Source organism: Tasmannia lanceolata, unplaced genomic scaffold (genome assembly GCF_043159265.1).
Source record: "Tasmannia lanceolata isolate RefF3 unplaced genomic scaffold, GAP_Taslan_0.1 ptg000015l, whole genome shotgun sequence".
Taxonomy (NCBI): domain Eukaryota; kingdom Viridiplantae; phylum Streptophyta; class Magnoliopsida; order Canellales; family Winteraceae; genus Tasmannia; species Tasmannia lanceolata.
In genome coordinates, this window is record NW_027518692.1 from 10,667,598 (window position 1) to 10,811,355 (window position 143,758).

The window sequence follows — 143,758 nt, forward strand, 5'->3', positions numbered from 1 at the left end:
GGTGACAGTGTGCTCAGGTCGAGTCTTGCCTTTTACAATCATGTCATCGACATATACCCCTACCTCTTTATGGATCATATCGTGAAGAAGAGTTGTAGCAGCCCTCTGATATGTAGCACCAGCATTTTTCAGACCAAATGGCATCACTTTGTAGCAGTAAGTACCCCACTGAGTAATGAACGCTATTTTCATCATGTCCTCGGGCGCCATCTTAATCTGATTGTAGCCTGAGAACCCATCCATAAAGGATAAAAGGGCATGTCCAGCTATATTATCAACCAAGAGATCAATGTTTGGAAGAGAAAAGTCATCCTTAGGACTTGCCTTGTTCAGGTCTCGAAAATCGACGCACATTCGAACTTTTCCGTCCTTTTTGGGCACCGGTACAATGTCGCAAGCCATTCTGGATATTCAACAACTTGAATAAATTTTACTTCTAACAGCTTCTTAACTTCTTCGTAAACCTTCAACTCCCATTCAGTTTTGAGTTTTCGAAGTTTTTGCTTCTTTAGCTTAATACCAATTAAGGGTAAGCGATGCTGAACAATTTATTCTCTTAATCCTGGCATGTCATCATATGACCAAGCAAAAACCTCCTTGAACTCTTTAAGTAGGGTGATTAATTCCTCGCATTCTTCAGGAGATAAAATTTTGCTAATTCGAATCTCCCGAATCAAGGTTTCATCACCTATATTCACAGTTTCAATTTCCTCTTCCAGTGGTTTTGCTCGGCGACTCTCCTCCTGTTGAATCATGTGTTTGATTTCAAGGGGAGTGTCTTCGGCATCCTCATCAGAGGGGGAGTCTTTATTGTTATTATTAAAATTATCAGATTCCGAAGCAGAAACACTAGAAACAAAAGTGGAGATAGGAATGTACACAGAAAAAGAATCATTTATTTCATTGAATGTTGAATCAAGTACATCAAATGATGAATTACCCACATCGGGCTTTACAGTATACTCTTGAGACACATTTACAGACTCAACAGATATGTCGACATTAACGTCAACTGACTCTGGACTATGCACTGAAATAATATCTGAATCAACGATAGAAACAGCATCTGACTCGATCTCGCTGGAAGAAGGGGAATCACCATCGACCTTAGGAGACTCGACCTTTATAGTACCTGCATCAAAAGAATTGTTAGAATAAACAGACTCCGAATCAGACTCAGAGACTGGCGCATACTTACGGACAACCAACTCTTTTGAAGGGACACGACTGTATTGGAAAGTAACCTGAGGTATGACCTGAGAGGTCTAATTAGTCAATGGTTCCTCTGCTGGGGTGATTAAATGAGTAGGGTTCAGAATCAAGGCCCTCCGATCAATCACGGCAATAGTCTGTGAATCTTCAAGAAATAGTGAACTCAGAAGGCTTGGCTCTAGATGTTCTGCCCAATCGACTTCTGACTCAGCTTCTGTGATCCGTACACCTGTCTGCTTATCTTCTAACTCCAGATCAAAGAAAATTTCAAAGCCCAGCAACCTCTACCCTGTACTCTCATCCAGCCAAGTCTCGGCAAAGCCACAGAAAGGGAAATCTGTGCCCTCTTTTCGGAACCGGCCGTTCATTGTCAAATTAATCGGCGCCATCGGTAATTCTAACCCCCTGCGGCGACATTCTGCCCATTTCATCATCAGCTGTTTCATTTCTTTAACTTATTTCTTTGTAGGTTTGTACCCCAGCCCAAATAGACCATTGAATGCTTTAAACTCTGAGAATTCAGTTAGACCTTGATGATATTTGCCCAAACCGGCACCTGGTATGTACCCCTGTCGGTGAATCATCTTTATAACATTTGAGTTTGTACTAGTCAGGAAACAAATTTCCTCATTCATAGCTTCCTCAAAGGTGATGGCAGTCACCTCTATTGAAAATCCAGTCAAACTAATATCCTCAGCCTTCTCCACAGTCAGGTCCTGAGTAATCAGTCCTATTTCCAGGTCCGGGTCTTCCTTTACAGTTATCACTCTGTTTTTGTGAAGAAACTTCAGCTTTTGATGAAGAGAGGATGGAACAACCCCGAACTTGTGCAACCAAGGGCGGCCAAGTAACAACAGAAATGAGGCTTTAATATCTAAAACCTGGAACTCTATTTCGAAGTCTTCTCCTCCGATCTGTATTTCAGTGACCAGAGTTTCAATACATCCCTGCGAGTACCATCATACACTATAATACCCTGCTCAGATGCAATAAAGTCCTCATGACCAAATCCAAGGGTTATCGTAATACTCAGTGGGCAGACATTTAAAGCGGAGCCATTGTCAACCAACACCTCTGGTACCCTCTTCTTGTTACAAACTACTGTGATTTTGAGAGATTTGGTGTGGTCTCGGCCTTCAGGAGGCAGGTCATCATCAATGAAAGACAAGGTCTTAGACACTTTTGTCATGGCGACCAAACTCACCAATTCATCAGGAGTAGTGTGAACATAAACTTGTGCGAAGTTAAGCTCTCGAAGGACTAACTTCCTGTGCTTGGATGAAGCCATGAGTAAGCCCCACACAGATATGTTAGCCAGAGTCTTTTTCAACTGCTTCAACAAATTCTCCTCTTCTTCATCTGCGCTGACCTTATTCTGCCTCGAATTTTTTGCATTTCTTGCAACCTCTGCCGGACAAGACTGAGATGAAGACGATTCAACCAATTCATCGTCGTCAAATGAGATTACATAAGGCTCCTTCTTTTTTACTGCTTCAAGCTCTTCTTCATCAAACTTCATTACATAGGTTTTTCTGTGGTTATGGCACAAATGAGGGTTGATGGATCAAGCAGAGGTTCCTCAGTAAAGATGGCATTGGTGGTAGGAGGAGGCATAGCATGATGGTTAGGAAGAGGGTTCTGAGTGACGTTTGGTCTCTCAACTGCCAGTTCGTCCTTGTCAATCATATTCTGGATTGCATGTTTCAAGGCCAAACAGTTTTCGGTTAAATGCCCTGGACCTCTGTGATATTCACAGTATTGATCCATCTTCCAGAATGGTGGTAAGGGATTGGGTGGAGGTTTGATATCCAGGAGCCGGATCTTCCTATCTTTCATCAGCCTCTTGAGTATCATCGTTATAGGATACGGAAGGGGATCAAACTTTCTGTTGAAAGTACCTCTCCTTGGTGCCCTTGCAGCTTCTGCAATAATCCTTGCCGCAGGCCTAGTGTAACTGACAGCATGAACCTCCTTAGGCTGGATTACCGGCCTTTTACCTTCTCTAATCTCAGAAGAAACCTTGGCTCTCAAGCCTTTTGCTATGGCATCCTCAGTCTGAGTACCAGTCTTGATCAGAAGATCAAAACTCGGGTAATGCTGCGGCGCCAAGAAATGAAAGTACCGAGGAGACAAACTCTTCAGAACTAACTTTATCTGATCTGATTTGGACATTCTTTGGCTTAGTTGGGAAGATTTACGTCTCCAACGCCTGATGAAGTAAGTGAAGGTTTCTTGAGGACCTTGCTTCAGCTGTTTTAGGTCTCTCTTTGTGACCTCAATACCTTCTTCCATCGAGAACTGCTCTATCAGTTTCTCAGAAATGTCCTCCAAGGTCCTCATCTCTTCTGGCTTCAGCCTTAAGAACCACTTCTTCGCAATTCTTGTCAGAGAGATCGGGAACAACTGGGCCATCTGCTCACGGCTCAAACCGTACTGCTGGGATAGAATGATAAACCATCTCATATGATTACGCGGACATCTGGTTCCGTCATATTTATCATAATCCGGAGCTTTAAAGTTTGGCGGCAAAGATACTGTCGAAGACAGTATCAATTCAGAGACATCAAATTTCTTTGGCCCCTGCACCTTCATCTGCTCCATTTCATGAGCCATCTTGCTAAACTTCTCAGACATTTCTTTTTCGAATTTTTCAAACTTCTCCTTTTCTCTATCAACCCCCCTTGGAACACAATACTCTGCAGCGTACTGCTCATCATCTAGATCGACTTCAAAAGGCGGGATAACAGGCCTATGCAATTCCAGAGATGTAGCACGAGGAGGTGGAAGTATGGGACTTCTAGATGCAGAAGCCTTATCACTTATTTGGGACTTCATGTTTGCCATCTTCTCTTTCATTCCGGCCATGTCCCGAGTGAGATTCTTCATCATTTCTTGCATACTCAACAGAAGGTCAGTCGAGTCAGCCATTTGGTTTACCTCAAAGGGACTTGAAGACTCTGGTGAAGAAGGTAAAGGTATTGTAGATGACACAGGGGAACCAAAGTGACGAAAGAGTCTAGACATTGAGGTAGGTCTAGACCAGGTAGGCTTAGCTTGGGAGTCCTTTTTCGGAGTGATTATTGCTATCTTTCAGAATCCTGATTGGAAGTTAACAAACTAGATTAAATGATTGACAAATGAAATAAGATAGTTTGCACCAATAGAGAGAAAAGAAAAACAAACATCCTTTGTATTGACTATATTGACAGGTTACAACGCCAGCGATTGGTTACATGTAAAATGATGAAACTATGAATCACTGACTGACTATAACATTTATCAAGTAAAATTTCTTTCTTTAAATTTTCATCTATAATGAAATCAGATTTACAATCTTTGACTCTGATTATATTCAAGTAGAACAAATGAAGACAATAAAAGAAATGACAATCTCGAGCCGAAGATCTTCATGGTTCACCAATTCGAGCTCTTCGGTTTGCAGGCTCTCCAAATATTCCTCCCTTTCGAAGCTTAGACATGAAAGCAGATCTCCTCTCTGTGATTTTATCTCTCCAAGCAGCTACTATGGATGCAATGAGTTCAGGAGTAAGGTCTTTACAACTAGGTGGCGTGATAACCTTAGGAGGACACAAGATTCCAGTAATCTGACATGGGAAACACAAAGGTGCATAGAAAGATGATTTTTCTAAACCCATAAGATACACAAATGAGTATGGGCAAGTACTGGTGATAATTTGTGGATAGGATTGACTCACCCAACGAAATTGGTTTTTTCCTATATTTTGCAACCAATGGTGCCATTCATTAAGCTGAGGCTGCTTAATCTTTGTCTTCCAGGAATGAAAATTTTTAAGAGTGTACTCAATGCGGTTTTGTGGCTGAAGGATAGTGAGTTTCTCACATAGCCACACATATAACAACTTAGCACATCCGAAAAAGTTATCCTGCACCTTTTTACTAGCAATAAAGTCTAAGCCATAAAAGGTTTCGGCTAGCATTGTAGAGACAGGATTTCTCCCCTCATTTATCTGATGTACTATTGTCAACAAGGTGAAAGGAGCAGCACTAGAGTCTCTACGAAGAACATGACGTGCAAAGACAACGAATACTAAGGCATTACGTCGACATTCCTGAAAACGGGAGTCAGTAGGATCGACGTTTTTAGAAAACAGTTCAATGAGGGCTTGAAATTGCACATTTTTCTCAGTTAAGCATGGCAGAGTTTTCACGATCTTATTTTCAAAAAGTTTGCAAAAAAGATCATGAGGGGAGTCTACGCTTGAAGGTCGGATCTAAAGTCCCTCAGGAGGAAGCTCTAATAGGGCACACCAATTTTCAAATATAGGACAGAGTTGGAAAGACCCAAATTGAAAGACATGGAAAACAAGATCCCAACATCCAGCATCTGCTTGAAGAAATTTCCAATTTACACCTCGACTATTCAGATGAGTAAATGAACCGATGAAACGCTCAGCCACACTCCTTTCTTCACACCTTAGCGGACAAGATTTAATAGTCTCAGCTATCCACTTGTCTAACAAATTGTTCGTCATGATCAGACCTGACACTCAGATAGAACAAGATGATAAGGGAAGGAAGATAACCTTTAAATAAATAATAAGAATAAGAATAAACTTGACAATCAAATATACGGGAAGGATACAATCTGGGACATTTGAATTTTTCATCAAAGATGAGAGATAACTAAGAGATCAGACAATAGGCCACGGCCATAAAATGACAAAAGTAGGTTGCAAACCGGATCTAAATCTGGCGATGAATATCATCAACTGTGCGATTAATATGATCAGAAATGATAGATCATGGTCATAAGGACAGCGAATGAGCTATCGGCCAGATCTCCAGACAAAAGAGGTAGACACGTAAGGATCTAATCCTACTGAGCAATGTATACATAAGATGAATTTATGATACAATAAAAGGGTATATACATAATGACAGGGTAACAAATAAATTGTGACCACGAGAACGATATGTACAGGCCACTAACCTAGTGAAACTGAAAGGATACTAATACAACTGATCAAATCAGAACTTCTTACTAAAAGTGGGTCCTAAACTAATCAAAGCTATACATGGGAATCAAGACAAGGTAAACTGACTCCAAAGGATAGCAATCATGCTCAACATGTTTTGGATAAAATCCAGCAGCATAACGGCTATACGAGGAGGTCAAGGTCCAGACTACGTAAACTGACTCTAAAGAGTAGCAGTCATGCTCAAAATGTGTTGCGAAAAATTCGGCAACATAACGGCTAAACAAGAAAGTCAAGATAAGGTAAACTCATGGTTTAACTAACTCTAAGGAATAACGGTCATGCTCAAAAATATTCTGGATAAAATCCGGCAGCATAACGTCGCTAGACTCATGGTTCTCCTAACTCTAAGAAATAGGGTCATGCTCAAAAAAATGTTCTGGATAAAATCCGGCAGCATAACGGCTATACAAGGGATCCCCATAGCTCAATCAAAGGTATATGAATAATAGTGGTAAGATAAGCTCGAAATATGGTTACCAGAGAAGGGTAAATGAAGGACTAACCATAGGTGAGAACATACAACAACGGGTCAAATCCTATAATCAACAGATCAAGGATTAAGATTGGCCAAGGTAATGGCGATCAAAAGCCACTGACTAGATCTAGATCTGAATAACGAATGGATACAACTGATTGAAAAGAATAAGGAACTCTAACTAAGAGGAAAATCCTAATATATATAATCAGTATATATAGGTATATACGCATACACACAAATCCTAACCAGGGGCACCAGCCCTAATTCTAATCTAGCTGAGTCAAGGAAGTCTCGACTCAAGACTGACTAATGAGTTTACTAGGACTATGCTGTAGCCATGTAAAATGAGCTACTCTAGTCTACAAGTAGGACAAGGCTCCTAACTCTAGGCTCCACATGTGTAAGTAACACACGTTCGACCCTTATATGAATGCAATATGCTTATATAAACACGGGTACTTCCTAGGTGGGTTTCACTAAGTCAGTAAGTATATACATAATATATAAAACAAAGTAGGGCTCTGGACTCAACCTATCGGGTACTATGCGTATGAACCATACTTAACATGTATAACACAAGTACGCCCCATGTTATACATAGTATGCCTCATTACTCATCGGCTGTTGTAGACAAAAGTACGCCCAATGTCTACGACTGCAGCACCAGCGCATAGCTTGAAAATAGATCCAGCAGTCCCCTCAGGGTAATGACATCCCAGTTTGGCACGCACTGTATCTATTTTCGTAGAGCCAAGAATAATGAAAAACAATAAAAAAAAAGAATAAACAATATGATAACATATGATGTGCAGTGTGTGAATCCCTTATTTTAATTATGCACTTATCTTGTGCCCCTGGATTTTAACGATAGAATTCCCATTTAAAATTATTTTAGCTCAAATTTCTTCAAAGTTAGTAAAAATGGCATTTTTATAGAGTTAGGTAATGTTTCAAGAACTCCCCAGTAGAGTCGCCAGCCTGTGGACCCCGATCCTGAGAGAGAGGTGAGCGACGAGCCCCCAACACCCTCTGGATCATCCACGTATGAAGGAGAGCTCTACCAAGGAACTCTCGAAACGGATGCCACCCTCATAGCATAGCACGAGTGGCGATACAAACTAGATACCTCTTGATCCAAGGATAAATCCTCAAACCAAGATGTACCTAAAATGAGTGGCGATACAAACTAGATACCTCTTGATCCAAGGATAAATCCTCAAACCAAGATGTACCTAAAATAACTCAGAGTCGCCATCCATGGATAGGCCATGGAACCCCAAAATCAAATCCTCTGTGCAATGGATAACCAGAAATATATATGGGCTCGTGCCTGGTTACGAATGGAGAAGGTCCGACGAGCACCCCCAATTTGTCCGAGTGCAAGCACTTGGTCTCTTATGCCATTTTCATTAACTCCAAAGAATTTTGGGTAAAATCATGTGAAATGGAAACAAAATATCCCCGGGAAGATGTCTACCTAATCATGCATGACCAGGGGATGAAATAATAAGCACATACAAAATAAAATAAAAAAAGTGTCGCCTAATCACAACTAGGTTATGAGTGACATACCTAACTGGTGTCTAAGTTCTGGTGGACAAACACATGCATGCTACAGCTACAGGTATAGGGTCTGCACAAGAAAGTAAGAAAACACAACAAAACATACAATAACAACACAACAAATCCTAAGACTCTAAACGATTTGACCCGAGTCTTCGGATGGTCTGATGTTCATCCAAAGAAGCCTACGTATCCCCGCCTCCACAAGAATCAGAGTCACGTAGTTCTTCGCGTCTATTCTAAGCTATGATGCCTAAGACACCTACACCTCTATCCTAGACTCGATCTAAAAGACCGGACCAGTTATTAAAACTTCTTGAGCGATTATTTATATTCCAGTGGATTGTGAATTTTAAATTTTAGGACACCCTATATGCCCTAACTAAATGCAAATTAGCCCCAAGCTAATGCACTTGGTTCCTACAACCTATGTGTAACTAGGTTGTGTTTCCTAAGAAAAATAAAGGGTGGACTAACATATCTTACTCTAGTCATCACTCGGTGATGTGCATCACCGACTGACCGGACGGAGGCGTTCCTATAACTCTAGGACAAACCCCTAACTCTAAAACAAACACACAACAAACAAACAAACAAAACTATCAAGGAGAAACCCCTAACTCTAGAACTCTCTATCTAGGTGAAAAACCTAACTCTAGAGGAAGATCTTTTTTAAAATAAGGTTTTAAAGATTTTTGTAAGATTTTCGAAGTTTATTTACAAGGTTTGGCTGGACTTGGGATATGAATCCCAAGCTGCACTACGTACCTCGTGAAAGAGGATCAAGCCAACGTAGTTTGAAACGAACCCTCCTACTTACTACTTCTAAAACACTCAACACTTTAGGATTTTTTTAGATTTTTGATGCTTTCAAATATTTTTGATGTTTTAAATTTCTAATGTTTTTGAGTTTTAAAATGCTTCAATGATTTTTTAGATTTTTAAAGCTTTTCTAATATTATTTGGATTTTTACAGGTTTTCACCCTTTTGGTCAAAGACCTAAGGGAAAACACAAATCAACACCTTAGGGCCAAACCCTAGGGTCAACAGGGGAAATCCCTAAACCGGGTAAGCTAATGTCAAAGACAAGGAAACGATAAATAGATCCCAAAAGGCAAAGCTCTAATGAGACTATGCTAATCTCTAATAAAGAAGAGCGACAACAACTTCAAGGAGAAACTCCTAACTAATGATATTAAAGGAGGAAAATGAGTCAAAGACTCTCTAATCATACTACCAAAAGAACAAATGAGTCAAAGACTCTCTAATAAAGACCAATGAGCAAGACAAATGAGTCAAAGACTCTCTAATAAGGACAAATGAGTCAAAGACTCCCTAATAATATCATCTAAAGGACAAGTGAGTCAAAGACTCTCTGATAATACCACTAAGAAAGACAAACGAGTCAAAGACTCTCTAAAAGGAGCTCTGATACAAGGCTGGGTAAACCTCCTAAAAGGGAAACCCTCTAAATGAGACAAGGCTTGTTTCCAAATAGGGCTCTACAAATGATGCAAGGCATGCCTCCTACAAGTACTCCCTACTAAGGCAACCTTCTCACAGGGTACACTCTAAACAGGGCTTGTCTCCCAAAGAGACTTGCCTTAATGAGACATAATGTGTCTCCTAGATGATACTCACTAATGAGACTACAATGGTCTCCTAAATGAAGACTCTAAATGACTCTCCTAATAATGATAAAGGGATCTAATAACTAAAGGGTGTTAAAGAAACTAGGTAAATCTACTAAATGAAAGAGGGGAAACTCTACTAGGATTGAGCAAGCTCTCTATAGATGGGCTTGAGTATTTATCTTGTTAATCACACGACGTACATATGAAATAATTACTACGATTGACAAGTATAGAACAAGATGGTAGAGGGATCATCTAAATAAGGTAATGCAGACATCCATTCATCTTTAATTCCTCAAGGAAATGATATCAACATCCAAAATCTGCACTAGCCCATAGTTCATACTAACATGAAAGAAACATCTCTCTCTCTCTCTCTCTCTCTATATATATATATATATATATATATATATATATATATATATATATATATATAACTTCATATAAGCCATCATTTTAGACTTTTAACAGGGCAAACATACAGTAACAACAAATATCCAATACACTTCAGGTGAAACAATTAGACCATTAATCAAGAAACACTCTTTTTCAAATAATAATAATATAAAAAAAATGAAATGATGAGTACATGCCTAACTGATGGGATTACTAAGTATTATTTCAGCACTTTCTAAGCTATGGATATTGATACCACCACACTTTCTTAATTTTCACAACTCAAAAAAAAATCACTCCAAGCTTTAACATGCTTTCACAAACTATCTATAGGATCAAACAAAATGTTAGAATCATCCAATTATCCACACATGATCAGCTCTATTATGGTATGACAAATACATGATCTCTGTTTGTCTTTCCTTTTTAATTATCCTCTTAAAACCTCTTGCTAATTAGTCCACACAAAAAGTAAGGCCTTTATCACAAAGGGAGCTGATGACGTTGTCTTGAACAAAATTTGGAAAATTCTCTTGTACAAACTGAGGTTGAGCTGTAATTTATGCATTCTTTTTTGAGCTTTCTCTAAAATCCTCAACAACAATGAATAGGCTTTGAATCCCAAATTCTTTAAACATCACCCCCTTTTACTCATTTTCAAAGCTTGTCCAAAAATACAGTAGGCATTTAATGGCTAATGAAGTTATGAAAGACAGGTGAATGAAATTCAAAACATATAGAAATAATAACACAGCCACACTGGTTAAATGGATCCAAATCAATTTTACCAGGTAATTTTTGCAAATCAAAATAAAATATGCTGTCCATACACCAATACTTGACCAGCAATCATATAAAATCAAGATCTTTTGATGAAGAGATTGAAGACTAGGCGAATTATATCAAGGTTGCAATGGGCAGCTACTATCCTAAACAGTGTAAAATTCTACAGGAATTGTTCACTTACCTGTTCATTATCAATTTATTGACTTGCTAACAAGGGCCAAAAAATTTAGATGTTATAGAATATGATACAGATAATTAAAAAAATGCTGTGAGATAATGTGAACACTAAAATGTTAAATGAACTATACATGTGAGTGAGCTAAAAATTATGAACTCTAAAGGAACAAGTGGGCTGTACATAATAAAGTTAAAATTGAAGTGAGAACTACACATGATAAAGTGACATAAAAGCTATACTTTACAAAGCAAGATGAAGGCTACAAAATCATGGGTGTGAGAAGGGTTGCAGATATCGATGTGGAGTGATCAAAGCATGGGGATGTGTACATTATCAAAAGACGAGAAAACCTCCATTAACTACAATTGATGAAACTCCCAAAGTGCATAACTATCTAATAGGCATGTCAACACACTCATATCCTTGTACATACGCTAGCACATACACAGGGATATACACACCTTTCTATTAATTTTTCAAGACACACGAACCTGTAAAATGTCCTGACCCAAAGGCATTAAAGCAACTCATGTCTCAATACATCCCTATTTTTATAATGTAGATAAATAATAATTAAAACTATTCCCTCTTTTAACTCACTTCAATTAAAGAAGAAACAGATGTAATCCCAAATAACTCAACCCATATCATACTTTCTTTTCTCAATCATATACCCAATAAAGTGATAACACAAAATATATGACCAATAATAATATTCAAGAATTTACCAATAGATGCAGGGTGTGAAATGTAATATGATTAAAACCGATAATCATTTCCTATGGAATCAAGATTGCATTTCTTTGTAATGGTTCATATGCAGAATAACTAAGAAAATATTATAACTATCTCAAAAATGGATAATAAGTTAAAAGAACAAGGCAAAAAAAAAAGAAAATAAAAAAACTAACACATCTGCATTTCTATGAGATCAATGCCGTACATCCAAAGATAGGAAAGTTTTTGCAATTCCGAGACAAATATTTCTTCTCGACATAAACATCTTTTCTCCTTTTCTCTAACATATCATAACCATGTCGACTAAAATATATATAAATGCTTACCATGCAAAGACTAAAGACCACTCATCTTAAACATTAAATCCAACCAGTAACCATCCACGGAAGCATAACAGGCTACAGATCTACGAAGTTATCCATTGACTTATCTAATTATTCTTCCAAAAGATCAAATCAAACAATGGATCATCCATACAACATTATAATTTTCAGATCTACCAGAAATGCGATGAAAACAATAGAACTTAGAAAGGTCAGATGAATTGAAATCACGATTTAGAAAGTAATTAAGCCTAAACATTTTCATAGCCAGTAAACCACAACACCACTAAGATTAAAAATCAAGAGGACATCTGATAAACATTTCTTAGCATACCTTTATTACAAACAAAAATAAAAATAAGATTACCTCCTTTCTTCTTTGAAGCTCAAAATTCGATCTCGCCTCTTCTTCCTTGAAGCTGCGACTTTGCTTTCTCACTCTTCAAATCAATTTATCCGAGGCATGAATAGAGAGATCCAGAGTTTAAAAGGTTGAATCTATTGTTCTACGAGTAGGAAATTCAAGGTATGGTTTCGAGAAGTGTAGTAGAGGAAGAAGAATAAGAAAAAGATAGAGATGGCATTATGTAGAAGATGTAGTATAACAAGATTTTGAGCTTGCCGGAGAGAGAATTCGGCCGGTGATAGATCGGTGAAGAAGGGTTTGAGTTAAAGATTTTAAATGATGGAGATGAAGTTGAGAAGATGAGAAATGACTCAAATCTATAACTAGAGCTAACAGATCTAAGGTTAGGGTTTCAAAGTTAGAGATTATGATTGAAATTTACAAGGAAAATCTAAATCTAAGGTTTTATGGTGATAAAAGGAAAACAAATGGTTAGAGAGGTTCAGATCAGAGAGGTTCAGATCAGATGGACGGAGCTCCGGTGACCGGAAGTTGCAGGGGAAAATGATCGGATTTTACCGGGGAAGAAGAAAAGGGTTTCTAGGGTTTGATGGAGATGAGAAACTCTGGAATATGGCTGGAGAAGAAAAGATCTGATCGGAGAAAAGAGAAAATGGGTTAGGATTTGGGAAATCTGAGTTTTCTCTCTCAGCTCTCTCTCACTCTGCAATCTCCATTTCTCAGCAAAAATGACAATCCCCCACTTCTTTTTTTATTAATTTCTATATATACTCATACGAAGGCTGCTAATATTAGCACACCACAAATTGATGGGCGCACAAAATTTGATAGGCGCAGGAATCGGCTCCGTCCCAGAAGAGCTAATTCTCCCTTTGCTTCGGTTAACTCTCTATTGCAGATAATTCACCCACCTTTTGAACTTGCACTGTGATGCTTGCCCCGGTTCGTTCACTGGGCAAACGCGCTCGGATCTCGACAAAATTTTGCAGGGACTCCTGTGAGATCCTAATCTAGCTTAGGATGAAAAAAATTTGGGATCCTAGAACGATAATTTAATAGGATTTTTAACAAAATAACGCTATTAGGGGTACGGTCAAAATGGGGTGTCTACAGTGATACAAAGCAGAACAGAGTTCAGAAGGTGACAGGCTCCCATGCCCATCTGGAAGGCTCATCCGGCAGGCTCTCAAACCCATGAGAAATGGCAGTGATTAGCAGAAATGAAAGAAAGTTATCAGTAGTCAGATTCAGTCTGTTGTACGTGAGAAAAATCTTGTAATTTCAAACATTCATGAAATGAAAGCCATTTTACATCTCCATATGTTTTGCTCTCTTATGAATTTGTCATGGAAGTAAAATCATACTAGGGGCATCTTTTATGACCTGAGCAATCAGGTCATAAAAGATGTCAAGCGAACAATGATAATTGAGATGGCTATTCTCAACAAATGAAGATAAGAGGAGCTTGAACACATTCTTTGAATTCAACTCCTCAATCAAATTCCTCTGAAAGCTTGTCTCACCATTCCTATGAGAGTTTGTCTCACCATCCACAGAGAGTCTGTCTCACTATTCTTCTGAGAATCTCTCTCATCATTTCATTGAGAGTCTGTCTCATAATCTCAGCAGAGTTTTTACCCACAAACAGAGTTTGTAACCAAACCAAGCATCCAAACCAAATCGAAGTCTCCCTGAGAGCATCCACCTCGAGCGAAAAACCAATTTCTCCTTGGGAATTTGCCTCCGTGCATAAACCATTTGCCTCCGTGCATAAATCATTTGCCTCCGTGCATAAATCATCTGCCTCCGCGCATAAACCATTTGCCTCCGTGCATAAACAATTTGCCTCTGTGCAAAAACTACCTGCCTCTGAGCATAAATCATCTGCTTTCATGCAAAAACCTCTGCCTCTGAGCATAAACCTATAAATCATCTGCCTCTGTGCATAAACCATTCGCCTCTATGCATAAACCATCTACCTCTGTGCAAAAACCTCTGCCTCCGAGCAAAAACCTACGCCTTTGAGCAAAAACCCCTGCCTTTGAGCAAAAAACTCATGCCTCTGAGCAGAAACCATCTACCTCCGAGCAAAAACCCATGCCTCCGAGCAAAAATCCATGCCTCTTCCAAGCAAAAATCTATGCCTCTGAGCAAAAACTCATGCCTCCGAGCAAAAACCTATGCCTCTAAGCAAAAACCCATGCCTTTGAGCAAAAACCATCTGCCTCCGTGCAAAAACCCATGCCTCCGAGCAAAAAACCAATGCCTCTGAGCAGAAACTCATGCCTCCGAGCAACAACCTATGCCTCCGAGCAAAAACCCATGCCTCCGAGCAAAAACATATCCTTTGAGCAAAAACCCATGCCTCTGAGCAAAAACCTATGCCTCCGAGTAAAAACCTATGCCTCCAAGCAAAAAAAAAAAAAAACATTGCTCCGAGCAAAAACCTAAGCCTTTGAGCAAAAACCCATGGCTCTGAGCAAAAACGAATGCCTCCAAGCAGAAACTCATGCCTTTGAGCAAAATCCCATGCCTCCAAGCAAAAAAATAAATAAAAATGCCTCCGAGCAAAAACCTAAGCCTTTGAGCAAAAACCCATGCCTCTGAGCAAAAACCAATGCCTCCAAGCAGAAACTCATGCCTTTGAGCAAAAACCCATGCCTCCAAGCAGAAACTCATGCCTTTGAGCAAAACCCCATGCCTCCGAGCAAAAACCCATGCCTCTGAGCAAAAACCTATGCCTCCGAGCGTAAACCCCTGCCTCTGAGCCTCTGACCAAAAACCACCCGCCTCTGAGCACAAACCAATCCTTCCAACAATCCAACCTTCACAAATTCACTTTCTTCATTCTTCATTCTTTTCACTCAATTTTGGGCCAGTCAAAATGTGCTGTCTATTCAGCTTTGGCATTCGCACAACAAGCACACTCTGCCGAAGAGGGGCATCTGTAGACACCCAATTTTTATCGTTCCCTAAACCTCCATGTTTGTGTAAAACCCCATCAAATCAGTGAGGTAGGACCCCAAATTGCACCATAAGCTAGGTTAGGGTCCCATCAAAGTCCCTGCAAAATTTCATCAAAATCCGAGCATGTTTGCATAGCGAACAAGCCGGGAGAGAACCGTAGCGTAAATTGGAAGGGGTGAATTATCCTGAAGAGGGCGAAGAGAGGTCTGAATAGGACACGATCCACGGCACGCCTTATCAACTTTTGTGCCAATGGCGCGCCCATCAAAAGTGTAGTGTGGATATCATATTCCAAAAAAAATTCTATAAATATCACTTTAAGCATCATTTGTGAAAAAAAATTGGGGGGATCTCATTTTGAGAGAGAGAGAGAGAGAGAGAAAGAGAGAGAGAGAAAGAGAGAGAGAGAGCTAAGAAAGAGAGATTTTCTTTTCTTCTTTCCCCAATTCTTCCCAGCCGAAACCTTAATCCTTTGATCTTCCTTCTCCGGTGGATCTCCATTTTCTCCGGCGAGCTGGAACTCGGGTGAGTTATCATCGTTTGGTTCTTTCAACAGCTAACCTCTTCATCATCTTCCTCGTTACAATCACACCTTTTTCTCAGTAAACCCTAGCCTTCTTCTTTATTTTTCCGGCCAAAAATTCCGGCTAACCTCCAGCAACCTTGTGAAGATTTCTTTGTATAAAATTGTTTTTCTCTTATCCTAGCCTCCGTCAAGCGTAAGAATAACCTTTGATCTGCTCATGAGACTCTAAATTCAAACCCTAAAATTCTAGATCTAAACCATTACTCGAGATCCAAGCCTTAGATATTTAAATTCGAGTTCTTAAGCACAAGATCTGAGCTTAGAATCTTCAATCGTTATTATAAAAGCTTAGATCCGGTCCTTCTTAGTCAGAATCAATCAAAATCTACACCAGATTCTGATCTTAGGCAAGGCGAATTTCAAATTCATCATTTTCAGAAGGAAAAAGGAGAAGGATTTGCTAATTTCAGCAGGTATGTGTTTTAAACTTTAAATTTCATGATGTTTTTTTATTGATTTTGATTTCTTCTGCAATTTCTGTTTTGGTAATCAAAAGTTTTAAAAAATGATTATTTATGAACATGCTTATGAACTGATTGTGTTTTTCCCTCTTAAAGACTTAATGGAACTGTTTAGCAAGTAGTTGAGCTTGTAAATTTCCACTAACTCTTGTTACTTTATTTTTGGATTCAAGGATAATGCTTTTCACTATTTGCTTGTAGGCTCTAGGATTGTAATAATTTTACTGTAATGGCATATGTTTGGAATCTTGTGACCAATGAGGTATTGTAGTATGGTTTTTGAAATTACATGATTTGTGTATGTTGAAGTGCGTATGAAAGATCTGTGACCTTTGAATTTTTTGGAATGCTTGTAGCATAGTGGCTGAAAGATTCATGACTTTGTAGGTTAATCAATGAGCTGTTAGATGGTTATTGTTGTTGTTTGAACTGTTGTATTGTACAAAGGGTTAGATAACAAGTGTTTAATCAATTGTTAACTCTTCTTCTATCTAGTCTGAAGAATAAGAATGAGTAGTTCCAATATTATTGGCTCAGAATGGAGCCCCCTTTATTATTTTTATTTATAATTAAAAGTAGCGTCATCATGTTTTGGCTCTTGCACGTTTGCACAATTGCAGTCTGTCTGGCTCAGAATGGAGCCCCCTTTATTATTTCTATATATAATTAAAAGTAGCGTCATCATGTTTTGGCTCTTGCACGTTTGCACAATTGCAGTCTGTCTCATTTTATTCATTAGGATTGCAAAAATTTTCATAGAAATGAACCTTTGACAGCTTTTTAGGGATTAAAAATAAGTCAATACCGTCAGTAACTTCATCGTTATTCTCCCTAGCTACCACCTCACTCTCATGATAATAGCAGCCCTCATCAATTTGATATTTGAAGTCATTCATCTCTTTGATAATGGAAGTCACACACCATTTGATAATGGCAGCCCCCCACACATCTTTTTTATAATGGCAACCACACTCCCTTGATAATTACAGCCTACACATCTCTTGATAATGGCAGCCATACTCCCTTGATAATAACAGCCCTTATGGCTTTGCTTTGACAGCATCCCCTTGATAATAACAACCCTTATGGCTTTGTTTTGGCAGCCATCCCCTTGATAATAATAGCCCTTATAGCCTTGTTTTTTTTCCAGCCATCTCTGTGATAATGATAGCCCCTTATAACCTTGTTTTGGCAGCCACATTGAAACATCCTTCATCTCTCAATTATTTCATAGTTCAAGGCTTTCAATATCATGTCCTTTTGTTTACGCCCCTTTCTCTTCTTAATTCTCAGATTGTATAAGATTGATATTATGTGGGGTTGAGATGCTTGATGTTATGCTTATGACCATAGTTCAAATCATGTGATTGCATTTGTTTTTTGAAACTTTTTTGGAAAAATGGCATTAGCATGATCATGTTTTAGTTTAAATTTCTAAGCCTTGTATTAGCAACATGTTATGCTACTTATACAGTTCAGAGTAGTTTTCATGTGGAAAATATTTTAATTCAAACATATTTCTTTGTAAACCTCATCACTGATTATTTATACTTATTCATTTAGTCAGGGTGTTATACTAGTTCAGTTTTACTCTAATAATGGTATAAACTCATCTGTTTTTTTTTTTTTTTTTTGTAGTTGCTATGAAGGTTTTCTTTTTTTAGGAATTGTAATCATGTTTCTAGGGTAAAGTTCTAGATTCAATTATGAAATTGAAGTTAAGTTGTGGAAGTATCATTATTTTAAATCTTCAAGAGGAAGCTGACATTAATATCACTATTTGCTGGTGATAGCTATGCTTGTTTTTCTTCTATACTGTATAAATCATTTAGTTCTAGTATTACAAATATAATTAGTATTACATGATAAGATATAATGTTAATAATATGGTATGGTTTGAACTAGTAAAGACTGAGCTGATTTTTTTTACAATTACTATCTTTTGAAAATCATATGTATTTCATCTTATTTCAGTCAAAGATGAACTCATGACAAGGTAGGAATAGCTTCAGTATAAGGAAATAGAATTTATATTCTTGTTTGGTTTGGAAAATAACATATACATGTTCTGTTGTTAATTTTTAAATGCATTATCTCACCTGTGTGACAATGGTCATAATTAGAATGTATTGTATCTCTAGGTTTTGGGTACTAGTGTTATTTGGGATTACATAATATAGCATACATGTGAATCAATTTTTTTTAACATGCAGTAGAGTTAGGGATTATGTGTTTACATGGGTTCATGTTCCATAGTTTAAGGTGGTGTAAATAGCTTGTTTTGTTAATCCAATGTCTGGAGAAGTTAATTTCCATAAGTTACAGTTACACTATGCATTGTTCAATATAGACATATTATGTTCCCAATTATTTTTCTAATGTCATGATTTTAGTTGCACAATGACCTGTGTATAAGGCATGAACTATGAAAAAAATTTCAGCATGGTAAATTGATTGTTCTGTGTTAGACCTAGACAGGTGCGATGAAGGCATTAGCCCAAGCCCATCCTTTGGGGACTTGCTCAGTCCAAATAGCAGCCCCCTCTTTAATTTAGAAGACTTGCCCAGTCTTTTAGATACCTTTAAATAATTAGATTCTCCTTCTCATTGCTAGGGCAATGAAAGAATTAGTTAGAGCCCACCATTTAGAGAGATAAGCTATGTCTCAACAGAAAAATCAACCCCCTTTTAGGAGACAAGCTATGTCTCCTAGAAAGTCATACCCTTTAGAGAGACATGCTTTGTCTCATAGAAAGCTTACCCTTTGGAGACATACCTTGTCTCAAATAGAACATCTTCTACTAGTTGAAGACCAACTTGGTCTATTAATTGCCAATTCCATTTATCGTTGCAAGGGCGATGATAAGGTTATTTGGAGCCCTCCATAGGAGACATTCAGTGTCTCATTAGAGTTAGTTGTTCTACCTGTAGAAGACATGCTTTGTCTCATTGGTCATAGATATCCATTTTTTTAGGAGACTTGCCCAGTCTCACAGACATCCTTCTTTGTCTCTTCTTCTTCTAGAAGACATGCTTTGTCTAGATAACACCCCTCTCTTAGAATTACCGATAGTTCATTAGCATAGGAGTCTGTCCTTAGCCAGAGAGTCAATCCATTAGCATAGAAGTCTGTTCTTAGTTAGAGAGTCAGTCTTATCGTCATAGGGAGCTAGGATTCTGCCCAACCTTTTATAAGTCATGTGATTCTGTCCAATCCTTGCAAGGCATAAGATTTTGTCCAACCCTTGCAGAGTCGTGATTCTATCAAACCCTTACAAAGTATAAGATTCTGTCAAACCTTTGCAAATCTTAGTAGTTTGTCCTACCCTTATGATGATAGGAATCTGTCCTCTTGATTTAAAAATCCAAAAACACTTGAAACATCTGAAAATCCAAAAAAATTTCTGAAAATTCTTGAGTCATTAGGAGAGTAGTTAGGAAATTCTGTTTCGAACTATGTTGGCTTAATCCTCTTCCACGAGGTACGTAGGCAGCTTGGGATCCTTATCCCAGGTCCAGTCAAACCTTTCAAAATAAACATTTTCAAGCCTTCAAAAATAAACATTTCAAACCTTCTAAAAATATAAAAAATTCTTCAAAGAAAGTCATACCCTTTAGAGAGACATGCTTTGTCTCATAGAAAGTCATACCCTTTAGAGAGACATGCTTTGTCTCATAGAAAGCTTACCCTTTGGAGACATACCTTGTCTCATTAGTGAGTGCCCATAGGAGACTGTCCAAGTCTCAAATATAACATCTTCTATTGGTCTATTAATTGCCAATTCCATTTATCGTTGCAAGGGCAATGATAAGGTTATTTGGAGCCTTCTAGATGAGACATTCAGTGTCTCATTAGAGTTAGTTGTTCTGCCTGTAGAAGACATGCTTTGTCTCATTGGTCATAGATATCCCTTCTTTTAGGAGACTTGCCCAGTTCAGAAATGTTTTTGGATTTTCAGATGTTTCAAGTGTTTTTGGATTTTTAAATCAAGAGGACAGATTCCTATCATCATAAGGGTAGGACAAACTACTAAGATTTGCAAAGGTTGGACAGAATCCTATACTTTGTAAGGGTTGGACAGAATCCTATGCCTTGCAAGGATTGGATAGAATCACATGATTATAAAAGGTTGGACAGAATCCTAGCTCCCTATGACGATAAGACAGACTCCTAAAAGACAGACTCTCTAACTAAGGACAGACTCATATGCTAATGGATTGACTCTCTGGCTAAGGACAGACTCTTATGCTAATGAACTATCGGTAATTCTAAGAGAGGGGTGCTATCTAGACAAAGCATGTCTTCTAGAAGAGGATCCTTATCCCAGGTCCAGTCAAACCTTTCAAAATAAATATTTTCAAACCTTCAAAAATAAACATTTCAAACCATCTAAAAATACAAAAAATTCTTCAAAATCTTTTTAAAAATAGATCTTCCCCTAAAGTTAGGAGTTTGTCCTAGCTGTTTGGGAGTGTCTTAGAGTTAGGAGTCTGTCCTGATTGTGTTTGTTCTAGAGTTAGGAATTTGTCCTAGCTAGGAGTATATTACGCCTCTGTCCGGTCAGTTGACGATCCACATCGCCGACTGATTACTAGACTAGGATGCGCTAGTGATTCCATTGTTTCCTTTAGGAACACAACCTAATTATACATAGGATGTAGGGCCCACCTGCATTAGACTAGGTTAACTTGCATCTAGTTAGGGCATATAGGGTGTCCTAAAAATTTAGAATTTACTTGAATTTAAATAATCGCAAAAGAAGTTATTAACAACAAGTCAAGTCTTCTAGGTCGAGTCTAGGATAGCAGTCCTAGATGGGTTAGGCATCATAGTTTAGAATAGCGTGAAGAACTACGTCGCCTTGATTTTTGTAAGAGGCGGGGATACATAGGCTTCTTTGGATGAACATCAGATCATCTAAAGACTCGGGCTTAAACATTAGAGTCTTAGGGTTTGTTGTTAGCACTTTAGGACTTGTGTTTGTATATTGATGATGATTTTTGCATAGGATCATGATAGTGTCTGTTCATGTCTTTGCTTACTTACATGCTTAGCTATAGCATTTACCTGCTTAATTGTTTTGATTACATGCTTAGCTGTAGCACTTACATGCTTTGATTATCAGTTAGCTATAACGCTTTATTGCTTCACTGCTTATCATATCTGTCATTTACTGCTTTCTAGATGGGATGTGTTATGATTTTATATTATATTAGGTGCTATGTGTTCGCCCTAATGTAGATAGGCGCTATGTGTTCACCTTAGGTTTTTATTTCATTATTGCTATCCTATCTGTCATTTACTGCTTTCTAGATGGAATGTATTAGGATCTTATATTATATTAGGCGCTATGTGTTCGCCCTAATGTAGATAGGTTCTATGTGTTCGCCCTAATGTAGATAGGCTCTATGTGTTTGCCCTAGGTTTTATTTCATTATTGCTTATCTATCTGTCATTTACTGCTTTCTAGATGGGATGTGTTAGGATCTTATATTATATTAAACGCTATGTGTTCGCCCTAATGTAGATAGACATTATGTGTTCGTCCTAGGTTTTATTTCATTATTCTTTTATCTGCCTGTCATTTTGTTTATTATTTATTTCGTTTACTGTATTCTTAATTTATTTCATGATCAACTGCTGGTTTTAGATTTCTCATCCTATGCAAACCTTATACCTTTAGCTGTAGCATGCATGTGTTTGTCCCTCAGAACTTAGACATCAATCAGGCATGACACTCATAACCTAGCTATTCTTAGGTGGCATTTCTTTCATTTCATTTGTGTGTGCTTATTATTCATCTCTGAGACACGCATAATTAGATAGATGTCTTCTCGGAGATATATGTTCCCATTTTACATGATTTTTGCCCCAAAACTCTTCAAAATTAATAAATAAATGGCATAAGAGACCAGGTGCTTGCACTTGGGCGGAGGAGGTGCTCTTCGGACCTTTCAAATTCGTAACCAGGCACGAACCTTTTGTATCTCTGCTTATCCATAGCAACAGAGCATAGTATGGGTTCGAGGGCTGACTTCCCTGGATAGCGACTCTTCTTTGTTTAAGGTACGTCTCGAATCCGGGTTAGTCCCCGAATCGAGAGGTATCTTTGAAATACTCAAGAGGGGGGGTGAATTGAATTTAACTCAATATTAGGCCTTTTGAAAATTACCTATGAACCCTAATTGGAATTTTTCTTCACTTAATTAAATATTTGGTTAGAGCAAATATAATTGAAAGAACAAAGTGAAATACCAAGCCAAACAATAATGGAAACGCAAGAGTGAGAAATGACACACCGATATATAGTGGTTCGGCCAACGGCCTACTCCACTCTACTCAAGGTCGCACTTGAGGGATTCCACTATTGGAGACCTCCACGATGCCCGGCTCCGAGGCGGTTACAATTCCAAGGGATATTAAACAAGGATGCCCTTACACCTTTACAAAGACTCTCCTTCTCCGCCGAGTTCTAAGCGGTTGCTCTCTAGGGAATTAAAAACGGAATGCCCTAGCCACCTATACAAGATATGAAGATTGAATAGCTTGGCTTCTTCTTGAAAGCTTGATGCTCTTTGTAGATCCTTGATTGCTTTTCAATAAAGATTTGCAAGTGATAGCTCTAAAATATCCAAACTCAATAGGTTCACAAGTGAAAGGCAAGTTTGGGAAAAACCAAAAATCTTAAGCTTGAAGGGGTTGCAAGTTAGCTTGAGTGCTTAAGAGGGTTTTTCAAAAATCAAGAGAGAGGAAATAATCCTCTAGATGTTGTATAAATAGTCTCTCCTCAAAATATGACCGTTTGGGGGTGTAGATAACAAAAATCAAATTTTAAATCAAAACCCAACGGCTCTTTTTTGAGCTGTCGCAAGGTTCTCGGAGTTCCGAGAAATATTCTCGGAGTTCCGAGACAACGGCCAGAAGAAATAAAATTTCTACTGGACCATTTCTCGGAGTTCCGAGAAATTTTTTCGGAGTTCCGAGAAAATGTCCAGACGCTACTGGACCTTTTCTCGGAGTTCCGAGAAGCCTAAAAATCTGCAGTTTTTTATTTTTATTGCTTGTTTGATTTTTAGCTTTTGGAACTCAACTCCTATGATTATTTTGGAATGTTTATGAGGGTCCCAACATGTTGGTCCACCACATAACCATTCACTAATCCATTTTAAGTTCTTAAGTGTTCTTTGAAAAATATTTTGAAAACACTTTGCCTTGACTTGGAGATCTAAAGAGAAAGGATGTACAATGATACCTATGTAGCTTTCAACTTCTCTTTAGTCTTGTTCTTTAATTGATCTTCCATCTTGTGTATGCTTGCTTGAGAGATGAGGTGAGCTTCACTTAGCTCCTTTGACTCTTGTATGGGATATCTCCAAGCATGACCATGTTGTGTGTTGGTTTCTTCAATGATCAATCCTATCTCAAACACAACACTTCAAAGCAAATTGATTAGTATTCAAAAACACAATCAATTATGTTTAGAATCATCAAAACAAGATAGGAGAGTAGACCCTTGGGCTTACAATCTCCCCCTTTTTGATGATGACAAACAAAATTGATTATGAGGTGTGTGTGGAGTGACATAGTAGTAGGCAAGTGAATACTGGAACTCCCCCTCAATATATGCACACATATAAATGATACAAGTTATAAGCATGTGGTGCATATAGTCAATTGAATAGATAATCAATTTCAAACTTCTCCCCCTTTTGTCATCGACAGAAAGGGTGTAAAAAAAATTAGGAGTGGATAACTCCCCCTACATCAATGCTTATGGTATAGAAATATATAACCAAGTAATGTACATATACCTGTACATGATCGAGATGTTGACATATGTCAAAATGTTAGGTGTTTTAATTAAAGTGAAGATACCTCTCCAACTTAGAAAACTAAGAATGCTAAGAATATCAATTGAGTGATTTTTAAGATTAGTATTTTACATCTCATTCATGCAGATACTACCAAACAAAGATGATATATATATAAACACTATATAGATAAGCTGGTGAAAGGCACAAAGTATTTATTTGGCAATTTCTTTGATTTGATCCGCACTCCATATGTTTAAGGCACTTCGGATATAACAAATTCTATCATCACTAAGGGGTTTTGTAAAGATATCCGCTAATTGATCTTCAGTGTTGATATATTTTAAGCAAATATCCCTTTTTTGTGAGTGATCTCTGATGAAGTGGTGCCTAATCTCAATGTGTTTTGTTCTTGAGTGTTGTATGGGGTTCTTTGTTAAGCTTATAGCACTAGTATTGTCACATTGGATGAGAATATTTTTCATTTTGATTGCATAGTCCATCAATGTGCTTTTCATCCATAGGACTTGAGCACAGCAAGCTCCAGCTGCCACATATTCTGCTTCTGTTGTGGACAGAGCTACTGAATTTTGCTTCTTGCTAAACCATGAAACAAGTGATTTACCCAAGAATTGGCAAGTCCCACTAGTGCTTTTCCTATCTACTCTACATCCAGCAAAGTCTGCATCTGAATATCCGATGAGAGTGAAGGAAGATGATCTTTCATACCACAGTCCTAGACTTTGGGTTCCTCTTAAGTACTTGAAGATCTTCTTAACAGCTGATAGGTGAGATTCTTTAGGATCCGATTGAAATCGAGCACAGAGACAGACAGTAAACATAATGTCTGGTCTGCTGGCTGTCAAATAGAGCAAACTACCTATCATACCCCTATACAATTTCTGATCCACAGATTTGCCAAATTCATCTTTTTCTAGCTTAGCAGTAGTACTCATGGGAATTCTTGATGTCTTACTGCTATCCATGCCATACTTCTTTAATAACTCCTTTGTATATTTTTCTTGATTTAAAAATATTCCATTTTTGTATTGTTTAATTTGGAGTCCTAAGAAGTAGGTTAACTCTCCCATCATGCTCATTTCAAATTCATTTTTCATTAAGGTTGCAAATTCATCACATAATTTTTGATTAGTTGAGCCACAGATGGTATCATCCACATAGATTTGGACAAGGAGGATATCATGATTTTCTCTTTTGATAAATAAGGTTTTATCCACCTTTCCCATCTCGAATCCCTTTTCAACTAAGAAAGTGCAAAGCCTCTCATACCAAGCTCTAGGAGCTTGCTTTAATCCATATAAAGCTTTATCAAGTCTGAAGACATGATTTGGATGTTTGAAGTCTTCAAAACCTGGAGGTTGCTCAACATACACTTCCTCTTGGATATAGCCATTTAGGAAGGCACTTTTGACATCCATTTGATATAGTTTAAATCCTTTATGAGATGCATATGCCAAAAGTATCCTAATAGCCTCCATACGGGCAACAGGAGCAAATGTCTCATCATAATCTATCCCTTCCTCCTGATTGTACCCTTGGGCTACAAGCCTAGCTTTATTCCTAGTGATAATTCCATTTTCATCCAATTTATTTCTATACACCCATCTCGTGCTAATGACTGGATGATCACTAGGTCTAGGTACTAGCCTCCACACTTTGTTCCTTTCGAATTGACTTAGCTCTTCTTGCATGGCCATCAACCAATATTCATCCTTTTCAGCCTCCTTGATGGATTTTGGTTCTAATTCGGATAGGAACGCCAAATTGTTACTCACACTACGATAGTATGATCTAGTTCTTACTGGCAATGTGGCATCACCTAAAATTTGGGATTCAGGATGATCTACCAATGTTCTCCTATCCCTAGGCAATGAGTCATCATTTTCATTTTCTACTTCCTCACTAGGTAATGTATGACTTGTTGATGCATGAGGAGGAGCACTCAATTTTGGAAAAAGATGTTCAATGGGTTCATCCTCATCATGTGGCATTTCTTGAGGTGTTGGCTCTCTTTCATCAAATGTCACATGCATGAATTCTTCTACAACTAGGGTTCTTCGATTAAATACTCTATATGCCTTGCTATGTGACGAATACCCTAAGAATACTCCATCATCCGACTTCTTATCAAATTTGTGTAAATTTTCTTTAATGTTTAAAATGAAGCATTTACATCCAAACACTCTAAAATAGCTTATATTTGGTTTCAAGTTTTTCCAAAGCTCATAAGGTGTTTTCTTAGAAATTGGTCTTAAATATACCCTGTTTATAATATAGCAAGCGGTGCTAACCGCTTCCGCCCAAAAATATCTAGGGAGATCATTTTCATGCAACATAGTTCTAGCCATTTCTTGGAGAGTTCGATTCTTTCTTTCTACTACTCCATTTTGTTGAGGTGTTCTAGGTGCGGAAAAATTATGTTTTATGCCATGTTCATTACAATAAGTGTCAAAATGTATATTTTCAAATTCCGTTCCATGATCACTTCTAATGTGGGAGATGGCAATACCTTTTTCATTTTGAATTTGATTGCACAATGTAAGAAAGTTTTCATAAGTTTCATCTTTATGTCCTAGAAATATGACCCATGTGAATCGTGAGTAGTCATCCACAACTACAAACACGTACCTCTTTCCACCTAGGCTACTAGTCTTCATTGGTCCAAAAAGATCCATATGAAGTAGCTCCAAGGGGTAGGAGGTTGATGTGGTACCCGGATCCTACGAGAGGGGTGGGGCGCGAGCCGCCGCGCTCTCTCTCTTGGTCTCCCGTACCCACGCGATTGGCGTGTGCATTTAATTATTGATTTGAATTCGTCTTTCATGTGAACTTGGGATCACTAAGGCAATCCGAATTCCACACGAAAGAGACTGACAGAGTCGCCACCTAGATGTGGGATCTAGGACCCGAAATTAACCAGAAATCTAGACTCGCTACCTGGTTACGAGAATGGAAGGTATGGGGAGTTATCCGCCACATGCACCATTCTTGCCCGATAATCGGTCTTCGATTCCAAAAGCTAACTCTTTTAAATTTATTTTAAATGGCTCATTCAACTCTATGTTAATGTGCGAACTAAGTGACATGCATCCTATGATCTAATTTCAATGAGAATCCTAAATGTGTATCTTGATTTATTAATTTGTCTGGATTCAATCTAAGTGAAAGTTCTCCTAGAATTCTAATTTCATGGAAAGTCCTAAGTGATTTGATTAAGTATTTACAAGAAAATTAATATACAAAACACCACAATTTGTTGTGGTGCCGACTCGCGGGTGGTATGCCATCAGACATCCAAGCTGCCTACGTACCCAAGCCTCACTGGGATCAGAGTCGACGTAGTTCGGTGCACCTAAGCTAAGTTACATATGCCTAACTCAACTAAGACACCGACCTAGACGGGATTGACTGTTTCAACAGTTTTAGGAGAAGTTATTTAATTCAAGTTGAGGATTTTATTATCTTAGGATTTCATCGAAGATGCTATATGATTCTTATCTAAATGCAAGTTGTCCCTTAGACTAATGCAGGTTAGCCTACATCCTAGTTTACTAGGCTTGTCCTAGGGAAAGATCGGGTGACTAGTGTAACTAGACCTATGGCACGGTTGCTATACATAGCAAACGTCCGTGATGAGGCTGGACTCCTAACTCTAGGACTCCCTAAAACTTAGGACACGACACGACACCAGTGTTCCTAAAGTGGGCTCTAATGGTTCTTAAGACGGAAACCGTGATCCAACGATTCCGAAAGACACAAGACAAATCGATTTAAATTCTCGAGGTTAGTGAAAAAAAGGATGGAAGAGATGATGAAATAGTGTGAGGGAATGAGAAAGATAGAGAAAGGTGCGACTGAACTTGGGAGTGCCAAATTGCCTACGTACCCCGCGATGGGGATCAAGCCACACGTAGTTCCGCTGGGGAGGTTGCTTGGATTTTGGAAAACAGGATTGGTATTTGGATCAGGAATCGGGTTTGTATTTGAGCATTGGACTTGAGATTCAGAAACATTGATTTAGCAATGGGATTTTGGAATTGGGAATTTGCATCAAAGAATTGAGCATATAGGAATCATCAAGGGTTTGAATTTTGGGAATTCAAAATGGGCGGGCTTATGAGATTCGGTCAAATGGATTCAGACATGCGACTCAGATTGTGTTGGGATATGACTTGGTTAGGCAAAAGGGAGGAAGTTCTATTAGGTGTAAAAGGGCATTAGTAGAATAGGGGAATGACTCGGTTGTGACATGGAAGGCCGCAACTTGGTCGAATGCGACTCGGTTGCATTGGGATGGGTTGATTAAGGAATTGGATTGAGTCAACTAAGGGGAGAGTCCAATCGGTTAAAGAGGTTGAGCATACTCGACTAGAGAGTTGGGTCAACTCGACTAGGGAGGTTGGCTAGAGTTGACTCAGTTGAGCTGGGTTGGGATCCCACTTGGATGGATTGTATTGGGGCGATTTGACTTAAGCTGCAGGTGGCCTGGCTGGGTTAGATTTAATGTAACCAGATTTATGGATAAATGGTGTGCCTCAGTGAGTGGACAAAGGTATGGCTTGGGTTGATGTGACTCGGTTGAGTTGTGCTAGGGTCAGGTTAGGTGGGGTTAATGGTTGAGTTGGATTGGATTGGGTTAATGGTCAAGGTCAAGTGCGGGTTGACTTGGCTTAGACTGGATTGGAACTGGTTGAGCGTGGATTGGGGTGCGGCTTGAGGTTTGGGTGGTTGGAGTATCTTAGGAACCAATAGGGCAAAGTGGCTCTTAAGGGGAATGAATTAATTGGGCCGAATGGGCCCGATGGCCGGGTTAACTGGGTTGGCCGGGTCTATTGTAGGGGTGTATGAGGGTACTGTTGGGTGGATGAATGAAAGGCATGTGGTGTATGATGTGTGGCTATGGTTATAGGGTTTAAGGCTTATGGGTATGGGTTTAGGTGTGGTTAATGGTTAGGTTGGATTGGGTTAATGGTTAGGGTCAAGTGAGTCGGGTCTAAGTTAGGAGCAAACCCGAGACTAGCCATGGTCTAACTAGGAGGAAGCAGGGTACAAACCAGGGTGCGGACCAGGGTGCACCAGGGTGCGAACCAGCAGGGAACCAGGGTGCGAACCAGCAGGGGAACCAGGGTGCAACCAGCAGGGAACCAGGGTGCAACCAGCAGGGAACCTGGGTGCAACCAGCAGCGAACCTGGGTGCAACCAGGGTCTAACCAGAGTGCGAACCAGCAGGGAACCAGGGTGTGAACCAGTATCGAACCTGGGTGCAACCAGCAACGAACCTGGGTGCAACCAGGGTCTAACCAGAGTGCGAACCAGCAGGGAACCAGGGTGCGAACCAGTATCGAACCTGGGTGCAACCAGCAACGAACCTGGGTGCAACCAGGGTCTAACCAGAGGCTAACCAGGGGGAACCAGGGTGTGAACCATTAGGGAAAAATAAAAATGAAGATAAGATGGGTTAAGAGAAGAGGGAAACATGTATAACTTCAAAGTCTACCATCAAGAAGAATGAGTAAAGATTGATCCTAGATGCTTCCTAACATGGTTTTTCTTTTAAAGTAAAAGATATGCATGAAAACAGACCCTACATAGAATTGAAATAAATGCCTACCTCTTTGAAAACCCACTTTGTGTTTGATTTTTCTTTGATGTTAATTCCTTGAAGATGATTCCTTGCTTGATAATGACTGCTTTTGATATATATCACCCAACGTATCACCCGATCCGGCAAGGATGGCCGAACCCTTGAAGAGATGAGGGAGAGGGATGAATTTTCTAAGAGAGGGATTCTTTTTCTTCTTCTCCATTGGATGGTGGGATGAGAGGGTATTTATAGGAGAATGGGATAGGAGGTTAGGTGAGGTTAGGTGAGGTTAGGTAAGGTTAGGTGAGGTTAGGTAAGGTTAGGTGAGGTTAGGTGAGGTTAGGTGAGGTTTGGGTGGTTAGGATGAGAGGAGAGGTTAGGTGAGGTTAGGTGAGGTTTGGATGGTTAGGATGAGAGGAGAGGTTAGGTGGTTTTGGATGGTGAGACCCAGGTCAAGATCTGTCATTGATCTAACGATTTACGGAAATCGGGTCTCGGAATGGAATCAGGGTCCGGGCTATGAAGTGACCCTAGCTTATTTTGTCCCGATTGATGATCCGTAAAGTCAGATCAAGATATTAATGACCTAAAACATATAAATCAATGATAGAGGGGGTTCTCACATGGATTTAACACACTAAATTCACTAATCAGGGTATTTTTCAATTTTTCGGATCTAATCATCTCACCAGGTACATCTCTTTATCATTTTATTTTTTTCAAAAAATTTGAGGATGGATCAATATATTAGGTTATTGTTGGTTAAAGTAAAGCAAAATGTGGGTGTCTACAGATGCCCCTCTTTGGTAGAGACGACGTAGTCATCGAATACCAAAGTCAAAATGACAGAACCATTTTGCGTAGCTTTAATCGACAAAGGACCCCCTAAACACAATGCAACCTAATATAATGCAAGACCTTAGATGAAATCCTAGAATTGGAATGCAATAAAACAAACCCGCTGCGGTGCCGCTGGCAACGAGAGAAATGGGATACCATTTTCAAATGGATTTTCGGAGGGAAATGAATATCGCTTTTGAACAGCTTCAGAGGAAATGAGACGTCATTTTCAAATGGTCTCAGAGAATAATGGATGACTTTTGAAAGATTCTTAATGAAAATGCAGCATCATTTTTGAATGGGCTTGGGCAAGATGAAATACCGTATTTATACGGATTCCAAGGAAATGAGACATCATAGTTGTATGATGTTCAAAGGGTATAAGAGACCATAGTTGTATGGATTCGAAGAGAATGAAATACCGTATTTGTACGGATTCCAAGGAAATGAGACATCATAGTTGTATGATGTTCAAAGGGGATAAGAGACCATAGTTGTATGAACTCGAAGAGAATGAAATACCGTATTTGTACGGATTCCAAGGAAATGAGACATCATAGTTGTATGATGTTCAAAGGGGATAAGAGACCATAGTCGTATGGACTCGGAGAGTGAAATACCGTATTTGTACGGACTCCAAGGAAGCGAGATATCATATTTGTGTGATGTTCAGAGAGAAAATATCTTTTTCCAAATGGATTCAGAGAGATATGATGATTTGAGCTTTGAGAGAAATCGAAATTTCCAATTAACAACTTTAGAAGCAAAGGATTTAATAACACTATGCAGCAAAAGAACTTCAGGGCTTAAATATGGGATGCCACTTCATTAGCAATCTGCCTCAGTTTGAGGCATTCTAACCTTCTTCTATTCGTTGACCAAAGATTATTCTTTCAAAGATCTTCGTCATTCGTGACAGCGTCACCTTTTTCCAAGTTCCTCAGAACCTGTTAATGAACCTGCCTTCAGAGTGATTGCACCCTACAACAATTCTAAAAATAAATTTTTTTTTTTAAATAGAACTACAGACACTTGTAATAAAAACACAAAATAAGAAAGATTACTCCAGTAATCTCGTGATGCTTCTGACTTATCAGTATTTTCTTTTGGGTTAGACTAGCCTCTTTTAAAGAACGTTTCTCCATTGATAAACATCTTCACTTATTTTTAATACAGTGATACCTCATATATCTTTCTATCAACTTTCAGATTGCTTCAAAATTAATGCCCCTAGTTTCGAGAATCATTGTGTATTAGCTTCGCCTGACCTACCGCGAGTTCAGAGACCGATGTAATTCTTTTGGCGTGAATCCAATCTTACCACGACCAAGTCTTCCTTTTTTGGATTTTCAACTTGGTGGACCGCTCGGCCTTAACTTTTGCCTGAATCGCCTTTTCAGGTTTTCGACTCAGCGGGCCACCCCCTTACCTTTTGCCTAAGCCGCCCTTTCAGGTTTTCAACTTAGCAGGGGAATGATCCTAAATTTTGCCTAGATCGCCTTTTCAGGTTTTTCAATCTAGCGGATCTTCAAGCTCCATTTCTTTTCTTTTTTATTATTTTTTTTTTATCTTCTTTTCTTTTTACTTGAACACCAAAAGGACTTTATAGGTGAGGTAGGGCTTTTCAAAGAATGGCTTAAGGTTTTGCAAGGGTCTCGACCGAACCTATGAACAGGTTGCCTACGTATCCCAGTGTAGGAATCAGATCATGCGTAGTTCAGGGCGAATGCCCCTAGTATATTGGGATTTGAAGGAAAATTTTATTTAGGCTCAAAAGGGTTTGCAAAAGGTTATAAATTTTTTGATTTTTGGTTATGAATTTGGGATTTATTCGGCCAAAGGACGGCCTTCTGATGTTCAAGCATAGAACCTCTTGAGTTGATCAAGATTTGTTGGTTCTGGCAATATTTCTCCATTTAAATTACGGATCTTGACGGCTTTTCCGGGTAAGATTTGGTCCACAATGTATGGTCCTGACCAATTTGGTTTGAACTTGCCCCTTGGGTCAAACATTGGTGCTCGATTCTCTTTTAGAACAAGATTGCCTTCTTCTAAATCTCTGACCTTAACCTTTTTATTAAAAGCACGGGCTATTCTGCGCTGATAACCTTGCACATGGTAAAGCGCCTTTAATCTCTTCTCGTCTAGCATGTTCAACTCTTTATACCTGGCATCTGCCCATTCATTTTCTGGTAACTTGACTTCAGTCAATACTCGGAGCGAAGGTACACGGATCTCAACAGGTAGCACTGCTTCCATCCCGTAAACAAGAGAGTAAGGGGTTGCCCCAGTTGAAGCCCTAATTGATGTTCTGTAAGCCCACAAGACGTATGGTAACTTATTCGACCAATCTTTATAAGTTTCTGACATTTTGCTAATGATAGTCTTGACATTTTTGTTTGCAGCTTCTACCGCTCCATTTGTCTGCGGACGATAAGGCGAGGATTTATGATGCTTAATCTTGAACTCTTCGCAAAGAGAGATTACTTCCTTCTTGAAATGAGATCCATTATCTGAGATAAGTTCATGGGGAATTCCATATCTGCAAATTATGTTGGTGCGTATGAATTTAGCAACTGATGAGGATGTAAGCTTTGCATAAGAAGCGGCCTCAACCCACTTGGTGAAGTAATCAATAGCAACGAGTATGTACTCGTGACCATTAGACGACTTGGGAGAAATCTTGCCAATGATGTCAATTCCCCATACCGAAAACGGCCAAGGAGAGGTAAGAGAATGCAATTCGGTGGGTGGTACATGGATGAGATTCGCATGTATCTGACATTTATAGCATCTCTTCACAAATGTGTGACAATCTGCTTCTAATGTCGGCCAATAATACCCCAGACGTAGGATCTTCCTTGCCAACATCTTCCCATTCATATGAGGCCCACACACCCCTTCATGAATATCTGCGAGAATTTCTTCTGCCTGATCTTCAGTGACACATAAGAGTTGAATTCCATCGAAAGACCGTCGATACAACTCTCCTCCACAAATGACGAAATTAGCTGCCAATCTCTGCAAAGTCCTTATTTCTTTACTCGGCGCCTCATTGGGATGCCCCTGGCCTGAGATGTAGTTCTTTATGTCTGTATACCATGGCTTTCCATCGGGACATCTTGCAGCTATTTCTATAGCATCAACATATGCAGGAGCCCATTGCTCTTGAACCGTGATGGGCCTCATCTTCATATTGTGAGGTATGTCAATCATGGAAGCTAACGTTGCTAAGGCATCGGCGAATCTATTCTTCAACCTTGGCAAATAACTGAAAGTGACGCGTTGAAATTGCTTAGCGAGAATATCCAAGTATTCATGATATGGCAATAGCTTTTCTTCTTTGGTTCTCCACTCTCCTTGAGTTTGGCAAATGATTAGCTTCGAATCTCCATATACGTCAAGATTCTCTATGCCTAAGGCCAATGCAGCCTCAAGCCCAACAATGCATGCTTCATATTCTGCCATATTGTTGGTGCAATTGAATTGTAACTTAACGGCAACGGGGACATGCTCATTTCGAGGCGACACAAGCAATGCCCCTACTCCTTGTCCTGTTTGGTTTGCTGCTCCATCAAAATAGAGGGTCCAACCAGTTTCTGGATACTCATCTTCAACCATCATGATCTCTTCATCTGGGAACATCGGCTTGAAATGCTGACTTTCTTCTCGGGGTGCTTCCGCCAATTGTTCAGCAATGGCTCGGCCCTTTACTGATTTTTGGGTTACATGAGTGATGTCAAATTCAGACAACAATAATAACCATCTGGCAGTCCTGCCTGTCAGGGCTGGTTTTTCAAAGAGATACTTCAGAGGATCCATCCTCGACAAAAGCAGGACCTTATGTGATAAAAGGTAATGCCTGAGTCGCTGAGTGGCCCAAACCAAGGCTAAGCAGGTTTTTTCTAGGACAGTATACTTTTGTTCATACTCCAACATCTTCTTGCTAAGATAATACACAGCCTTTTCATGCTTGGTTTCTGGATCTTGCTGTGCTAACATACAACCCATTGTGGTTTCTGTTACTGACAAGTAAAGCAGCAATGGATGCCCCGGTATCACTGGTGCTACTATCGGTGGCTCAGACAAACTTTGCTTTATCTTTTCAAAGGCCTGCTGACATTCCTCTGTCCATTCTTTGGAAGAGTTCTTCTTTAAGAGCTTAAAGATAGGTTCACAAGTTGATGTCAGATGAGCGATGAATCGCCTTAGGAACTGTATCCTTCCTAGGAATCCCCGAATTTCCTTCTCGGTTCTAGGCGGTGGCATCTCCTGGATAGCCTTAATCTTCTGAGGATCTACCTCTATACCCCTTTGACTCACCATAAATCCAAGCAACTTACCGGAGGTAACCCCGAACACACACTTGCTAGGATTCAGGCGAAGCTGGTATTTGAGAATTCTTTCAAAGAACTTCTTAAGGTTCGGGATATGATCTTTCCTTTCCTTGGCTTTTACAATCATATCATCGACATAAACTTCGACTTCTCTATGTATCATGTCATGGAGCAAGGCTGTAGCTGCTCTTTGGTATGTCGCACCGGCATTCTTAAGACCAAATGGCATTACCCGATAGCAATATGTCCCCCATTGTGTAATGAACGAGGTCTTAGCCATGTCCTCGGGTGCCATCTTAATTTGATTTTAGCCCGAGAAACCATCCATAAAAGATAGTAATTCATGCCCGGCCGTATTGTCCACCAAGATATCGATATGTGGTAGAGGGAAATCATCTTTTGGACTTGCCTTGTTCAAATCCCTGAAATCTACACACATTCTCACCTTTCCATCTTTCTTCGGTACAGGTACTATATTTGCGAGCCATTCTGGATATTCCACCACTTGCAGAAATCCAGCATTCAACTGCTTAGTAACCTCTTCTTCTACTTTCAGGACCCACTCAGGCTTCATTCTCCTTAGCTTCTGCTTTTTAGGTTTAATCCCAGGCAATAAAGGTAGCTTGTGCTGAACAATGTCTTCGCTCAACCCGGGCATATCTTTGTAGGACCAGGCAAAAACTTCTTTATATTCCTTAAGTAGGTTTATTAATTCATCGCGCTCTTCAGAGGATAGAGTATTTCCAATTCGTATTTCCTGTATTAAATCTTCTGTTCCGATGTTTATAATTTCGATTTCATCTTTAAGAGGCTGGGCTCGGCGCTCCTCCTCTTGTTTGAGCATATGCTGCAATTCAAGGGGAGTTTCGTCGATCCCCCCTTCCTCATCTGAGGAGGGAGTGTTATCATTATTATTAAAGTCAGAAGCAAACACAGAGACATACTGAGAATCAGATTTCATTGAATTGAAAGAAGTTACATCATTATCATTGGACTCATCCTGAACAGGTTCAGGATTCACATAGTAAATAAACTCAGAAAATGACTCGCCTGGACTAGGCACTGACACTGATTCACTCGACTTGACTAGACTTGACTTAGCAATAAAATAAGATGGAAAAACATCAGAACTCCAGTTTGAAAGATTTTCTGTTGCAGGTGCAATCTGACTCTGAGGTTCAGTAAAGGTATCATTACTCTGAATAACTGCCACTAGCATATCTTCACAATCTGTCTCTTCTTGTTCTTCAGAATAGTAATCAACATCAGGCACATTTTCTTCAAACAAAGATTCCAGCACATCTGGCTCAAGGTAGACTAACCAGTCCTCAACAGTTTTCTCAACATAATATATCGGCGGTTCTGTTTCTGGGAGAGCAAGGCCACTGAATATTTCAAAACCGGGTATCATGATCCCTGTCACTGAGTCATACCATGGTTCAGAAAACCCATAGTATGGAAACGTCTCACCTTCTTTGATAAAATGACCATTCATTGATAAGGGATATGGAGCCATTAGGAGTACCCTTCCGGTGCGGCGGATTTCTTCCTTCAATTTCAACAATTTTTCCATGGCTTCCTCCTCCTCTTCAGTAGGTACATATCCAAGACCGAAAATTCCATGGTTTGCTTTGATTGGGCGCCAGTGAGATGCCTTGCTTGGATCACGGCCCAAATTCATACCAGGGAAGTAGTTCATTTTTCTCATCATCTTGGCCACCACAGAACTGATGGCGAACGGCAAACACAACTCCTCCCGAGAGGCATCCTTGTAAGAGATAACAGCAACCTCGAATGCGAAACCATTCAAGTTGTAGTCATCTGCTTTTGCAACTGGAAGGATCAAAGTTTCTCCTGTTATTTGCCCTATTTCTGGCTCTTCATCACCTCTGACAGTGAACAACTTCCCATCTTTAATGAACTTCAATTTTTGGTGAAGGGTTGAAGCGACAGCACCTTCCTTATGCAACCAGGGATGTCCTAGAAGCATATTGAACGAGGCTTTGATATCAATAACTTGAAACTCAACCTCAAATTCTTGACCGCCCATAACGATCTTGGTGGTGAGGACTCCGACCACATTTCTTCGGGTATTGTCATATGCGAGGATACCAAGGGTTGATTCGGCAAAATCAGTGGGACCGAAACCCAAGGTAATGGCAGTTCTTAATGGACACACATTCAACGCGGATCCGTTATCTACCAACACAGATGGTACTTTCTTGCCTCCACAAACAATAGTGACATGAAGAGCTCTAGCATGATTCCGACCTTGAGGAGGCAGCTCTTGATCTGAGAAACTAATGGCCCTGGTGGCCTGGGTTAGAGCAACAACTTCAGCCAGTTGCTCCGGAGATATCTCTGAGGATACCTGTGTTGTATTCAATTCTTTTAACACAGCCTCTCTGTGTTTCTTTGATGCTATCAATAATCCCCATACAGATATAACAGCCTGAGTTTTCTTTAACTGCTGCACAACTTCATCATCTGGATCTTTCACATATTGCGGCTCCTCTCCTCGAGCCAATGCCCCTGGATTTTCGACTCTCAATTCAACAGGTTTGAAAATTCTTCCGCCCCTTGTCACATGTCTGACTTCATCCAATTCAGGCTCATCATAAGTGATAATTTGAGGGACTTGTGGCTCATAGGTGATTACCAAGGGAGGTACAGACTCTCTTAGGTGTGATTCATCACAGAATATGATTTGGGGTTCAGAGATGGGTTCTAAGGCACATATGAGGGTAAGAGGGTCAAACTCAGGATCTCCTATGGTTATGGCATTAACGGCAGCAGGAGGATTTGCATGACCAGGTAATGGGTTTTGGGTGACATTGGGTCTTGGCTGGAATGCAATGACTTTCTCATCAATGAGTTTCTGGATTCTAAATTTCAAGGCAATGCAGTTGTCAGTAAGATGACCAGGACCTCTGTGGTACTCACAGTGTAGGTCAGCTCGCCAACTTGCAGGTAGAGGATTGGGGGGAGGCCGGATGGCAGGTAAGGTTATGCGACCTGAAGCAAGACACTGCTTAAGCACCTCTGAAGATGGAATGGGAAGAGGGGTAAATTCTACCCGGGTTTGTTGCCGAGGTGCGGTTGCGGTTTGAGCATAGTCCATTACTAAAGGTTCTTGGGACCTAGAGGATTGAGCATTGGAACGGGAAATACTATTGACTTGGGCTGGAGGGGACTTTTTGAAATCTCTGGGGTTTGGGTTGCTACGGTTGAATACACCTTGAGCCATAGCCTCCTCTATCTGGGTCCCAGCCACGATGAAGTGTTTGAAGTCTGGATAGTATTGCAAAGACATGTGATACTGGAGCTGGGGGGAAATATTTTTCATGATTATCTGGACTTGTTCTTCCTCAGACGGGCGCTCCATCATCTGAGCTGCTATTCTCCTCCATCTTTTCACAAAAATCAAAAAGGATTCCCTCAAGTCTTGCTTTGTTCTCTCTAAATCCTTTCTGGTGATTTCTGTCCCATCATCATATTTGAATTGCCTGATGAACTGCTCGCCGATATCCTTCCATGTCCTGTAACGAGTCTTGTCCAAGACCATGAACCATCTCCTCGCAACCTTGGTTAGGGAAACTGGGAACAATTGAGCCATTTGCTCAGAAGATAACCCTTGAGGCTGACACATGATGGTGAACATTTGCAAATGTGTGATTGGACAACCCACACCATCATATTTGTCGAAATCGGGCATTTGAAAATTGGCAGGAAGGCGAATTTCGGGAAATAAAGTAAGATCACTGGGATTGAAACCACCCTGGTCTTGAAACTGAATGTCTTGAACTTTCCTGGTAAGAGTCTCTAATTTCTCCATAACAGACTTATCAACCATGGACTGAGAAGGCCTACTGTGATTCTCGCTGTACTGCTCTTTTTCTAAGTCTTCTTCGACTTTATCAGGGATATTGATGAACACTGTTTGGGCAGGTGCTACTGGAGTAGCTGCTTGGCGCATAGGCCCTTTATCATTGGACAACGACGGTCCCAACTTTTCAGAAAGCTGAGCCTTGATAACTCGGTTTTCTTCTTTGAGTTCTTGAAGCTGTTGGAGAATCAAGGTAAGAGTATCGGTAATAGCAGCGGGTGGAAGACCATCTTGGTTGTCTGCCATTGGTGAGGATGAGGACGGGAAAGAAGGAGATGCTGGGGTTCTTAGAGAAGGTGGCGGAGAAACAGATTTCCTCTCTAACCGCGAAGAGACCCGAACCCAATGAGTATTAGGGTTAGCTATGATGTTTATTGCCCTGTAATATCCGAAAGACATATTTTAAAATCAGAGAGAAGAATAGACGATGATGCACACATAGACAAAGATAATGAAAGAGAAGGATGGACTTTATTGATCAATCATTAAAATTTGAGTACATGGTTCAATCTTTCAAAGATAAATATGGAACTAAGCATTCTTTTTAGACTTCTTCTTCGGACGACAATCTTCCTCAACTGACTCCTTTAAAGGTTTGATGATTCTTGCATCCCAAGCAGATGAAACAGCTTTGACAATCTTGGGCTTGAGACCCTCAGGCGGATAGAAATGATGAAGGGGAGGCACAATGGATTGCTCCCTTCCATACTGACGCTGAATCCTGGCAGGAACATAAAAGGAAGTCTTTTTGAGACCAAGAAGGCGAACGTAGTTAGCTTCTCCGGTGTTGAAGACAGCTTCTTGGATTCCGGGAATTTGCCAATAAATCTGATCTTCTTGGCGAGAATTTAACCATTCAACCCAATCGCTTTTATGATCGAAAGAAACATCATGACGCCATTCACTGAAGGTGTATAACGTATGATCAAAATGGACAGGAGCTGCAATTTTTAGCTTGTGGCATAACCACACTTGAAGTAATGCAGGACATCCTGAGAAAGACCCAACGAAAGAGCGAATATAAGAGCTTGGACCTGAACTGGCACGAAGGTGAGCCATATCATCCAATCCATTGAAAGTTTCTGCAAGCATAGTAGGAATTGGATTGGCGCCACGATCCATTTGATCAACGAGGTCCAGAAGAACAGCTGACGCAAAGCGAGAAGGCTGGACAGTGAGGAACCTAGCAAAGGAGCAGAATCTCAAAGCGCGCCGTCGAGCTTTTTGAATATCAACAGCACCAATGTATCCAACAGGAGGGTAAATGTCAATCAGTCGCTGCATGGACACTTCTTGGCCTTTCATGAAAGAGTTCATGGATTCATCTGGATTATCCATCAAGCAAAGGAACAAAGGACGATAATCTGGAACACAGGATGGCTTCACTAGAGGGCCATCCACAGGATATTCCAATAAGGCACACCATTCTTCAAAGGTGGGACACATTTCTTGGTTGCCAAAATGGAAGACATGATGATCGGGATCCCAACACTCTGATGCGGCATAGAGTAATCCCCAATCGAGCTTGATGGTTGCCACGTAGCCGAAGAGATTTTTCTCTTGTTCACTTATGGCGTAGATATGGGATTCTCTTAATGTACCACGGATCCAATCAAGAATTGTACGAGTAGACATAGTGCCCGTAAGCCAAGAGAAGGGATATAAGAATGATCAGGATTACATGAACACGAGATTGGGATAAGTTCCTGCCAGTACAAGGAAAGTATGAATACATGATCGAATCATACGATAGAAGAATGAAAGGCATACGATCGAAAGATTAGATGAGATAGCATAAGATTGCTTTCAACGGATAGATCAAGAATGACTAATCCTATGAGATCTTTGGAAATGATAGGATTTATATCCTAACCCCTAAAGGAAATTTTTTTTTTTTTTAATCTCGCACATTTTAACAGTGTGACCTGAAGGCATCAACCCTAATCCTAATCAAGCGGAGTGGAGAGTGGATCTCGACTCATGACTTTGTTCGTGTACCTAGGACCGATCGTAGCCATTGGAAGATGGTCTACGGCCTAATCTAGACACAAATAGGTAGGATATCCTAAACTAGGCTCACACACGTGATACACATGTGTTCGTATACTACATGCATGTGTGGGTTAATCTAGGGGTAAGGCCAAGAGTTCCCTTAGCGCGAATCCCTGTTCGATATACTGTACCAGTGTCCGGCGTATCAGTACGTGAACAAGAGATCCGTTTACGTACCATAAAGGTACTAGGCTAAAGGTGGAATGCTTCTCTAGCACAGAGGCACCAGGTGATGAAATCCCAGTCAACAATGCTAGATAACACTCCGGGTTCCTAAAATAGGACGTGTGTGCACGTGAAATGCAAGGGTTTAGATGCAAGTGATGTAAGTGTGTGCAATAAGTTTGCGCAATCTATGATGCCTTCAGGTTTTGTTAGATTAAGTTCAAGTAAAATGTGATGAGAAAATAAAACAAGGCAAACTAATCTAACAAGTATAGAGTTTTTATGAGCCAGTTAAATTAAATTCAAATGAATTATCTTTTGAAATTTTAATGAAGTTAGGTGGTCCCCAGCAGAGTCGCCAAACTGTGGTACCCGGATCCTACGAGAGGGGTGGGGCGCGAGCCGCCGCGCTCTCTCTCTTGGTCTCCCGTACCCACGCGATTGGCGTGTGCATTTAATTATTGATTTGAATTCGTCTTTCATGTGAACTTGGGATCACTAAGGCAATCCGAATTCCACACGAAAGAGACTGACAGAGTCGCCACCTAGATGTGGGATCTAGGACCCGAAATTAACCAGAAATCTAGACTCGCTACCTGGTTACGAGAATGGAAGGTATGGGGAGTTATCCGCCACATGCACCATTCTTGCCCGATAATCGGTCTTCGATTCCAAAAGCTAACTCTTTTAAATTTATTTTAAATGGCTCATTCAACTCTATGTTAATGTGCGAACTAAGTGACATGCATCCTATGATCTAATTTCAATGAGAATCCTAAATGTGTATCTTGATTTATTAATTTGTCTGGATTCAATCTAAGTGAAAGTTCTCCTAGAATTCTAATTTCATGGAAAGTCCTAAGTGATTTGATTAAGTATTTACAAGAAAATTAATATACAAAACACCACAATTTGTTGTGGTGCCGACTCGCGGGTGGTATGCCATCAGACATCCAAGCTGCCTACGTACCCAAGCCTCACTGGGATCAGAGTCGACGTAGTTCGGTGCACCTAAGCTAAGTTACATATGCCTAACTCAACTAAGACACCGACCTAGACGGGATTGACTGTTTCAACAGTTTTAGGAGAAGTTATTTAATTCAAGTTGAGGATTTTATTATCTTAGGATTTCATCGAAGATGCTATATGATTCTTATCTAAATGCAAGTTGTCCCTTAGACTAATGCAGGTTAGCCTACATCCTAGTTTACTAGGCTTGTCCTAGGGAAAGATCGGGTGACTAGTGTAACTAGACCTATGGCACGGTTGCTATACATAGCAAACGTCCGTGATGAGGCTGGACTCCTAACTCTAGGACTCCCTAAAACTTAGGACACGACACGACACCAGTGTTCCTAAAGTGGGCTCTAATGGTTCTTAAGACGGAAACCGTGATCCAACGATTCCGAAAGACACAAGACAAATCGATTTAAATTCTCGAGGTTAGTGAAAAAAAGGATGGAAGAGATGATGAAATAGTGTGAGGGAATGAGAAAGATAGAGAAAGGTGCGACTGAACTTGGGAGTGCCAAATTGCCTACGTACCCCGCGATGGGGATCAAGCCACACGTAGTTCCGCTGGGGAGGTTGCTTGGATTTTGGAAAACAGGATTGGTATTTGGATCAGGAATCGGGTTTGTATTTGAGCATTGGACTTGAGATTCAGAAACATTGATTTAGCAATGGGATTTTGGAATTGGGAATTTGCATCAAAGAATTGAGCATATAGGAATCATCAAGGGTTTGAATTTTGGGAATTCAAAATGGGCGGGCTTATGAGATTCGGTCAAATGGATTCAGACATGCGACTCAGATTGTGTTGGGATATGACTTGGTTAGGCAAAAGGGAGGAAGTTCTATTAGGTGTAAAAGGGCATTAGTAGAATAGGGGAATGACTCGGTTGTGACATGGAAGGCCGCAACTTGGTCGAATGCGACTCGGTTGCATTGGGATGGGTTGATTAAGGAATTGGATTGAGTCAACTAAGGGGAGAGTCCAATCGGTTAAAGAGGTTGAGCATACTCGACTAGAGAGTTGGGTCAACTCGACTAGGGAGGTTGGCTAGAGTTGACTCAGTTGAGCTGGGTTGGGATCCCACTTGGATGGATTGTATTGGGGCGATTTGACTTAAGCTGCAGGTGGCCTGGCTGGGTTAGATTTAATGTAACCAGATTTATGGATAAATGGTGTGCCTCAGTGAGTGGACAAAGGTATGGCTTGGGTTGATGTGACTCGGTTGAGTTGTGCTAGGGTCAGGTTAGGTGGGGTTAATGGTTGAGTTGGATTGGATTGGGTTAATGGTCAAGGTCAAGTGCGGGTTGACTTGGCTTAGACTGGATTGGAACTGGTTGAGCGTGGATTGGGGTGCGGCTTGAGGTTTGGGTGGTTGGAGTATCTTAGGAACCAATAGGGCAAAGTGGCTCTTAAGGGGAATGAATTAATTGGGCCGAATGGGCCCGATGGCCGGGTTAACTGGGTTGGCCGGGTCTATTGTAGGGGTGTATGAGGGTACTGTTGGGTGGATGAATGAAAGGCATGTGGTGTATGATGTGTGGCTATGGTTATAGGGTTTAAGGCTTATGGGTATGGGTTTAGGTGTGGTTAATGGTTAGGTTGGATTGGGTTAATGGTTAGGGTCAAGTGAGTCGGGTCTAAGTTAGGAGCAAACCCGAGACTAGCCATGGTCTAACTAGGAGGAAGCAGGGTACAAACCAGGGTGCGGACCAGGGTGCACCAGGGTGCGAACCAGCAGGGAACCAGGGTGCGAACCAGCAGGGGAACCAGGGTGCAACCAGCAGGGAACCAGGGTGCAACCAGCAGGGAACCTGGGTGCAACCAGCAGCGAACCTGGGTGCAACCAGGGTCTAACCAGAGTGCGAACCAGCAGGGAACCAGGGTGTGAACCAGTATCGAACCTGGGTGCAACCAGCAACGAACCTGGGTGCAACCAGGGTCTAACCAGAGTGCGAACCAGCAGGGAACCAGGGTGCGAACCAGTATCGAACCTGGGTGCAACCAGCAACGAACCTGGGTGCAACCAGGGTCTAACCAGAGGCTAACCAGGGGGAACCAGGGTGTGAACCATTAGGGAAAAATAAAAATGAAGATAAGATGGGTTAAGAGAAGAGGGAAACATGTATAACTTCAAAGTCTACCATCAAGAAGAATGAGTAAAGATTGATCCTAGATGCTTCCTAACATGGTTTTTCTTTTAAAGTAAAAGATATGCATGAAAACAGACCCTACATAGAATTGAAATAAATGCCTACCTCTTTGAAAACCCACTTTGTGTTTGATTTTTCTTTGATGTTAATTCCTTGAAGATGATTCCTTGCTTGATAATGACTGCTTTTGATATATATCACCCAACGTATCACCCGATCCGGCAAGGATGGCCGAACCCTTGAAGAGATGAGGGAGAGGGATGAATTTTCTAAGAGAGGGATTCTTTTTCTTCTTCTCCATTGGATGGTGGGATGAGAGGGTATTTATAGGAGAATGGGATAGGAGGTTAGGTGAGGTTAGGTGAGGTTAGGTAAGGTTAGGTGAGGTTAGGTAAGGTTAGGTGAGGTTAGGTGAGGTTAGGTGAGGTTTGGGTGGTTAGGATGAGAGGAGAGGTTAGGTGAGGTTAGGTGAGGTTTGGATGGTTAGGATGAGAGGAGAGGTTAGGTGGTTTTGGATGGTGAGACCCAGGTCAAGATCTGTCATTGATCTAACGATTTACGGAAATCGGGTCTCGGAATGGAATCAGGGTCCGGGCTATGAAGTGACCCTAGCTTATTTTGTCCCGATTGATGATCCGTAAAGTCAGATCAAGATATTAATGACCTAAAACATATAAATCAATGATAGAGGGGGTTCTCACATGGATTTAACACACTAAATTCACTAATCAGGGTATTTTTCAATTTTTCGGATCTAATCATCTCACCAGGTACATCTCTTTATCATTTTGTTTTTTTCAAAAAATTTGAGGATGGATCAATATATTAGGTTATTGTTGGTTAAAGTAAAGCAAAATGTGGGTGTCTACAGTTGAAATCATATTTTTAGGTGCAAATGAGCTTTTCAATTGTTTTCCTAATTGACAAGTTCTACAAATGTGATCTTTGATGTATTTGAACTTAGGCAATCCTCTAACACTTTCTTTTGAGGAGAGGGTCGAAATGAGATCCATTCCAGCGTGACCCAACCTCCTATGCCATAGCCAAGAATCCTCACTAATGGCATTTAGACAAGTCACATTTTGGAGTCTAAGATCATCTAGTCCAATTGTATAAATGTTATTGTCTCTAGACCCTATGAATTTTACTTCTCCATTTATCTTATTTTTAACAATGCATTTATCGGGATTGAAGACAACTTCAAAACCATTATCACATAATTGACTAATGCTAATAAGATTATGGGACAAGCCATCAACAAATAGTACATCATTTATGGGAGAGGTAGAGTTACCTATGGTGCCTTCACCTTTGACTTTTCCTTTCTTATCATCTCCAAAGGTAACGTCTCCACCATCCTTGAGCGATAGGGATGCGAATTGAGTAAGGTCTCCGGTCATATGTCTAGAGCATCCACTATCAAGGTACCATGTGTTCTTCTTGTTATGGCTTTTAAGGCATACCTACATATGAATAGGCAAGTGAGATCCCTTAGGTACCCAAATCTTCCTAATCTTGCTATGTTCATTTGTTTTCACATTAGAGTTCAACTTAATCTTATCTTGTTTAGCATGTAAGCAAGCAACCTTGTAATGACCTTCTAGACCACAATAAAAGCAAATTTTGGTACCGCTAGAAGAAACCTTTTCAAGTTTAGTTTTACAGTTGGATATTGTGGTGTTCCATTTATGTCCAAGTCCACTTTTGTCACTTGACATTCTTTGAAGATTTACAAGCCTATCCAATTTTAATGAACTATTTTCAAATTTTTCAAAAAGTTTCTTTAGTTCATCATACTCAAAAGATAATCTACCATTTTCATGCTTTAGATTATTGTTTTCATTTGAGAGTTCTTGTCGGTTTTTATTTAAGATTTTGATAGAAGCATTTAACTCATGAATTTCTACTTTGTATTTTTCATTCTTATCATCTAAAAATTCATGATCCTTTTTTAACCAACCAAATTCTTTTGTCATGTTAGCAAGAGAATTTTCAAGTGATGCAATTTTATCAAATTGAATTTCAAGTTCATCATTTGCATTTTGTAGGGAATCAAGAACTTCTTTTAAAACAATAACATCATTTAAAGTGTTTACCTCATTGTTGTCGTTTGTTGAGGCCATGAAGCATACGTTCCTTGCTATCAAGCAATCTTCGCCATCATTTTGTTCGCCTTCGCTATCAATTTCCTCATCCCATGTGGCGGTCATTCCTTTCTTGCCTTCTCTTCTCTTGAAGCGGTTGTTTGAAGTGGGTTCATTGTTGAGTGGACAATCCGGGCGAATGTGTCCAAGCTTCTTGCAACCGTAGCATCGGGGTTGAGAAGACACATCACCAAGTTCTTCTTTCTTCTTGAATGGGGGATTTGTCCTTCTATTTCTCATGCCTCCCATGTTCCTTTGCAAGAATTTGATCCTTCTTGTTAGGAGGGAAACTTCATCTTCCATATCTTCCTTTGCATCTTCATTTTCACCTACATTACAAGCAAAAGCAATTCCTTTTCCTTTTTCGATTTTAGTTTCGATTTCGGGTGCTTTTGTTTTGAAAATCATTTCATGGGTGATCAAGGACCCTATTAGTTCATCTAGGTTCAATGTGTTCATGTCCTTGGCTTCGGTGATTGCGGAGGTTTTGGATTCCCAAGACAAAGGTAGGGACCTAAGTGTGGACCCCGATCCTGAGATAGGCGAGTGCGAGGGAACGGGTCCCTAACACCCTCTGGATCATCCACAATGTGAAGGAGAGCTCTACCAAGGAACTCTCAAAACGGATGCCACCCTCATAGCATAGCACGAGTGGCGATATAAAAAGAAAGAGATATGTCTCGATCCGGAGCCAAGGCTCGAAACCAAGACATACCTGAAATAAACTCAGAGTCGCCATCCATGGATATGCCATGGAACCCTAAAATCAAATCCTCTGTGCAATGGATAACCAGAAATATATATGGGTTCGTGCCTGGTTACGAATGGGGAAGGTCTGAGAGCACCCCCGATTCGTCCGAGTGCAAGCACTTGGTCTCTTATGCCATTTATTATTAACTCCAAAGAAGTTTGGGTAAAAATCATCTGAAATGGGAACAATCCTCAGGAATCGTCTACCTAAGCATGCATTTCCTGAGGATAAAAATAATAAACACATATAAAATAAAATGAAAGATGTGTCACTTAAGCATAGCTAGGTTATGAGTGACAAACCTAATGGGTGTCTAAGTTCTGATGTGCAAACACATGCAAGCTACAACAAAAGGTATAGGATCAGTACGAGAAAGTAAGAAAACACATCAAAACATATAATAACAACATAACAAATCCTAAGACTCTAAACGAATTAGCCCGAGTCTTCGGATGGTCTGGTATTCATCCAAAGAAGCCTATGTATCCCCGCCTCCACGAGAATCAAGGCAACGTAGTTCTTCGCGCCTATTCTAAGCTATGATGCCTAAGACACCTAGCCCTCTATCCTAGACTCGATCTAAAAGACCGGACTAGTTATTAAAATTTCTTGTACGATTATTTAAATTCCAGTGAATTGTGGATTTTTAGGACACCCTATATGCCCTAACTAAATGCATGTTAGCCCTAGGCTAATGCAAGTGATTCCTACAACCTATGTGTAACTAGGCTGTATTTCCTAAGGAAAACCAAATGTGGACTAGCGTATCCTACTCTAGTCATCACTCGGCGATGTGGATCGCCGACTGACCGGACGGAGGCGCTCCTATAACTCTAAGACAGACCCTTAACTCTAAAACAAGCACACAGCAAAAAAACAATCAAACAACATATCAAAAGAAAAACCCTAACTCTAAAACTCTCTATCTAGGAGAAACTCCTAACTTTAGAGGAAGATCTTTTGAAAACAAGATTTTAAAGGTTTTTGAAGAAGGTTTAAAACGTTTATTTACAAAAAAGTTTGGCTGGACTTGGGATGTAAATCCCAAGCTGCACTACGTACCTCGGAAGAGGATCAAGCCAACGTAGTTCGAAACGAACTCTCCTAATTGCTACCTCTAAAACATTCGACACTTCAGATTTTTGATATTTTTTAAATGTTTTTGATGTTTTTAAAGTTTTTCCAATGTTTTTGAGTTTCAAATTTCTAATGTTTTTTAGTTTTAAAGATTTTCAAATGTTTTTGGATTTTGAATTTATGATGTTTTTAGACTTTTAATTTCTGACTTCACCATTTTGGTCAAAGACCTAAGGGAACACACAAAGCAAAACCCTAGGGCTAAACCCTAGGGCAAACAGGGGAAACCCCTAAACCAGGCAAGCTAACTATCAAAGATGACAAAATGATCTAAAACCAAGAAAGCAAAGCTATAATGAGACTGGGCTAGTCTCCAAAGAAGAAGGAAAGACAACAAGACTAAGGAGAAACTCCTTACTAACAGTATCAAAGAAGACAAATGAGCCACAGACTCTCTAATACTACAACTTAGAGGAGGAATGAGTCAAAGACTCCTAAATAACGCCAACGGAATAACCAATGAGTCAAAGACTCCCTAGTAATACCACAAAAGAACGAATGAGTCAAAGACTCTCTAATAATACTAACTAAGAAAACGAAGTGAGTCAAAGACTCTCTAAAAGAAAAGGAAATATGAGTCAAAGACTCCAATAATACCAACTAAAGGATAAATGAGTCAAAGACATCTCTAGAAAAACCAATAAGAGAAAGATTGAGTCAGAACTCTTTAATAACACCACCTGAAAGACAAATGAGTCAAAGACTCTCCTATAACACCACCGAAAAGGTAAATGAGTCAAAGACTCTCCTATAATACCACCTAAAAGGCAAATGAGTCAAAGACTCTCTAATAACACTATCTAAAGGATGAATGAGTCAAAGACTCTCTAATCAAGGCTGACTCCTATGCGAATGGACTATCGACTAAGGAGAAGCTTACAAGTAAAAGGAATAAGAGACCTTGTGCATATTTGGCAAAGGTAAAACACCCAGCCGGGCCGGACAGCTACCTAGCCCTAGGGTGCAACAAATGTGCAACCCAATACCCATAAGGGTAAGGGTATGAAGCCAAGCCGAGTAGGGTGTTCTTCCAAAACCAAACGAAGCACAAAGAGGAGAACTAGCGAGAGAATGAGACCGGGCGGGTCTCCCAAACACACACAAAGATGGGCTCCAAGTAACCTTATCATTGCCCTTGCAAGAGGGAAGCAAGGCTAAGACAACTAATAGATCAAATTGGTCTCTAATTAACAGAGGCACAAATTGAGGTGCAATCTCAGAGAGGATTCTACAAATGAGGCTTGCCTCCAAAGGAGGATTGCCTAACGAGACAGAATATGTCTCCTAGTACAGGTTCTATTATCTAAAGAAGCCTAGAAGACTGCGCTAGTCTATCCAAAGAGAGAGGAAAAAGGATACCAGATAATCTCAAATTTTCAATCAATTATTATAAAAACAAATCAAATATCAGCCAAATATGATCTACAACTAAAGAGTGCACAACCTGGAGCAATCATAAAATGATAAACAGCATTAATTAGCCCAAACCAGCCGCTGGGTAGCCTAATGAAGTAAAACAATATCAAACACTTCAAAGCCAACCACAAATCCCAATACGGGGACTCCAATGAAATCAGATGATGCCAAAGTAATCATCTGATTTCCTACACGTATAATATTTCTACAAACCGCCTTGAAATCAGACGATATTCGTGTCAAGGACATCGAATAGTGCGAATCATCTGATTTCCTTCTTCAATTAAACAATTTATAAAATTAATTAGCCCAGACCAGCCGCTGGGTAGCCTAATGAAATAAAAGAAAGTATGATAAGGTTTCAAGATAGTCTCACCTGAACAGTCCATTCATCTTCAGAACCTAACTCAAAACTTAACATAAAAGAAGAATCTTAAATTTTCAACAAATTATACAAATGCATGCAATTAAATTTTCAGTACATTGATTAACCCTAAATTTATCATTTACCACCATACTTTACTCAAAATAACAAGTAAATCCAAAATGAATCAATTATCTAAGATAGTCCAATAACAAACCAATTGAAAGCATGGACAGTAGAAACTCCCTTCGTGTATTCAACAATGACAATTGAAAACAATATTCAATTATTTATGCTCGCATGAATATCAAAATACCCTTATAACAAGAATTATTGAATTAATGAGAATGAATAGGCTAATCTGGTAATACAGAGAACATGATTGTACCACAGGTGAATGAACTGTTGTGTACCTTGATCATGTCCTGAATTAAGGATAATCAACAGAGTGAATAACAACCAGAATTGTTATTGCCTTAACAAGAACAAAAATGTATACACTACCTTGCTTAAGCGGATACTCCAAATTTTCTTCAAGTAATAAGGTACAAGACTTCATTTATCAGATTATTTCCTCCACTTTCCATTAGAACTAGAATTCCAGATTCGTCACATGTAATTTCAGATACTAACAGATCCAATGCAAAATAACACAGAGGATATGAACTATTCATAAAATGCATGGATCTATAAACCTACTCACTCTCATCACCTTATTTCATTAACAATTGCCTTATAACCTACATGATCTCAAATAAAATCGCCATCACACACCATTTAAACAATTGTCAACAGCAAAATCATCGCAATCTAATGAAAAAGACCACTGCAGATTCAAAACAAAAAATCACATTCTATGCCAAAATCCGTGAGCATCACAAAGAAAATGCTTCAAATCATACAGCTCACCACCAATTTTCAAAAGATTGGAGAAATTACCTGAGCAAAGGAAAAGATGATCGAAGGAAGAATTAATGCCGCAAACACCTCAGATGAAGAGCACGCTTGTAATCGGAGTCTTGCCAGAGTATGACCGGAGGAGGAGATGGATATCCCTTGGATCAGATCTGAGAATTGGAGATGTTGCCGGAGTTGATGGCCGGAGATCCGACGGATTCAACCGGAGGAGAATCGGAGAGAGTGAATCTCAGATTTGCAGAGGTAGCCGGAAGCTTAGCCGGATCTCATCGGAGATGATTAGAGAAGGCAGATCGGAGCTCGCCGAAATAGATGAAAATGTTGATCGGAGCCATGAGGGAATGGCCGGAGATGATGGATCCCCGGTTGGATTTGCAGAGAGAAGAGACGGCCGGTGGTGGAGATGGGGAAAAGGATGCGATCGGAGAAGGTAGAGGTTGTGGGGAGGTGGATCGGAGAAGGATCGGATGGTGGAGGAGGTTGGCCGGAGATCCAATAGGTCCGATCGGAGAATCCGATCGGGGAAGAGGGAAAAGGCGAATGGATTCCGGCAAAATTGCCGGAATTAATGCAGATCTGAGATGGAGATGAAGCAGGGGAAGAAGAGAAGATCTGAGAGGGAGGATCGGTGATCAGAGAGATTGCCGGAGAAGGATCTTTGCCGGAGAAGAATCGGAGAGATCGCCGGAGGAAGAAAACCCTAATCTTTCTCTCTTTCTCTCTCTCTGCGAATTTTCGTCCCTCAACAGATCTAAAATCTCAGATCGGAATCTATGGGGCTTGCCGGAATTTTTGCAGATCTAACCGGAGGAAGTGATATGGTTTACACAGAAGGACCCATGACCGCAGATCTAAGTGATAAGCTTGGATTTTAGGGTTCCAATTTGGGGAAAAGAAGGATCTAAGGCAATCACAGAGAGTAACGATGAAGAAAAATCAAAACAAAAAATGCAGAGATTCCGGTCGGAAAAATTGACCGGAGATCTGCTCAGAGAAGGGACGTTGGGGACGATAGGATTTACCGGAGAAAGCGATGGTGGAGGTGGAAACACGGAGGAGGTAATGGCCGGTGCCCCGGCAAAGCTTGCCGGAAGAGATGATCGGCCGGATCTCTCTCTCTCTCTCTCTCTCTCTCTCTCTCTCTCTCTCTCTCTCTCTCTCTCTTTTTCAGACGAAAAATCAACAGTCCTCCTTTCTTTTTTTTATTCCTCTTTATATAACGAAAAGGCTATTGATATTGGCACCCCCCCCATTTGATGATCGCACCAAAATTGATGGGCGCGCGAATCAAGCGCGGCCCGGACGGGATTATGTACCCCCCTTTTACATGTAACTGATATATTTACCTCCTTTTTCCCGCGGGCAACCCCCTTTTCAGATGTATTCACTCCCCTTTTCAGTCTGTACTGCGCACACTGCCCTGGCTCGTTCACTGAGCAAACGCGCTCGGATCTCGATGAAATTTTATGGAGGTCTATGAGAGACCCTAAACTACCCCAGGGTTTAATTTGGGACCCCAGCTCACTGATTTGACGAGGCTTTGTACAAGCAACTCGAACCCGGGTCCGGTCAAAATGGGGTGTCTACACTAAGGATTTTAGTCACTAAATCTCTATTGGAAAATTGTTTTCCAAGACCCCTTAATCCATTTACAAGATTGGTGAATCTAGTGTACATGTCGACAATTGTTTCATCGGGTGTCATTTGAAAGAGTTCGTATTGCCGAAAAAGATGGTTCATTTTAGATTCTTTTACTTGATTGGTTCCCTCATGGGTGACTTCTAAAGTGTCCCAAATTTCCTTAGCCGAATTTAAATTTGATACTCTATTGAATTCTCCGGGAGATAGAGCACAAATAAGAGAATTCATGGCTTTGGCATTATAATTCGAAGCTTGTTGTTCGGCTTCGGTCCAATCATTTAAATTTCTTGTGGGTAAGATGTATTCATTATTAATTGCTCTCCACATTTGATAGTCTTGGGTTAAAAAGATTTTCATTTTGGTTTTCCAAAAACCATAGTTTGTTCCATCAAAATAGGGTGGCCTAGTGTTTGAATAACCTTCATGGTGTTGAGGGTAGTTTGCCATTTTAGAATCTTTACTCTAGACCGGTTAGGGTTTTCTAAAAATTAGAGACGAGGCTCTGATACCAATTGAAATACTCAAGAGGGGGGGTGAATTGAATTTAACTCAATATTAGGCCTTTTGAAAATTACCTATGAACCCTAATTGGAATTTTTCTTCACTTAATTAAATATTTGGTTAGAGCAAATATAATTGAAAGAACAAAGTGAAATGCCAAGCCAAACAATAATGGAAATGCAAGAGTGAGAAATGACACACCGATATATAGTGGTTCGGCCAACGGCCTACTCCACTCTACTCAAGGTCGCACTTGAGGGATTCCACTATTGGAGACCTCCACGATGCCCGGCTCCGAGGCGGTTACAATTCCAAGGGATATTAAATAAGGATGCCCTTACACCTTTACAAAGACTCTCCTTCTCCGCCGAGTTCTAAGCGGTTGCTCTCTAGGGAATTAAAAACGGAATGCCCTAGCCACCTATACAAGATATGAAGATTGAATAGCTTGGCTTCTTCTTGAAAGCTTGATGCTCTTTGTAGATCCTTGATTGCTCTTCAATAAAGATTTGCAAGTGATAGCTCTAAAATATCCAAACTCAATAGGTTCACAAGTGAAAGGCAAGTTTGGGAAAAACCAAAAATCGTAAGCTTGAAGGGGTTGCAAGTTAGCTTGAGTGCTTAAGAGGGTTTTTCAAAAATCAAGAGAGAGGAAATAATCCTCTAGATGTTGTATAAATAGTCTCTCCTCAAAATATGACCGTTTGGGGGTGTAGATAACAAAAATCAAATTTTAAATCAAAACCCAACGGCTCTTTTTTGAGCTGTCGCAAGGTTCTCGGAGTTCTGAGAATCATTCTCGGAGTTCCGAGAAATATTCTCGGAGTTCCGAGACAACGGCCAGAAGAAATAAAATTTCTACTAGACCATTTCTCGGAGTTCCGATAAATTTTCTCGGAGTTCCGAGCTCGGAGCTCCGAGAAAAATCTCGGAGTTCCGAGAAGCCTAAAAATCTGCAGTTTTTGATTTTTATTGCTTGTTTGATTTTTAGCTTTTGGAACTCAACTCCTATGATTATTTTGGAATGTTTATGAGGGTCCCAACATGTTGGTCCACCACATAACCATTCACTAATCCATTTTAAGTTCTTAAGTGTTCTTTGAAAAATATTTTGAAAACACTTTGCCTTGACTTGGAGATCTAAAGAGAAAGGATGTACAATGATACCTATGTAGCTTTCAACTTCTCTTTAGTCTTGTTCTTCAATTGATCTTCCATCTTGTGTATGCTTGCTTGAGAGATGAGGTGAGCTTCACTTAGCTCCTTTGACTCTTGTATGGGATATCTCCAAGCATGACTATGTTGTGTGTTGGTTTCTTCAATGATCAATCCTATCTCAAACACAACACTTCAAAGCAAATTGATTAGTATTCAAAAACACAATCAATTATGTTTAGAATCATCAAAACAAGATAGGAGAGTAGACCCTTGGGCTTACAATCTTGTTTTACATCGCCACTAATGCTGTGAGGGGCACTCTTTCGAGAGTTCCTTGGTAGAGCTCTCCTTCACGCGTGGATGATCTAGAGACTTTTGGGGGCTCGTCCCCCGCCTCTCTCGGATCGGGGTCCACAGGGTGTCAAACCCATGGTATCGAAGCAATAAAGGAGATTAAATCGTTCATTGATGAGAGGTTCGACGTACCTACCCATTAGGATGACCTGATTACGAATCTTGTTCCATGTGTCGCGTGCGGATGGACTATCGAAGAGGGAAGGGTTTTCTAGGTCAAATTCCCTAGCCCTTTTTTGAGAAGGATTGTCGTTGCGACGACTGCGTGAATGCTCACCACGTCCTTCCGCACGCGAGGGAAAAACAAAAAATGGGAAGATCTGGGGAAGAAAAAAGGGTTTCGATGGAAGAAAAAAGGGTTTCGATGGAAGATAATGACTGGATTTTGGGTTTGGATGGAAGAAAAAGGGTATTTGGAGAAGGGAGAAGGGTATTTGGAGAAGGGAGAGAGAGAGGGGGAAAAAAGGTTTGAAGGTAGTTGAAGTTGAAAGGGCATCAGTGGGGCTCGGTTTTTAAAAAAGCGGCAGACGCTTGTACGGAACTCCGTACATTTATACGGAGCTCCGTATAAACTTCTGTATAAAAAAAAAGCCAGAATCTCACACAGAGCTCCGTACATTTACACGGAACTCCGTGTGAACTTCTTTTTTTTTTAAAGTATCGGAAGGAGCTCCGTGTAACTAGACGGATCTCAGTGTGCAGAGTTCCGTGGAAAATCACGGAGCTCCGTGCGAGGTACTGTTTTGTTAAAAAAACAGTACCTCCCACGGAACTCCTTGCATTTACACGGAGCTCCATATGAGCTACTATTTTTTTTTAAAGTGCATTACCTGGTAGCTTGAGGGCAGGTACCGTAATTCCTCCCAATCTGGAGTTAATGAGACGACTACCTGATGATTTCAATAACCTATTATCATTGTCTAACCTCATTTAAAAACAACAATTAATGAACAATCTATGTTGGTTATGTCTCACCTCATGTCCACCGATGCGTCTTTTTTCAATCGATTGATACTTCGACCACTCCTCCTCCGACCCAGACTTATTATTCCAGTCCCACTTCAGGAGACGTGGTCGGGCTTCTGGATTCTTTGGAACCCATAATTTGGTATGCTCATAGAGCCACACCTGCATAATACACCTAATCACCATATAACTAGCGAACATATAATAAACTACATATAATGATTTAAAGAAGCTGAAATGACACCATACCTGAATTACCAAAGAGCAGCCGCTGAGGTATTTTCCAGATGACATGTACTCAACTAACCAGTCATATACTGTGTAGCCCCAGGCGTAGTCGCCTAACTTCTGCGGTTCTCTATGTAGGGCCAGAACATCTAGTCTACCCGATGTGCGGTCTGCGTGAAGAGGACCGTCGCAAATAGGTGAAGGAGAACATACTTCACCGTTGCGTCGATCGGCACTTGGTCCTCCCTATTCACTACCTTCATAATATTCTTCTCAATCTCTGGTGCCATCACAGATGCTTTGGGAAACACCCAACCCGGCACAAGAGGAAGGGAATTCCTCTTGTCAGTAGGGATTACCCTAGCTACGTTTAGTCTTTGTCCTCTCAGTGAGAAGCCTAGCGCCAATGCAACATCGGTCGCTTCAACGGGAACTGTGATGCTCCCTAAAATAAAGGACTTCGTATATGCATTCCAATTAGAATGCAGTGCTCTGATTAGGGACTTGTGCATCACTACTTCTTCTAAATTCATCAAATCCTCGAAGGGAGTCATCTTCAGAGCATTCTTATGCCATTCCCTCAACTTCATCCTCCCCATAGCAGCTGTAAAACATGCAGGCGAACATCGTGCCGGCATGTTTTTAACCTGCATGACAGGTTAAGTCATCAATCAATATAAAAGAACTACTAATACATCAAATAGTAAACTACAATAGAGTACACTTACAGGTTTCTTCCCTCCCTTCTTTCTCCCCTCCCTTCTTTCTCCCTTAGCCATATAACAAATCAACAAATATATCGAGGTCTGTACAAACATCATCAAAAGGTTATAAACAGTCCACATTAAAGAAACAAATGAATTCATTCATTCAAGATACAAATAAATGAATTCATTCAAATTATATTGCCTTCTAACTGGACTGAATTCATTCATGATACAAAGAAATGAAAAAAAGCTCACATTAGAGATTAAAAGAACTGAACTGAATTCATTGCCAACATAATCAATAAACAGAACCCACATCAGAAATCAGCACATCTAAACAAACATATGGAAATGACAAATAGAAGAACAAGAAGAAGAAAGATGGGTTTTTTCGGTTTCATACCAAAGGTATAAACAAATAATATATTAGTTTACCTGTTCGTATTGTGATCTAATTTCGGAAAACTCACAAGTAATTCAAATGGATAATCTAACGGCAAGTACAATCAAAGGACAACTCTACAATGTAACTCAAACCTCTTAGGGTTATAACTATGTCCAAGGCTCATATAAGATCATGCGCATGCATAACACACCCTATTAGTAACTTTAAGTAGGGCCTATCATCTGGTATTCGGTATAAGCAATGGTTATCCTATTATATAGAGGGGTTATCCTATTATAGACAGAGGTTATCCAATTATACATAAGGGATGCCAAGTTATACATATGGGATGGCTACTTATACATATGGTATGCCAAGTTCAAAGAGGACCTATCATCTTCTATTAAGTATAAACAAGGGTTATCCTATCATACAGAGGGGTTATCCTATTATAGAGAAAGCTTATCCAATTATACATAAGGGATGCCAAGTTATACATATGGGATGCGAAGTTATACTGAGGTTATCTAATTCTATACTGAGGTTTATTCTATAATGAGGTTATCTATACAGAGGTTATCCAATTCTATACACATGTTATCCAATTTATACTGAGGTTATCAATTTATATACAAGTGTTATCCAATTCTATACTGAGGTTTATTCTATACTGAGCTTATCTAGACCGAGGTTATCCAAATATACAGAGGTTATCCAATTCTATATAGAGGTTATCCAATTTTACTGAGGTTATCAATTTATATACAAGGGTTATCCAATTCTATACTGAGGTTTATTCTATATTTAGCTTATCTAGACTGAGGTTATCCAAAAATACAGAGGTTATCCAATTCATACTCAGGTCATCAATTTCTAAACAGGGGTTTTCCAATTTTATACTGAGGTTATCAATTTATACCATACCAACTTCTTCAGAACACACAAACAAAATGAAACTAATAAATCCAAATATAACTTATCAGTTTTAAAATAGGTTTCAGATCACAAGATAGACAACTTTTCCAAATATAAATGGGGGTTATCCAAAATTAACAGGGGGTATTAACTCTAAACGACGGATTATCAATGTAATCCACCGAAAAAAAAACTAGTGAGAAACACCAGTGAGAAAAAAAACTGAAAACAAAAATTCCACTTACCTATTTACGCCGACAAACTCAAGACCGGAAGGAAGCGGATGGTGACGGTCACGGCGGTAGCGAAGGCAAGGGTTTTGGAGGAAGAACAAACTGATATTTTTTGCGACGGCTACCACCACGATTCTCGACCGTGTTGATTTCAAAGGAAGAAGAAAACGACAGCGAGACTAGGGCTTTCGAGGAAAAAGAAAACGAGGGCTTCAAAACGATATGTAAATGTCGCCCCTTTTCATTTCGACCACTAGGGTTTTGAGGAGGAAGAAAATGAAAGGTTTTGGTGAAAATAAAAAAGGGAAGTAAAAAAATGAAATGTAAAGTAAATCTCGCCCCTTTTGTTTTTCAAACTGAGAAGGGCATTTCGGTCTTTTTTCCGAGCGGGAATTTCATTTCGACACCAAATGGACATGTGCAAATTCGGTGACTTCAGTCGGACATTTCCCTATTTTTTCGACGTCACTCGGAAATTTTTCCAAAAAAAATGAGTGAAGTAAAAAGTAACTCTCGCTTGTTTTTTATTTTCAAACGTGAGGGCATTTCCGTCTTTTTTTCTGGGCGGGAATTAAATTTCGACCCCACTTCGGCATGTTGGAATTCGGTGACTTCAAACGGACATTTCCCTATTTTTCCGTCGTCATTTGAAAATTTTTCCTAATTTTTACCTTACAAGCTACAGGGGTGGCCCCTGGAAGAAAAGGGGGCGAATATATCATTTCCTCTCGCCAGATAAAACACAAACTCTTTCTCTCTCATAGGTGTGGCCCTGGAAGAAAAGGGGGCGAATATATCATTTCCTCTGACCAGATAAAACACAATCTCTCTCTCTCTCTCTCTCTCTCTAGGGTGGCCCCTGGAAGAAAAGGGGACGAATATATCATTTCCTCTGGCCAGATAAAACACATTCTCTCTCTCTCTCTCTCTCTCTCTCTAATATGGCGTCTTCCAAGGGATGGGCAAGCAGCATCTCCTCAATTGCCTCTCGCATCTCTTTCCTCATCATTATTCTTCAGATCCCACTTTTCAGGTGTGTTTCTAAACTCAATCACTACTCTCAATAATCGTTTCACTTTCTTATTTTTTTCCCTCTGTTAAGTAACATTCTCCATGTTCATCAATCATGTCCATGCCTTTCCCGGTAGATCTGATGCACAATCCAACCAATCTAAAATCATCTGATTTCTTTTCAATTCTCTACGATATGGGTTTTCTTTATCTTAAAATTTCATCACAAAAGATCTCATGAAATCAATGAGTTGAAACCTGTTTTCTCCATGTTCTAAGCTATGCTTTCCCTTTGAAATTTCACCCTATATTATCATATGAATTTATGAACTTTTCTTCTTATGAAATCTGGGAATTGAAAATTATTATTCTTCATGTTCTAAGATATGGGTCTCTCTCTTTCTAATTCATAAGTAGGTATTTGTTATTAATTGCATCAACAACCCAAATTACTTTGACATATCAACTTGATACCAACTTGGTCCTGTGAAATACCAAGTATCTAAAAGATGGGAGGAATTTCTAATGTTGGATAAAGTCAGACATGGAGTGAAAATAAGATCTATATAGAATTCAGTCAAACAAGCAAACCATGTAGCCATAGAAGACAGTACCAGACTAGCCACTGTGGCATCTCACACCTTTTGCTGTATAATGGATTATTTGGAAGGAGAGGGATTTTCATATCTTTGAAGGCAGGCACTCTTCTCTTGATCAGATGGTTTGGAATATCAAATCAATAGTAGTATCTTGGGCTCTTCAACACCACACTCTCTCTGGATATTCGTCAGGCATCATCTTTAGAGAACACAAATTTGAAAGGTAGCATTCCCAAAATTAAAGTAGTAGCAAGATGGAAGCCCGTCCAACAAATTCCATCAAACTCAGTGTCGATGGTTGCTCCCTTGGCAACCCATAGCAAGGTAGGTACAGGAGGTATTTTTAGGAATATTTTGGGCGACATCATCTACTGCTTCGCAGGCCCAATCAATATTACCGACTCCATAGAAGCTGAGGTTCGTGCACTCCACCAAGGATTGAGCATTTTCATCAGGCAGATGGAGGGTAGTTTGGAAGTAGAAAGTGATTCTCAATTTTGTGGGCTAAAGGAATTTGTGACAGGCCGTGGAGACTAGCCAATCCAGCAGATGAGATTAAAGATATAAGTTTGTAAGGTACTATCTCTTTTTCTCTCATTCCTAGAAGTGCCAACGATTTGGCTCATCGTCTAGCTAAATTAGGAGCATCTAGTGCCTCATTTTACATGGGGGAATCTTTATTGACTGAAGTGCACTTGTAATCATTTCTATATTTCTTAATAAAATTGGTATCTTTTTCAAAAGAAGAAGAAGAAGAAGAAGAAGAAGAAGAAGAATCCGTTTCAAAAAGAAGAAGAAGAAGAAGAAGACAATACCAGATAACAATCAGACGGTACAGTGGTAGCGACCAGTTACCATTTCATTTCTTCAATACAGTATATAAATAGGCAGTGATACCAAGTTTTTTTTTTTTTTTGGAAAAGTAGTGGAATATATTAATAATGAAAGTGGGCCGGGATGGTCATGTACAAATATGAAAAACAACTATTGTTACCAAGTTTTTTGCATAACAGAATTATATCAATGCAGAAGTTATGACTGGACCTCATCTGATTAACAGTTTCTTTAAGCCTCACATTATTATTTTTAAGCTTTGTGGTCACCCTGTTCACCTTGGTGTCAATCTAGTCAATCAAAGGCACTTGCCTGTCTAATTCCTCGTTTGCTCTTAACCGAGCTTCAGTCTCCAGATCCCTTCTATAGTATAAATCAGCCTATTGGATAGATTTCACTTGCGATTTCAGCTCAAAAAATGGACATGAAGCCTCATGGAGAGCTAGCGACAGAGCATGTCACCAGCCATGTTTTCAACTGTATCCAATCCTTCACCTATAACATCCAAGCCTTGATCCTGTTTCATTTTTCGCATTTCATACTCCTGCCTAAATTGGATTGATTGTTCAGTTTGCTTAAAGAATTCAATATCAAGCCTTCCATCTGAAGTTCAATCAAGTTTGATTTTCTTGCGATCATCTGAAGCTATCCAACCTCCAGTCTGTTTTGCTCTAGTTGCAGTCCCATCTGCTATGGCTTCAATTCTCTCTAGCAGTGCAAGAACCAAATCACTGTGGGTGACAAGTTCTTTTTTTGAATGTCCATTGGCCTTTAAGAGTTAATCTCTGCAACTTGGGGACTTCCTCGAGCAATTGAGCCTTCGTTCTTCTAATGTCCACATTCATGGCCACGGCCGCGGCTCGGTTTTTCTCCTTGGATGCAACCTCTGATTTCTGGAGGGCTGCATCGATATCTACTTTGACAACTCCGTAGAAACGATCAAATGCATCTTCCCTGGAGACATTGAGATCCCTCTTCTTGATGATGTTTTAATTCTCATACTTCTTGAAGATCGCATCCACATGAGTCAGAATATCTATCACGGTCATCTTTTTCTTCACCGAAGAAGAAAATTTTCAAAAACAAATCTCCCAAATTCTCCTCCTCTGTCTGCCTCTCTTCTTCCTCCCTCTCCTCTCGAACACCATGTAATTCAGCCTGGAAGGGAAATCCCTTGCCTTTTTTCCACCTAGTCTCTTGATTTTTTTATTTAGGAAAATCACTTCAGTAGTCCACTGGCGAAATTGTAGCTGGTAAACATGGAATTTCTAATACTTTTCTGAGTTTGCCTTGTGGTCCTATAATGCCTAACCTACCATACTAGAAGGACAGCTTTTAGGGATAGCAACCCGTAGCTATCATGTGTTTCCAGGTTCCTCGATCGATGAGAAGGCAAGCGGAAGGAGAACAAGAAGAAAACGATGGAAGAAGAAGTGGAGTAGCGAGGATCGACATGTGGAGAGGAGAAGGGAAGGGAAGGGAAGGGAAGGCAAGGAAAGGTGGATCTGAGATTTCAATATCGTGAAAAAGGGGGCATCGATGGGTTTTCCTGGTTTTGTGCCAAGAAGAGGGATAGAGGTATGCCCCACCGAACCTCACCCCTAAGATCTGGGACTCTTTTATCACATGATATCTCATGAAATCCTATGTAATCTTCCAAGACTCTATTCTCAACTCAACTCAACTCAGCAAAGTCTTTGTCCCAAACTAGTTGGGGTCGGCTAAATGAATCCTGTAGAAAAAAATCATGAAGAAGGTAAAAGGAATCTACCCGGCTCTAATCCTGGTTCTAGTTGGGTTCTTCTACGTCGATCATTTTCTTCCATTCTATCCTATCCTAGGTCATGTTCTCTGTTATGTTCCTAGCTATCCAGTCTTTCCTCAATGTTTCTACCCAAGTTGTTTTCGGTCTGCCCCTACCTCTTTTTACTCCATTAATTTGGCATGAGTCGCCTCTTCTCATTGGAGCGTCCAAAGGCCTACGTTGGATATGTCCAAACCATCTTAAGCGGTGCTCTCTCATCTTCTCCTCAATTGGAACCACCCCCAGCTTTTTACGAATGTCATTTTTAATTCTATCTAGCCTTGTGTGACCGCAGATCCATCTAAGCATTCGCATCTCCGCTACACTCATCTAATGCACATGCTGCTTCTTGGTGGCCCAACAGTCTGAGCCGTACAGCATTGCTGGCTTCACAGCTGTCTTATAAAACTTTCTCTTCAACTTGGTAGGGATTTTACGGCCGCACAGAACTCCTGAGGCAAGCTTCCACTTCAACCAACCTGCTCTTATCTATGGTTAACATCATCTTCAATCTCTTCTTCCTTATGTAGAATTGAACCAAGATACTGAAAGATATCCCTCTTAGGTACCTCCTGTCCAGTCATATTTACTACATCCTCGTCTCGCCTCCTTACATTACTAAAGTTGCATTCCATATATTCTGTCTTAGTCCTACTCAGTCTAAAACCTTTAAATTCCAAAGTAGTTCTCCATAACTCTAATTCAGCTTGATCTTAAATATGTCCTAGAGTACCCATACAATAATTTTTCCATAAATTGAGATAATGCAAACTTCGTTTTATTTCATTTTCATCGATCTATGTTTTCCTACGTGATTTCATCTGAGAAAAATGTCATTAAATTTATCAAGCTTATGTTGATCCAGTAAGTACACATGTTCTAAACTTTAATGCTTTTTGCTATCTTATAACAAGATTCTATTTGCTTTAAACTTGCTGTAAGAGATATAAGAGGAACTACAGGAGGAATTATAGTGATTTGGAAGGATGATGGTTTTATCATGGAAGACGTTGTGTCTAAAGAGTATTCCCTCTCTATCCTTTTTTTCAAACAGAGCGTCAAATTCAAAATGGAAACTCATGACGTTGTACGGACCAATTATAGCGAGAGACCAAAATGCTCTTTGGGATGAATTAATGGAGGCAAGGGTGACCTGGAATGGACCTTGGATTGTTGGAGGTGATTTCAACACCGTCAGATTACCACACGAGAAGAACAGGCTAGGTAGGATAACTACTAGTATGAGGTCTAATCTAATCCAGGATTGTGAATTAATCGACCTACCTATAGAGGGGGCGAAATATACATGGTCAAACAACCAGAACTATTTGATACTCAACAAAATTGATCGGGTCCCAATTTCCAAGGATTGGGAGGATGCTTATCCTTTCATTATTCAGAGAGACTTGCCGAGACCTGCTTCTTATCATTGTCCCCTACTCCTGGAGATGAAGGAATTTTCAAGCGGACTGAGGCATTTCAAATTTGACTTAGCTCTTTTGTGAAATACCAGGTTTTGAGGAGAAGATAAAAGCTTGGTGGAAAGAGAGGATAAGCATCCTCCAAGGTGTTGGCTTTAACTATCTTTTGGGCTAAGTCTCTCCCTAGCTTTAAGTTTGTATCCGCCTTTGACCTATGGAATGGGTGGAGGGAGGTTGGCTTTATCTCCCAGTCAAGACCGTCGATTCTCCAGGTTTGAGAGACTCCTGCTAATGATTTCATAAAACTTAATGTTGATGGCTCTAGCCTTGGTAATTCTGGTCTGGCATGTATTGGGGTGTACTTCGGGACAACAAAGGAGAAGTGAGGTGGGCTTTTGCGGGCCCTATTGGCATAGCCGATTCTAGCAAGGCGGAAGTGCGAGAGCTTCTAGAGGGCGAAGACTTCAATAAAGTAGTGGTGGAAGGGGATTCTCTCAATGTGATTCAATGGCTTTCCAATTCCCATATCTTCCCTTGGAGATTTGTGGATTTTTTATAATGAGATTAAAGACATTGTGGGCTCCTCGAGAATTTTCTTTCGCCATGGTAGACGATTTGCCAACGGGGTGGCGGATAGGCTTGCGACGTTTGGAGTTCACATGGAGGTTTTTGAGCTTTTTGATTATCTTCCCCCTTGACCCTCTCTTTGATTTCCATCTTGTACTTTGCTGTGTATTCTCTTTGTATTTTTTTTTCTCTTCCTCTTCTTTGTATTTGACCATCTCGGTCGCTTCTCTTTAATGAAATTTCATCCATTCAAAAAACAATAAAAATAAAAGCTTGGTGGAGCGATGAACAAGAAGCTAGCTGGAAAGCCTTCATATTGTGCAGAAAGCTAAAACCATTGAAGATGAAAATCAAGGAATGGTAGAAGACTGATGAAGAAGGGAAGGGATACATAAGAGAAGAGGTTTTGCTATCTTTGAAAGGAAAGGAAGAGTTTGCCCCCTTAGAGGGGGAAGAAAGAAAGTCTAGAACAGAGTTAAAGGAAGAATATGAGGAGATCTTAAGGAGGGAGGAAATAAGTTGACTACAAAAATCTTGGGCCATTTGGCTGAAGGAAGGAGACAAAAACTCAAAGTTCTTTCACAGGATAGCAAATGAAAGATGAAGGATAAATGCTATAAACCTCTGATTTGGCCGACACTCTGAATTTATTGCCGACTCACGTGTCCTGTCGTGTCTAACACGACACGCATGTCCACACTTGTCGACACTCCTTTGGACACTTTTACTTGTATTGCTGGAAGTGTTAGACTTAATGTGGGTGTGTGGACATGTTTTTGTACCGTGTCAAGTGTGACATTCTGTTTTTTTATTGAATATTGTGTTTACCTCATTTAGACAACTCGTATCCATGTCAAAACAAGACACAAGAATCCATATCCACAAATCATGATTACATAATACCAAGCATTCTTCTTATGGCTAGATCCATTCTCCTGGTCCCTGCGGAAAGGAAAAAGAATTTCACGTTCTTCCTTTTGGGAAGGGAGGATTAGGGAAATCCTATGGATTGCTGCTTTCTCCAGACCTCCGGAAAAAGCATGAAAAAAAGGGCTTGAATGGTACGATCCCTCCGTCACCCCAGAATGAAAAGGGTGATCTCGTAGTTCTTAGTTTGTGAAAATTTTCATTTTTCCTATGAACCGGATTCATCTACTTAAAAACGAATCCATATTGATGCTTTATCACGCTGCCTTTTATGAGATGATTCATAGACCATACATATTGTAATCATATAGCATTGATTGATATTCTCCTCCTTCTTTCTCTCACCCTTCCTTTTACCCATATCTCTCAATTTTAGCTGTGTCCCCATTTCTAAAGTTTGGGGGTTTGCTGTGTCCGAAACTCTCTGTCCGTGTCGACGTGCGACACTCGTGTCCGTGTCCACAAATCATAGCTATACACTGTATTAAGGATGGCGAGAACTTGTTGGAAGATAAAGACCATATCAAGAGCCTTATCATTTAGTTTTATTTGAAGTTGTATTCAAGAGAATATGAGTGGAGGCCAAAGCTTGAAGGATTAGACCACAGTTATAAATTTCGTTCCGTTCTGGCCGGAATGGAACGAAATTCCGGTTTCGGGTTGGAATCCGGAACAGAACGACCATATATGCCGTTCCGGTCGGAATTTCGGTCCATTCAGATCGTTCCGGCCGAAATTCCACCGGAATCCGGAATTCCGGACGAAACAGGCGAAATGCATTATGCTTCCTGGTTCTATTTACATGTACCTTAAATGACTTTAGATGTAAATAAGGGAATACCCCCCATTTGGATCTATTAAAAATAGTTTCAAGACCCAAATCTAAAAGGATAAAAAGTCAACATTCCAATTCTAGTACAAAATGCAAAAAAATGGGTTGGGTCAAAATCCTAACTTCCAAATGATGGGGTGTTTTTTTAATTTTAAAAATTCATAAAATCTATCATGTTCAAACATTATTAAATCCCAAAAGTCCGGTAAAAAAAGTCTCATAATTTGGTTTCGAAATTTTTTTCATCTTGTCAGGCACTGGTCAACGCACTGGTTAACACACTGGGTAACATGCTGGTCAACACAGGCATTTCAGCTGATAGTGATTTTCCTTTAAGTAAATGTTGGATCTTCTACATATTTTGTTCAATTAATTGTTTCTTCTATTTTTCTCACAATTTCTGATTTTTTTTTTTGGACTTTTTTTTCATATTTCTAACTATTAAAAAAAATTCCCTCGTCGTAGCGGAACGAAAAGTTTCGAACGAAATGCTGAATGAAACACTGAAACGTTCCGTTCCGGTAGCCAAAACGAAACGGCGAACGAAACGAAATTTATAACTTAGGATTAGACGTCTAAAAGTTCTCAGCTAAACATTATGATTGTTTGGAAAGAAGCTTTACGAAAAAAGAAGTTGAGTGGGCCGGATAGTCTCCCTATGGCGTTCTACCAACGCTATTGGGAGGTAATAAAATAAGATGTTTTGGCTTTCATGAATGAGTTTCATGAAACAGGCAGGTTGAGTAAGGAATCTAACTCAACTTTTATCACTCTCAGCCCCAAGAAAGAAGGAGCCATCATGCTCAAAGATTTTAGACCAATAAGCCTTGTACACAGTTTCTACAAAATAGTGTCTACAAATTATTGGCTGAAGTTCTAGCTAGAAGGTTGAAAGAAGTGATGGGAGATATAATATCTCAATTCCAAGAGGCTTTTGTCCGTGTTCGGCAGATCCTAGACGACATTCTTATTGCAGATGAAATCATTGTCACAATGAAGAGAGAGGGAGGGAATGGAATCATTGGCAAAATTGATTTGGAAAAAAGCCTACGACCATTCAATGAATCTTTCTATCATTAAAAAGAAGAAAAAAACCTACGACCATTTTGATTGGAATTTTCTAGACTTCATTCAAGGAAAAATCGGCTTTGTCTTAAATGGCGAAGGTGGGTGAAAACATTTATATCATCAACATCTTTCTCTATCTTAATAAATGGATCCCCAGCTAGTCTCTTTGGTAGTTCAAGGGGCTTAAGGGGGGTTAAGGTAAGGTGACCTGTTATCGCCATATTTGTTCATTATGGTTGCGGAAGCACCGAGTCTACTCATATCAAAGGCGGAGCAGAAGGGTTACATTAAGGGTCTTCAAACTAGTAGGAGCTCTCAAAGTGTCTCTCATCGACAAACTCGCCGACGACTCCTTGATTTTCATAGAGGATGAATCAGAGTTCTTGACAAATATCATCAGGGTGTTTAGGTGGTTTGAAATTATGTCGGGACTGAAGATAAACTTCTTAAAAAGTGTGATAGCCGACATCAATTTGGAGTCAGAATCTGTACCAAAATTTTAGGTTGTAGGAAAGAAAACCTCATGATAACCTATTTAGGCTTACCTTTGGGCTATGGTGTTTCAAAAGGCTATGTGGGACCCTACATTTGAGAGAATTGATAGAAAGCTTGCCTCTTGGAAGAAGAATTGCCCCTCTTTCGGTGGTAGAATTACCCTAATCAAGGTGGCATTGTCAAATATGCCGGTCTACTTTATGGCGCTCTATAAAGTACCGGTAAAGGTGGCGAAGCGAATACCGAAATTACAAAGTTGGGAAGGAGCTGAGGTAGTAAAAGATTAAAGCACCTCATGAAGTGGGAAAAAGTGTGCATATTAGTGGATTAGGAATTGGGAAAATAAGATTGCCGAATAAGTCTTTGCTGGGCAAGTGGTTGTGGAGATATGGCGAAGAAAAGGATGCCCTATGACATAAAATCATTGAGGATAAATATGGGCGGCGGTGGGGGGATTGGGAAAGCAAAGACCTTGTTATAGGAAAAGGTTCGGGTGCATGGAAGTCTATTTGTGCATCTCGAGTCTAGTTTGAGTTTCTTGTTAGGTTTAGAGTGGGAAGGAGGGGTGGGACGAGGTTTTGGGAAGATCTATGGTTAGATGAGTCCTGTTTGTGCCATGCATTTCTGATCCTATATTGGTTAGTGCCCAATAGGGAGTCGAGAGTATGTGACTACTTGGATAGGGGGAGGGAAGGTAGGAATGTGTCATGGGACATTAGGCTTAGAAGTAACCTCAACGGCAAAGAAATAGTTAATCTCTCTAACTTGTTGGGTCTTCTTTATTCTTGCTACTGCTCCCCCATGAGTTTGACCGTAGAGTGTGGACCCAGATTCCCAAGGTGGCTTTCTGTGAAATCTTTTTTCTACAAGTTGAACGAAGGCATCCTGGAAGAATCTAGGGAGCAAGAATATGGAAATCCATTGCCGCGCAAAGGGCAGTGGCTTTTGCTTGGTCAGTCATACATAAGAGAATCAACTCATGTGACCGCCTCGAAGAAAAAGTTCCACTTAGCGAGCAGGTGCATTTTATGCAGGGGAGAGGAAGAGACTTTGAATCATCTATTGTTGCACTGCCCTTATGCTTAGACTTTGGAAAGCTATGATAAGAAATTTTTGTGTATCATGGGTGTTTCAGAGATCCATCAAGAAGGTCCTACTACAGTGGATAGGCAGGCCTTCTGGAAGTGCGGGATTGACCATTTGGAAATTGATCCCATATGCATTGATTTGGAACATATGGAAGGAAAGAAACAATAGAATATTCAAAGAAAAGAAGGAAGGTTGGGAGAGAGTAGCTCTTGAAATAAAAATTGATATTATAGCTTGGGGAAGAGAAAAAGTGGACTCTAGCTATAGTGTAGGAGATAATATAAGGAATTGGACCACAGTTATGTTGGAAAGAAGAAGTGTGGTGAAAGCTACAATTAAGTGGTATCCGCCATGGGCGGGATGGGTCAAGTTGAACTTTGATAGAAGCTCTAAAGGAATCCGGGACAAGTCGGTATTGGAATGATAATGGAAACGCCCTGATGTCCTATTCGGGCCCGGTGGGTATATGTGATGCAAATGAGGCAGAAGCAAGAGCCTTACTTTGGGGCCTGAGATGGTTCGTGAATCATAGGTTGGGTCCTTTAACCATCGAAGGAGATTCCTCAAATGCTTTAGCTTGGGCTTCAAATAAAATCAGGGACGCTACTGCAGAAATTAGGGATCTTGTTTGCAAAATTGGACCTCGGATTCAGCACATGAGGAGATCAGCTAATGAAAAAGCGGTTCGATTGGTAAAAGAAGGTGCGGAGAAGGTGGAAGTAGAGCTTCTTCAAGGTTTCATTCATGTGGGTGAATCTGCATTTTGTCCTGTCCGTGCTTTTGAATCGGCCAATCGGTACAGTATCTGCTTTCAGCTAAGTCTCTGCGTTGCAGGCTTTTTCCGGATATCAGTTCCGTTTAGATTGTCTTACAGGGTCTTATGATGCTAGCATTGTTGTATTTTGTTCTCTTAGGCAAGTAGCCTTGGGGACAGCTTGCCCCCTTTGATGTACCTCTGCACAGCTTGCCCCCTTTGATGTACCTCTGCTTTGGCTTTGGAATAAATTTGTCACATTTCCCCAAAAAAAAAAAAACAACAAACTTGCTTCAGCATATACAGTTTTCTGAAGGCAACCTTCAATAAAAAAAAGTGATTAATTTCATAAAAACTTTGTTCAAATTAAGAATTTAGATGACTTCCATCAGGAACAATGTCCATAAAAAAAGTGTCCGTCCTCATGTCAAGAAACGATCAGGTTAGGGATTTCGTCTCAGATAACCCAAAAAGGGGACACAATCAGTAAAAGTTGAATCTGTTCTCTCCATTTGTAATGAAGATCACTTTAACATTTTTGATGATTTTCTCATCAATGTTTTCCTGGCTCAGCTTTGCAAAGTGCAAACTCCATGTACCAAATAACTGACTAATCCAAAATTCCAAATTTTCAACATACTCAGACAATAAGCTGCAATATCCAAATCAAAATATACTAAATATGTCCTTCATCTGGGAAATATTTGGTTTACATTAGTTTCTTCTCTTAGCAACCTTTATCGATTCCGGACTAGCAAATCACACTATTGAGCTCGCACCAGTCAGATGTCTTTCATGGCACCCTTTTATACGTTCTTTTGGAGGACTGATGAAATATTGTTTTATCTTGCTTCTTCAGGGTCCCATGTAGATCTGGGATGTGCACTACACCAGTGGAGGTGACATCTTCCCAGTTAATTGCAAGTGAAATCTTCCCAATAGTTGTAGTGAAGGCCATGCTCTACCCTGGAGCAATAGCAAAAGGCATCATTTCAAACATGACTGTTCCACACTGGGATAACATACTTGACATTTATAATCTGACAGATGCCAAGAATGCATCTGCATTAACTGATCTCCAGCGACTGGAAGTACTTTCCTTAACTTATAATTCTCGCTCATTTTATCGGTGCATTTTTTATGTGATAATCTTATACTGCTTTGTCTGGTAAGGTTCTTGCAGGGAGCTACTTCTCTGTCGCGGGAGCCTTTATCGGTCTCCTGAAACCCGGGAGGATGAGCATGTTTGGCACGCTTCTGATGGTTTGGGGTCTTGTCAAGGAAGGGATTCTCGGAAAACCCATAAATACGGACCAAACAAAAGCAGTTTATGTTTACCCAACTATGTTCATTGCACTCGTCTGCGCATTCTCCTCTATAAAGTATGATATAAAGAAGGCAGTCAGAAGTAGCCAGGCTCGACCCATTGCAAAACCATTGCAGAGCTCTTCAAAGTCCAAACTGAAATAAATCATGGAACAGAAAGTACTGATTTCATTTGTATTCGCTTGAACTTCGCTTGAACTCTTCTTTGTTTTTTTTTGGGTCTGCCAAAATGATGAAAAATTGTGAAGTTGCATTTACTTGTGGTTTTGCCTCACAAAATTGGAGTTCATATGACAAGCTCAGCAGTTATGACATCACAAGCCATCGTCCAACTGATGAGAGCAATTTTCTGCCTTTGTCAAAACTTATATACCATACATCCTTTGTATATCTAAGTTCCTTGAGTAGTCCTGTGACCAAGGTTTTAAATTTCGGTTTCGGTACTGATTTCGGACGAAATTTTGTAACCTTTTTTTTTTTTTTTTTTAATGGAATTTTCTCAAAATTTTGGACCCAAAATTTGGAATTTTGCAAAATTTTGATTTTTGGGAAATTTCGGTTTTGATCCCCACCGAAATTCGAAATTTAAAACCATGCCTGAGTCCTGCATTTCACAAGAGAGGGTAACGATGATTTCAAAAGTTTGTTTACAAGAAATCAGGAAAAAGTGGCATGTTCTTGTGTACCTTGCTTTGAGACCTTTCTTTTGCCTTGTCTACAGAGGAGGCCACATACCTTAGGGGTTATAACGAAAATAGTTGCATTATCATCCTTTATCTTCTCCATCTTGCAATTATTTCTGTTCAAGGCATTAGTCAAATCCTGTTGAATTAGAATTTCATTCACACTTTTCTACCATAGTGAAGTTATCATTTCCATCAAACTTCTCTATATGAACTTGGGTTCCTTTCCATCAAACTTCTCTATATGAACCTGGTTATCTTCCACTCCCAATCAATCTGATTGGCAGATTTTGTATCCAAGGCTCTCTGTACCATGGGCTATACTGTGGATGTGAATCTAATTGGATTTTGGGTGCAGCTTGTGTATGAACTTGCAATCCGATATCACCCGAGATAAGAAAAAGATTGCACCCACAAACTAGCCCACGTCACGAATCGCCACGTGGCATTAAGGCAAGGTCCAACCACACCACTGTACCAAGGACAAAAAGGTAACAGCGCCGAACTGCAGGTTCCTCCTGATCGAATGAAGGGTCGACACCTGTCCCCGAGGGTAAAAGAGTCAAAACACACACAAGCCTCTGCTATAAATAGCCAGCGATAATCCCGAGCGAGGGGGGGGGGGGGGGGGGGAAGAAATTTTTACTATTCAAGGACATTACATAAGCATTGTATCATCAATTGTAATAGCTTAGATCAGCTCTTTCTAACGCCATTATTAATAAATACATTATTGCTTTTAGACCCTAACAATTCTTTATGTCTTTGTTCTGTACTGTTGTTATCAATGCTGTATGATGATTCAGCCTCTGTTATACGAATGATAGGAAAAAGACAACAAATTAAAACTCATCTCTTCGCTAATTTGGTTGTATACTCAACTTGTATACTCAAGTCAATCTCATGGATTAAGAAGATGGATATCATTCGCCATTTGCCCATCATTTATTGGTCCTTTGTCATTTTGGTGGGATGAGATAGATGATGGACGGGAAAAGGCATGGCACAGAGAAAGGTTGAAATGGACTTTTGCCTTTGTATCTAACACGCAGATTTTTTCCATACTGTGGGCATCTATTTGTTACCGAAAGCCCACGCACGCATACACACTTAAAAGTTTTGTTGTTGTTATCAACAGAAAACATGTATAAAAAACCCATTCTCTCTGTCTCTCATGCCTATGTTGCATTCCAAAAAACATTCAATCTGAAAAAAGGGCCAAATTGCACCAAAAAAACTCACACTACATGCAATCTGAAAAAAGACCCAAATTGCACCATAAATGCTTCAAGAAAACCCTATACATACCCAAATTGTGATTGGTGATAAACTAAAATCTACATTTCCTAAATTGCACTGGACAATGGACCCTAAGGAACCATTTAGATCTACAGTAATAATAACTTCAAGAAAAATTCATGAATAAAAAATTGCAGGGTCTAATATGGGTGACACTTCTTTTGTATTAAACTCTACTGTGTTGACACATCTTCGAAGGCTTTTTCACCTTAGAAAGTTATTTCCCTGAGCTACCAAACAAAGGGATATGGTGAAAACTTGGAAAAAGTTTTCCTCTCCACCATTTTCATCACTTTCCTGCAAGCCAAAATAGGAAAAAAAAATTCATTATTGTCAAACATGCAAACATGCTTAAGATGGTCTCTTCGGCCTCTTTGCAGTCGGTGGTATTAAATACTATTTTGATTGGCTGATAATGTTTTTTACAACGACAAGGCAGACATTTATTGTTGGCAAGTCACTTTTTTGGGTCCCACATGGTCTCGGTCCATTGTGTTATAGTAAATGTGGGCCATGTGATGTGAGCGCCAAAAGTGTAAATCAAGGGTAGAGTGCCATTATTAACAAAGGTGGCGTGCGGATTTTGTACCTAGATTATAATAAAACAATATTTTATGTTTTCTAAAGAGCTCGGCAATGGAGATGAAAAATGGTGTTTTTACAGAGATTGGGGCCCCCTTTCATTTCAATTTTCAAAAATCCAGTGTCAGAGGAGGACGTAGGAAAAAAAAAAAAAATCTGGGAAAGGTAACAAATCCATGTTTATATCTGGTCTTTTTCTTTCCTTGGATTTTTCTTATGATAGGTAGTAAGTTTAAGTTTGGAATTGGGTGGCAAAAGTTGATAGCAAGGCAACCATGAAGATTCCTTTCTCTTTCCACATGATTGAACGATCTGCTCTTTATAAAGCCATATAAAAATCCTTGAAATTCGTACTATCTTTTATGCTTATAAAAATTGGATTTTGATGGCGGGTTCTTGTTTATTTTGGCCAATTGTACTGAACCATACATGTTTCTGGGTTTCAGAGCTGAATTTTTGTTTGGGGGTTGAAATACAGAGGAAGACATGAATTTTACTTGTTTTTTTAGCTGGGTATTTTTTTCTAGTTTTAATAATAGGTAGGCTTATGATTTTTAGAGGCTGAATTTAGAGTACCCATGAAAATTTACAGTGTTTAGAGGTGGGCTTTGGATTTTATGGGCTGAAGCTTAGAGATTCTTAGTACCCTTCTACTTTATACTTCATAGCAATGGTTTTTGAGTTTTAGGGCTAAAATTTAGAGAATTCATGAACAGGTATTAGCTTTTAGGGAGTGGAATCTTGTTATCAGGGTGTTTGATGGGAGCATGACAATGTTCCATACATTGAATTGTCCATCTCATATTGTGGGTGGTTTAAATAAGCATAGAACTCATTTTAAAACCAGGTCTTCTAATCCAGTTTTCGTTGTAAAATCATCATCAATTCTGTTGCAGACTGATGAGAATGATAATTTACCTGAATCTAAGAATTTTAGCTCAGGTTCTTCCCCAACAGCTGGTTTGATATTCAGCCAAGACAATGCGGTCGGTATCATCGGAGGGGTATCGACTGTTTCTACACTAAGTTTCTTGAAGAAACTTGTTATGTGTAGTACAAAAGATGGAGAAGAGGGTCTTCCTTTCATTGTCTGTAGTGATCCAGGGCTAAGCAAGAAACTTTTGGCCCACGAGGGGGGTTCTTTTTCCAACCCAAATTCAAAAGATGCATATTTCCATTTGGATCAAACTCCTATTGTGGAGAATTTGCGGAATAAAAGAGCCTATCTTGAGCAATCAGGTGCTCGCTGCATCGTTATGCCTTGCCATATCTCGCACTCATGGCATGGTGAGATTTCTGAGGGCTGCTCTGTTCCTTTTCTTCATGTGGGTGAGTGTGTTGCCAAGGAACTCAAGGAAGCAAAATTGAAGCCAGTTGAAGCTGGAAATAGTGTGCGAATCGGAGTCCTTGCCTCATATGCAACTCTAACTGCAGGTTTTTATCAGGAAAAACTCCAGAATCAGGTATGCCAATGTCCATTTTTTGTGTTAGCCTGTATTGGTTTAAACTTAAAAGTGATTTTGATTGGAAAGAGCCCTAGAGCTAGCTAAATCAGCAGAAATATTCTTCCATTACAATAATCAGATATCCAGATAAGCTTGTTCCTAGATATTGTTAGGACTTAGGACTCCATATTTAAACATGGTTCACTGAGTTGTATTATTGTTTTCTTTGTCATGAGCTTTCAGTACTTTCAATATCCATAGCGTAATTTTTTTCTTCTTTTGATGAGAAAAATCCTGCATTCTGCCCATGCATGCAAGGAGCATTTAAGATATGTACTTTGCATTACATCATGCGATACGTATTGAATGATAATTCAACCTTGATGTACATGACTGTCTCCATGGTATCTTCAGCTTGGCTGGGTCTGTCCATACAGTTGTATTTATATGTACACTGTAATTCATATCTTTCATTTAGCTTTGGAGGACAAATTCTCTGGCCCTGCTAATTTGGATTCGATGCATTAAGAGGAACCATCAAAAGTGGACGCACATTGCATGTGAGAGTGCAATATAAACAATAACAACTGCTTTAGCATGCTATTTTATAAACCAGAAGCAACAGGAAATTTACAATCTGGAAGTTGAAAGTGTACAGAGTGAAGTAGTTCTATTTCAAGTATTGTGTTGGTTGCCACAAGCAAGTGCAACAGTTATAAGAAATGGCAATGTCATATCAAATATAAATATTTGAAGAATTGTAATTTTTCCTTCTTCAGTTTAATTTTATGATCATATTTGGTCCACTTTAATGGAGTCCTGAGAACTGTATATATTTCTTCACTATTTTAACTTTGTTGGTTATGTTCTTTCCATCCTCTATTTTGCTCCTCACCTGTACAGCTGTACTGAATAACGCTAATGCACAGACACACTGATTTTTGTAAACTGTTTCTTTAGCTTTGATGAGAAAATCATTTTATTCTCACAGGTGCCTTTCATGTAATCTTGAAAGTCTGTTCCCACAAAGCTGCTCAAAAATCGCCAAGAAAACCTTCAAAAGCCTGAGTTCAAACCACCACAACATCCAAACGTACTAGAAAAAAAAAGTCTCTATGGGATCCGAATGCAAAGAGAAACATAATATTACAAAAAAGAAAAAGAAAAAAGGGCGGCCCAGTGCATATAATAATACACTAGTAAAAAATCTATCGGCTTGAAAGTATAGCAACTTATGAAGCAATTTCACTCTTAAAAATAGTATAAATTTGGTTGGATCTTTCAGGTGTTAAGATCTTTAAACACATCAGGCTGCATATTCCACAAGTAGGTTAAGTTCATCCTGTTCCTTGTTTAGCTGACGCATGAGGATAGGTTCCTTGAGTTCCACAAGTGATGTATTGCTCCTCTTTGTTTTGTAAAAAAAGAAAGATGGTGGCTGTGGCTTGTGGTTTTGCATTAATATTTTCATCATTTTTTGTACAAATAAGTGTGAATTATAGTGATTCCAAATTAACAAGCATGCATTTAGGTATGAGGACGCTGCAGTTGGTTCCTTTTCTGTCATGTAAATCCAAAGGTATTTACCATGTTGATTAGATGAAAGAATTGTTGGAATATTGTGTTATCTTCAACAGTGTTTCTATTTGCTTTATTTAATTAAGCTATTTTGCTCTTTTAGTAATTTAGTAGAAGTCTGTAGGACAGGGTAAAAGTTCCATTTTCTACAAGTTTCTTGAGAAGAAGCGTAGATTTCATATATAGAGAACAATATTCTGCAAGAAATTATCGAAGAGTTGACTTCAATTTTTCTATACTAGAGAAGAAGAGTAGACTCCAATTGGGCGAAGCTAAATGTGAAGCTCCTCTTAAAGGATGTGATTAACGAAGCCGGAGTGTAGAAGATATCTCTAGTAGTGAACAATATTCTGCAAGGAATTATCAATGGCATCAAAGCCTCTTCGGTTGAAAATAATAGACAAGGAAGATGAGCTTATTTGGATCTGAACAAGTCTGGATACTTTTCTCCTAGATCAGCATGGAATACGGTGCGGAAGAAGCAACCTAAGAAAAGATGAACTAACTTCATCTGGAAAGATCTCTCATCTAAAATAGATTGCTTGATATGGAAAATTTTCATGAATGCAGTCTCTGTTGAATGTTGATAGTAGATTGACGGATATCTTTATCTCCACACCTTTCAGGTATATGTCTTGCATCATGCCCAAAGAAGATGACATTTTTAGTGAAAGTGATGTGGCTCAATCTATATGGAGCCATTTTTCCATCTATCTTGGTGTGCCTTTGATTGAAAACTAATCCATCAACGCCAGGCTTATTCAATGATTTGAGCTCTCTAATAAGAGAAGTGAATCAATATTGAGGTTTGCTTTGAAAGTCAGTCCTCTCATTGCCTGGTGGATATGGCGAGAGAGTATGGAAGGCTCTGCTAAGCTAGTCAACATCATGATCAAGGCCGTAACTACCTAGGGAAAATTGTTTGATAGTTCTTTTTCTCCATCTTCAGATTGTTCACCTTGGGAAGCATTAGATCTCAGGTAAATTGAGATCATTCCCAGGCCAATGAAAACCCTTAGAGCTATTTGAGTATGATGGGAAAAGACAAAGGTAGGTGAGCTAAAACTAAATACTGATGGGGAGTAAGGATAATCCTTGCTCATCTGGGGGCACTGGAATAGTCAGAAATTATACTGGTAAGATAGCCTTTACTGTCTCCCATTATTATTAAATCGGGACTAATCTGCAGGAGGAAGCTAATAAGGTATTATTAAATCGGGACTAATCTGCATGCTTGATGGCCTTAAATACTGTAAAGCTTTTGGTTTTATAGATGTTTGGTTGGAATCTGATAGCAAGGTATTAATTGGTATGCTTAATGCAAATAAGGAATCTCCCTGGCCTATCTACTACTACAGGCAGGAACTTTAGTCCCTTATCCTTGATTTGAAGCCTAGACTATCTCATCAGTTTAAAAATGCTAATCAGGTCACAAATCATCTTGCAAACTATGCCTTTGAGAGGAAAAACAATAGAGTGCTTTGGCATTGGATAGTTCTCCCTAAATTGGCTAGGAGTGCCTTGAGATGCGACTCCTTGGGTATCCCTAGCATGTGTAGTAGGTAAGTTCCTTTTTTTAGTTTTTGGGTTTGGAGGTAACATCGCATATCCCTCTCTTGTATTGTTCTATTCTATCAATAAAATTTAGGGTGCCGGCCCGGGTTGCTAGATAAATTTCTGGGTTAAAAAAAAGATGATGTGCAAGATGATGTCCAAAAAAAAAAAAGGATGATGTCACCTTTTAGAGTTGAGGTACAAGATCAATCCATCAGTAGCATACTTTAGAGTCTTGGATTTATATGCTATGTGCAAGTTCCGCACAAAGAATGGAAAAAACTTGGAACTAAAGCTATGAAATGTTCATTTGTTAGGTACGACAGAAAGAGGGAGGGCTGGTGATATGGATCCAGAAACTGATAAGATGATTACGTCTCGTAATAATGTGTTTTTATAAGGCTTCTTCATATACTAACCCCTTGTTCAACTCCTACAAGTGTTGAGGAGGTGAAAGATGTCAAAGATATGGAGAGCTCAATTCCAATATCATTGGATCCTAACTGAATCAACGTCATCATGGTACTCCTACTTTTGGGAGGTCTAGTTCAAAGGGAGCTCCAAGTCTCCACGTAAAAGGAGTTACCAAGAAGAGGATAAAGTGACCTTGTTAGATGATTCTAACAAAGAAAATAAAGATCAACCAAACTGATGGAACTCAAAAAGAGAACACAAATGGGCAGCATGAGGAAACATTGGACCATCTTATGCTGCACTGCCCATATTTATACCACTTGTGGGTAAGAGCGGTAGGAGTCTTTGGCAATGCTGGGTATGTCCTGATTCCATAAGCTCTCTTCTTCTTGGATGGCAAAGTGGACCCTTCAGTGATAGAGGCAGAGCATTATGGTCGACCTTTCCCTATGCCATAATTTGGAACATTTGGAAGGAACGAAATAGATGGATATTTGAGGAAAAAAGCAAAACTTGTGGTCGGCTGGCATCAGATATTAAGGTGGAATTAATCTCATGGGCAAAGGTTAAGAAACGAATTCCTTATGGGATGGGAGATCTCATAAGGAATTGGTGATCAATTATATGGGACAGAACAATTAGAACCAAGCCCAAACCCAAATGGGCAGCACCACCACTGGGGTGGTTTATCCTTGATTTGAAGCCTAACTATCCCATCAGTTTAAACATGCTAATTAGGTCACAAATCATCTTGCGAACTATGCCTTTGAGAGGAAAAACAATAGAGTGCTTTGGCAGTGGAGAGATCTCCCTAAATTGGCTAGGGGTGCCTTGAGATGCGACTCCTTGGGTATCCCTAGCATGTGTAGTAGGTAAGTTCTTTTTTTAGTTTTTGGGTCTGGAGGTAACATCGCATATCCCTCTCTTGTATTTTTCTATTCTATCAATAAAATTTAGGGTGCCGGCCCTGGTTCCTAGATAAATTTCTGGGTTAAAAAAAAGATGATGTGCAAGATGATGTCCAAAAAACAAAAAAGATGATGTCACCTTTTAGAGTTGAGGTACAAGATCAATCCATCAGTAGCATTCTTTAGAGTCTTGGATTTTATATGTTATGTGGATGTTCCGGACAAAGAAAGGAAAATACTTGGAACTAAAGCTATGAAATGTTCATTTCTTAGGTACGACAGAAAGAGGAAGGGTTGGCGATATGGATCCAGAAACTGATAAGATGATTACGTCTCGTAATAATGTGTTTTTATAAGGCTTCTTCATATACTAACCCCATGTTCAACTCTTACTAGTGTCGAGGAGGTGAAAGATGTCAAAGATATGGAGAGCTCAATTCCAATATCATTGGATCCTAAGTGAATCAACTTCATCATGATACTCCTACTTTTGGGAGGTCTAGTTCAAAGGGAGCTCCAAGTCTCCATGTAAAAGCAGTTAACAAGAAGAGGATAAAGTGACCTTGTTAGATGATTCTAACCAAGAAAATAAAGATCAACCAAACTGATGGAACTCAAAAAGAGAACACAAATGGGCAGCATGAGGAAATGTTAGACCATCTTATGCTGCACTGCCCATATTCATACCACTTGTGGGTAAGAGCGGTAGGATTCTTTGGCATATGCTGGGTATGTCCTGATTCCATAAGCTCTCTTCTTCTTGGATGGTAAAGTGGACCCTTCAGTGATAGAGGCAGAGCATTATGGTCGACCTTTCCCTACGCCATAATTTGGAACATTTAGAAGGAACGAAATAGACAGATATTTGAGGAAAAAAGCAAAGCTTGTGGTCGGCTGGCATCGGATATTAAGGTGGAATTAATCTCATTGGCAAAGGTTAAGAAACAAATTCCTTATGGGATGGGAGATCTCATAAGGAATTGGTGGTCAATTATATGGGATAGAACAATTAGAACCAAGCCCAAACCCAAATGGGCATCACCACCACTGGCGTGGTTGAAACTTAACTTTGACGGCTGCTCTCTCGGTAACCCAGTGAAGGCTGGTATAGGGGGAGTCATTAGAAATGATAACGCATCCACAGTTATGACATTCTCCGGCCCGGCTGGCATCTGTGACGCAAACGAAGCGGCAATCAAGGCACTCCTTTTCGGATTACGGTGGGCAAACGAAAACAATCAGCGTCCCTTAATTGTTGAGGGTGATTCTACAAATCCCGTGGCATGGGCCTCTGGTTCTTCAAAAGGACCTTGGAAATTGCAGGAATTGGTTGTGGAAATACTGGACTTGATAAGGTGTCTTGATCTGAGGATTGAACATCGTAGGAGATCGGCGAATGAAATAGCTGATAGCCTAGCAAAGGCAGGAGCTCAAAGGGAAGAAATAGAAATTGTATCTTTTTTGTAAGCCCGGTTCAGGGAAATGACTATAAATAGTATTTGTAAGCTTATGGGGAAGCCTTGTCCCAGCCATATTATAATAAATTGTCATTTTTCATAAAAATAAAAAAAGAACACAAGATGCCAGAGAAATTTAAGGACTTCTACATGGTTACAAATTATTCCACAATTGTTAGAATGCTTTCCTTCATGGCCTACCTATGGTTGATTGTGAACCATCATCAATATGAAGGATGGGAGTCCACAATGCAAGAAGTGATGTTGGCTCTCAATAAGAAGGAAACATGAGAGTTAGTGTTCTAACAAATGATGTTGAACCCACCAACTGTAAATGGGTTTTCAAAGTGAAGCGCAATGCAAATGATTCAATTGATAGATACAAAGCAAGGCTCATGGCTTGTGTCTTTTTTCAACAGTATGGGCTACTACAAGGAGACATTTAGTTCTGCAGGCCAGACAATGACAGTTTGGACCATCAACACATTTGTAGCATGTAAAGGGTGGAACTTTGACAGCTAGATGTGAAGATGTACTCAAATTAAGTATATTGGTGAGGACACTCAAGATACATGACATACATGATACATCTTCACCAAGGCATTACCTAAAGCTAAGTTTGAAAACCTTAGGTTATGGTTGGGTGTAATACCTCAAGTTAGCACAAAATGGGAGTGTCAACATTATTTGCTAACTTGAATATAGTTTTTTTTTATTGTAATTGATTAATTTCTTTTATATACATGGGTATTTTGGTCTTCTGTCATAGGGCTACTTCTGTAATTTAGTAGAAGTTTGTAGGAAAGGGCCAAAGTGTCATTTGCTAGAAGACCCTAAAGAAGAACTATGTTGAAATTCGTATGTACACGTAGTGCTCTAAAAAACCTTTGCAAGAGAGTGTAAATGATTTAGAAGGGTTCTAGAAATCTCTATAAGGTCTAATATATATACGTATGAGGTTCTTCCCCACGAATGAAAGAGAAATTGAGATCCAAGATTGTTTTTTGCTTAGTTTAATAAAATTCGTTCTTGTTAGATTCCCCCAGTCTGTTCTTGTTCTTTGGGTGTGAACTTTTGTCTTGTATGACCTTGGACTTGTAGTTTTGGGAAACTTGACTGTTTATTTAAAAAAATCAATTACAGTTTCTGACAACCATCTGATTATTTATGGAAGGAAGCTTTAGAGTCTTGGAGATCAAAGCACAATCCTGATGCTTGTAATTCGGAGGTCATGCGAGACAGCAAGAGTCTATTTGAGACAAAGAAACCTGATTATGGATGTTGGAGTTATATTCACTCATTCAAAGCCTATGTTTTCTGTTTGAGACTTGAGTCCTTCACTTATTTTTTTATGTGTGTGCAAGAATGCATTGCACCTTATTTTTTATAGACTTGAGTCCTTCACTTATGTTCTATGTGTGTGCGCAAGAATGTATTGCATCTATGATTTAAGTGACACTTCTTATCATTTTTTATTTTGCAATTTGGTCATTAGGGCTGGTTGCCAAGCAGCTGAAATTGCTGAATTGTCTGTCCTAGAAGTCAAGAAGGCTCATTTCTGAGCTGTGGCCTAAGGGCCAAGAGGTGGTGGGCTGATTGCAGGTATTTATGTGAGAAGTTAGGGGGAAAGTGTTTCTTGAGGAGATTCACATATATAGAGTGATTGTTTCTTGACTTTCCCCCTAGATGATAGTGGAAGCCTCACTATCTATGTTATGAGAAATTTTGCATTCGCATAATTGTGGTTTAAATTGTCTCACCAGCATTGTTTCACCTGTCCATAATTATCACTCCACTCTTTTCTCGATGCATGTGTTATCACCATCTTGACCCTTCACTTCTTCAATATGGTATCTGTGTTGGAGATGATCCGTGAAGTGGTTGAGAAGAAGATAAGAAGATGCTTCAAGGCGCGTAAACTCTCTCCTTAAGACGATATTCGCCCCCACCAGTAGTGTGCAAAGGGGACCACGAACTCGCCTCCAAGATACAATGAAGCCCGGTTCCAAACCGATTGCTTGACGACGTTCTGCACTGAACAGAATCAAGCCTGAATCACCTTTGAATTTTGCAAGTATTTGAGACACAAGAGTTCTGTTTCTGCAGAAAACAGAATTGAAAGGATTTCTAAAACAGTAAAACAGTAACTTTGTAGGGGATTAGAGAGAGAGAATTGTGCTGGAAATAGTAATTTTGGGTATGCCAAAGTAGAAATCCGAATTCTGTCTAGAATGAGAATTTTCTACTATTTTTATAGAGCTTTTGGTGGCTTTTCCCTTTGGAAAACACCCTTTCTGGACATCCTTTCAGCGGGTTTGAATTCTGACCGTTAGATCGTGTCTAATCGCGACTCTACGGTTCAGATTAATCCTGGAGTGACCGTTGGCTTATGGAAAAACCCTTCCAACTCCGTAACCGCTAGATCTCCCATCCACGGTGCAGATTGCACCCTTTAGGAACTTGACCGTTGTGTAGAAGAGACACAATCCAATGGCCATCATCCACTAGCTGCTACACCACGATTTGACGGTTCGGATCGCACCCGCTCACGCACTATCCATTGGAGCCCCTAGGCCCGCTGGGCCAACCGTTGGGCCCGAACTCAGGCCCAACTCGACCGAACCATTCGGTCTACCCACTTGACCGATCCAAGACAATCTTGATCCAATGGTCCGGATCAAATCGGGAAAAACGAAAGGCTCCAATCGCTCCTCGCTACGATGCGGCGTGCGAAGTGCAAAGTACGCCTAAAAAAACGCCAATAAAGCGCCACTATGCGCCCTATAGCCCATTGCCCACGCCGCGTGCGCGTGTGCGAACGGTGTGTTGCACCGTCTCGCGGTTCAACCCAAGGCTAAGACCATTGAGCACCATAATAAAATAGAGAAAAGAGTAAGGCTTTATAAGCCCAACTTTTTCTTTCTTATGAGTCGGTATGAGACTATCTTTTTCACACTACTTTTGCACTATTCTCTTTCTCTTGCAAAAAACAAATCTTTCCAAAGAAAAGTTTTTCCTTTTCCAAAACACACTTAGAAAATATTTTCCAAACACTTTCTTTTGACCAAATAATAAGATTTTGAAAATCAAAATCTGTGGACCCCGATCCCGAGGACGAATGGGCGAGGGACACGAGATCCCCACGCCGGTCCGCTAAGATCTCCACAATGTGAAGGAGAGCTCTACCAAGGAACTCTCGAAATGGTGCCACTCACAGCATGGGTGGCGATATAAATGAGATACCTCTCGATTCAAGGACCAGCCCGGAACCAAGATGTACCTATAACAAAGAAGAGTCGCCATCCAAGGAAGTAGGCCCTGGATCCCATGAAATACTCTGTTGCAACGGATAACCAGAGATACAAGAGTACGTGCCTGATGACGAATGGGGAAGGTGTTAAGCGCCCCCAATTCGCCCAAGTGCAAGCACCTGGTCTCTTATGCCATTTTTAATTAATTTTGAAGAGTTTTGGGCTAAAATCATGTGAAATGGGAACGAGTATCCCCGAGAAAACGTCTATCTAAGCATGCATGACCCGGGGATGGGCAAAAGAAAATAAACATCCAAATCCTAACTCACCGCATCTAATCCTAACCCATCACATCTAGGAAAGCAATAACATCCGCATGCACAGCTACAGCTAAGCAAGTAATAGCAGATATGATAAGCAGAAAAGCAGTAAATATCTAGCTAAGCATGTGAAACTAAACGCACAAGGAATAAGCAAGCTGAAAGTAAACACACAAGGAACCAAATACAAACACACGATAAACTAAAAGATGCAAGGAAAGAAAGGAATCAGAAAATAGACGGTATGCGCAAACCCAAAATGCCAGGGAAAAGAAAATGGGACATACGATAGACTCAGGGAGCGATTCTAAAGGAATCGAACTCAGTGATCCTGATCCGCTAAAAATCGGACAAGTCTCGCGATCGTCATAGCCTATCGTTGGACTCAGCGAGGACAATCCCTGTAAAGGGGCCACGCTACGTCATCGCCCATCCCAAAACCTGATAAAACGTCGGAAAATCACGATCGAAATCGGTAATGAAATGAAAGGAAGGCTCCGAGTGACCTGGCAATCATCATCCTTGCCCATTTTGGTTTTTGTATTTTTGGGAAAAGCTTGAAAGATATTTTTAGATGCTGAAATGATTTTTTTGAAGGGTTTAAATGATTTTATTGAAAAGTTTGACTGAACTTGGGATGACGATCCCAAGCTGCCTACGTACCCTGTAGAAAGGGATCAAGCCAACGTAGTTCGAATCAGCTTTTCGAAAAACGCTTTTGAGAGTTTTTTTTTATGTTTTTTGGATTTTTGTTATTTGATTTTTATGTATTTTTATCCCTTTTGTTCTAAAGGGGGTTTTGGCTCAAGAGGTTGCCGTCCGTCATCGCCTGAACCCGACGAGGGTGTTCCTGAAATCCATGGAATCCCGAAACTCGAAAAAGATCCCGAGGAACGTGCAAAGAATAATCCCGAAAAGAAAGAAAAAAAAACCCCTCAAACTTCATTGGGAAATGACACCAACATCACAATATTTGCACTAGCCAAGCTGTCCTTTAGCATTCAAGAGGGAGCTGAAATGCTACTACAGTTTACAAAAGACTCTTCCCTGCCAATTGAAAAGAAAAGACAAAGCATGGTGGTGGTTATAAAAACATGATTAGATTGATGTCAATCCCAACCAAATTGATGAGAAGGGAGTTCACATTTAAACCAAAAATGTCGATCCTGTCATGCTTTGAAAAACTGCTCTTCCTCTTTGTTTCAACTGACCTCTTGTAATTGATACTGAGGTTCATAAAAAGCCATGATAACTCGGTACAATCTAAGTGCTTTCCACCTATCCTAGCAATTGCAGGGAACCCATTTCAACTCACGCTATCAAACAGCCATTGAAACCATTGCCACACAATCACAATGCAAAGGTGACCAAATCAACTAAAGAGAGAATGTAAGTTTGAATCCCAGAGACCAAAGCAACTAAGAAATTCAAAGAACTTAACCGAATGTGACATTTCAAGAAGGAAAATCAGCAGACATTTTGAATTTAAATGAACAGGACCATGAACAAGTTAAGAAATGGGTTTTCCCGAGAAAGCTCTAGCAACACATTTTAGTACACCTCAAATCATTCACTAAAAAAAATAAGACACAGACACAAGGAACATTTACGTTAACAATCTAAAAAAAACATGGAGAAATTGAGAAGAACGACTCACCTCTGCTGCCAATACACCCCACAAACTGAAATTCCAAATTGGGTCTAAGCCTCTTCGAATCCGTAGGAGATTATGTGACGGCTATAAATTTCGGAAGCGGCGGTTGCCGATGGTGACCTGATCCGGCGGAGTGGGGTATAGAAATGGGATTGGGGTTTCAATAGCTTAATTGAATGGTGCAGGGGTAAGAGGAGATGGAGATGGGGTTAGCCTGAGTTGGGTTTGATGAATAATCAAACTTAATGGGGGTATTGGGTTAGGGATAGTAGCTGCAAAAACAAAAACAAGAGAAAACGTTGGAGGTTGAAGTGATCGAAGCTCCCAAACCCTATCCTCCTCTTCTGCTCTCTCTTTCTTCTCTACCCCCTCTCTTTCTCTCCCTCTGGGTTTTCTCTCTGTTTCTTTTTCTTTCTTTTTTTTGAGGTGAAAAGGAAAAGGGGTTTAAGGGTGGCTGAGATGTAGGATGGGAGAAAATGGGAATAGGTGGAGGTGAAATGGGTTTGAGTGGCCGGTGGTGGTGGCTATGGGTTTTCGAGGTGGGTTTGGGGTAGAAATGGGTTTCGGTTTTGGAGGTGGGGGTTGGAGGAGATGAGGGTGGAAGAGGGTTTTCGAAATGGGTTTGGGGTGGTCGGCGGTGGTTGGTGGTGGCTAGAGGTTGAAGATGGTGGTGGTGATCGGGTATGCGGTAGTGGAGAGGGTTTGGAAAATCTGCAAAGGGGTTGAGAACGGTGGTGAATAGAGGCGGTGGTGGTGGTGGTTTAATGGAGTTGCAGAGGTGGTGGTGGCTGTTTTGATGGATTCGGTTTTTTTGAGAAGTGGGTTTAGGGTTGTAAGAAAAAAAAAAAAAAAAGCTAAAGGTGAAGATGGGTTTCGGTTTTGGGGTTGAGGAAGGTGAAGATGGAGGAGAAGAGATGGGGGTTGGGTGGAGATGGGTTTGTGAAGGGTGTCGGATTCCGGCAAGCTTGCCGGAATCAATGGGGATGGTGGTTGCTGCAAATGGAAAAAATAAAACAAATGGGTTTTGATGGTGGAGATTGGTGGTGGATGGGGTAGATGGAGGTGGGCTTGCAGAAGGGGATAACGAAGAGGGTTTTGATGGTGGGAAGCGGTGGAGGAGATGGCTATGGCCGGAGAAGACGAGAAATAGATATGGTGTAGAGGTGGTGGTGGTGATTGATGGTGGCCGTGGAATGGGTGGAGAGGGGTATGGAGTGAGGCCGGAGAAGATGGCTGCCCGGCTCTGTGCTTTTCTCCCTTTCTCTTCTCTGCTACTCCTTCCCTCTTTTTTTTTTTTTTAGAAAAATCCCTCTGCTGTTGTTCTCCTCCTCGAAAAAAATGGGGCTCCCCCTCTAATCTCACGAGATATATCACTTTATAGCTAGGGTTGCCACCCCTCCTCCTAATCTCAGCCATCCATTTCATTCCCTTCTCATCTCAGCCATGCATCTCTCTCTTTTAGCCTTAATGCCCTCTTAGAAACCCTAAAACCTAGAATATTCTAATTGATCTAAGCCCTACACTTCACCTCTTTGATCTAATGGCCTATGCTTGTGGCTTGCAGAGGAAGCAATGGAAATTTCCAATAATGCCCTCCTGCAAATGGGAAATGAAATATTATGCCCCCTTCTCTCTCATGGGCAGCCCCCCATCTAGTGTATTTTATTTCTTCCTTTTGCACTTGAGTGGGCTGCCCCAAGTAATAAAAAAAAAATATCTTTCTCCTTTTAATACAAGGGTTTGGTATCGTCACACCTTCCTTGTTTAAATCAACCCCCTTCCATTTGTAAATGAAACAACCTCACCCTCGCTTTGATAATCACACAAACTCAGCTTGTCCTTTGATAGATTTTAATTCGAAAACAAACCCATTTAATCACGGTCTAAACACTAAGAGACAAGGTAAGTTAGTAAAATATCAAGGAGAGGTCGAGTTAGCATCATCCACACTTGAGAAATTTGTATAGGGAGGTGCCAATACCAAAACTCAGGGGTATTTTGTAACTCTTTCAAATTTTTGCGAAAATGAGATAGAGGATCAGGGCAATTGAACGAAGGATGCCAACGGGGTTCAGAGATCACCCAGGCTTTCAAACGATTTCCAAAATATATGGAAATGGGCATTTTTAGGGTTTTCAGGTTTGATTTTTCGAAAATTTTGAGGTTCGGTTCCGGGATCTCGACTCAACTTCGGGATTGGGATTTTATTTGATTTCGAGAATTTATTCGATTTTGGGGAAAATGGTCCGGTCAAAATGGGGTGTCTACAAAATCTAACAATCTGCATGCCCCTCAAGCATCTACTGTGTTCGAACAGTACATTTGGACAAGCAATCAAATACCCACAATCCACCTTTATTTATTCTGTCCCTCTCAACAAACCTATATGGATCTTTTTACACATGTTGGTCTGTGATACTCACCTTCAACTGCATATAATACAAGTTAAAGCATGGTTAGAGTCTTGGAGGCATTCTGTCTCATATTCCTAAACCCCGCATCTCACTTGCAGTTACTGCTAAGTGCTAAGATTAGGGCCTGAAACCTATAAAAAAAACATTAGTGCCTGAAGACTTGAATCTTCATTTGTGAAAACTTATGCCCCTAGCTGTCAGTTCCATTCTGTTCTGGATTGAATTTCTAGAATGTTCAATTCCTGTGAGGAATCTGGAAGAGGAACTGCACCGGCTTGTGTTCCGATCAATTCCACATATTCCGGACCGTCCGGTCCTTTCTGGTCATTCCTATTGTTCTGGTCTGTCTGTTCCACTCAGTACTTTTTATTTATTTATTTGCTGTTTTTTCCTAGAAAACTTAGATGCTCATGGGGGCCTGATTTTAAATAGATATTTTGTTGCTTCATTTAAAAAAATGGAACAACAACATATTCCATTCCAGAAGAAAAAAAAACAGAGTGCCCATCGCAACAAAATTGACAAGTAAACTTATGCAGTTTATAAATTCTAGTTCAATTTCATCATCATCATTATTATTATCTGTTTTAGCCCTTCTGATTATATGTTTAGCTTGAATGAACAGATTCACGTACTCAATGAGTCACCTGATTGAAAAAATATATCAGAAATGATGAATACTACAACCAAAGAGCAACTACTACAGTACACTCCGGAAAAAAGACTATACGAAGACAAATCTATAAAAGTATGAAACTAAAATTGGGAAACTCCTCTACACCTTGCATGCAATGCAGCTAATGTCCTATGACCTGCAATTCAGATCAGAACATTCAATTTGAATCCCATAAAAATTGAATAACGATTCAATTTTTATCCTATTAGGAATGACACATACATGAATCATAGGTTCACTAACCAATGAGATATTGGAGTGAGATAGTGTTGATTTGCTGTTATTGGTTTTCTAATTAACTTATGGATTTGAGAGATGAAACGGTATTTCTGGTAAATTTCTAAGACATTATCTGTCCAATATCTGATTTTTTTTTTATTGTTGGATCTAGTTCTAACTTTCTAAGACAATTTCTTTCCAATATCGGAATGCTTCGATTGTTGTATCACTTTGTAAGTTCTTTACTTTTTTCTAAGATAAAAAATTCTTGATGTCGATAATTCGATTAGATCCAGACTCAAGTGATTCAATGATCTGGTCCTAGTTAGAATGAAATTACTAAAAACATCAAAACGCTTAAATCTCCATTATGTGGATATTCCATGGGAATTTCCCTCCATAGGTCTCTTGACGAATATCACACGCAATTGCTAAAAACATCAAAAAGCTTAAATATCCATGATGTGGAGATTCCTGCGAATTGTCCTCCATGGGTCTTGCGCTGAATGTCACTTGTCAGATTTGCATGAACGCCCATTCAAAAATCTTAATCTATCATTTTATTTTGTATTACTTATATAAAATATTATGTAGTTTAATTGTATTCCCCTTCATCAGGACATTTTCCCATGTTTACTTGTGTGGACTGATATTCGTGTCATAATTTATATCAAACAGCCAGAGCAGCAAGGAAAGACAATTTAATCCTTGATCTCGGAAATACAATATGAGGGTTCATGACTTATCTAGAGTTAGAGGTACTTGTAGACTGTTGGGCAAGGGAGATATTCCCTTATTACAAACTTGTAATGTTTTGGCATGGCAGATTTCCAGGGGTTGCCATGTCCGAAACCAAAACATGCACCCATCTAAGTTTCATGCCTTTTCAGTGTGCCCAACTTTTATTTCTTTATATATTTCTTTGCATCTCTTACTTTTGCTTCCATTTCCCAAGCTCAACCAAAACCCTTGTAATTGTTCTATATAGCTTTCGGTTCCCGAAATTGTCTGTTTCAAGGAAGAGGTTGTTACTCTTTAGCTCTTTATACCCATATAGAAATATGTGAAGTTTTAATGCTATTAGCACTTTCGTTCTTCTTACATTACATAACAAAGTCAAGAAAAAGATGTTGAAAAAGATCAATTCCCAGCTTCATAATTTACTAGTTACCCTCTAATAATGTGTAGGGATTTGAGGTCATATTGCCAGACAAAGCAACCATGGAGCACACTGTAATCCCTGCCATTGAAGCATTTAACAGAAAGGACATGGAAGGAGCAAGAAATCTTGTGCGAATAGCATTGCAAGTTCTTCTGGTGAGGGCTGTGAACACTGTCATCCTCGCATCTGATGAAATGCACAATCTTCTGCCTCAGGATGACCCACTTCTTAAGAAATGTATTGATCCACTTGATGCTCTGGTTAGGTCAACTATACAGTGGGCTCACGCTTCAGAAAAGGTAAAGAGGAAGTATTGAATGAAATTATGTGTTCGCTTTCCTGTGGATCAATTGGGGAACTCAACTGTATTTTGCTGCTGGTGACTGCAAAAGTCAGTTGGTATACTATGATAAATCTAGATGTTAGCAGAATCAATACAAGATTGTGAGTCATGTAATTAATTATTGTTGCATCAATGAATGTTTCATGATTGTGTTAGGTACGTAAGTCACGTAACCAATACGCCAAAAGCTCCAGAGCTGATGGAACGTGCTAGGCGCGGCCCTGTAAACCCATCCCATACCATGCTCCCACCGATGCTCATAGCTAGGCTAGCCCACACCGAGGACTGTAACATTCCACCGCGCTTCCACATCCGTTGTCCTCGACGGCCTTCACTTTGTGACCTCACTTTGTGATGGCCTTCAATCTTACCTAGTAGCTCTGGTTATAGTTGTCGTACGGGTGCTCTTTAATAAGACTTGTTAAGGAGTTTAAATGAGGTAGATTTGTACTTTAAATAATATGTAAAAGTGGTTTGTTTTAGGGATTCTATAACTTTTTGGATATTATCAAGAGGTAGTCTAAACTGAAGGGAGCCCTTGCAAAAAAGAGGTGAAAGGGCTCTCCCATTGGCTGCACATCCCCATTGGCTACACATCACCATCATGCATTAATAACAGCTGAAAAGTCGACATGATGGTGATGTGCAGCCAATGGGAGAGCCCTTTCACCTCTTTTTTGGAAGGGCTCCCTTCAGTCTAGAATTCCTCTTATAAAAAATACAATAACTGATCCGTAGATATGCTCCATATTACTATATTAGGGACTTTTTTTTAGGAAAAATCCCTAAAATCAGTGTCCCTTAAAAACAATAGAGACGTTTGGTTCCAATGGACTACTGGCATTAAAAAAGTAAGAAAGAAAAAATATTGGACCCCACCCAAATATGTTTGCAAGTGAGATAGTTGTCCCTTCAACGTTGTTGCATCTCTTTTTCGGATAGTTGAGTTTCCTCGTCTTTTGTTCCGCTTTCAAGTCCCAGAGTGCATTGGTTGTTTTCTTTGTAATAAGCTTCTTTTAGGTTTTGATGCTTAGGGGACTCATTCAAAGTTACCTTTACAAGTAAAAGCCAGTCATAATATTCCTTGAAGCTTAGATCGATTATTTATATTGCACTGGTTGAATCCAACGGTCTAATAGTGGCCCATGAGCTTTTTCTTTTGAAATGCTTTGGAGACATGTGCAAGTTTGCTTGATATTTTTTTAACATAAAAGGCATCGCCAAACATTCCTTGGACTACCCACAAAAGCAATTCTGAATTATGGATGCTAGAACATATCAGAGAGCAAAATATATGTCTATTAATAGAGAATAAAAGGGTCTTTTCATAAGCTTTTGTAACCATGGGTTTTATTAAAAGCCACAAGCCCTTCACTGCATACAAAGGCACTGGAGAGTAGAATAAGAACATATGGATCACCACAACTACATAGCTATACTTGCTGAGAAGGGAGAGGATGATGATGATAAAACTATCAGAGCGAACAAAATGGTGAGGAAAAGAGCCTTATGGTTTTCTCTTGGCTGTCTCCTTATTAGACTGAAATGCCTGAAATCGAAGCCATGAATGTTAATTATAAGAATGTGAACATGAAGGCATTAAAATATGGGAGATGTTATCAGCACTAGTGTATTTTGATGATCGCACTCCTCACTTCATTAAAAGTACGGTATGGTCCACACCATAGGATAATCCAAACCGTCCATTAGATGGGCCACAGCTAAAATAGGTTGTGCCCCAAAAATTATCTCCATAGGTTGATTCTAATCCTCCGATCTGAATGTTAGAGGGTTGATCCTAACCCTAAATAGATCGGAGGGTTAGGATCAACCTATGGAAATAAATTTTGGGGCACAACCTATTTAGGCTGTGGCCCATCTAATGGACGGTTTAGATCATCCTATGGCGCTGGCCATACCTTACTTTTAATAAAGTCAGGACTGCAATCATCAAAATACAGTAGTGCTGATAACATTTCCCTAGATATATGGAAATGTAAAATCCATACCCAAAAATGGTAATCTATGAAGATTGGTCTGTAGAGTCCCTAGGTGCATTGCATCTATAGCATTCCATCCTGTTTGCGAAGTTGTGCTTGTTGCAGCCGGACCTAGCAGAAAATAAGCCACAATGAAATAGATTCCTAGGCATTCAAACACAAAGCTAAATGCGTGTGTAGTTAAAATATATGTGTGTATATACCATAGTTAGCAAAACTCCGTTTTAAACGGCGTTCTTTTCAAAAGAAAAAAAACCATGTTTTATTGGTGTGCCGTTTAAAACTTTTCCAACGAATAAACCTATGTTTTTTTAGGCAAACATTTTAAACATTTTAAACGTTTTAAACATGTATTTTTGGCGAACTTTCTAATTTTACCCCCACCATATTTTGTAAATGACAAAATTCTAAACTCAATTTCTTGTGTTTCCATTTTTTTTAGTATTTTTTTTTTTAACCAGTACCGTATTAAACTCAAATTTTGCCATCCCTTTTTTTGGCCGAATCACGTTTTGATTAGGCACTATTCATTTCCAATTTAATTAGTCAAACCACAATGTGTGTGCGTGAGTGTGCGAGAGAGAGAGAGAGAGAGAGAGAGAGAGAGAGAGAGAGAATCGCCGCTCAACCATGAACCTCACTGTTCAGATTGCAATGTTAATGGAGAAAACCTCCTTGAAATATTTTCACGACAAGACGAGTGGAAAGGTTGAGAAATATACAGGTCTGTTTAGTTGAACAATTTCTCAGTTTTAGTAGGTGTTTTGACCTGTTTTTAGGGTGTCACTTCATCTACATATAATGTTAACTTTTGTTTGTTGTTTGTAAGAAAAGATACACTGCAATTAAAAGTTAAATGTGTACCCTTTTGTCTTTTACCCTTTTATCTTTTAGTGGATTTCAAATTCAAGCTAAAAAAATGAGATAAGAGTATAAAGGGATATATATAAGGAGAAATTATATGAAGAAGGGCCGTATAAACACATACCATTCCCATCCTTGATATTTGATCCAACAGCAGCTTTAAGTGCTTATACGGCCTTTCATCGTATAAAGCTGTAAGTGCTTATAGAGTTAGGTATTCTGAGAAGGAAAACTAGAAAATCTTTGCTACAATCGAGCCAAGCTGTGTCGGGATGTGCGTGTGTTATTACTGTTTTTTCTTTTCTTTAATTATTAATTTTTTATTACTTACATTATTTATTTTGCAAAAGGTTTTGTTTTTATGTCAGATTTCTTCAATCATAATTGCGGATTTTTTTGCGATTGTAATTGAGAATTCTTTTTCTAAGGGCTGTCATACTTAACACATCTTTTCTACAGTTCGGGTACCATTTCGTCCACGATGTTTAATAGACCGTTTGGAAACAAGTAATGTGTATTTACCGCAACGTTTCACGAAAGTCACGCATTTCCTTCTTAATCACTGCGATTACAAAAAGAATTCGCAAGGAAGAAGGCAAACATACTTTCTGGTACTCTGTGGTTCTTTTGGGTTTGCAATCTTTATTCTTCCATTATTTTCTTTTGATCAAGGCAATCAGCAAGATAAGCGATTCACAAGGCATTCGGGCTACGTTAATGCATACCTCTAGAGCGGAGTTATGTATCCTGGAGGCATATGCCATACATCCCCTATGCATCGTTGATTCATCACAGTGGGGACGAGGTCTGTCTCAAGGACAGGAATACATATTTGTGCCTCAACTCTATAAGTCATCTCTTCTCTCTTTCTGGTTTTAGTTCATTTCATGCAAATCTGTTACTGTTGCAATTGATTTTGTTATATTACGAAATCTGACTTGGTACTTTGTTTAAGTTCTCGACAATGTGTAGTGTTTGGTTGCATGTAGTCATTCAAACTACAAGGAGATTGCTTGGCTTGTCTCCTAGCCTCTTTTTTGTTTGCCCACATGACATACTAACAAACTACAAGGGAAAAAAATGCTAGCCCCCGCCCGCGCCCCACCCACCCACCCCCGTGTGCTCTCTCTTTCTCTCTCTCTTCTCTTCTTTATTGGTAATGACACCCTTACTAGCCCCAAATTTTGGTAATAACACTGCACCAGGAAACTACTTCAATTGATAGCCAAATACCTACTTACGACTACTCTACGAGGAGACTACTTCACTACTTTTACACCTTGACTACTTAAGTTCTAATTCACCACTACTTTGTGAGGTAACTATGTGCAACCAAGTTTACCTGGAAGAAAGGAAAGGAGAGGACAAATGATGACGTGTGATGTTCACTATATATTTTGGGTTTTTTTTCTTAGGAGTTGGCAACCGCCTGAGTAAGGTCCCACGGTTACTACAGATGACATAAACAGAAGAGGGCGGGCCCTTGATGGTTTGAAAATGCAAGGGAGCGCTTGGGCTTATCATTCTTCTATATGAGATAAGCGTGTACATACATACATATGTAGCAATGAAACAACAACAAAATCCCTTTCTTTTGCTCCTAGAAAGTAAATGAATAATCAAGTAATGAAACAAAAAAAAAAAGAGAATTACCTAGCGCAAATCCAGTCGCCTGATTTCCAACTAGCACCAAAGCCACCTTTTGATCTTGGTGCATCTGCATCAAAGCTGAGACCTGACTCATCCTTGAATGCACCACACTTGAAGCAGCTTGATCGGTTTGCAAAGTTATGGACCCCACAGTTACAGGCCGAGCAATACCAATCTCCGGGCTTGACGTCGGCCCCACTAAACCCACCCCTCCCGATCTCACCGCACCGTTGGCACGAGTCTCGCCGGCTGAAGTTCAAGTACTGGCATGACTTGCAAGTCCAATCTCCTGGCCTGTTCATTCTCTGACCCTGAAATTCCAGAAACAAAGCAAAATAATGTTTCAAACTCCTCCTGACAAGTAATATATAAGTACATGTTAGTTTCTTCTTATAATCGCAGTAGTTCAATAGGTGAGATGCACTTGGAACATAGCAGGAAGTTTCAAGACCAACATACGATAGCAAGTTTCAACCAATTTCAATCTCTTTTTAATACTGGACCTCTAGTACTTCTTGTTGCTCTATTTATGACTAGTGCATCTCGTTGAAGTTGATATAAGAAACTAGTACTATTGTTACTACTAGTTCGTTGCAAGTTTCTTGAAGTGGGAAAAATAACAACAAAGATCAACCCTTTTAGTGCTTGAACTTGTATGAAACGCACAAGCAGGGTGAAATGGGTCACAGTAAAAACAAATTTCTAGCCTAGAGATCAATGGGCAATGGATAAATTGATTGAATAAAACAAAGAAGGGGTTGTTAAGGAGCATACCTTAAGGAAATGGAGGCAAGCAAGAGGTGGGGAGATGGGTATGTTAGCAGAAGAGATGGTTGTGTGTGATTTTGGAGTTTGGGTTGGGGGGATTTTATACTGGCTTCGGCCTCAAGAATCGAGATTCGAGTTTGCTTGTGGAGGGCCGTGTGTTCTTTTTCAGGTTCTTCACCTGCCTTCCTTAAAATGTGGAATCTCAAAAAACTAAAACAAGGAAAAAAACAAGAAAAAAAAAGGAAATTTCATAACGATTCTTAATGATAAAAATTTAGAAAACATTAATAGCTCTAACACCTCTTTTGGAACATGTAGAGATGTTTAAGTGCATGTAAACAAACTCATACTTACGTACACCCAATTTCACCTATTTTTATATGGTTCCCATGAAATCTTTCTTTTATATATTATACATTGCTAGGTGGATTTATGAATTATGAGATCAGATTGTGGGCCTTAGTTCTACCCCATGGACGGCTGGCCACTCCTTCACAATTTGGTGGCCCCACCTCTTGGGCAACTTTGCACCATACATTCTCATATACATATACACATTAATGTTGAGTCTAGTTAGCGAGTAATTACACATGCAATTAGCGTACATAACACGTGCGTGGGTCGTCGTCCATCACACGATTCCTAAAGCGACTTGACTTCCACTTGCAATTGCTCGAGCGCATCTGCCTTCCCCGAGTAGTTAGTTCACAGTTTAGGTTCACGTAGTTCGGTTGGATTTGGGTCAGGTTTTACAGCTCCATAGAATTTATTCTCCTACATGTGAATCCACATCCATATTTGATTCTCCCTTTTCTCCATTTCTTTTTTATCAATAATTCAAAAGATGTCTATAGCTTCACACCCAAGAGCTTGCTTTGGCTCCCAGTATTGCAATGAGGCGTTACGCGGGCCACATATGTCTGTTTAAGTATGAAAAAAGATAAGTTAATTAGGCCGATTTCTTCTCAAAAGAAACTCTTTTAGTTCAAAACAAGCAAGGGATTTGAGCTAAATCAAGCCAAGTCCAGATTAACCAAAGCCAACCTTCTAGTCCCCACCATAAAGCAAAGCGGCCTCACAGTAGAGCACATCTATTCTAAGATGTCCTCAACAATCCTATGAATGAACTCTAGAACAACCCTTTGACCATGGTGTGAGGGGCCCACGCATGCTAACGTGTGGCCGAGTCCATGGTCCCACACCGTGGCATTTGTGCTTGAATTTTAACCCATGATTGGATAAGATGGAATGTCGTCATCATTCTCTTACCAGACAATATGAATATTCCACACAAAGAAACCTCAGACAAAGACGTGTACACACACACACCTTATTCTTATCTCATGTTTTTTTTAAAGATGATCACATTTTTACTCGATACATTGCCAAGCCATATCCTAACTGTCACTCGATCCCAGGAAAAATCGCCGTTTCTTTTCAAATTTGAATATTCCTTGCGGCAGATGAATACTCAAATTTTCCTCTACCATGTAGGTCTGAAGGTTACAAAAATACCCTAATCTAACAACTTTACAAAAGCAACTTGTATCAAAATAGCATGCGTAGCCTTTTGACTTTTGAGCCATAAATAAGTGAGTGGAAATTCATGACGACTTCATTTTTGTGGTTATTTTAGTCATTTGCACTTCTTTATCTCTCTTCCTTCGGTAAGACCATGCATTAATATGTAAATGGTTTGTGTGCAGCTGCACATTAGCTTATCTGTGCATGGCTGCCACAAACCATGGGGGGCACATTTTTGGAGGGATCTAAAGCATTCATTTGGAGGGAAAAAATGGGCAGAAACAGTGTCTCTCCATTTCCCCCTCCAACTTTGATTGGCCTAGGATGATCCTATAGGGCTGATTTTTGGTACACATCATATCCATGGAAGGGCCTTCCAAATGAATGCTTTAAATCCCTCCAAAAATGTGCCCCCACCCCATGGTTTGTTGCAACCATGCACAGATAAGCTATTTGTGCAGCTGCACACAAACCATTTCCTCTATGTAAATACATATATAATTGTTACATAAAACATATATGGAAAATAAATGGGTACCACTTCTTGACAAATTAAAGGGATAGGATTGCTTGATGTGTGTATGATCCATTATTTGTATGACCAAGCTAGGCAGATGAATGGTTTGGACCATCAAACAACGGCCCCACGGGTACTTATCCGCCAATACCTGTGAAAATGTTGTTAGTATTTTAATAATAAAATAAAAAGAAGTTCCCTTTTTGTTTGTAAAAAGATTCCTTTTACTTTTGAGTTTCCCATCCAAATTTGAAGCTTTCAAAGAGATTCTCTTTTGTACTTTTCCCACCAAAGAATTCAAATGCTTTGAAGTGAGCTCTCTTACCTTCTTGAAAAGATAGTCCCACATGGGAAAGTGGGGAAGATTTCTACATCCATATAAGAGGATTGTTGAACAAAAGCTTGGGCTTTTCAAGGGCATTCAACTTTATTTGGGTTGGAGCTTTAACATAGAACAAAATAATTCAAGTTAAAAAAAAAAAACACACATACACACACACACACACATGTGCTCGCCGAGCCGTGCTGTGTCGGGGCGTGGGCGTGGGCGAAAGAAACGTCCTCTTAATTCAACCGCAACCCTCTTAAATAACATTTAAAAACGACTATTTTTTAAATGACGTTTTAAAAGCCGTTTCCACAATTTCTAAAGGGCGTCTTTACCGTTTTCTAAAGGGTGTCTTTACTGGTTTTAAAAGGTGTCTTTTGAAGACACCTTTTGTTTATAAAAGCAGATCATTATCATCGTTTTTTATACACTGCTTTACATACATTTCAGATCTTCTCTCTGATTTTGTATTTTTTGTCATTCTCTTCCTTCTCTGTGTTTTGTTTTATTTGATGGGCATTCGGAGTGTTTCCTGTTTGGTTCGGATTTATCTGATCGTGCAGTTCAGATAAATATCGACGGTGCGTCGGGCTGTTGTATCCTGGGGGTGATTGCGTTGGGATTTTTTGCACCATAGGTTCTTCTGCAGAGGCGCAAATTCACCTTAAAGAGAGTGACCTAGTCCGTGCATCATCTCGCTCCATCGAAAAGGTTTTACTAATCATCTATTTCTCTGTTTTTCACAGACAACAGAAATTAGGTACGTCATAATTTTAATTTAAGAGGAAAATTCTACAACAAATATGCGTGCACGCCATATAGCTAATGGGTGTATGACCTGTTAGCTAGGGGAGGTTGCTATAGGGGGGCGTTGAAAGTCTTCACTTTCCTTCCACCTCGAAGTGTAGTTGTTGTGGTTTTTCTCTTAAGTTTATGTATTATCTTTGTCACCTTGATTGCCAGGGTCTATGTATCTTTTCTTGCTAAATTTCATTCTCTACCTTTCAAACAAAAAATGATGCGATGCACGATGTCATAGAATAGATCATCCTCCCCTAAAAGCGAAAAAAGATTCAAAATCTACTTTCTCTAAATATTGTTCTTTATTTGATATTTTAGATAGAATTTAACTTAGAAGGAAAAATCACATGGGTTTTTACATAATTTGTACAATAATTCACAAAAACAAATTCTATACTAAAATCAGTAATAAAACACTTATAGGAAAGTGTGAAACAACCAGTTACTCCAAAAGCTTAAGCTGTTGGAGAAGGCGTTATTTAATCTTTTATACTTTTAACACTCCCCCACAGGTGTGACCCCTCTTTCTATGGTTGGCCTACACGTGGCACATGTGGCCCTTCTTCTGGATTTGGCTATTAAATGTGGCTTTTGCTATCAAGGAGGTTTGAACCTAGGTATTTGCTCTGATACCATGTGAAACAACCAGTTACTCCAAAAGCTTAAGTTGTTGGAGAAGGCGTTATTTAATCTTTCATACATTATCAGAAAGAAACTACATAGATGATAGGAAGACCTTATACATGACACACACACACACACACACGGAAAAGTGGCAGTGCTCGGTCGAGTAGCTAACATAACATTAGCTACTCACTCGCTATTACTTAACGCACCATAGATATCCACCGTAGATGTATTCTAATCTCAGCCGTTAAATAAAAAAGCAAAGCATAAAAGCAAATAAGCCCAAGAACACTCAAGCCTCTTATAGGCGTATACAACTCTCAAAGCTCACAAGACTCCCAATGATTGAAATTAAAAGCTTAGGGAGAACCTCTTGACAAGAAGTGAATGCAAGTTTAAATGCTCAAGAGATTTGAAGAAGAATCCTTTTGATTTTCAAGAGAAAGCTCTAAGTTTGATTTTTAAATATTTAAAAGGGTTGTAATGAGGGTCTTTGTTGGGGTTTATATAGCCCTAGTTCATTTGGTAAGAACCAAGGGCAAAACTGTAATAAAACTGGGTGGTTGCACCTACTAACTGTAAACCCCAACGGCTAATTCGCGATACCGTCGCGGTCGACCGAGCCACGACGGTCGCCCGCCCTTATCGGGCGGCTCTTTTTATTTTCAAAAGCTTTATCGCCGCGGTCAATCGAGGTCAACGAGGTCGCCCGCAGAGGGCTAACTGTTTGAAAAAAAATTTGGCTTAAAAAAAGGCTTATGCGGTCGACCGGACCTTCGCGGTCGCCCTCCATGGGCAAACTGTTTCTAAAAAATTATTTTGCCTTAAAACGTTCCGCGATCGACCGAGGGGGTCGCGGTCGACCGAGGAATATCCATCTGGATGTTTTTTGGATTTTCAGAAATGAGTACGCGGTCGACCATATTGTCTCGGTCGACTGGCCCGGTAAATTTCGAGATGCCCTGGAATTCCAGATTCCATCCCGCGGTCGCCCGGCATATCCCGGTCGACCGGCCTTGTGTTAAAAATCTAGTTTTAAAATATTTGTTTGAGGGACTTTGGGCCATGGTCTTTGGGCTGTAATCATGTGTTTTCAAATACATTAATGCACTTAGAAAAATGGTTTTAAAGATGATTTGAAAACATCAAAACATGCAAACACAAAATGCCAAGAGGACTCCCATGCATTCTAAAAACTATAACCATGAGTCTTCTTGATCTTCAATCTTGTTGGGCGCTTGCATGATCTTCTCCTTGTCTTAGATAGTCTTCGAACATGTTCTTGTACTTATGGCTCCCTTGATTCTTCAGTACACCATACGGCTTGAAGGGAGACCACCAAGACTTGACTTCAAGACTAGCCCTTGTTTTTCTTGCTCCAAGTGTTGACATGAATGTACCTTGTTTTAATCACAATACTAGAGCAACATTTAGCAAACTACCATCAATTTGGGTCTGTTGATCATCAAAACAAGAGAGGGATGTACCCTTGGGCTTACATTCTCCCCCTTTTTAATGATGACAAACCTAAATTGATTATGGGGTATGTGGCTCCCCCTTAATAAAATATTTATGTACATTTTGCCTCCCCCTCAATATATGCTTATCATACATATGAAGATTAAAAGATTTATGACACAATTTAGAATAAATGACAATGAGTTCAGGATAAGCATAGGTAGAGCTAACAGAGTGACTAGAAAAATCATATGCATGGAACACAAAAGTGTGAGAGAAAATAAGTGGAGCACACATGCATACATAAGCAATTTACCATTCTTCTCCCCCTTTCGTCACATAAAAAAGAATGGGGAAGAAGAAAACAAGTGAAAATCCCCTCTTTTTTTTGTAGAATACATGCCTAGATACATATAGTACTTAGAGAGCAAATAGACATGATCATGACCTTGATGAGGTATGAAGTCTAATGATTAGATGTCTTAATTAGAATGTGAGTGTACACTCTCCATCTTACAGGTAAGAGGACTAAGAGTACAAATTGAGTAGCTTTTAAGTTTAAGTTGACATCATGACCATGCTTTTCATTACACACAAGCATTCAAATATATAGAATATATGTATATGCATGCCAGTTCAAAATTCTTTTACCTGTTGAAGTGACCACATATTCAAACCACTCCTAAGATCACAAAATCTCTCTTCACTTAGGGGTTTGGTGAATATGTCAGCAAGTTGAGCATCAGTGTGAATGTACTCAATTGATATGTCACCTTTCTATGAATGATCTCTAAGAAAATGATGTTTTATCTCTATATACTTTGTCCTAGAGTGTTGAATAGGGTTCTTGGTTAGATTGATTTCACTAGTGTTATCACAATGGATTGGAACACACATAAAGTTGAGACAATAGTCTTCCAAGGTGTTCTTCATCCAAAGGACTTGTGCACAACAAGCTCCTGCAGCAACATACCCAGCCTCTGTAGTGGATAAGGCGACCGAATTTTGCTTCTTACTAAACCAAGAAACAAGGAATTTACCTAGGAACTGACAAGTGCCGCTTGTACTTTTTCGATCCACTTACATCCAGCAAAGTCAGCATCCGAATACCCTACTGGGTTTAAATCATTAGAATTTTCATACCATAAACCTAGGCTAGGAGTCCCCTTGAGATATTTGAATATTCTCAACACCTCGCAAATGGGATTCCTTAGGGTCTAACTGAAATCTAGCACATAAACAAACGTTAAACATGATGTCTGGTCGGCTAGCAGTCAAATATAGTAGACTCTCTATCATACCCCTATATTTCTTTTGATCAATAGATGGGCCAAGATCATCTTTGCTTAGTTTGGTGAAAGTACTCATAGGAGTAGGCTTTGTTGGAGAGCTATAAATCTCAAACTTTTTAAGCAATTCTCTTCTATATTTTTCTTGATTAATGAATATGCCATTTTTAATTGATGAATTTGAAGACCTAGGAAATATTTAAGTTCTCCCATCATGCTCATTTCAAATTCATCTTGCATGCATTGAGCAAACTCTTTACACACTCTCATTTGTTGATCCAAAAATGGTATCATCAACATATACTTGTACAATGAGTATGTCACTTTCTTTAAGTTTGATGAAAAGGGTTTTATCCACCTTACCCATATCAAAACCCTTGTCTAATAAGAATGAACAAAGCCTATCATAGCAAGCTCTAGGAGCTTGCTTTAATCCATATAAGGCTTTGTCAAATTTATAGATATGGTTAGGGAATTTAAAATCTTCAAATCCGGGAGGTTGTTCAACCTAAACTTCCTCCATTATGTATCCATTTAGGAATGCACTCTTGACATCCATTTGATATAGATTCTTGGATGGTGGTGACCTTTGGATCCCAATAAGGAGGAAGTGACCTAAGCAACTTACTCACAAGCTCATCAGTAGGATAAGATTTACCAAGATTAGCTAATTCATTAGAAATTTTAGAAAATCGGGTATACATATCGGAAATACTTTCATTTTGACCCATTCTAAACATTTCATATTTGCTCTTTAACAAGTTTATTTTGGAATCCTTAACTTGTGATGTTCCCTCATGGGTAACGGCAAGTGTATCCCAAATAACCTTGGCAGAATAAAAAAGAGCTACTCTATTAAACTCCTCCGTAGATAAGGCGCAAAACAAAGAGTTTATTGCTTTGTAATTTAAATTTGCATGCCTTTTCTCTACAACATTCCATTCTTCAAATGGTTTGGAAGGCAAAGTGTATCGATTTTCCACAATATGCCAAAGTTCCACATCTATCGAAAGAAGATAGATGCGCATCCTTGTCTTCCAATGTCCATAGTTAGACCCATCAAAGAAAGGAGGTCTAGTTGTGGAATGGCCTTCCGGAAGTCCGGTTCCATTTGTATTTGCCATTTCACAATTAGAAAGTTGCTAAAGATCTTATGATCTTTCCCTTGTTGAAATTTTAAAAAAATTTCCAAAGATTTTTAGAAAAAAAAATCTTTTAAGAGCCAAGGCTCTGATACTAAGTGAAAATCCAAGGGTGGTCCTGAGTACGGCAACTTATGAGGAGTGAAAATTAGGTTGCCAACAAGTTTTAATCTTTTGAAAATTTCTAACCCAATTTTGAAGATTAAGAGATCAAGAATGAAATTATAAGCACACAAGTTAAATCCTAAGTGCAGTGAAAATGAAAAGCAAGAGATAAGAGAGATTGCACCCGAGATTTAAAGTGGTTCGGTCCTCCAACGCGAGGCCTACTCCACTCCACCAACCAAACCCGTTGATGGCTTCACTATTTGATCTTCTTAACTTCGGCGAAGATCGGTGCCGATTACAATTCCGAATGCTTTAACCTTGGTGGCAATCCTCACCACGAAGAGTGGGCTCCGCTTCTCCGAACACTCGCTCGAATACAATGTTCTTGAAAATAAGAAAGAAAGAACAAAAATTCCCTCACAAGGGTTTACAAACTTTGTAGAGGATGTACAATTTGAGCCTAATGATCCAAATCCTAATCTTAGAGGATGAGAGGCATAAACAAGCTTTAATCACTCTTAGGATGTTCAAATAGAGTTTTAGAGTGTTAGGATTGATGATTGGAAAGGTGTGAATACCCATATATATAGAAAAACCAAATATGACCGTTTGAGGGGCATAGTCGTAATTCTAGCAAAGTTCCCAACGGTCACACATTTCTTCCCGTTATAGTGTTCTCGGAGTTCCGAGAATTTCTCTCGGAGTTCCGGGAATACAAACAGAAGTTGGAAAAAAGCTACTGGACCAAATCTCGGAGCTCTGAGGATTTCTTGGAGTTCCGAGGTCGGAGCTTCGAGAATTCTCTTGGAGTTCCGAGAAGGCTATGTGCAGCAGATTTTCAATTCTGTTTTTGGGCTTCCAACTTTACACTAAGTTGGGATTGTTATGAGGGTTCCAAAGTGTTGGAACACCACAAAGACAATCACTTGAACATTTAGGGTGTGTGTTTATTTACTTAATTTATGCCTCTTAAAATCTAAAATTAAGATTGGATCTTATGCATTCTAATATGATTTTGATCTTCAATGGATTCTTCAAGTCTTCATTCGTCTTGGATCTCCGATGTCTTTGGCCTTCATAAGCGGTCCAATGAGAGCTTCTTGGCCTCAATCCAAGCAATCTTGTCTTAACATCATTAGAATCTACAACTTAGACAATCAAACACATTTGTGATCTTAAATCACTTGTGTATTGGAATCATCAAAATAAGATAGGAATGCCAAGGTGGGAACCATTAGGCTTACAACTCTATATGTGACAAGAATGCAGCAAACTCACACACATTTCTATACTGAGACTTTGTTTTGACTTCTTGAGAGGTATCACCGATGATTTGGGTACTTGGGTCACCGGATAGAATCCATTTTCCTTTTCCTTGATCATCAACCTCTTTAGGAGGACTTTCTAGCTCTAGTGTCTCTACGCTTTCGCTAATATTATCAACAGGCACTTCATTTTCAATTTCATTTTGGTTTGTGTTTCGGGGAGTAACCTCATAATCTTCATCATCATGTGATCTTTTCATTTCTTCGCTAAGTTCATCAAATTTCACATGGATGACTTCTTCAACACATAGTGTTCTTCTATTGAATACTCTATATGATTTACTTCTAGTAGAGTATCCAAGAAAAATACCTTCATCGGATTTGGCATCAAATTTGTGAAGGTTATCTTTTATATTCAAGATATAACACTTACATCAAAACACCTTAAAATATTTAATATTAGGCTTTCTATCATTCCAAAGCTCATAAGGTGTTTTGTGAGTGTGAGGCCTAATCATGACTCTATTAATGACATAGCAAGCCGTGTTAACGGCTTCCGTTCAAAAGATTCTAGGCACATTTTTATCATGAAGCAAGGACCTAGCCATTTCCTGAAAAACCCTATTTTTTCTCTCCACTACACCATTTTGTTGTGGGGTTCTAGGTGTTGAAAAATTGTGATCAATTCCATGTTCTTTGCAATATGAACTAAAGTGAATGTTTTCAAATTCGGTTCCATGATCACTCATAATTTTTGAAATCTTGCAACTTTTTTCAACTTGTAATCTATTGCATAAAGTATAAAAATTTTCAAACATTTTATCTTTGGATGCAAGAAAACAAACCCAAGTAAATCGAGAAAAATCATCAACATTCACAAACACATATCTTCTACCATTAAGACTACATGTTTTCATGGGACCAAATAAATCCGTATGCAATATTTATAATGGTCTAGAAGTAGGTATGATATGCTTGGGTTTAAATGAATCTTTGTGTTGTTTACCAAGTTGACAACCTCTACATATAATATCATTCTCATATTTCAACTTGGGTAAACCTTTCACAATTTCTTTTGAAGCAAGCCTCGACATTAGATCCATATTCGCATGTCTTAGCCTTTTGTGCCAAATCCATGAATTGTCTTCCGCAGAGGAAAGACATTTCACGTCTTGGTCATCTAGCTCTTCTAGGACCAATGAATATAGGCTTCCGTCTCTAGCCGCTGCAAATTTGATTTTACTCTCATTTTCTTTCTTAACTATGCACTTGTTGTTTTTAAACGAAACTTCACAATTAATATCGCATAGTTGGCTAATTCTTAACAAATTTTGATGTAGGCCTTCAACAAGAAAAACATTTTTTTATACTAAGACCTTTGAATTTAATAGTACCTTCCCCAACGATTTTTCCTTTGCCATTGTCTCCAAAGATGACATGTCCTTGATTTTCCATCACAATGCTTGCGAATTTGGTAGGGTCTACGGTCATGTGCCTTGAGCATCCACTGTCCAGGTACCATCTATCCGTTGTGGCTCTTGAGCTCAAGCACCCATTGAGTTTGGAGGAATCACTTGCCATGTAGCACACAAAGTTGGATTTCTTGTCTTCACTTGATTTGCTCTCTGATGTGTCACTCAGGCCATCCCAATTAGCCCTAAAACTCGTCTTCTTCTTGTCATCTTTTCCTTTTCTTCTATCTTCCTTCTTTAATAATGGACAGTGAGTATGAATGTGTCCCTCTTTGCCACATTCGAAACACCGAATAGGATAATCATCATTATCTCTTCTTCTTCTGTCTTTATCTCTCTTTGGGGATGTGCTTCTTCTTGAGCTCCTATTTTTTCGATTGAATTTCCCAAATCTCGAGATCCTTTTGAGAGGAGAGCCATTTCTAAGGTTAGGTTTTCCATACTTAGCTCTCTTTCACTGTCATCTTTTTCGCTTTTCACCCTGGCTTTGAAAGCCACATCCTTCTTCCTAGATTCTTCTTTCTTTCCTTTTCCTTTGCTTTCCCTCTTCTTCATCTTCATCTCATGAGTGATGAGGTTACCCATGAGGTCATTTAGTTCAAGGGTATCCAAGTCTTTTGATTGCTCTACTGCCATGATCATTGGATCCCATGAGTCAGGGAAGCATCTTAGGAGCCATTTGACCAGTTTATGATTTGTATAGGTTTTTCCTAAAGCATTCAACTCATTTACAATATTAGTAAACATTTTGAACATGTTGGAGATAGATTCTCCTTCATGCATCTCAAAGGCTTCAAAATCACTAATAAGCATATTTACTTTAGATTTCTTCACTTGAGTTGTTCCTTCATGGGTTGTCTCAAGTGAGGTCCAAATTTCCCTCGTCGTCTTACAAGTCGAGACTCTATTGAATTCCTCATGAGAAAGAGCACAAAATAAAAGTGTTACTCCCTAGGCATCCAATGTAGCCTTTCTCTTGTCGGCGGGACTCCATTCCTTCCTATCCGTTGTGGGTTCAATGTACCCATCTTGGACTAACTTCCAAATTTCAAAATCTACGGATTTTAAATAAAAGGCCATTCTAATTTTTCAATACCCGTAGTTTAGTCCATTAAAATACGGAGGTCTATTTGAGGCATGACCCTCAATATACCCCGAGGGAGCTACCAGAGGAAGAAGGGGATTAGATGATGATGGAGGATGATCGGTTGCCATGGATCTTTCTCTTGTAGATTTTAGGATCTAAAATATCTATTAAGAGCCTTTAGCTCTCATACTAAGTAAAATCCCAAAGGGCAACAACCAAGAGGGGGGTGGATTGGTGTTTTCAAATTTTTTTATTTGAAAAGCTAGGGCAAGTGAGTTTGGCCTAATTAGTTCTAACCCTTGTTCAAGTTATATTTAAAATAAAAGAAAAGAGATTACCAACACCACAAGAGAGAGGAGGAAGAGTAAAGAGACCCCATGATGATTTATAGTGGTTCGGTCACAACCTGACCTACTCCACTACCCAAGTACTTCACCTTTATTTGGAATTTTCTCCACTATGGTGAGACTTCTTGATGCCGTCTCACAAAGCGTATACACATTCACCACCTCAACAAGGGGACACACCCTTGTATTACAAATCCACCTCCAAAGATGTTCTTCTTCATTGCACTCTGGCCTTGAAGCAAGAAACTCCTCTTCGCAATCTCAAATACACATGAAAAAAAGAAGAAGAAAAAATGAAGAACACTCAAGCCTCTTATAGGTGTATACAACTCTTAAAGCTCACAAGACTCCTAATGATTGAAATTAAAAGCTTAGGGAGAACCTCTTGACAAGAAGGGAATGCAAGTTTAAATGCTCAAGAGATTTGAAGAAGAATCCTTTTGATTTTTAAGAGAAAGCTCTAAGTTTGATTTTTAAATATTTAAAAGGGTTGTAATGAGGGTCTTTGTTGGGGTTTAGATAGCCCTAGTTCATTTGGGAAGAACCAAGGTCAAAACTGTAATAAAACTGGATGGTTGCACCTGCCTACTGTAGACCCCAACGGCTAATTCTTGATACCGTCGCGGTCGACCGAGCCATGGCGGTCGCCCGCCCTTATCAGGCGCCTCTTTTTATTTTTAAAATCTTTATCGCTGCGGTCGACTGAGGTCAACGCGGTCGCCCGCAGAGGGCTAACTATTTGAAAAATATTTTAGCTTAAAAAAAGGCTTATGCGGTCGACCGGACTTTCGCGGTCGCCCTCCATGGGCAAACTGTTTCTAAAAAATTATTTTGCCTTACGTTCCGCGATCAACCGAGGGGGCCGCGGTCGACCAAGGAATACCCATCTGGATGTTTTCTGGATTTTCAGAAATGAGTACGCGGTCGACCGGCCCGATAAATTTCGAGATGCCCTAGAATTCCAGATTCCATCCCGCGGTCGCCCGGCCTATCCCGCTCGACTGGCCCTCTGTTAAAAATATAGTTTTAAAATATTTGTTTGAGGGACTTTGGGCCATGGTCTTTGGGCTTTAATCATGTGTTTTCAAATACATTAATGCACTTAGAAAAATGGTTTTAAAGATGATTTGAAAACATCAAAACATGCAAACACAAAATGCCAAGAGGACTCCCATGCATTCTAAAAACTATAACCACCGGTCTTCTTGATCTTCAATCTTATTGGGCGCTTGCATGATTTTCTCCTTGTCTTGAGATAGTCTTCGAACATGTTCTTGTACTTATGGCTCCCTTGATTCTTCAATACACCATACGGCTTGAAGGGAGACCACCAAGACTTGACTTCAAGACTAGCCCTTGTTTTTCTTGCTCCAAGTGTTGACATGATTAAACCTTGTCTTAATCACAATACTAGAGCAACCATTAGCAAACTACCATCAATTTGGGTCTGTTGATCATCAAAACAAGATAGGGATGTACCCTTGGGCTTACAATATCATATAAGTTTGAGCTATTTGAGAACTTTTACTAATGAACTCAAACTTGTATTTATGAGACGATAGTCATATAGCCTAACTTGTGCCTAAAAGTGAGACATGTAAATTAGAAACAAGTGTTTTAGGCTAAAATGTGTTTTGTAATTATAACTTGATTTTTTACTCAAATCCATCAAAACACATTGATAAGAGATGAAAACTAGTTTGTTTCTTTAGGAAAATTGAATACAACTAGTTGTCTTAGAGTTGCTTGTTTAGGATAATGGGACTAGTCAAAATTTTCTTATTAGCTATCCTGGAGTGATTATTTGTTGATCATATTGTAGCACTCTATACACACACACACACACACATACATATACATATATATATATATATATATATATATATATATATATATATGTATGTTAAACCTTAAAGTTAAAAACTATTCAATAAGTGCTCATGCCTTCTTTTGAAGGAGCGGTACCATCACCTTAATTAAGACATCTAATTCGTTTGGCTTCTTGCCAGCATCTAAACTATGATCAATCTTATGTGTCTTGCATTACTATATGTATACTATATTGACATATTCAGGGAAAGCATATTTTGCTTAGTTATCCCATGATTCTATTTGGTATTAGCAAGCATGCAATTGTAGCCCAAGGGTTCACCTTCAACTATTCACCTAAAAATCCTTGGAAACTATATTTAAGACAGCCCTTTGGATTCGTACCATGTGTGAGTCAATAACAAAGGGGAAGCCTTAAAGTTATAGGTGTCATATCTCAGACTAATCATATGTTTTCTAAAGTATATATCTCTTCACATATGATAAGTACTCACATTCGAAGCTACAAAGCTTCATTTGTGTTGTTGGGCTTGTTCTATCTCCCTATTCTGAGAACATCTCTCATTTTTTGTATCGATAAAAGCCCTTAACTTGTGCTTAAATTTCATATCCTCCTTAGGTCTCAAACTTATCTGGAATGGTCTCATGGTGGTTATCACATTTGCCATTGATAAAATTTCTATTTGTAAGCCCAAGGGTACATCCCTCTCTTGTTTTGATGATCAATAAACCCAAATTGATGGTAGTTTGCTAATGGTTGCTCTAGTGTTGTGATTAAGACATGTTTCATTCATATCCACACTTGGAGCAAGAAGAACAAGGGCTAGTCTTGGAGAAAGTCAACTCTTGGTGGTTATCCTTCAAAGCCGTATGGTGTATTGAAGAATCAAGGGAACCACAAGTTCAAGAACTTGTTTGAAGACTATCACAAGACAATGAGAAGCTCATGCGAGCACCCAAGAAGATTGAAGAATAAGAAGACTCAAGTTTCATATGTTTAGAATGCATAGGAGTACTTTTGGCATTTAATGTTTGCATGTTATGATGTTTTCAAATCATCTTTAAAACTATTTTTCTAAGTGCATTAATGTATTTGAAAACACATGTTTAAAGCCCAAAGACCAAGGCCCAAAGTCCTTTGAATAAATATTTTAAAAATAAGATTTTAAAGCAGGGCTGGTCGACCGGGCTAGGCCGGGCAACCGCGGGACAGAATCTGAAATTTCATGACATCTCAAAATTTATCAGGCCGGTCGATCGGGCCAATCCAGTCGACCGCGGAATGATTTCTCAATTATGAGAAATCATCCAGGTTGGTCTCGGCGGACGACCGCGACCCCCTCGGTCTACCGCAAAATGTTTTCGAGCCAAAACTTTCAAATCTTGAATTAGCTCAGGGAGGGCGACCGCCATAGGTCGGTCGACCGCGGCAATATTTTTGCACGAAAAAGTTTTCAAACAGGTCATCCTCGGCGAGCGACCGCGGCGGTTTAAAGTTTTGAAAATAAAAAAGGGCGCCCGATACCCGCGGGCGTCCACCGTGGCCCGGTCGACCGCGACGGTCTGGTAATAGAGCCGTTTGAATGTGACAGTGGTAAGTGTACCTACCCCACCTACCCAGTTTTATTACAGATTTGCCATTGAGGGTTTAAAAATCATCCATGGGTATTTATACTTCATCAAAAATCCTATTTTACACCTTTTGAACATTTATCAAATCCTTGTGCTCTCTTCTTTGAAAATCAAAAGGATTCTTCTTCTTCCTCTTGAGCATTAATCACTTGCATCCATTATTTGTCAAGAGGTACTCCCCTAAGCATTTGATTTCAATCCTTGGGAGTTTATTGTGAGCTTGAGAGTTGTATATGCCTTACAGTGGCTTGAATGCTTTTCATTCTGTAAGCCCAAGGGTCTACTCTCCTATCTTGTTTTGATGATTCTAAACATAATTGATTGTGTTTTTGAATACTAATCAATTTGCTTTGAAGTGTTGTGTTTAAGATAGGATTGATCGTTGAAGAAACCAACACTCAACTTGGTCATGCTTAAAGGTGTACCAAACAAGAGCCAAAGGAGCTAAGTGTAGCTCACATCATCACTCAAGCAAGCATCCAAAGATGGAAGATCATTTGAAGACCAAAGCTAAAGAGGGATCGAAGATTGCATAGGTATCATTGTACATCCTTTCTCTTTAGATTTTCAAGTCAAGGCAAAACGTTTTCAAAGTGTTTTCAATTTGTTTTTCAAAGAACACTTAAGAACTTAAAATGGATTAGTGAATGGTTATGTGGTGGACCAACATGTTGGGACCCTCATAAACATTCCAAAATAACCATAGGAGTTGAGTTCCAAAAGCTAAAAATCAAACAAGCAATAAAAATCAAAAACTGTGGATTTTTAGGCTTCTCGGAACTCCGAGATTTTTTCTCGGAGCTCCGAGCTCGGAACTCCGAGAGTTCCCTCGGAACTCCGAGAGTTCCCTCGGAACTCCGAGAAAAGGTCCAGTAGCGTCTGGACATTTTCTCGGAACTCCGAGAAATGGTCCAGTAGAAATTTTATTTCTTCTGGCCGTTGTCTCGAAACTCCGAGAATATTTCTCGGAACTCCGAGAATGATTCTCGGAACTCCGAGAACCCTGCGACAGCTCAGAATATAGCCGTTGGGATTTGAATTAATTCTTGTATTTTGATATTTCCACCCCCAAACGGTCATATTCTTTGGAGAGGCTATAAATACAATATGTAGAGAAGTTTTTCTCACTCTCTTGATCATTTGAAAACATCCTTGAGCATCAAAGAAAACTTGCAACCTATTATTGCTTGAGATTTTTGTTTTCCCCAAACTTGCCTTGCAACTTGCAAATCTATTTGAGTTGGGATTTTAGAGCTTTCACTTGCAACCATCATTGAAGAGCAATCAAGGATCTACAAAGAGCATCAAGCTTTCAAGAAGAAGCCAAGCTATTCAATCTTCATTCCTTGTATAGGTGGCTAGGGCATTCCTTATTTTAATTCCCTAGAGAGCAACCGCTTAGAACTCGGCGGAGAAGGAGAGTCTTTGTAAAGGTGTAAGGGCATCCTCATTTAATATCCCTTGGAAGTGTAACCGCCTCGGAGCCGGGCATCGTGGAGGTCTCCAATAGTGGAAATCCTTAAGGACGATCTTAAGAAGAGTGGAGTAGGGCTTTGCCCGAACCACTATACATCGGTGTGTTCTTTCTTGTCTTGCATTTCCATTATTAACTTTTGGTTTGACATTTCCTTTTTGTTTCTAATTATTTACACTAACCAAATATTTAACTAAGTGAAGAAAATTCCAATTAGGGTTCATAGGTAATTTTCAAAAGGCCTAATTTTGAGTTAAATTCAATTCACCCCCCCTCTTGAGTATTTCAATTGGTATCAGAGCCTCGTCTCTAATTTTTAGAAAACCCTAACCGGTCTAGAGTAAAGATTCTAAAATGGCAAACTACCCTCAACACCATGAAGGTTATTCAAACACTAGGCCACCCTATTTTGATGGAACAAACTATGGTTTTTGGAAAACCAAAATGAAAATCTTTTTAACCCAAGACTATTAAATGTGGAGAGCAATTAATAATGAATACATCTTACCCACAAGAAATTTAAATGATTGGACCGAAGCCGAACAACAAGCTTCAAATTATAATGCCAAAGCCATGAATTCTCTTATTTGTGCTCTATCTCCCGGAGAATTCAATAGAGTATCAAATTTGAATTCGGCTAAGGAAATTTGGGACACTTTAGAAGTCACCCATGAGGGAACCAATCAAGTAAAAGAATCTAAAATGAACCATCTTTTTAGGCAATACGAACTCTTTCAAATGACACCCGATGAAACAATTGCCGACATGTACACTAGATTCACCAATCTTGTAAATGGATTAAGGGGTCTTGGAAAACAATTTTCCAATAGAGATCTAGTGACTAAAATCCTTAGGTCCCTACCTTTGTCTTGGGAATCCAAAACCTCCGCAATCACCGAAGCCAAGGACATGAACACATTGAACCTAGATGAACTAATAGGGTCCTTGATCACCCATGAAATGATTTTCAAAACAAAAGCACCCGAAATCGAAACTAAAATCGAAAAAGAAAAAGGAATTGCTTTTGCTTGTAATGTAGGTGAAAATGAAGATGCAAAGGAAGATATGGAAGATGAAGTTGCCCTCCTAACAAGAAGGATCAAATTCTTGCAAAGGAACATGGGAGGCATGAGAAATAGAAGGACAAATCCCCCATTCAAGAAGAAAGAAGAACTTGGTGATGTGTCTTCTCAACCCCGATGCTACGGTTGCAAGAAGCTTGGACACATTCGCCCGGATTGTCCACTCAACAATGAACCCACTTCAAACAACCGCTTCAAGAGAAGAGAAGGCAAGAAAGGAATGACCGCCACATGGGATGAGGAAATTGATAGCGAAGGCGAACAAAATGATGGCGAAGATTGCTTGATAGCAAGGAACGTATGCTTCATGGCCTCAACAAACGACAACAATGAGGTAAACACTTTAAATGATGTTATTGTTTTAAAAGAAGTTTTTGATTCCCTATAAAATGCAAATGATGAACTTGAAATTCAATTTGATAAAATTGCATCACTTGAAAATTCTCTTGCTAACATGACAGAAGAATTTGGTTGGTTAAAAAAGGATCATGAATTTTTAGATGATAAGAATGAAAAATACAAAGTAGAAATTCATGAGTTAAATGCTTCTATCAAAATCTTAAATAAAAACCGACAAGAACTCTCAAATGAAAACAACAATCTAAAGCATGAAAATGGTAGATTATCTTTTGAGTATGATGAACTAAAGAAACTTTTTGAAAAATTTGAAAATAGTTCATTAAAATTGGATAGGCTTGTAAATCTTCAAAGAATGTCAAGTGACAAAAGTGGACTTGGACATAAATGGAACACCACAATATCCAACTATAAAACTAAACTTGAAAAGGTTTCTTCTAGCGGTACCAAAATTTGCTTTTATTGTGGTCTAGAAGGTCATTACAAGGTTGCTTGCTTACATGCTAAACAAGAGAAGATTAAGTTGAACTCTAATGTGAAAACAAATGAACATAGCAAGATTAGGAAGATTTGGGTACCTAAGAGATCTCACTTGCCTATTCATATGTAGGTATGCCTTAAAATCCATAACAAGAAGAACACATGGTACCTTGATAGTGGATGCTCTAGACATATGACCGGAGACCTTACTCAATTCGCATCCCTATCGCTCAAGGATGGTGGAGACGTTACCTTTGGAGATGATAAGAAAGGAAAAGTCAAAGGTGAAGGCACCATAGGTAACTCTACCTCTCCCATACATGATGTACTATTTGTTGATGGCTTGTCCCATAATCTTATTAGCATTAGTCAATTATGTGATAATGGTTTTGAAGTTGTCTTCAATCCCGATAAATGCATTGTTAAAAATAAGATAAATGGAGAAGTAAAATTCATAGGGTTTAGAGACAATAACATTTATACAATTGGTCTAGATGATCTTAGACTCCAAAATGTGACTTGTCTAAATGCCATTAGTGAGGATTCTTGGCTATGGCATAGGAGGTTGGGTCACGCCGGAATGGATCTCATTTTGACCCTCTCCTCAAAAGAAAGTGTTAGAGGATTGCCTAAGTTCAAATTCATCAAGGATCACATTTGTAGAACTTGTCAATTAGGAAAACAATTGAAAAGCTCATTTGCACCTAAAAATATGATTTCAACTTCCTACCCCTTGGAGCTACTTCATATGGATCTTTTTGGACCAATGAAGACTAGTAGCCTAGGTGGAAAGAGGTACGTGTTTGTAGTTGTGGATGACTACTCACGATTCACATGGGTCATATTTCTAGGACATAAAGATGAAACTTATGAAAACTTTCTTACATTGTGCAATCAAATTCAAAATGAAAAAGGTATTGCCATCTCCCACATTAGAAGTGATCATGGAACGGAATTTGAAAATGTACATTTTGACACTTATTGTAATGAACATGGCATAAAACATAATTTTTCCGCACCTAAAACACCTCAACAAAATGGAGTAGTAGAAAGAAAGAATCGAACTCTCCAAGAAATGGCTAGAACTATGTTGCATGAAAATGATCTCCTTAGATATTTTTGGGCGGAAGCGGTTAGCACCGCTTGCTATATCATAAACAGGGTATATCTAAGGCCAATTTCTAAGAAAACACCTTATGAGCTTTGGAAAAACTTGAAACCAAATATAAGCTATTTTAGAGTGTTTGGATGTAAATGCTTTATTTTAAACATCAAAGATAATCTACACAAATTTGATAGGAAATCGGATGATGGAATATTCTTAGGGTATTCTTCTCACAGCAAGGCATATAGAGTATTTAATAGGAGAACCCTAGTAGTAGAAGAATCCATGCATGTGACATTTGATGAAAGAGAGCCAACACCTCAAGAAATGCCACATGATGAGGATGAACCCATTGAACATCTTTTTCCAAAATTGAGTGCTCCTCCTCATGCATCAACAAGTCATACATTACCTAGTGAGGAAGTAGAAAATGAAAATGATGACTCATTGCCTAGGGATAGGAGAACATTGGTAGATCATCCTGAATCCCAAATTTTAGGTGATGCCACATTGCCAGTAAGAACTAGATCATACTATCGTAGTGTGAGTAACAATTTGGCGTTCCTATCCGAATTAGAACCAAAATCCATCAAGGAAGCTGAAAAGGATGAATATTGGGTGATGGCCATGCAAGAAGAGCTAAGTCAATTCGAAAGGAACAAAGTGTGGAGGCTAGTACCTAGACCTAGTGATCATCCAGTCATTGGCACGAGATGGGTGTATAGAAATAAATTGGATGAAAATGGAATTATCACTAGGAATAAAGCTAGGCTTGTAGCCCAAGGGTACAATCAGGAAGAAGGGATAGATTATGATGAGACATTTGCTCCTGTTGCCCGTATGGAGGCTATTAAGATACTTTTGGCATATGCATCTCATAAAGGATTTAAACTATATCAAATGGATGTCAAAAGTGCCTTCCTAAATGGCTATATCCAAGAGGAAGTGTATGTTGAGCAACCTCCAGGTTTTGAAGACTTCAAACATCCAAATCATGTCTTCAGGCTTGATAAAGCTTTATATGGATTAAAGCAAGCTCCTAGAGCTTGGTATGATAGGCTTTGCACTTTCTTAGTTGAAAAGGGATTCGAGATGGGAAAGGTGGATAAAACCTTGTTTATCAAAAGAGAAAATCATGATATCCTCCTTGTCCAAATCTATGTGGATGATACCATCTGTGGCTCAACTAATCAAAAATTGTGTGATGAATTTGCAACCTTAATGAAAAATGAATTTGAAATGAGCATGATGGGAGAGTTAACCTACTTCTTAGGACTCCAAATTAAACAATACAAAAATGGAATATTTTTAAATCAAGAAAAATATACAAAGGAGTTATTAAAGAAGTATGGCATGGATAGCAGTAAGACATCAAGAATTCCCATGAGTACTACTGCTAAGCTAGAAAAAGATGAATTTGGCAAATCTGTGGATCAGAAATTGTATAGGGGTATGATAGGTAGTTTGCTCTATTTGACAGCCAGCAGACCAGACATTATGTTTACTGTCTGTCTCTGTGCTCGATTTCAATCGGATCCTAAAGAATCTCACCTATCTGCAGTTAAGAAGATCTTCAAGTACTTAAGAGGAACCCAAAGTCTAGGACTGTGGTATGAAAGATCATCTTCCTTCACTCTCATCGGATATTCAGATGCAGACTTTGCTGGATGTAGAGTAGATAGGAAAAGCACTAGTGGGACTTGCCAATTCTTGGGTAAATCACTTGTTTCATGGTTTAGCAAGAAGCAAAATTCAGTAGCTCTGTCCACAACAGAAGCAGAATATGTGGCAGCTGGAGCTTGCTGTGCTCAAGTCCTATGGATGAAAAGCACATTGATGGACTATGCAATTAAAATGGACAATATTCTCATCCAATGTGACAACACTAGTGCTATAAGCTTAACAAAGAACCCCATACAACACTCAAGAACAAAACATATTGAGATCAGGCACCACTTCATTAGAGATCACTCACAAAAAGGGGATATTTGCTTAAAATATATCAACACTGAAGAACAATTAGCGGATATCTTTACAAAACCCCTTAGTGATGATAGAATTTGCTATATCCGAAGTGCCTTAAACATATGGAGTGCGGATCAAATCAAAGAAATTGCCAAATAAATACTTTGTGCCTTTCACCAGCTTATCTATATAGTGTTTATATATATATCATCTTTGTTTGGTAGTATCTGCATGAATGAGATGTAAAATACTAATCTTAAAAATCACTCAATTGATATTCTTAGCCTTCTTAGTTTTCTAAGTTGGAGAGGTATCTTCACTTTAATTAAAATACCTAACATTTTGACATATGTCAACATCTCGATCATGAACAGGTATATGTACATTACTTGGTTATATATTTCTATACCATAAGCATTGATGTAGGGGGAGTTATCCACTCCTAATTTTTTTTTACACCCTTTCTGTCGATGACAAAAGGGGGAGAAGTTTGAAATTGATTATCTATTCAATTGACTATATGCACCACTTGCTTATAATTTGTATCATTTATATGTGTGCATATATTGAGGGGGAGTTCCAGTATTCACTTGCCTACTATGTCACTCCACACACACCTCATAATCAATTTTGTTTGTCATCATCAAAAAGGGGGAGATTGTAAGCCCAAGGGTCTACTCTCCTATCTTGTTTTGATGATTCTAAACATAATTGATTGTGTTTTTGAATACTAATCAATTTGCTTTGAAGTGTTGTGTTTAAGATAGGATTGATCGTTGAAGAAACCAACACTCAACTTGGTCATGCTTAAAGGTGTACCAAACAAGAGCCAAAGGAGCTAAGTGTAGCTCACATCATCACTCAAGCAAGCATCCAAAGATGGAAGATCATTTGAAGACCAAAGCTAAAGAGGGATCGAAGATTGCATAGGTATCATTGTACATCCTTTCTCTTTAGATTTTCAAGTCAAGGCAAAACGTTTTCAAAGTGTTTTCAATTTGTTTTTCAAAGAACACTTAAGAACTTAAAATGGATTAGTGAATGGTTATGTGGTGGACCAACATGTTGGGACCCTCATAAACATTCCAAAATAACCATAGGAGTTGAGTTCCAAAAGCTAAAAATCAAACAAGCAATAAAAATAAAAAACTGCGGATTTTTAGGCTTCTCGGAACTCCGAGATTTTTTCTCGGAGCTCCGAGCTCGGAACTCCGAGAGTTCCCTCGGAACTCCGAGAAAAGGTCCAGTAGCGTCTGGACATTTTCTCGGAACTCCGAGAAATGGTCCAGTAGAAATTTTATTTCTTCTGGCCGTTGTCTCGGAACTCCGAGAATATTTCTCGGAACTCCGAGAATTCTCGGAACTCCGAGAATGATTCTCGGAACTCCGAGAACCCTGCGACAGCTCAGAATATAGCCGTTGGGATTTGAATTAATTCTTGTATTTTGATATTTCCACCCCCAAACGGTCATATTTTTTGGAGAGGCTATAAATACAATATGTAGAGAAGTTTTTCTCACTCTCTTGATCATTTGAAAACATCCTTGAGCATCAAAGAAAACTTGCAACCTATTATTGCTTGAGATTTTTGTTTTCCCCAAACTTGCCTTGCAACTTGCAAATCTATTTGAGTTGGGATTTTAGAGCTTTCACTTGCAACCATCATTGAAGAGCAATCAAGGATCTACAAAGAGCATCAAGCTTTCAAGAAGAAGCCAAGCTATTCAATCTTCATTCCTTGTATAGGTGGCTAGGGCATTCCTTATTTTAATTCCCTAGAGAGCAACCGTTTAGAACTCGGCGGAGAAGGAGAGTCTTTGTAAAGGTGTAAGGGCATCCTCATTTAATATCCCTTGGAAGTGTAACCGCCTCGGAGCCGGGCATCGTGGAGGTCTCCAATAGTGGAAATCCTTAAGGACGATCTTAAGAAGAGTGGAGTAGGGCTTTGCCCGAACCACTATACATCGGTGTGTTCTTTCTTGTCTTGCATTTCCATTATTAACTTTTGGTTTGACATTTCCTTTTTGTTTCTAATTATTTACACTAACCAAATATTTAACTAAGTGAAGAAAATTCCAATTAGGGTTCATAGGTAATTTTCAAAAGGCCTAATTTTGAGTTAAATTCAATTCACCCCCCCTCTTGAGTATTTCACATTCCTTTTCTTCTTTCCTTATTTGTATTTGGAGTTGCAAAGAGGAGTTTTTTTCTTCAAGGTGGTGGTGCAACGAAGAAGAACGTCCTCGGAGGAGGTTTGTATCCAAGGGTGTGTCCCCTTATTGAGGTGGTGATTGTTGTATATGCCTTGTGAGGCGGCGTTGAGGAGTCACGGTAGTGGAGAAAATCTCAAGGAAAGACCAAGTACTTGGGCAGTGGAGTAGGTCAAGTTGTGGCCGAACCACTATAAATCATTGTGTGGTCTCCTTACGCTTCCCTTTCTATCTTGTGGCGTATGGTAATCTCTTTCCTCTTTCTATTTGAATATAATTTTGAACAAGGGTTAGAACTAACTAGGTTTATTTCACAAGCCCTAATCCTTTAACTAGGAAAATTTTTAAACACCCAATTCACCCCCTCTTGTGTGTTGTCATTTGAAATTTCACTTGGTATCAGAGCTAAAGGGTCTTATAGAGATTTTTGATCAAAAAAATCTACAAGAGAAAGATCCATGGCAGCCGATCCTCCTCCATCCTCATTCTCACCCAATCCTCTTCCGGTAGCTCCCTCTAGGTACATTGAGGGTCACTCCTCAAATAGACCTCCATATTTCAATGGACTAAAGTACGAATATTGGAAAATTAGAATGGTTTTTTATTTAAAATCCGTAAACTTTAAAATTTGGGAGCTAGTCCAAGATGGGTACATTGAACCCACAACGGATAGGAAGGAATGGAGTCCCACCGATAAAAGAAAGGCTATATTGGATGCCAAAGGAGTGACACTACTATTTTGTGCTCTCTTCTGAGGAATTCAATAGAGTCTCAACTTGTAAGACGGCTAGGAAAATTTGGACCATACTTGAGACAACCCATTAGGGACAACTCAAGTGAAGAAATCTAAAGTTAATATGCTTATTAGTGATTTTGAGGCCTTTGAGATGCATGAAGGAGAGTCTATCTCCAACATGTTCACAAGGTTTACTAATATTGTAAATGAGTTGAATGCCTTAGGAAAGACATATACAAATTATGAATTGGTTCAAAGACTCCTGAGATGCTTCTCGGACTCGTGGGATCCAATGGTCACGGCAATAGAACAATCTAAAGACTTAGACACCCTAAGACTTGATGACCTCATGGGGAACTTAATCACCTATGAGATGAAGATAAAGAAGAAAAAAAGTAAAAGAAAAGGAAAGAAGGAAGAATCTAGGAAGAAGGATGCGGCTTTCAAAGCCGGGATGGAAAGCGAAGAAGATGACAACAGTGAGAGAGAATTGAGCATAGAAAATTTAACATCGAAAATGGCTCTCCTCACAAAAAGGATAAGTCGATTCAGGAGATTCAATCAGAAGAATCGATCCTCAAGAAGGAGCAAATCCCCGAAGAGAGATAAAGATAGAAGAAGAAGAGAAGATGATGATCCGGTTCGATGCTTCAAATGTGGCAAGGAGGGACACATACGTACCAAGTGCCCATTACTCAAAAGGATTTGGATAGAAGAAAATGAAAGGATGACAAGAAGAAGGAGAGCTTCAGTGCCAATTCGGACGGATTGAGCGACACCTCGGAAAGCAAATCTAGCGGAGATGAAAAGTCAAACTTTGTATGTTACATGGCAAGTGATCAATCTTAATTCAATGTAAGTCAAATTCTAGACTCTTTTGTTCAAAGTAGTGATAGTGATAATAGTAGTGGTAGTGAAAGTGATAATGAAAATGAAAATGAACAACCTACCATGAATGAATTAATAAACACTTGTCAAGAAGTCAAGAAAGCATTACTTTTTGAAGTTTTCAAAAATTAAAGATTTAAAAAGTCTCTTGAAATGATGACCAAGGACTTTGGAAACTTGAAGAATGAGCTTGATAAAAAATCTTCCTTTAATGATAAACTCTCTATGGAAAACACCTTACTAAAAGGAAAGCATGAAAATCTAAGGTGTAAATTTGATCACTTAAAGGAAGAAAATGAAAAATTGTATATTGATATTGAAAAACTATGTGATGAGAACAAGAAACTTAAAAGTGAAAATGATAAACTTGTTCTTAAACATGCATGTGGAAAAGATAAACTTGATGAATTTTAGCAAGCAAGGTTTCTATTGGGAAACAAGGTCTTGGTTACCAAGATTCCCAAAAGAAAGTTGCACATAAAACCAAGTTTGTTAAGTCCAAAACCCCTTACATGAATTTTAACACTTATTCTCCTACATGTTATTATTGTGGAAAAGTTGGACATTATAATTATAAATGTAGATTGAGAAAATGATTTAATCTTGTATGGGTAAGAAAGGATAAGTCTTTTGATACTAACAATGGAGGACCCAACATAACTTGGGTACCTAAGGGCAAGACTTAAATCCTTTTTTGTAGGGGTGCTTGAGCTCAAGAGCCACAACTGATAGATGGTACTTGGATAGTGGATGCTCAAGGCACATGACGGGAGACCCCACCAAATTCTCAAGCATTGTCATGGGAGACCAAGGACATGTCATTTTTGGAGACAATGGCAAAGAAAAAATTATTAGGAAAGGTACTATTAAGTTTAAAGGCCTTAGTATAAAAAATATTTTTTTTGTTGAAACCCTACATCAAAATTTGCTAAGTATTAGCCAGCTATGTCATGTTGATTGTGAAGTTTTATTTAAAAACAACAAATGCATAATTAAGAAAGAAAATGAAAGTAAAATCAAGTTTGTAGCGGTCAGAGACGGAAGTATATATTCTTTGGTCCTAGAAGAGCTAGATGACCAAGACGTGAAATGTCTTTCCTTCGTGGAAGACAATTCATGAATTTGGCATAAAAGGCTAAGCCATGCGAATATAGATCTAATGTCAAGGTTTGCTTCAAAAGAGAATGTGAAAGGTTTACCCAAGTTAAAATACGAAAAAGATCTTGTTTGTAGAGGTTGTCAACTTGGTAAACAACATAAAGACTCTTTCAAACCCAAGCATATCATATCTACTTCTAGACCATTACAATTGTTGCATATGAATTTGTTTGGTCCTATAAAAACATGTAGTCTTAATGGTAGAAGATATGTGTTTGTGATTGTTGATGATTTTTCTCGATTTACTTGGGTTTGTTTTCTTGCATCCAAAAATAAAATGTTTGAAAATTTTTGTACTTTATGCAATAGGTTACAAGTTGAAAAAGGTTGCAAGATTTTAAAAATTATGAGTGATCATGGAACCAAATTTGAAAACATTCACTTTAGCTCATATTGTAAAGAACATGGAATTGATCACAACTTCTCAACACCTAGAACCCCACAACAAAATAGTGTAGTGGAAAGAAAAAATAGGGTTCTTTAGGAAATGGCTCGGTCTATGCTTCATGACAAGAATGTCCTTAGAATCTTTTGGGCGGAAACCGTTAACACGGCTTGCTATGTCATTAACAGAGTCATGATTAGACCTCACACTCACAAAACACCTTATGAGCTTTAGAATGATAGAAAACCAAATATTAAATACTTTAAGGTGTTTGGGTGTAAGTGTTATATCTTGAATATAAAAGATAACCTTCATAAATTTGATGTCAAATCCGATGAAGGTATTTTTCTTGGATACTCTACTAGAAGCAAATCATATAGAGTACTCAATAGAAGAACACTATATGTTGAAGAAGTCATCCATGTGAAATTTGATGAACTTAGTGAAGAAATAAAAATATCACATGATGATGAAGATTATGAAGTCACCCCTCGAAACACAAACCAAAATAAAATTATAAATGAAGTGCCTTGATAACATTAGTGAAAACTTAGAGACACTAGAGCTAGATAGTGCCCCTAAAGAGGTTGATGATCAAGGAAAAGGGAAACAGATTCTATCCGATCACCCAAGTAACCAAATCATTGGTGATACCTCTCAAGGAGTCAAAACTAGGTCCCACTATAGAAATGTGTGTGAATTTACTGCATTTTTGTTACATATGGAGCCTAAGAGTATAGATGAGGCGGAGAAAGATGATTTTTGAATTATTGCCATGCAAGAGGAACTAAATCAATTCGAAAGAAATAAAGTTTGGAAATTAGTTCTTAGACCTAGAGACCATCCAGTAATTGGCACTAGATGTGTCTATAGAAATAAGTTAGATGAACAAGGGAAGATTCAAAGGAACAAAGGTCGATTGGTAGCCCAAGGTTATAATCGAGAAGAAGGAATCGACTATGATGAAACATTTGCACTTGTAGCCTGGTTAGAGGCTATTAAGATGTTTCTTGCATTTTCTTACCGTAGAAGATTCAAGCTATATCAAATGGATGTCAAGAGTGCATTACTAAATGGATACATAATGGAGGAAGTTTATGTTGTACAACCTCCCGGATTTGAAGATTTCAAATTCCCTAACTATGTCTATAAGTTGGACAAAGCCTTATATGGATTAAAGCAAGCTCCTAGAGCTTGGTATGATAGGTTTAGTTCATTCTTATTAGACAAGGGCTTTGATATGGGTAAGGTTGATAAAATTCTTTTCATCAAACGACAAGGAGATGACATACTCATTGTACAAGTATATGTTGATGATACCATTTTTGGGTCATCAAATGAGAGTATGTGTAATGAGTTTGCCCAATGCATGCAAAATGAATTTGAAATGAGCATGATGGGAGAACTTAAATATTTTCCAGGTTTACAAATTCATCAATTAAAAAATGGCATATTCATTAATCAAGAAAAATATACAAGAGAATTGCTTAAAAAATTTGAGATGGATAGCTCTCCAACAAAGCCTACTCCTATGAGTAGATCCACCAAACTAAGCAAAGATGATCTCGGCCCATCTATTGATCAAAAGAAGTATAGGGGTATGATAGGGAGTCTACTGTATTTGACTGCTAGCCGACCGGACACCATGTTTAGTGTTTGCCTATATGCTAGATTTCAGTCAGACCCTAAGGAATCCCATTTGAGAGCTGTGAAAAGAATATTCAAGTATCTCAAGGGGACTCTAAGTCTAGGTTTATGGTTTGAAAGTTCAAATGATTTTAACCTTGTAGGGTATTCGGATGCTGACTTTGCCTGATGTAGAGTGGATCGAAAAAGTACCAGTGGCATTTGTCAGTTTCTGGGTGGATCCCTTGTATCTTGGTTTAGCAAGAAGCAAAATTCAGCTGCCCTGTCTACTACTGAAGCTGAATATATTGTAGCAGAAGCTTTTTGCGCACAAATCCTTCGGATGAAGAACACCTTAGAAGACTATAGTCTCAAATTTGATTGTGTTCAAATCCATTGTGATAACACAAGTGCGATCAATCTAACTAAGAACCCTATTCAACACTCTAGGACAAAACATATTTAAATTAGGCATCATTTTCTTAGGGATCATTCACAGAAAGGTGACATATCAATTGAGTACATTCACACCGATGCTCAACTTGCTGGCATATTCACCAAACCTCTAAGTGAAGAGAGATTTTATGATCTTAGAAGTGGTTTGAATATGTAGTCACTTCAACAGGTAAAAGTATTTTGAACTGGCATGCATATACATATATTCTATGTACTTTAATGGTTGTGTGTTATGGATTGCATGGTCATGATGTCAATTTAACTTTAAAATCTACTCAATTGGTACTCGTAGTCCTCTTACATTGTAAGATGGAGAGTGTACACTCACATTCTAATTAAGACATCTAATCATTAGGTTTCTTGCCTCATCAAGACTATGAACATGTCTATTTGATTCCTAGTACTATATTTATATAGGCATGTATTCTACAAAAAAAGGGGAAGAAAAGGTTTTACAACAGTTTTTATAAAAAAAAAGAAAAAAAGGGAATTTTCACTTATCTTTCCCCATTCTTTTTTATGTGACGAAAGGAGAAGAGGAAAGGTAAATTGATTATGTATGCATGTGTGCTCTCTTGTTTCATTGGTATATCCCATGCATATAATTTTCCTAGTCACCATGTTAGCTCTACTTATGCTTATCTTGTGCTTATTGTCTTATGTTCCAAATGAATGAATAAATCTCTTAATTTTCGCATTTATGATAAGATATATCGAGGGAGAGGCACAATGTGCATAATTGTTTTACTAAGGGGGAGCCTCCAACCCCATAATCAATATAGGTTTGTCATCATAAAAAAGGGGGAGAATGTAAGCCCAGTGGTACATCCTCTCTTGTTTTGATGATTAACAAACACAAATTGATGGTAATTTGCTATTGGTTGCTCTAGTGTTGTGATTAAGATAGGTTTCATTCATATCAACACTTGGACCTAGAAGAACAAGGGCTAGTCTTGGAGAAAGTCAAGTCTTGGTGGTTATCCTTCAAGCCGTATGGTGTATTAGAGCATCAAGGGAACCACAAGTGCAAGAACATATTTGAAGACTATCTCAAGAAAAAGAGAAGCTCATGCAAGTACTCAAGAAGATTGAAGATCAAGAAGACTCAATGTTCATATGTTTAGAATGCATAGGAGTACTCTTGGCATTTAATGTTTGCATGTTTTGATGTTTTCAAATCATCTTTAAAACTATTTTCTAAGTGCATTAATGTATTTGAAAACATATGTTCAAAGCCCAAAGACCAAGGCCCAAAGTCCCTTGCACAAATATTTTAAAAATAAGATTTTAAAGCAGGGCCGGTAGATTGGGCTAGGCCGGGCGATCGGGGGACGGAACCTGGAATTCCAGGACATCTCGAAATTTATCTGGTCGGTCGACCGGTCCTATCCGGTCGACCACGGAATGATTTCTCAATTATGAGAAATCATCCAGGTTGGTCTCAGCGGACGACCGCGACCCCCTATGTCGACCGCAGAATATTTTCGAGCCAAAACTTTCAAATCTTGAATTAGCTCAGGGCGGGCAACCGCCATAGGTTGGTCGACCACAACAATGTTTTTGGCAAAAAAAATTTGAAACAGGTCGTTTTCGGCAGGCGACCTTCGGCGGTTTAAAGTTTTAAAAATAAAAAAGGGCGCCCGATACCCGTGGGCGACCGCGTGGCCTTGTCGATCACGACGGTCTGGCGATAGAGCCATTTGAATGTGACAGTGGTAGGTGTACCTACCTCACCTATCCAGTTTTATTACGAATTTTCCATTGAGGGTTTCAAAATCATCCATGGGGGTATTTATACTTCATCAAAAATCCTATTTTACACCTTTTGAACATTTATCAAATTCTTGTGCTCTCTTCTTTGAAAATCAAAAGGATTCTTCTTCTTCTTCTTGAGCATTAGTCACTTGCATCCATTATTTGTCAAGAGGTACTCCCCTAAGCATTTAATTTCAATCCTTGGGAGTTTATTATGAGCTTGAGAGTTGTATATGCCTTAAAGAGGCTTGAATGCTTTTCATTCCTTTTCTTCTTTCCTTATTTGTATTTGGAGTTGCAAAGAGGAGTTTCTTTCTTCAAGGCGGTGGTGCAACGAAGAAGAACGTCCTCGGAGGCGGCTTGTATCCAAGGGTGTGTCCCTTTGTTGAGGTGGTGATTATTGTATATGCCTTGTGAGGCGGCGTTGAGGAGTCTCACCGTAGTGGAGAAAATCCCAAGGAAAGACCAAGTACTTGGGTAGTGGAGTAGGTCAAGTTGTGACCGAACCACTATAAATCATTTTGTGGTCTCCTTACTCTTCCCTTTCTGTCTTGTGGTGTATGGTAATCTCTTTCCTCTTTCTATTTGAATATAATTTTGAGCAAGGGTTAGAACTAACTAGGATTATTTCACAAGTCCTAATCCTTTAAGTAGAAAATTTTTGAAACACCCAATTCACCCCCTCTTGTATGTTGTCCTTTTTGAGCCTTATCCTGCAAATCTTTAAAATTTTATTCATAGAATCATATCTTACTTGATCGATCATATACCAATAAATCTTTATGCTTATTATGTGCTTTTGAGCTATATTCCCCCATTCTCCATGATAATCATCTCTAGCCAAGCCCACATTGTCATATCCTTAGTCATTTTGCTTTGCCATGCCTTGCCTCATAGGTTTTACCCAAGGCCAATGATAAATTCTTAGGGGGAGAGCCAAATTTTCTCATCTTTATGTTTATATGGATCATAGTGATATGCTCACAATGTCCATTGCCCCATTAGTTGTGCTTAAATTGCAAATCCTCTGATCGAATATTAAAAAAAAACTGCTTATCATGAACTTTGTCTGAATTTCCTTATTAAATCTCTTATGATAAGCATTAGGTGATCTTAAATTACATATCATTCATGTTCTCATGGGTCATAGAGTTAGTTTGTACTATTTCTAAATTCGTTGCATGTGCCCATCTTACATAGCTCCACATGGGACCAAACATAGAACTATCTTACAAATGCAAATCATATCTCTATATGTTGCTTGTCCTTATTCATATCATGTGTACTCAAGTTGATTACCCTATATTCATGATAGTTTCATAATAGAACCTTCAATGTCATATCTTCTTAATCTTTTTGCTTGTTATGCCATGTCTTAATTGATCTTTGTTCATGTATAACAAAATTTAGGGGGAAGCTTAACTGTCAAATCTTATATGATCATAGGCTTCATGGGATTATATTTAGAATGTTGATATTCTTAAACACCCTTTGATTGTGCTTAAACTGCATATCTTTCTCTACATACTCAAAAATAATTGGGGGCTTGTCATGCTATACCTTAAAATTGCGTTATTTCTTTCATTATAAGTATAAAATGAAGTTTAACTTGTCATATCTATTCTAATTGAATGGGTCATAGGGTTACTTAACATTAGATATATTCTTATATTCCCTAAAAATGTACTAAAATGGTATGTCTCTTTGTTTTTTCCAACATAGGATTGCTTTGTCTCAGTTCATCCGATTCCCTATGTTGTTATACTCTTATCATGCATATTTTAACTTAATCATTATGTATCCATGATAAGTAGATAGATGGAGTGAATATTGAATATCTCTTATGTCAAGTATTGTGCGTAAATGCCTAGTCTTTCCTTTTTGGTGATGCCAAAAGGTGGAGAATTTATGAAATTGATTAGATGTCCATGTTGCATATGCATTTGGTACTATACATTGCTATCTTAGATCTATGCATATGTTGAGGGGGAGTCGTAAAACTTTATCTTGATCATATATGCCTCTATAGAGGTTCCCTCACCTCCTAATCAATTTTGTTTGTCATCATAAAAAAGGGGGAGATTGTTAGCCCAAGGGTTCCCATGGGTTCAACCAATCACCATGTTTTGATGATTAACAAACACAAATTAATTAGTTATTTATGGACTAATGAGTTTCCTTGAGTGTTGTGCTATAGACAGGTATTTACAGGTTGATTCATGCTAGCACATCATAACACATGATCTATGCTTGAGGATGAACCAAACACATGTCAAAGGAGCTAGAACAAATATCATTCATCATGCCTCGGAGGTACAACCAATGAGGAGCTCTATGTCAACAATCTCAAGCATTTGAAGATTCAAAGGAAGATCATTGAAGATCAAAGTTGAGGATCAACATGCATAAAAGACAAAGGAGCTTGAACACATTGGTAGCATCATTATTAGGAGATGTCAAAGCAAATAGCTCGAATTGAAGATCCCAACACGAAGGCAAAGTGAAGTCAAGCAAATGATCACTCCAAAAACTGAAGTCATGCACATGCCATTCAAGAGAGTTGATCAAATTCAAGACCAAGAACAGGAAACAAGTGAAGACCTCAAAGATTGGAAGATGTTAAAGCAAGAAGCTCAAGTTTGAAGATCCCAAAGCAAGCCTTGCACTCAAAGGAAGATCAAATGAAGGCTAAGTAAAGAGGAATTCAAGAGAGTGAACAAAATGGTAGAATGTATTCCTCTCTCTCTTAGGTTTATTCTAAGGTCAAGGCACTCATAAAAGGACCTAAAAAACACCTCAAAAATACCCCAAAATGTTCTCAAAAATGACTCAAAACTAAGTGGCCCCAAAGCCAAAGTGCTAAGTTAAGTTTCAAAATGGAAAGACATTAAATTAGCACGTGAAAAATGGATCCACCACATAAATCCTATCATAACTGGTCCAAAAAAATTTCAAATATTTTTTTAAATATTTCTAACAGAAAGATCTTATCGTTTCTATTCAAATCGAGTACACGAAAGTCAAAATCCGATAAGAAACGAAGGAGATAAGAATTTTACAAATTCAAAGCTGAAATCTGGAAATCCAGATTCGGAATTCCGAGGAATCCCACAGAATTTCGTGATCAGAAATCCGTGAAACCCTTCCGAGATCGAAATTCCATTACACCCCACGGAGTTCCGTGAAGCTCACTGGAACTAAAAAAATATAGCCATTAGAAGTCTAAAAGAGTGCATAGTATTACGGTTTTGCCCCTATAACGGCTAGTTTTGCTTTTTAGCTATATATATGAGTTTAAACTTGCATTTTAACCTGAGAATTTTTTTTTCCAACATATCTAAGGCCCATACAAACACTTGCCAACCTTCTTTGCCTTGAACATCTCTCTCCACCTCATTAGTACCTTGATCTTGATTAAACCCTTTCGAGAGTGGACTAAGATTTACTTGTAATCTTCTTTAAGAGAATTTTTGTGTGAGCTTCAATTTATAATCAAGCCTACATAGAGGCTATGTATTCTTCTTATTTCTTCAAGACTGTAAAGAGGGTCTTCGATTCGGCCTACTAAGAAAGGTGAATCAAGCTTTGTAAGAAGGTCCTTTGATCCGCCCCGTTAAGAAAGGAGGATCACATAGTGGAGGTGCCAAGAAGGTCTTAGTAGAGTAGACGTAGGGCTTAACAAGGTGCTTGAAATTCCAACGATAGGCCAGAGTATTATGATTAACAACTTAGGAGGAGGGAGATTAGGTTATTTATAAAAATAATGTTTAATCTATTGAAAAACTTTTAACCCAATTTAAAGATTAAGAGATAAAAAAACTATTTAAGCAAGTAAGTTAAATCTAAAGTACAATGCAAATGAAAAGAGCAAGTGTCAAGAAAGAGTACACCTGAGATTTAAAGTGGTTCGGTCCTCAAACACAAGGCATACTCCACTCCACCAACCAAACATGTTGATGGCTTCACTATGTTGATCTTCTTAACCTTGGCGAAGACCGGTGCCAATTACAATCTCCAATTGCTTTAACCTTGGTGGCAATCCTCACCACGGAGAGAGGGCTTCACTTCTCCAAACACTCGCCCAAATACAATGGTTTATCAAGAAAGAGAGAACAAAGAGAAATCCCTTCCAAAGGGTTAAATCTTGAAGAGGATGTACAAATGAGAGCCTACGATCCAAATCCTAAATCTAGAGGATGAGATGCATAAAACAAGCTTAATTCACTCTTAGGATGTTCCAATATGGTTTTTGAGTGTTAGAATAGATAATGGTGAAGTTTAGATCTCAAATATATATAGAAAACCCAAATATGACCGTTTGAGGGGCATAATCGTAATTCTGCGAAAGTCCCCAACGGATATAATTTTTTCTCGTCATAGTGTTCTCGGAGTTCCGAGAATTACTCTCGGAGTTCTGGGAATTCAAACAGAGATTGGATTTTAGTCCCTGGACCATTTCTCAAAGTTCCGAGAAATTCTCTGAGTTCCGAGAATTACTCTCGGAGCTCCGAGAAGCCTATTTCAGCAGGATTTCAAGTTTGATTTGCTGATTTGTTTTGGGCTTCATGGACTTCCAATTCTATACAAAGTTGAGATTGTTATAAGGGTTCCAAAGTCTTGGAACACCACAAGAACAATCACTTAATCATTTAGGGGTGTGTGATTACTTCATTTATGCTTCTCAAAACCTAAACTAGAATTGGATCTTTACAAACTAATAAGACTTCAAAGATATGGTCTTCACTTTACATTGCTTCAAGTCTTCTTGCTTCTTGGATCTCCAATGACTTTGGCATTCCGAATATGGTCCAATAAGAGCGCTTCTTGGACTTGATCCGAACAATCTTGATGTTAAACTATCACGATCTACAACTAAGACAATCAAATACATTAGTGATATAAAATCACTTGAATTTGAAATCATCAAAAGAAGATGGGAATGCCAAGGTGGGAACCATTGGGCTTATGGTGCTAAGTGCCGAACCGCTATAAAAATCATTGTGTTCAACTTCTTGACTCTTTCTCACTCCCTCCTCTACACTTGTTTGGTATGCTCTTTACTTTACCTTATTTTCTTCCATCTTTAAATCAACAAGGGGTAGTAGCATTTACATTTACAATTTAACAAGGGATCCTTAAACAACTTAGCTTGAAAATCTTTTTGTGTAGATTGACTTGCTCCTTGTGCCCTTTGTGCCAAACTTGCAATCTTGATTTAAAATCTATATTAGTCAAACTAAAAGGAGAAATTTTTTATAAACCCAATTCACCCCCCTCTTGGGTTGCCCAATTGGGATTTCACAGCCAAACCGAAAAATTTGAATGAAAATCAAAGCTCACAATAGAAATTTGAATGAAAGTAATATCCTATTTACAGACTACTTCTACTTATAAAATATAAGGAGAAGCTAGTTTAGTACCTGAAGCATCCACAAGTTTCACAATTTTGAAGAGTGAATGGCAGCCAAATAGAAAATTCTGAAATATTTTTTTATTCAATCAGAGTGAATGGCAGCCAACATAGAAAATTCTGAAATATTTTTTTATTCAATCAGAGTGAATGGTAGCCAACATAGAAAATGAGAAACTACGAATTACATCACACCAATATTATCGATTACCTATGCAATATCATCGATTTCTTCGTCCTCTACCTCTCCCTCTTCATCTTCCTCATCCCTTAATGCCATCTATTGGCACATAGAAAAAGTTACTTCACATGACTAATAATTACAACATAGAAAATGAGAATTTCTACAAATACAAAGTGACAAAAAATCGAACCTTGAGTTGTTTTTTACATGTTCTCGTATTATGGCCTAATCCTCCACATCTTTTACACTTTTGTTTCTTTGTTTTGGCTTGAGAGGTCTTTATTGGTGATTTAAAACGTGTAGCAACCTTCGGGCGGCCCTTGGTTTTCACAACTTGTGGGTCACGAATATATATATATATATATATATATATATATATATCTGCTGAATCACTCACAAAATTGGATTGTACTTGGCTACAAGTGGTGTTAACAAGAATAAGTCGCTTCTCTCTCTTCTCATGTTCACATTCTGCCAACCATACATCAAGGGTTTCATCCACCTTCTTAAAAGGACACTTATTACCCTTAAGTTCATCTACTAGCCTTTGACACTTTGCTATTACACACCATGTCTGAAAATGAGTAACTTTATTACTATCTTCTTCGCCTAAAGACACCCCACCACCAAGTACAAATCTAGCCACCATGTCTGAAAAGGAGTAACTTCATTACTATCTTCTTCGCCTAAGACACCCCTATATAAAGAAACATATAAAACAAGGACGGTTACCCTCAGGAGCAGAATGAGGCAGTATGAACTTCTATGGAACAACCCACAAGTCCAAAAAAATAATGGTAAAGCTAACACCAAGGGATTAGGATACTCGAACAGTGGATCAAGCACAAAATAAAAGGGCGAATTTGAGAGAATGACGGTACATATGACCATCTATTTAAAATATATCGCTCGGGAATTCTACTCAAACGCTTCTTGGTAATAATACAAAGGATGTGCTTGCATAAAATTCCTTCGGTCTCGAACTTTGCACACTTACATGTAGCATTAACACCTTCTTCAGATTCATCATACAAAACCTTGCACCATTTTCACTTCTTGTCTACACTCAGTCCCACACTATATTCAGTTGTGTTGCCATTCTTATCTGTTTTCTCATGCCAACAGTCAAGGCTATCCTTAAACTCTACTTGGAATCTATCAAACATTGACCTAGTATAACATTTGCTTGCTTCTTCTTCTAATGTGTTCCTTGAAATCAACATGGCCTTCGTAGTTTTAGATTTGGAATCTTCTTGGGACTCCGCTTTACGACGAAACTCAAGTGCCCTATCTTATTGATCCACGAGTTCTTTTAAAGTGGTGTTCATGTTAACATACCCATCAAAGAAAGCATTGATGCTCTCACTGCGGCCACTGGAAGTCATGCCATATGTGAATGTATCTCTAAAATAAGTAGGTACCCAGTGACTGCGTAGCTCCCACATTTTTCTAGCCATCCCTTTTCATTAATCTTATATTTATCCACCAATTCTTTTCATTTCATCTCGCATTCATGTATTTGTCTCTTGTAAAACCATTTCTAGTAATCTTTGCAAAACTCACTATTGGTTTCTCTCATCGCTGGAACATGGTCAACTAGATGCTTATGGATGTCCCAGAAGCAAAACCTATGGCGGATGTTTGGAAAAACAGTTCGAATCTGTGGGACCCGATCCCGCGAGCCGCCTTCCTCTCTCTTGGTCTCTCGTACCCATGCGAATGGCGTGTGCTTTTTATTATTGATTTTAATTACCCAACCAAGTAGGCAGCAACCAAGCCATAGGGTGCAAACAAACGTGCAACCCAGTACCCATAAGGGCAGGGGTAAGCTGCCGAGCCTAGTAAGGTGTGATTTAATTCATCTTTTCCGTGAACTTGGGACCACTAAGGCAATCTGAATTCCACGCAAAAGAGAGTGACAGAGTTGCTACCTAGATGAGGGATCTAGGACCCATAATTGACCAGAAATCTAGACTCGTTACCTGGTTACGAGAATGGAAGGTATGGGGAGTTACTACCATATGCACCATTCTTGCCCGATAATCTATCTTCAATTCCAAAAGTTAACTCTTTTGAATTTCTTTTAAATGGCTCATTTAACTCTATATTAATGTGCGAACTACGTGGCATGCATCCTAAGATCTAATTTCAATGTAATTCCTAAATGTGTATCTTGATTTTCTTAATTTGTTTGAATTCAATCTAAGTGAAAGTTCTCCTAAAATTCTAATTTCATGAAAAGTCCTAAGTGATTTAATTACTTTTAATTTAAGGATTAATATACAAAACCCCACCACTTATGTGTGGACCCGACTCGGGTTTGGTATGCCACTCAAGTATCCAAGTTGCCTACGTATCCCAACCTCACTGGAATCAGAGTCGATCGTAGTTCGGTGTACCTAAACTAAGCTACTTATGCCTAACTCATCTAGGACACCGATCTAGACTGGATTGACTGTTTCAACAGTTTTAAGAGAAATTATTTAGTTCAAGTTGAAGATTTTATTATCCTAAGACTTCATCTAAGATGCTCATGGTCCTAGCTAAGTGCAAGACGTCCCTTTGACTAATGCAGGTTAACCTATATCCTAGGTAACTAGGCATGTCTTATGGGAAAAAGGGGTAATTAGTGTAACTAGATCTATGACTCAATTGCTAATAATAGCAATCAGTTGTGATGAGGCTGAACTCCCTAACTCTAGGACACCCTAAAACCTAGGACACCCTAAAACCTAGGACACAACGCGAGGTAAGTGTTCCTAATTGGTTCTAAAGGTCCTTACGAAGAGATACTGTTATCCAACGGTTCCAAAAGTACTGATCAAATGATTTTCGATTCCTAACATCTAAGGAATACCAAAGGCTCTATGGTTGGCAAATTTCAGCCTTGAGTTGCATCCATGGAAGGGCATCGTGCTCTCAATCCTTGTATAATTTAACACATAAATTATAGTATATTATTGCCTGGCATGATTCTCAAGATTTTCGTGGACAGTGGACCTCGGGGCCAACAACATACTATAATTTACATGCTCAAATTATGCATGAACGATCACAGTATACGATTATGAATGCGACCTTTGCAGTTAAACCGTCATAGCATAGTCAATTTACAAAGGGAATCTATAACCTCTAGGGTTTCTGTTTCAAACAATTTTAAGGTTAAATATATCATGAAAAATTAGGGTTTTCTGGAAGTTTTCACTGACTTTTGTGTTGATTTGCTATTAAGTTGTGATTTATTAACATTAAGACCAGATTGCTAGGTTTACACAGTCCCCCTAAGCAATCAAACTCTAAATTCATTGAAAATTTTTCAGTAACAAGATATGAATAATTTTAGACTACTGGAAGAATTTCATGAAATTGGAATAAGTTTTGCTATCAATTTTTGAATTTCTAAAATTTAGGTCAGATTGCAAATTAACAAATCAACTCATAGCATACGAATCTCAAATCAAGTAAAATGGTTACAGTATAGATAAAATCATGGTCTTAGACTGCTGTAAAAATTTCAAAGGTGTTTATCAAGATTTGATGCAAATTAAAATTCACACCAACTTCGGATAAAATCAATTAAAAGGTAGATTAAATTGTATCCTAAAATCATGTACAAATTCCAGTAGATATAAAATAGGCTATATGATTTACTGTCAAAATTTCATGACCTAATAATTAATGCTCCTCCATAAAATTGATTTTTGAATAAAAAGGGGATTTCATTTCCTAGGAATTAAAACCCATTTTTTAAAAAGAAAATTGTGAAATCATATTAAACCTTTGTAAAATCTTTTGAAATTTTTTCACTAACCTTCTAATGGCCTAAACTACTGATTTGTAGGAAAAAAATTTGAAATTTTATTAATTTAATATAAAAAAGAATCACGACACGTAAAATGAAGAAGCGATTAAAAAACCAAATAAAAAACCTTTTTTCGAAAATAAAATTTCATGAGAAATTTCATTTATTATTGAACATTAATTCTAGAGAGTTTCATCAATTTTTAAAATCTTTTGATATTTATTAAAAATGGCCGAAATTTAAAATAATTTAAAACCGGATTAAAAAAATTCAAAAACATCCGAAAATTTTTGTGGTCTGAAAATCAAAAACTTGGTTTGCAAACAATATTTCACAAATTTTGGATATGGTTTGAGATACTTTTGGCTTCGTTCATCAAGAAATAACCCATTTCAGGGTTATTTTTTGAACAATATAATGAAAATTAAAACGGCCCAGCCGCGATTGGAAATTAAGTTTCCAGTAGTATTTTATTTTATAGAAATCCTAAAAAATATCAGTTTTTAAAGAAACCAATGTTTTCAAACACTTTCTTTGATAATCCGATTTAAATCCATATTGAATAAAAAACGAAAGAAAATCATTATTAAATGGAGAAAAATTAAGTTTTTGATAAAATTTTGGATTTTGAAAACTTATAATCTATATTATAACATACTGGAATTTCAAGGAAAAATTCATTGATTTGATCTATCAAAAGTAAAATCCTAGCATGTTTTTCTACTTTTGATATTACAAAGATAAAGATCCTACCGTTGATCGCGCTCCTTGTCTTTAGAGTGCGTAGATCCGAGGTATACGCTTTGTCGCATCCTTTTATATGATGAAGAAGACCCAAAGAACACCCCAAAGATCATTGATGTGTGATTTTTTGAAGAAGAAAAAGGAATTCAAGAATCCCTTTTGTGAAGAACCCTGGAGAGAGATGAACACACTTCAAGAGATAAGAGGTTTTTTTCTCTGTTTTTTAGGAGGAGAGAGAAAAATGACGAATTTAGATTTTTTTTATTCTTTCTAGGATTATTTGCTTTGATTTTTATACAAAAAAGCTAGGGTTAAGAGAGAAATAGTAGTTTCCAATTTTTGGCTTGTTTCCAATTTTTCCCTCTTGCTTTCTTTCTTTCTTGTTTTCAAATTGGATTTGATTCCAATCTTAATTTCTTGTCAATCAGGACATGCTATTCTTCATTCCACTTTCCTTCTTTGGAAGAAAACATTTTTTAAGCAATCATTCTTCTTTTCCTTCTTTTCTTTTTTTATTCTTTTTATTTTTCTTTTAACAAATATGATGTCACCATTGTGACATCATCAAGGTTGGGTGCTCAACTCATGTGGGTCAGCCATGTGGGGCGCCCACCATGTTGGCCAACCCATATGGGTGAACCCACATGAGCTCTATCTTCGCGGGCTTTAGCTCAATGGGCCATTTCACACGGGTTTCGTGTTTTTCCATAAAAATTCAATAAAATCTTTCTAAATTCAGCATTCTATATATGGACCCAACCCATTTGACATTTATGGTGCATCCCTCACACATGATCGGACCATCTTTTTTGAAAAATAACTTTTCGGACCAAAATGCCCCTATTTGACTGTTAGACATCCAAATGCGACCAAAATATCATCAGAATGGTTCACCACTAAAGAAAAAAATTAAAAATGGAAAGTCTTTGTGGTCAAACTTCAGAAATAGAAACTTTTAAAATTGGGTTCTTTCGGTGAGCAATATTAAACAGGATCATTTGGTATCCCCTGAAAATACCTAAAATGCCCTCAACACTCAGAATTTCTAAATTAAGCGAAACCCCTGAGAAATTTCAAAAATAGAAGATTTCCTAAAATTTATGAATGGACTCAAGATTTCTTAGACACAACTTAGGGACCAAATATGATATGTTGAAAATGTCTAAAATACCCCCGAAGTGCAAGACTAAGAGAAAATCTTAAGAGATCTAAATTTAGCAGGTTTCCCAAATCTTACGAAATTACTCCTAATCCATCAACCGTACCCTCAAGGTGGTTTTGGATATATGAGAAATGGTTGAAATATCCATAAGATGATTAAAATGTAGAAGCCCCATGAGTTTCTAAAAATAGCAGCTTTTTCAAAATTTGTAAAATCACTCAAGATTTCTCAAATATAACTCGGGGGTCAGACAAGACACATCGGGAATGACCAAAATACCCCTGTAGTGTAAAAATGGGCAAAAATGAAGGAAACCCCAAAATTTTTAAAAATAACAGGTTTTTTCAGTTGGTTGGAAACTTGAATTTTCATGTTCTAAATACTATTGGAACACCCTAGAAACCTTTAGAATCGTGAATCAACTTCAGAATTCCTTCAACGAGGCGAAATCTACCATAAAATGCACAGATGCCTAATCCTAGGTGGAATACGGACTCGAAAGTTAACAAACTACCAAATCTTTTGCTTTTTTAAAGTGTAGCAAAATGGGGGTGTCTACAGAATCGCATTTCTCATCGCCCCGTCCATATATATTATTAAACAACATGGCGCCTTCCCAAACATGCACTGCAACCATTGCTGAAATAGCCACGTAAATGTCTCCTCTGTCTCATCGGCTAACAATGCGCATCAAAATAGTGTAGATTGTCGATGGTGATTAACTACGGTAAATGGAGTAAATGGCATCCTAAACCTATTCGTCCTGTACGTGACATCAAATACAATGACATCGCTAAACTTTAGGTATGCCTCTCACGCCCATGAATCGGCCCAAAGCATCGATCGCAAGTTCCTATCAACGTCCAACTCCATAGCAAAATGAAAGTAGGGTCTTCTGATCGTTGCTTTTGAAAATGTTCTGCTACCAAGACAACTTCCTTACCCATACTATTACCCCTCTTTTTTCTCAAATGGCACACCACCTGATTTGTTGTCAAAGCACCAGATGATCCTTCACATGTGACGTTAATAGCCTTTGCAACACCACCAGGCTTCATCCCTATCTTTGTCATCTATCAAATTCTTACATGCTTCATTCTTATAAAATCTATTATGCGAACGATGCATATGCCTTCTGGGTGGAGAGGTAAGCTCGTGGCAATGACCATCTTCAAAAACTCTCACGTGCCACTTCTCATCTTTCAAAGAGATATCTATCTTTGCTTCACAGGCTTCTCTTATAATGCGACAACGCTTCACTACTTTATCACCCTCTTTCTTATCTTTCGTATGTTTGAACCCCGCTCTATCACATACAAATCTCTTAAATATCACTTTCCATGTTATCTTCGACTTACAATTTGTGTCTTTTCCAATACCAAATCCCATACCCAACACATAAATTATAAAACTCGTATGCAGTGATACATGTATCAAATATCTGGTCCTTAAACGGTTTGTTAACTAAGTTCTCATTAGCATCCTTAGTAGAACTAAATGTACCACTACAACCCTCACCGTTATCAACAGAAACTAAACAAACCTCATTCGGATTTTCCTCCACCTCAACCATAACAAATTCATTGACATATTGTCCAACATTTGGTAAGCCACCAGCTTGGGACGACATATCATCAACCACAATCAATCTATTAGCATCAATATCATCAATTGATAACCCAAAACCTTGCGGCAAAGTCTCAACCATTAGCTCTATACAACTTAACTAATCCCTTTGAAATAGAGCTTAAACCCAATCACAAGTTCTACCTGCAATTCCAACCAATCATTGCAAACACAACTCAATATAATGAAGTAGTTAACAAAAAAAAATGGTTGTATTAGGGCTGTATTACACAAAATCAGAGCTGAAACAAAATTTGCTCAGAAAAAAAAAACATCACAGACCAAATCAGAAAAAAGAAAAAACATATGGAGTAAAACATGCAACTACTCCGAAGTTCTTTACACCCAAACATGCAACCAGTTCCAAAAATCTTTCTAGGCCATATTTTTTGAAACAAAATGGAAAGGAAAAAAAACACAGAACCATTAATCATAAAAAGAATAGAGCCTCATTTTGTTGTCCGAAAGAAAAATGGGTTTTCAAAGAGAGAAGAAGAAAGAAATATTACCAGTTCAAAGAAACCAAAAATGGAACCCAAATCTTGAAACCCAAGCTGGAAATGGAAAAATGGGTTTTCAAAGAGAGAAGAAGAAAGAAATATTACCAGTTCAAAGAAACCAAAAATGAAACCCAAATCTTGAAACCCAAGCTGGAAATGGAAAATGGTTTCAAAGAGAGAAGAAGAAAGAAATATTACCAGTTCAAAGAAACCAAAAATGAAACCCAAATCTTGAAACCCAAGTTGGAAAAGGCCAGATGTTGCCAAGAGAAGAAGATCCAGTTTTCTTCTTTCCTTCAAACCCTCGTTGAAATCCACGAAACCCTAACTCTGCTTTGAAAAGAGATTTGGCGAGAGAGAGAGAGAGCCAGAGAACCAGAGAGAGAGAGAGAGAGAGAGAGAGAGAGATGCTCGAAACCAGAGAGAGATCCACGGTTTTCCCTCTCGTCAGAATCGCAAGGGAGATCAAAAACCCCAACTCCGATTTTCCCTCTCGTCGAAATCGGAAGGGAGAGAGAAAGTCGAGGGCTTATTTGCTTTTACGCTTTACTTTTTTATTTAACGGCTGAGATTAGAATACATCTACGGTGGATATCTATGGTGCGTTAAGTAACAATGACTGAGTAGCTAATGTTAGCTACTCGACCGAGCACCAATAGTTCTCTCTCTCTCTCTCTCTCTCTCTCTCTCTATATATATATATATATATATATATATATATATATATATATACACACACACTAGTTAAAAAACCCCGTGAGATGCATGGGCCGACAAAGAACTGTACGAACCACAGCATAGGTTGATCCAACACGTCCATGTGATGGAACACAACATCAATAGGTTGTGCCCGTAAAATCATTTCCATAGGCTGATTCTAGCCCTCCAATCTATAGAGGTTTCCATAATTCAAAAAGCTTAAAGGAGGGGGGTAGGATTGAAATTATGTGGCTTTAATGGGTGCCTTTGTTAAAAAGCATAAAGGAGAGGGTAGGATTGAAAATATGTGGGTTGAATGGGTGCCTTTGTTAAAAAAAGTTAAAAAAAGTGATGTGTAATTCTCATAGAATTTTGGGAGAAATTCAAATAATTCTCTCCTTTTCTCTTATGCTATATATATATATATATATATATATATATTTATATATATATATATATATATACTAGTAAAAAACCCGTGCGATGCACGGGCCGACAAAGAACTGTACGGACCACGTCATAGGTTGATCCAAACCGTCCATGTGATGGAACACAACATCAATAGGTTGTGCCCCAAAAATCATTTCCATAGGCTGATCCTAGCCCTCCAATCTATAGATGTTTCCATAATTCCTCTTAAATCGGATGGTTAAGATCACCCTATAGATTTTTTTATTAAAAAACCAACGGACCACGTCATAGGTTGATCCAAACCGCCCATGTGATGGAACACAACATAAATAGGTTGTGCCCCAAAAATCATTTCCATAGGCCGATCCTAGCCCTCCAATCTATAGATGTTTCCATAATTCCTCTTATCTTAAATCGGATGGTCAAGATCACCCTATAGTTTTTTAATTAAAAAACCATAAAGGAGGGGGGTAAGATCGAAATTATATGGCTTTAATGGGTGCCTTTGTTAAAAGCATAAAGGAGGGGGTAGGATTGCAATTATATGATTTAATGGGTGCCTTTATTAAAAGCATAAAGGGGGGTAGGATTGAAATTATATGAGTTGAATGGGTGCATTTGTTCAAAAAAGTCAAAAAATGTGACGTGTAATTCTCATGTGATTTTCAAAAAAATGGAAAAAACTCTCATCTTATGAGTTGAATGGGTGCATTTGTTCAAAAAAGTCAAAAAATGTGACGTGTAATTCTCATGTGATTTTCAAAAAAATGGAAAAAACTCTCTTCTTTTCATCCCAGCTTATTGTATTAGATATATATATATATATATATATATATATATACTAGTAAAAAACCCCGTGAGATGCACGGGCGGACAAAGAACTGTACGGACCACATCATAGGTTGATCCAAACCATCCATGTGATGGAACACAACATCAATACGTTGTGCCTATAAAATCATTTCCGTAGGCTGATCGTAGCCCTCCAATCTATAAGGGTTTCCATCATATGTTGTTCCTCTTAAGGTACCCGGAATTCATAAATATTTTTAAAGGTGTGTGGAATTCGTAATATCCTCAAAAAATTACTAAGGACAAGTAGTTTTTTCGTAATTGTCTTATTTTGATACCTCTTCTTTGTAGTTTTTTTGTAATTGTCATGTACAGGTACCCGTTGTCCGTAATTTCCCTCCAAAACTATACTATGTAATGATTATTATTGTTAGCTTCTTTCGGTACTTATTATTGTTAGCCACCTTTCAAGAAATAGCATTTCCGTGCAGTTTTTCACCATGTCTAATAAGACAAATCTCTGAACACATACAATTGCAAAGGATGGGCGAGACGTAGCCTTTGGTGAAGGTGGCTAGCAAAATCATGATTTTCTTTTTCAAATAATTCCAAAAATGGGTAGGATTGAAATTATGTGGCTTTAATGGGTGCCTTTCTTAAAAAGCATAAAGGGGGGGTTGGATTGAAAATATGTGGGTTGAATGGGTACCTTTGTTAAAAAAAGTCAAAAAAAGTGATGTGTAATTTTCATAAAATTTTGGGAGAAATTCAAATAATTCTCTCATTTTCTCTTATGTTATATATATATATATATATATATATATATATATATATACACACACACACACACACACACACACACACACACACACACACACACACACTAGTAAAAAACCCTGTGTGATGCACCAGCCGACAAAGAACTGTACGGACCACATCATAGGTTGATCCAAACCATCCATGTG

At 38.9% G+C, this 143,758-nt stretch overlaps 4 protein-coding genes and 1 pseudogene across 4 annotated transcripts; 2 read left to right on the forward strand and 3 right to left on the reverse strand.

The window, feature by feature from the left end:
• Window positions 1-39,642: 39,642 nt before the first annotated feature.
• Window positions 39,643-44,866, reverse strand: LOC143846659 (uncharacterized). The gene is made up of 2 exons (XM_077355149.1): window positions 44,679-44,866; window positions 39,643-40,897 (listed from the first exon to the last, which is right to left on the reverse strand). The coding sequence occupies exon 2, from the start codon at window positions 40,824-40,826 to the stop codon at window positions 39,723-39,725; it is 1,104 nt and encodes a 367-aa protein (XP_077211264.1). The 5' UTR covers window positions 40,827-40,897; window positions 44,679-44,866; the 3' UTR covers window positions 39,643-39,722.
• Window positions 44,867-59,248: 14,382 nt separating this feature from the next.
• Window positions 59,249-71,375, forward strand: LOC143846374 (tail fiber). The gene is made up of 3 exons (XM_077354804.1): window positions 59,249-59,424; window positions 70,652-70,883; window positions 70,966-71,375. Exons 1-3 carry the CDS (start codon window positions 59,333-59,335, stop codon window positions 71,260-71,262), a joined length of 621 nt encoding a protein of 206 aa, XP_077210919.1. The 5' UTR covers window positions 59,249-59,332; the 3' UTR covers window positions 71,263-71,375.
• Window positions 61,278-61,884, reverse strand: LOC143845778 (syntaxin-71 pseudogene; annotated as a pseudogene).
• A 2,425-nt stretch (window positions 71,376-73,800) lies between the features above and the next one.
• LOC143891620 (aspartate-glutamate racemase family) lies at window positions 73,801-91,232 on the forward strand. The gene is made up of 2 exons (XM_077396148.1): window positions 73,801-75,145; window positions 90,761-91,232. The coding sequence occupies exons 1-2, from the start codon at window positions 74,450-74,452 to the stop codon at window positions 91,049-91,051; spliced, it is 987 nt and encodes a 328-aa protein (XP_077252263.1). The 5' UTR covers window positions 73,801-74,449; the 3' UTR covers window positions 91,052-91,232.
• Window positions 91,233-92,353: 1,121 nt separating this feature from the next.
• Window positions 92,354-96,522, reverse strand: LOC143846415 (RNA-binding protein involved in heterochromatin assembly dri1-like). The gene is made up of 4 exons (XM_077354849.1): window positions 96,366-96,522; window positions 95,595-95,902; window positions 93,087-93,188; window positions 92,354-92,626 (listed from the first exon to the last, which is right to left on the reverse strand). Exons 2-3 carry the CDS (start codon window positions 95,891-95,893, stop codon window positions 93,101-93,103), a joined length of 387 nt encoding a protein of 128 aa, XP_077210964.1. The 5' UTR covers window positions 95,894-95,902; window positions 96,366-96,522; the 3' UTR covers window positions 92,354-92,626; window positions 93,087-93,100.
• Between the last annotated feature and the right edge of the window lie 47,236 nt (window positions 96,523-143,758).

Coding starts and splice junctions, on each gene's coding strand:
- LOC143846659 (XM_077355149.1), bottom strand. CDS start 40,826: ATGTCTACTCGTACAATTCTTGATTGGATCCGTGGTACATTAAGAGAA.
- LOC143846374 (XM_077354804.1), top strand. CDS start 59,333: ATGGCGTCTTCCAAGGGATGGGCAAGCAGCATCTCCTCAATTGCCTCT. Junction 59,425..70,651: donor CTTCAGATCCCACTTTTCAG/GTGTGTTTCTAA, acceptor TTGCTTCTTCAG/GGTCCCATGTAGATCTGGGA. Junction 70,884..70,965: donor CTGATCTCCAGCGACTGGAA/GTACTTTCCTTA, acceptor TTGTCTGGTAAG/GTTCTTGCAGGGAGCTACTT.
- LOC143891620 (XM_077396148.1), top strand. CDS start 74,450: ATGACAATGTTCCATACATTGAATTGTCCATCTCATATTGTGGGTGGT. Junction 75,146..90,760: donor AGGAAAAACTCCAGAATCAG/GTATGCCAATGT, acceptor AATAATGTGTAG/GGATTTGAGGTCATATTGCC.
- LOC143846415 (XM_077354849.1), bottom strand. CDS start 95,893: ATGAACAGGCCAGGAGATTGGACTTGCAAGTCATGCCAGTACTTGAAC. Junction 93,189..95,594: donor GGCGACTGGATTTGCGCTAG/GTAATTCTCTTT, acceptor ATTTTCTGCTAG/GTCCGGCTGCAACAAGCACA.